This window comes from Phyllostomus hastatus, unplaced genomic scaffold, assembly GCF_019186645.2.
Source record: "Phyllostomus hastatus isolate PE091 unplaced genomic scaffold, TTU_PhHast_1.1 phas_contig_64, whole genome shotgun sequence".
Taxonomy (NCBI): domain Eukaryota; kingdom Metazoa; phylum Chordata; class Mammalia; order Chiroptera; family Phyllostomidae; genus Phyllostomus; species Phyllostomus hastatus.
In genome coordinates this window covers 8,227,402-8,371,580 of record NW_025333928.1, presented here as the reverse complement: position 1 = coordinate 8,371,580, position 144,179 = coordinate 8,227,402, and the positions used below count along the sequence as shown (strand labels likewise).

Here is a 144,179-nt window from a genome sequence, read left to right as displayed (position 1 = left end):
CAGTGGAATTTCCTGAGAAAACTGAAAATGGAACTTCCTTTTGACCCAGCAATTCCACTCCTGGGATTATACCCTGAGAATCCTGAAGCACCAATTCAAAAGAACCTATGCACCCCAATGTTTATAGCAGCACAATTTACAATAGCCAAGTGCTGGAAGCAACCTAAGTGCCCATTGATAAATGAGTGGATAAAAAAACTATGGTACATTTACACAATGAGGACATTTTTTTCATTGTTTTTTAGAGAGTGAGGAAGGGAGAAAGGAAGGGAGAGACAGAAACATTGATGCAAGAGAGGAGTATTGATCTGTTGCCTCCCTCATATGTTTGGAACAGGGATTGGTGCAGGACCAGGGACTGTATGTGTCCAGACCAGGGAACACATGTGCTTATACCCGGACCAACCTGCAACCCAGACATGTGCCCTGACTGGGAACTGAACCTGCAACATTTTGGTTACTGGGGGATGCTGCAACTAACTGAGCCACACTGGCCAGCCCCCTCTTTACAAACTCTCTTCACTTTAGATTTTTTTTGTTTCTGCTTTAATAGGAGATGGAAGTTTCTAAGAACTAAAACTTTACATTAAATTGGAAAGTAAACAATAGAAGGTATAAGGCATGGAGATACAATTTTGGTGGATATTTGAAGGACAAGGATTTTCCATTATGCTTTGTATTTTTCTCCCTATCTGATCCCTCCAGAATTTGGCACTCTTAAGGAATGAGTGATAGTATAAAGTTTCTTTTTACTATCCAGTTTTCAATTGGATACCAATAAGACCAATTTTCAATTGTGGTTTTACTAACCCAGACTTTGACTAGAATATCATGTCTGAAGGAGACACACATGGACATGCCTTGAGGAACTGAGATTGACTTTTGAAGCTAATGAAAACCCACTGGAGAAATGGCCTGGTACCTTGTTGGTCATGTGGTTCATGTCAGTCTTTCCAGGTAAGGAACAAAGTTTGCTCTTTTGAAAGATGGCAAGGAGGAAACTTAAGACAAGTTGGGAACCTCAGGGACTTGAGAAATATAGGTACAGCAGGCAAAGCCAAATGGCAGGTGTGCAGCTTGGCTCCTGTGCCCTGAAAGCCTGACTAAAGCTCAATTTAAACTTTTCTTGTGTAAGTTCCAGCAAAGCAGATTTAAAGAACTTATGTGATCAACCACCATTCCTTTTGTGTTTATACAAATAATCAGGCAGTCTCTTTGATGACAATGAGGGTAATCTTAGGGAGAAAAATTGTGTTTCAAGGAAAATCACAATGCTCAGTTGTTGATATTGGACTCTAGTGCAGCTCACTGTCTTTGCAGTTTTGTTTTCACTTGGAAGCTGAATTGGTTTCTGCATATAGATGTTTACCTTGACATCACCAGAGTTGTTCAACTTACAGGCAAAAGAATTTGTCAGATTGTCACTGTTTAATGTCAGTCTAGCAAAAGACTTTCAATGGAATATCTTCTCAAATGACAGTCTTGTGGACTCAGAGACTGGTTCATAATTTGTTGTGTGAATTAACCTTTGTGTTCTTCCTTCTATTTTCATAGGGTGTGTGCCTATGACCTAATTTACCTGGGCAATTGTTTATACAGCATAGGCCTCACTTCAGAAGCCTATCTACATTGCTGCCTCCCAAGACACAATGGTTTGGCTGGACTAGATGGCTGAGTTAGTGAAGTATGGAGTGGTCTCTCAGTTTCACTTAAAACTGTTTTCCTTTTTTGTCCTAATGGTTTAGACAGAAAATGTCTAGAAATGTTAAAGGGGGGAACTTTAGAATATTCCCCTCAGCCTAGGTTAAGTTTAGTGGGCAAAAAGGCTTTGGATAGGTGTGACATACTTTGCAGATCTTTTCCCAAGGAAGCCATTTCTTTCTTAATCTGGAACACTGTAGAATTAGTCTCTACCTGTGTCACTTAGTTGTTATTGTTCTGACTATGCCTTCCAACCTTCTTGCTAAATATGTCACCTCCAGAATATGACTAGGATGCCAACCTGTCAAGCAGCAATGCCATCATTTGGACATCACACATACTGCTTTCCAGGGACAGCCAAATGAGCTGGACTTTGCAAGATTCTTCTCCCTCCCATGAAAGCCTTCCTCCATGCCAGAATCCTTTTCTTGTTAGGGACCTCTGGACCTGGGAATAAATAGGATTATGTCCTTGGCCAGTAGGAAGTAGTTACAGAAGAACAAAATCTTTGCTTATTTGTCTTTGTGAGATTACAAAGGTCCAGAAGTATTAAAGGGGGATTGTTACAGGGAATATCTGGCAAGAATGCTAGGGAGTGAGGATAAAACCCTGAAGCAGAATGGGAGAGCCTGCCTTCCTCTGAGAAGGGTGGGGTTGGGAAGTGCCAGAGGTAGTGGCATTGAAACCACAGCTGGTATGTGATAGATTTCCACACCTCTGGGTAAGGGCAAACAAATTAGTGTGGCCCATGACACAGGAGGAGGAGACTTGCACAGCATATTCACAGGCTGGAGAGGTAACAGCAACATGTGTACCATGGAGTTTGTCATGGCAGTGAGGGGGAGGTGCAGACCTGCCAGTCTTGCTGAGATTGGCTAGAAAAGTGGGATGCATCAAGAGTGCACAAGATTTTGGGGCAGGGTTTGTAAATGGAGGGCAGGCACAGACTGGCCTCTTTTCCCCCCTCCTGATTCCCCTAGCCCACCGAGTTGGGGGCCTAAGCATTCTCAGGCCATGGGCCCTGGAGACCACGTTGCCTGGCTGCATTCCTGTACCCTCCCCAGCATGAGAAACAGCAGTGGTGTGGGCAATTGATGCTGTGCTGCATGGTCCTGCTCAGCTGGGTGCACAGATGCACTGGTGAGCCAATGTCTGGAGAGAAGGGGTGCACAATTTGGGCTGGTGAGTGCACAAAGACTCTAAAAGAGGCCTGAAGCTGCATTATGACCAGGAATTGGCTAAGCCACCTAAATGATTGTGCTGTAGCTGTCTGCATTTCCCAAAGGATAGTATTTTTAAGTGGGAGAAGGAAATCTGGGTGCTGCCTAGGACTGGCCTAGCCTGGCAGGGGGTGGCAGCATTATATTCCTTTGGGTATTTTAGAGGGAATGAGCTCTGAGGCAGAATCCCATAATTCTTCCAAAATTGTGTGAGACTTAAATAAATGATCCATTTCCTTTTTCACCAAACCCCTGCCTCCAGAGTTCGCCTATTGGGCAGCAGGTAGTAGAACCCAACTTGCTCTTTGGTAACAATTTGTTTACCATCACTTAGCTGTCTGTGAAATTTCTAGTGATTAACAGGACAAACTCTTTATGAACATGATGCTAATATGTAGTCAATTATATCAATTAACCAAGCAACTCAAATTTGTAAGGTTAAAGACCCAATATCCCCAAATTTCTAAGTACTTATTTTAGTATTAACTTGGCAAATAAGTTGGTAGAAGGAACTGGAGTCCCAAGCAGTACCCATGAAATAACCTACACATGACCTATACAGACACACTCCCTCTGATCTACAGCACTATGGGGGAGCAGCTTGAAAGGCACCAGTAGCATACAGGTAAGAACTGAAATGTCTGCCATCAAGACAGGAGCTGGGGGACAGCTTTCTCCCAGAAAAAAAGGTGGGCAGAGGCTATTGTCATTTGTCTGAGCCCTCCCATCACGGTGCTGCAGAGTTTACAGGCAGGTGCCATATTTGAGACTCTGTCAACCTAGCTAACATTGTGTACCCCACCCTGGAGATCCCCTGAGACTCTGTCCCACCCAAATTATGGACCCACTCAAGCTGTTAACAGTGAATTTTCCATATGAATGGCTGGTCCTTGTTCATACTTTACAAATTCCTAAATCCTCTCAAACAAGCAACAGTCCACCTCAGTGAGTTCCCAGCCTCTAGAGCTATTGCTAAATGACCCTAAGCAGGGCACTAGCAGCAGCTAGCATAAACTCACAGCTTAGCTTTGATTAGGAATCTACAAGCCCAGCACAAATAGCAGCCATCTAGATTGCCTTATAGCTCAAGCAGGGTGGCCCCAGGCAGAACACAGGTTGGGGTTGACCTTGGCCTGCAACACCTGGGAATACCCAGAGCCTTTGTACCCAGTGGACGGTGACAGACCATGTTGGAGTGCCACCATGCTGCCCCTGCACAGCTAATCTTCCATGGAGCATGGTGGTTGGTAGTCAATGGTCACAGCCAGTCCTTGCAGCTGACTGGCTTGGGTAAATCCCTCCCATTGGTCTGCCAATAGCAACCAAAGCTCCATTACAGGATGAGTGTGTATTCAGCCCACATGAAAGGCACACCTAGAGTACCAAGCTTGGTTATAGGGGAGGCTGTGCCACTGAACCCTAAGGGACACTTACTAATTAGGCTACATTACCAAGACATGGAGGCATAGCAGCTCTACCTAATATATAGAAATAAACACAGGGAGGCAAATAAAGAAACATGGCAAAAATGAAAGAACAGATCAAAACCCTAGAAAAAGAGCTAAACAAAATGGAATCTAAGCAATCTTTCAGGTGCAGAGCTAAAAACACTGTTTATAAGGATGCTCAAGGAACTTACTGAGGACCTTAGCAGCATATGAAAGATCCAGTCAGAAATAAAGGATACACTAATTGAAATAAAGAACTATCTACAGGGAAACAATAGTAAAGTGAATGAAGCTGAGAATGAGATAAATGATTTGGAACATAAGGAAGCAAAACATTCAATCAGAATCACAAGAAGAAAAAAGAGCCTCCCTTCCAAAAACCAAACCAAAACAAAACAAACAAACAAACAAAAACCCAAATAAGCATAGTGTTACGTAGCCTCTGGGACAACTTTCAGTGTTCCAACATTCAAATCATAGGGGTGCCAGAAGGAGAAGAGAAATAGCAAGGAATTGCAAATGTATTTGAAAAAATAATGAAAGAAAAGCTCCCTAATTTGGTAAGGAAATAGACATGCAAGTCCAGGAAGTACAGAGAGGCCCAAACAAGATGGATGCAAAGAGGCCCACTCCAAGACACATCATAATTAAAATGCTAAAGGTTAAAGATAGAGACATAATCTTAAAAGCAGCAAGAAAAAGCAGTAAGTTACCTACAAGGGAGTTCCCATAAGACTGTCAGCTGATATCTCAAAAGAGCTTTGCAGGCTAGAAGGGATTGGCAAGAAATATTCAAAGTCATGAAAATCAGGGAATTACAGCCAAGATTGCTCTACCCAGCAAAGATATCATTTATAATTGAAGGGCAGACAAAATGCTTCCCAGACAAGAAATAGTTAAGGAAGTTCATTATCACCAAACCATTAGTATATGAAATGTTAAAGGAACTTATTTAAGGAAAAGATCAAAACTATGGACAATAAAATGGCAATAAACACACATGTATCAACAATTGAATCTAAAAAACAAACTAAGCAAACAAGAAGGACAGGGACAGAATCATAGATATGGAGAGCATTTTGATGGTTGCCAGATGTGAAGGGAGTGTGGAGGAATGGGTGAAGAGGTGAAGGGATTAAGTACAACTAGGTAGTTACAGAATAGCCATGGGGATGTAAAGTACAGCATAGGAAACGGAGTAACCAAAGAACTTCTATACATGACTCATGGACAAGAGGAATGGTGGGGGGATTGCCTGAGGGACTGGGGTGCACTGGGTGGAGGAGGGGACAATGGGAAAAATTGTGAAAACTGTAATAACATAATCAACAAAATATAATTAAAAAGAAACATTTCCTGGATTAATGATTGAGAAGTTAAGACCAACTGTCAATGAAGACAGACTGTTCTCTAATTGTTATATAACAATTTGATCTTTTCTATCAAATTAAAATTCTTAGTGAATATGATCAGGTCTTATTTTTTTTTCCTGCATCCTCTTCAACACCTATTAAAGTGTTGTGGGCATGAGTACTATTTGGCACAGGATATCTGAAAAGGGATTTTCTTGTCTCAGAGAAAACACCAATTCATCATATAGTACACTTTAAATCATAAACACAATTTATAAAATTATTAACTTTTAAAATTATATTAAGTGTTGTCCATATTAATAGACATTGAAGCAGAGGCATGCTTATTCTGTCTGATGGCACTTAAAATGCATTTCAATTTTTAAGCACTGGCATGAGGTAAAAGATAAGAAACTCACAAAGGAAGGTTGTTTTCAAAATACTGAACTCTACTCAATGTAATCTTGTCTGAAGAAAATTTTCTTATATTTAAAATTGAAGGACTCCTACCATTCATGACAGTATGGTGGGAACTGGAGAGTTTTATGCTAAGTGAAATAAACTAGGCGGTGAAAGACAAATATCACACGATCTCATCTAGAAGTGGAACCTAATCAACAAAAACAAATGAGAAAAATAGAACCAGAGACTTGGAAATAAAGAACAAACTGACAGTGACCAAAGGGAAGGAGGGAGGGGGATAATGGGGGAAATAAAGGGAAGGGACAAGTAAAGGAACACGGATAGAGGACTCATGGGCATGGACAGTGGAGAGGGAATGGACTGTGGGAGTGGGGGAAGACAGGGTTAGGGTGAGCAATGGGGAAAAAAGTGGGACAACTGTAACTGAACAACAATAAATGAAAAAAATAAGCCCTGGCTGGTGTAGTTCAGTGGACTGAGTGTAGGCTGCAAACAAAAGAGTCACTGGTTTGATACCCAGTCAGTGCACAGGCCTGTGTTGTGGGTCAGGTCCCCAGTGAGGGGCATGCAAAAGGTAACTACACATTGATGTTTCTCTCTCTTTCTCCTTCCCTTCCCCTCTCTCTAAAAATAAATAAATAGACTACAAGAAGTTTGGGCCAAGATGGAGGTATAGGTAGAAACCTTTCACTTCCTTGCACAACCAAAGGGAGGATAACAACCAATCTAAAATCAATAAACAACCAGGAGCACTAGAAGATCAAACTGCATGGAACTCTGACAGCCAAGTAATTAACAAAGAAATCAACCAGAATAATCAGATCAGTAAGGTGGTGGAACCTGCTAGAGGGCTGAGAAAAACTGCGGCCAGGCAGTGGACTGGGAGGGTGGGGCTGACTTAAAGGGAAACTGAAACTCAGAGTTGACTGTGGACTATGGCGGTTGCCATGGTGGAAGAAATTCCCAGTCTCACACAAGAGTCCGTTGGAAAGTGCACTAGAGATGAGCAGGAGATCTACATTGTTCCCTCTCTGATCCCTCTCACACAGGCAGCGCCACAGCGCAGCAAAGTGTGTTGCCTTGCCTGGGTGAATATCTAAGGCCTCCCTGCCACCCCCTTACAACTTAACAAGTTTGCCAAGACAAAGAAATATGGCCGAAATGAAAGAACAGAGCAAAACCTCAGAAAGAGAACTAAGCGATGGGGAGATAGCAAACATATCTGATGGAGAATTTAAAGCCCTGGTAATCAAAATGCTCACAGATCTGATTGAGCTTGGTCGAAAAATGAAAGAACAAATGAAAGATACCCAAAATGAAATAAAGCAAAATATTCAGGGAGTCAACAGTGACAGAAAGGAAACCAGGAAGCAACAATTTGGAACAAAAGGAAAAAATGAACATCTATACAGAACAGAATGAAGAAACAAGAATTCATAAAAGTGAAGAAAGTCTTACAAACCTCTGGGGCAACCTGCAACATTCCAAATCCAAATTATGGGGGTGCTAGAAGGAGAAGAACAACAACAAGAAATGGAAAACTTACTTGAACAAATAATGAAGGAAAACTTCCCCAATCTGGTGAAGGAAATAGACTTCCAGGAAGTCCAGGAAGCCCAGAGAGTTCCAAAGAAGTTGGACCCAAAGAGGAGCACACTAACGTATATCATTAAGTTACCCAAGATTAAAGATAAAGAGAGAATCCTAAAAGAAGCAAGAGGAAAGAGGAGAGTTACCTACAAAGGAGTGCCCATAAGGCTATCAGCTGATTTCTCAAAAGAAACTTTAAGTCAAGAAGGGTCTGGAAAGAAGTATTCAAAGTCATGAAAGGCAAGGACCTACATCCAAGATTACTCTATCCAGCAAAGCTATCATTTAGAATGGAAGGGCAGATAAAGTACATCTCAGATAAGGTCAAGTTAAAGGAGTTCATCATCACCAAGCCATTATTATGTGGAATGTTAAAGGGACTTATCTAAGGAAAAGAAGACAAGAAATATGAACAGTAAAATGACAACAAACTCATAACTGTGAACAAATGAACCTAAAAAAAGAGAAAGAGACACATCACTCCACTGTCACTTCTTTTCTAAAAGAAAAGAAGAACAACAAAAACAAAAACTAAGCAAACAACTAGAACAGGAACAGAATAAGAGAAATGGACATCACATGGAAGGATTTCAGTGGGGAGGGAGAAGAGAAGAATGGGGGGACGGTACAAGGAAGAAGAAGCATAATTAGTAGGCATAAAATAGACAAGGAGAGATAAAAAAATGGTATAGGAAACAGAGAACTCGAAGAACTTATATGTCCAACCCATGGACATGAACTAAGGGGGGGGGATGCTCGATGGTTGGGGGGGCAAGGCAGAGGGAGGATAAAGGGGGAAAATTGGGAAAACTGTAATAGCATAATCAATAAAAAATACTTAAAAGTAAAAGTAAATAAACATTAAAAAAATAAAAAATGAAAACATTAGAAGACATTAAAGAGGGCATAATGGTGATGGAAGGCAAGTTTAGTTGTGGTGGTAAACTCACGATAAAATACACAGGTCATGTATTGCAGAATTGTATACCTGAAACCTGTATAATTTTATTAAGTCATCCCAATACATTCAATAAAATGCTAAAAAAAAACAAAGAAAAAATAAAAAAAATAAAATTGCCTTCGTTCTTTTCAGGTATTGGGAAAAGTACAATACACATTCTAAAATATTTACCAAGGTTGTATGCAACAGTTTTTCTTAGCCATCAGTTTTTGCTTTACCATGTTGCTGTAAATCACCTCAATTGAGAACAGGTCCTTCCCACTTGAACAACTGATCAAATATCAATATGGGGCTATCCTAGTTCTAGCATAGAAAGGATGATTCTAGATAAAAGGAATGATTCACATTTGAAATAATGTACTTTGCATAAAAACTAGCCAGCACTTTATTCTACTGCGAAATACAGATTTGACTTCATAGACTAGTCAGAAACAAGGTTCCAAACATACAGGCCCAAACAGCTCCCTATATAAGAGAAAAATGAGGCTACACCTTATCCTTAAGCTACAAAATTATTAAGTCCTTAATAATTAATTTTTCTCATTTAGGTGGTGTGTAAAATATTGGAATGTCAACTTTGTTGGCTGAATCAGTTTGCTTCATGCCACAGTGGCTTTACAGAGGAGGGTTTTGTAAAATTGATAGTAAAGTTAGAGGTGGTGAAGCAGCCAACAGGAATAACTATAGGATCAGCAGTTTACCAGAGGTAGAGGCAGGCATTGGATGGCAATCCAGCATTGAGACAGGTTTGCTGAACAGTCTAAGGGTTGAAAGCATTGAATTAGAATATTTCTATGTTGAGGTTTCCCACTTACAAAGTTAAAACAGCAAAAATCAGGAAGTACCACATAGTCAGAAAGTAATTATATGGAATAACTAGAAAATGCAATTTAAAACACAGGGAAGGTGACTGGATTGTTGCAAAAAATTAATTTTACTAATGTGCCCAAGAATATAATCATTATGACAACATTATGAAATAAAATAGCAGGAGTTAATTTTTCTGGGCCGGTCCTGGATCCTGGGAAAAGCTGTCAGCTTTAGGGCCATCTGCTTTTTGTTTGACCAGCTCTGGATAACTTTAATTTGAAGTCTCTGATAGGCTGGGATATTCAGTCAGGTGAATGAGGTGCAAGTGTGAGAGCCTTTTTAAAATGAGAAACATAAATCGTTTTAATTTTGCAACACAGGAATTAGCTATTAATCCCCAGTATGATCTCTTTCAGCAAGTCTGGAAGGAATCCTTGTGGAGATATCATTTTCAGTGGACCATGTGGTGAGGTTGTAGGTCATGATGTCTGATGCCTTCATCTCCTGGGAGTGCACTATGAAAAGATTGTTCTACAAGTTTTAAATTAACTTCATGAGCTTTTTATAAATTCTTTGCAACAAGTCAGAAGGTCTCCTTAATACATTTGTGCATTCCCTGATCTAGCCTCGTAGGTCTTCTGATAATGATTTTAAAAGGGACAATCAGCCCTGGCTGGCGTAGCTCAGTGGATTGAGTGTGGGCTGCGAACCAAAGTGAGAGAAACATCAATGTGCGGTTGCTGGGGGCCGTGGCCTGCAGGTTCGATTCCCAGCCAGGGTACATGCCTGGGTTGCAGGCTATAACCCCCAGCAACCACACATTGATGTTTCTCTCTCTCTATCTCCCTCCCTTCCCTCTCAAAAAATAAATAAATAAAATATTAAAAAAAGGGACAGTCAATGTTTACCAAAGGGAGTGGATGTTAAGTTAAACAATACCAAGGGAAAGGCTTTAGTCCAAGGCAGATTAAAAGGTTCAACAATTGTTTCCAATTAAATTTTAACTACTTTTTGGTTCTTTAAAACCAAAGGACTGCAATAGGGATGCTGCAACATTGGCCAGGTCTTGCATACCTGGTGTAGAATTTGTCTTGTAAACTGGGTACCCCAATTGCAAGGTAGGGAAAATTCTTTCTCGAAGTATTTCTATAGCTGTTGTGGCTGTAGCTTTTCAACATGGGAATGCTTCTACCCAATGAGTATACATACAAATCATCACTAGGACACTTTTATCCTTGAAAAGTAGGCCAAGTGGATAAAAATCACTTTCTAAACCTCTAAGAGACCTAACTAGTTTTATTTCTCCCTTTTGTAAAGGATTCCCTTACTTTATCCATTTAATTATAGTGACGAAGACTTCACAAGCAACTACAGAAATTTAAATGTTTAGAAGCAAAAAGCCCTTTCAAAATTAAGCAGGTTTGGTTTACCTAAGCAATCAAATATTTGATGATGTAGAGCATAGGAAATAATTTAATTAATTATTATTATTATTATTATTTAGATTTTATTTATTTATTTTTAGAGAGGGAAGGGAGGGGGAGAGAGAGAGAGAGAGAGAGAGAGAGAGAGAGAGAGAGAGAAACATCAATGTTTGGTTGCTGGGGGCTGTGGCCTGCAACCCAGGCATGTGCCCTGACTGGGAATCAAACCTGCCATGCTGTGGTTTGCAGCCTGAGCTCAATCCACTGAGCTACACCAGCCAGGGCTAGGAAATAATTTTAAATAAATAGAAATCTTTGCTTTTCCCTTTGTAATTTCTTACCAAGAGCACATCAGTAATACAGGAACATATGTCAATCTAACAGAGAGAGAAACCCAAATTCCAATTCTGTATCAGCATACTTTAAAAATTAACTTAAGTAAATCTTCTAATTTTGTTAGTTTGACCATACATAAGATTTCTTTTTTAAGTTTTTTTGTCTCTATTAATGTTCTGCAACACACACAAACTGCAATTTTCTTTCTTTTTTTAAAATGTTTTATTTATTTATTTTAGAGAGGGGAAGGCAGGGAGAAAGAGAGGGAGAGAAACATCAATGTATCAATATGCGGTTGCCTCTCATGTGCCCTTTGTTGCAGACTTGGCCTGCAACCCAGGCATACGCCCTGACTGATAATTGAACTGGCAACTCTTTGGTTTGCAGGCCAGTGCTCAGTCCACTGAGCCACACCAGCCAGGGCCAAACCTGCAATTTTCATAGAACTTTCAGCTTTTGTCCTTTATCCTTTCTTATTTGGGAACAATTATTTTACTTTAGGACAAAATCACTCTCTTTTCCTTTAACAAAATGTATTTCCTTTTCTCATACCTTCCTTTACCAAACACACATATTGTATTCTCTATATGCAATGATCTTCAGTCACTGTAACATCCTAATCAGGCTTTATCATAAGTACAGTAATACCTTGGTGCTCGTTTATTTGTTCCAGAACTCGTGATGAGTGCCAAAACTGATGGGTACCGAACAATGAAATATTTTTTTTGCAGGGCGGCATTGTGACTCATACAAATTCTAGCAAGTGCAATGTGTCTGAAGTAAGTGCTGAGTGCTTGCAACCAGTATAATGTGTCACGAGTTCTGAAGCTGATGAGTACCAAGGTATGAGTGTATTTGGATCTTAATAGCAGAATTGAAAGTTTCAAGGAACCAAAGGACTTTGGAAACTGTTTGCCAGAAGTTCACCTGGAAACCTTTATCCCATTTATTTCCACAATTAATTATTTATTTATTTATTTATTTATTTTTAGGGAGGGAAGAGAGAGAGAGAGAGAGAGAGAGAGAGAGAGAGAGAGAGAGAGAGAGAGAGAAACATCAATGTGCGGTTGCTGGGGGTTATGGCCTGCAACCCAGGAATGTATCCTGGCTGGGAATCGAACCTGGGACACTTTGGTTCCCAGCCCGCGCTCAATCCACTGAGATACGCCAGCCAGGGTCCACAATTAATTTTAAGTAACTTTTGGTAAACAATTTTAGGTAATTTCCTGAAGGTTTCACAAGACTGAAAAGTGATTAGCCATTATTTCTAAAGATATGCCTGTTTTAATTAAGCCAGCAACCTTAAACTAGCTTTTATTCACTGAAGATTGATCCTAGATCATGTGCACTTAAAAACAATTGTGTTAATTTCTGTTATTACCCTAATTCATGTCAGCATTCTTTTATTTTAAGCCCATTCAATAGGGTTCTTTTAGAACCTATTTTTAAAATTTCAAACCAATTTTAGCAATACTAACCAGCAACAGAAATATACCATACCTGTAACATACATACATAGATAGATATAAATATGCAAATAAACATAGATACAGATATCTTAGCTTTTAACTAAAAAGTGCTGGTTTTTGTGTCCCAGGTAAAATAATACAAAACTCAAAAGAAAAATGATCCAAATTATGTTTTCAGCAGATGGACTAAGTTAATATTTTGCTCAGATGGCCAACATTTTTTATATTGTAAGAATTTCTTTAAAGCTGTTTTTTAAAAATCAATTTATAATCAAAGAATACATTCTATTGTGTCTGAAAAGTTTGAGATCCTCAGGGTAAACTTGTTGACAAACACAAACAAAAGAATATGGAAAGAAAGTGCACACGATGAAGTTGGAAATTTCAGAAATCAAAGAGAGAGGATGCAGAAGGCTTGAATTTAAAGGGGTCAGACTTTCCCAGAGAGGGAGAGAAAGGAAGGTGGTACTGGAGGCAGATCCTGAACACAAAACAGCTGTTACCTGCCTCCCCACCACGAGATAGAGAAGATGGGGTAGGGAAAAAGAGGCCTCAAATGCCATTTAAAATAGAAAAGGGACTGGCTAGCATGAGAATTATTAGGGCATGGGTTATCCATTGTACCTCCTTTTTATGAAGGTGTCCCTTAGAAGTATCTGGGGAGTCCCTCCCCAGAGTGGGAAGAGCCCTTCCCTGGAATGGAAGGGTCCCTTCCCTGGTACCAAACATCAATCTTGGGGAGGGTCCCTCTTGGTCCAAATATATGGTCTGAGACCATTACTGGATATGGGTCCCCTACCTAGACTGAATAAAGTCTCTGACACCTTAGTTGAAAGTGTGGGAGACTGTCGATCTTAGAGGATTTATCTGGGACCTTCCAGTACCACCAGGGAATACAGCTGAGCTCAAGGTGCTTGCGCAGGTGCTGATGCATTGGTTTCAGGGTGGTATCAGAGGAGAGGTTGGGATGTCACTTCAGATACCACCATTTAATGTTGACTAAAGATTGTTGCCACAAATTCAATACTGATAAGAGTCCTGGTCTGGGGTGTGGTGAAGAGAGAAATTTTTTTCAAGTGAAATGGCCCAAGTGAAGTAGCTCCAGTGAAACAGCTCAAGCTAGCAAAAGCCTTCAGTAGTGCACTCCAGTGGGACAAAGGGGAAACTGGCTTCTGTAGACAGATGGTTCATCCCTGGTTGCTCATTGGTCCCTTTCTATGCAAATAAGGACCCCAAATTCTCACAGTTTGATTGATCCAAATAGCACTATTTTGATTGGTTAGAATCATACACTCTGATTGGATGTCGTGGAGCTGATTTGATTGGTTGGTAAAGATGCAAATGAGGATATGGCTGCACAGCTCCAGTGGGATGGAAATGGTCTCAGTCATATTGGTCAAAATACAGTACCAGGAGCTTCTTTATAAGGATTGGCTTAGATGGCAGAGCTCAGTCAACAGGCTGACAGCTCAGCCTATGGCTTTTTCCTTGTATTCAGTAAGTGTGAGAAGCCTCTGTAAACAATGGCTGCTAGACTGTGGTTGTGAACTTGGGTCCAATTAACCACAGGAGTCTTTCTTAGGGGTTGACAGTTCGTGGTTTTCTAGGCTATTTCTGTGCTTTTCCTCTTCCAGGTGAATTTTAGAATCATCTTGTCAAACTCTATGATAATTCTGTTGGGTGAGACTACACTAAATTGCTGAGTAATCTGATGGAGAACTAATACCTTTACAAAGTTGTTTTGTCATCCGTGAATGTGGCATAGCTCCATTCTTTTATGTCCTTCAGGAAAACCTAACAGTTTAAAAAATATAGTTCTTTCATATTTCCTGTTAGATTTACACTGAGGTGTATTATCGCTTTTGGTGTTATGAATGGTGTTTTTCCTATTATAGTTTCTAATTAGAAAATTAGTCTTAGATAAATAAGAATTGCATTAGATCTATTTTTATTTAGAATATATTTTACTGATTATGTTATTACTGTTGTTGCAATTTTTACTCCTTCATGCCCCTTGGCCCAGTACCTCCATTCTCTCCAGCAAGCCCCCTCTTAGTTCATGTCCACGATCCTGCATAAAAGTTCTTTGGCTTCTCCAATTTCTATACTATTCTTAACCTTCCCCTGTCTATTTTGTACCTACCAATTATGCTTCTTATTCCCTGAACCTTTCCACCCATTCTTCCCCTTTCCCCTCCCAACTGATAACCCTCCAGTGATCTCCACATCTGTGATTCTGTTCCTGTTCTGGTTGCTTGCTTAGTTTGTTTTTTAGATTCAGTTGTTGGTAGTTGTGAATATTTTGCCCTTTTAATGTTCATAGTTTTGATCTTTTTCTTAATAAGTCCCTTTAACATTTCATGTAATAATGTTTTGGTAATGATGAACTCCTTCAACTCTACCTTGTCTGGGAAGCACTTTATCTGCCCTTCAATTCTAAATGATAGTTTTCTGGATAAAGTACTCTAGATTGTAGGTCCTTGCTTTTCATCACTTTGAATACTTCTTTCCAATTCCTCTACCCTGCAAAGTTTCTTTTGAGAAATGAGCTGTTAGTCTTATGGGAACTCCTTTGGAGGTAATGCTCTGCTTTTCAGATTCTCTCTTTCTATCTTGAACCTTTGGCATTTTAAGTATGATGTGCCTTGGTGTGATCCTCTTTGGGTCCAACTTGTTTGGAAGTCTCTGTGCTTCTTGAACTTGCATGTTTATTTCCTCCACCAAATTAAGGAAGTTTTCTTTCATTATTTTTTCAAATAAGTTTTCAATTTCTTACTCTTCCTCTTTTCCTTCTGGCACCCCTTTGATTTGGATGTTGGTATGTTTAAAGAGGTCCCAGAGGTTCCTAAGCCTTTCCTCATTTTTTAAAAAATTCTTTTTTCTTCCTGCTGTTCTGATTCAATGTTTTTTCCTTCCTTGTGTTCCAAATTGTTGAGTTGAATCTCTGCTTCATCTCCTCCACTGTTGGCTCGCTGTAGATTTTTCTTTATTTCACTTGTGTAACCTTCATTTCTTCCTTCATGTTTTTTTCTGTACTCAATGAGTTCTTTGAGCATCCTGATAACCAGTATTTTGAACTCTGCATCTGATAGGTTGGCTATCTCCATTTCAGTTGGTTCTTTTTCTGGGGTTTTGTTTTCTTTCATTTGGGCCATATTTCTTTGTTTCTTCAATTTGACAGCCTCCCTGTATTTGTTTCCATGTATTAGGTGGAGTTGCTTTGACTACCTGTCTTAGTAGTGTGGCCAGTTGTAGAAAAAGCACTTGTAAATTGTGTGGGATGGAAACTTAGGTAATCACCAGAGAGGAGCAACCTGTTTTCCAGCTTTGTGGTTCTGTGTGAGAGAATGGCTTGGAGAGGAGGAAATGCTGCTGCTTGGCTTTTGGGGATTTTCCCAGTTCTTGCCCTGTTTCCAGTCATTTCACCCTCTTCCCATATGCAACTGGCACCCTTCCAGCTGTTGCCCTGGTGGTAAATCCCAGACTGGGTGTACTTGCATATGTTCTAAGTCCATGTGGGCCCTTTAAATAGATTCTCATGAAAATTCTTCAGTTTCTTTCACTGCCCCTATCCCCACTGGTTTTTACAGTAAGGAGTTATGAGGATCTATTTTCATGGCCTGGGTGGTCTGGCCTGGGGCTTGGATTGCTCTCTCCAACAGTATCCCTCCTGATTTTTATCCACCACTCGTGAGTGTGGGACTGCCCGTTCCATTGCTGCTACCACCTCTCTGCACCACACCATGCCTTTGTGCCTCTCCACCCGCCTCCATGATTCTGCCCATCTTACCTGTTGGGATGAATGTGGCTTCTTTAAATCCTTGATTGTTGGACTTCCATACAACTCAATTTTATGTCATTTATGGGTGTTATTTATTTTGAGATATAGTTGTAATTCTTTTTGTGATTGTGTGAGAAGGCAAAGCATGTCTACCTATGCCTCCATTTTGACTGGAAGTCCTCGATTAGATTTTTATTGGTTCATCTTGTTAACAAGATTATTTCTAATAAGTTATCAGTTAATAGTCTTGGGTTTTCATACTTTCTGCAAATGCAGATGCTTTTGCCCATAGAATCTGCCTCAAGTAGGAAATAGAGGTGTTATTAGATGTTACTGCTGTCCACCATTTTAGCTTTTGAGGAGGCAACAAAAAGGATCACAACAATTCTTCCATTGAAATGATTTCCATGCTGTGCCAACAGAGTTGAGCTACAGGTTGTGGGCATCAAGATTTACTCAAACACAATCATACCAGTAGTAGTATGTAATACTGGAATCTTGCTTAATTTTTAAAATAATATTTTATTGATTATACTATTACAGTTTTCCCAATTTTTGTCCCTCCAAACAGTCCCACTCAGCACCCTCAGGAAATCCCCACACCATTGTCCACGACCATTGGTCAAGCATAGATGTTCTTTGGTTACTCTATTTCCTATGCTATACTTTAAACCCCCATGACTATTTTGTCACTACCATTTGTACTTCATTTTAAAATATATTTTATTGATTATGCTATCACAGTTGTCCCCTTTCCTCCCCTTTATTCCCCTCTACCCTACACACTCCCTCCCACCCACATTCCCCTGCCTTCAGTTCATGTCCATGGGTCATGAACTTGTATATAATTCCTTTGGCTCCTACATTTCCTATACTATTCTTGACCCCTCCCTGTCTATTTTCTACCTACTATTTATGCTACTTATTCCCTGTACCTTCCCCCCTCTCTCCCCCTCCCACTCCCCCACTGATAACCCTCCATGTGATCTCCGTTTCTGTGATTCTGTTCTTGTTGTAGTTGTTTGCTTAGCTTGTTTTTATTTTTGTTTTAGGTGTGGTTGTTAATAACTGTGAGTTTGTTGTAATTTTACTGTTCATATTTTTTTATCTTCTTCTTCTTCTTAGATAAGTCCCTTTAACATTTCATACAATAAGGGCTTAGTGATTCCTTTACCTTGACCTTATTTGAGAAGCACTTTGTCTGCCCTTCCATTCTAAATGAAAGCTTTGCTGGATACAGAGCAATCTTGGATGTAGGTCCCTGCCTTTCATGACTTGAAATACTTCTTTCCAGCCCCTTCTTGCCTGCAAGGCCTCTTTTGAGAAATGAGCTGACAGTCTTAAGGAAACTCCTTTGTAGGTAACTGTCTCCTTTTCTCTTGCTGCTTCTAAGATTCTCTCCTTATCTTTAATCTTGGCTAATGTAATTATGATGTGCCTTGGTGTGTTCCTCCTTGTGTCCAACTTCTTTGGGACTCTGTGAGCTTCCTGGACTTCCTGGAAGTCTATTTCCTTTGCCAGATTGGGGAAGTTCTCCATTATTTGTTCAAATAAGTTTTCAATTTCTTGCTCTTCCTCTTCTCCTTCTGGTACCCCTATAATTCGGATGTTGGAACGTTTCAAGATGTCCTGGAGGTTCCTAAGCCTCTCCTCGCTTTTTCGAATTCTTGTTTCTTCATTCTTTTCTAGTTGGATGTTTCTTTCTTCCTTCTGGTTCACACCATTGATTTGAGTCCCAGTTTCCTCCCCATCACTGTTGGTTCCCTGTACATCTTCCTTCATTTCACTTAGCACAGCCTTCATTTTTTCATCTAATTTGTGACCATATTCAACCAATTCTGTGAGCACCCTGATTACCAGTGTTGTGAACTGTGCATCTGATAGGTTGGCTATCTCCTCATTGCTTAGTTATATTTTTTCTGGAGCTTTGATCTGTTCTTTTATTTGGGCCATTTTTTTCCTCTCAGCACACCTGTCATGTAGTAAGGGGCAGAGCCTTAGGTGTTCATCAGGGTGGGGAAACCCATGTAGATGTGTTGTGATGCTGTATGTGTGGGAGGGGTCTGAGAGGGGACAATGGCACTTGCTCTGCTCTCTGCCGGTTTTCAGTCACTTTCTCCACTACCCACACACAAATCGGGCCCTTCTGGTGCTGATTCCAAGGTGGGTGGGTTTGTGTATGTTCTAGGACCCTGTGGGTCTCTCCAATGAACTCTCCTGTGAGGCTGGGAGTTTTTCCCACTGCTGCCTCAACCCCCACAGGTGTTTTCAATCAGAGGTTTGAGGCTTTATTTCCCCAAGCTGGAGCCCTGGGTTGTGCGATCTGTCTCACTCCCCAGTTGTTCTTCCTGGTTTATCTGCACACAAATGTGGGACCACCCAGTCCGCAATCTGCCAGCTCACCAGGCCCGCCACCTTGCCATGAGTCCTCTCTGCATGGCTGCCCATGTCCACCTCTCCTACTGGATGACTGTTTCTTCTTTAACTCCTTAGTTGTTGGACTTCCATACGGTCCAATTTTCTGGTCAGTTCTGGTTGTTTTTTGTTTTTAAATGTGTTGTTGTCCTTCTTTTGGTTGTGTGTGGAGGCACAGTGTGTCTACCTACACGTCTATCTTAGCCAGAAGTCTTATTTTAGTTTTTAGCACTGTAGCATCTACCAACTCCCTAGGCCCCAAATGCATGTCAAGAAGCTGTATGTGTATTTCAAGAGAAGTTTGCATGCAGCTTTCAGAGGCCAGAGTGGGCAGTAAAACCCCATCCCCAAAATACTGGAAATTAATGCTCTGTGGATTGCACCTTTTAGTCTTAGGGGTCCAAACACAGAGACGAGTAGCCATCATTCCCCCACTCCTTCAAAAGTCCCTTCACCTCTGGCTGAAGCAATTTCCACATGATTTAAAGGACTGGTGCACTCCCCCCACCTCTTTTATTTTTCTCTATTTTCCCTTTTGGGAGCCAGACATTAAAGACCTAGGATATTCAAAAGCAACAGCACACACAAGAAGTTAAAAAGTAACCACAAATGCCCTAAGATTTTAAGACCTTAAGATCTCAAGCTAATCAGAGACAGCCTATAACAAATTTTAAAAGCAAGTAAAGCAAAACAAAACAAATAACAGCAAACCCTGGAGAAAAGGAAGAATCTGATGTTCAGAATTACTATATTATTAGATTCAAATGTCTAGTTTTCAAACAAAACAAAACACAAGGTATACAAAGAAACATAAAATTATGGCCCATTGAGCCCTGGTTGGTATAGCTCAGTGGATCGAGTGTGGGCCTGTAAACCAAAGGGATGCTGGTTCGATTCCCAGTCAGGTCACATGCCTGGGTTGCAGGCCAGGTCCCCAGTAGGGGGCATGTGAGAGGCAACCACACATTGATGTTTCTCTCCCTCTCTTTCTCCTTCCCCTCTCTCTAAAAATAAATAAATAAAATCATTTTTTTAAAAAAGGAAAAACATATGGACTATTCAAAGGAAAAAATAAGAAAACCTTCCAGTGAAAGATCAGATAGCAGACCTACAAAAGTCTTTGAAACAACTCTCTCTTTCTCCCTTCCTCCTTCCCTCCTCAAATAGCTAAAGGAAGACATTGAGTATGTTAAGAAAATTATGTATGAACAAAATAGAAATATCAATAAAGAAAATACCTAAAAAAACAAAAATAAATTTTCTAGAGCTGAAAATTACATGAACTGAAATGAAAAAATTCACTATAGTCTTTCTAATGATGGAGTATGGAGAAGACTCACAGAAATGACACTTCTCAAAGGGAAAAAAGAAAGAACAGGCCATCAGCCTCAAATCTCAAGTGGCTGAAGGAGAAAATGTACTTGCGTCCTTCAATGATACTTCTGTCCACATCACCAATCTTTATGGTAAGGCCACTATCTGCCATGTGACTGGTGGGATGAAGGTAAATGCTGACTCCTCAATACACTGCCCTCCACATCAAACTCTGGGCCACAGGAGGAAATAGGATCAAGACCCCTGGACCAGGGCTCCAGTCAGCTCTCAGAGCCCTTGCCAGCTCAGGAATGAAGATTGGACAGATTGAGGATGTCATCCCCAACTCCCCCAACAGAGCCTGCAGGAAAGGGAGTCACCATGGTCGCTATCTGTGAGCAGACTCCTAAAATTATTGTTTTCTGTTAATAAATTGCCTTTGCATGAGCATAAAAGAAATTTTTAATAGAGAGATTCAAAGGCAGATTTGAGCATGCAGAAAAGTGAATCAGAAAACTTGAACAAACTGACAGTAACCAGAGGGGAGGGGAGAGAGGGATAATGGGGGTAAATAGGGGAAGGTCCATTAAGGAACATGTATAAAGGACACATGGATAAAGCCAAAGGGGGTAGGTTTGAGGGTGAGAGGCAGGGATGGGTGCGGCAGGGGGCTGTGATGGGGTGAAAATGGAGACAACTGTACTTGAACAACAATAAAAAGGCTAATGCAAAATAAACAACAACAAAAAAGAAAACTTGAAGATAGAACAACTGAAGTTACTGAGTCTAAGAAATAGGAAATAAAGATTGAAGAAAAGTGAAGAGCCTAGGGAACCTGTGGGACATCATCAAACAGGCTAACATATGCATTGTGGGAGTATCAGGAGAAAAAGGGGGGAAATGTGTCAGAGAAATGATTTGAAAAAATAATGTTTTTCATAAAGTTTGAAAAATTTTCAGTCATAAGTATAAATGTTGCAGAACCTCAATAAACTCCAGGTAAGATAAATTCAAAGAGACCCATACCAACATATATTATAATCAAACCATCAAAAGAGAAAGACAAAGAGAGAATCTTGAAAGCAGCAAGAAAAAAGTGAGTCTTCCCATATAAGGGATCATCTATCATATTTCTCATCAGAAACTTTGGAGGCCAGGAGACAGTGAGCTGATACATTCTAAGTGCTAAAAGAAATAACTGCCAACAATCCTGTACATGGCAAAATTGTCCTTCAAAACTGAGGGAGAAATCAAGATATTCCCAGATAAATAAAAGCTGAGTGGGTTCATTACCTTAAATTTTCCCTGAAAGAAATGCTAAAGGGAGTGCTGAAGGTTGAAATGAAAGGATGCTAGACAATAACTTGAAGTCAAGTGAAGAAATGAAGATCTCAGTATAGGTAAATGCAATTATAAAAGCTAGTATTTTACTAGCTTTTCACTAGCTATTTGTATTTTTTATAATTGCATTTTTTATAATTGCATTTACTAGCAGTTTACTAGCAACCGCTAGTGTGCAGTTGCTGGGGGCCGTGGCCTACAACCCAGGCATGTACCCTGACTGGGAATTGAACCTGCGATGCTTTGGTTTGCAGCCCACGCTCAATCCACTGAGCTATGCCAGCCAGGGTGATTAATGCATTTTTAAACTATTAGCCCAAAAGCTAGTATTATTGTAGCTTTGGTTTGTAACTCCACATTTTGTTTTCAATGTAGTTTAAGAGACTAATGCACTTTAAAAACAATTATTTATCTATGGTTTTGGTCATACAATGTATAAAGATGTAATTTTGTGGCATAAATAACTGATATTGGGTGGGGGTGGAGTTATATAGGAGCAGAGTTTTGTATGTTATTAAAGCTGGTATAAATTAATTTTGAATGTTATAACTTTAACATGTTAAATGTAATTCCCATGGTAATTATTAAGAAAATAACTAAGCAAAACACAAAAATGGAAATGAAAAAGTAATTAAAATGTTTCATTGCAAAAAAGTGTTACCTAAACACAGAAGAAGGTAATAATGCAGGAAATGAAGGATAAAAAAGTTATAAAGCATATAGGCAATACATAGCAAAATGACAGAACCAAATCTGTACTTATCAGTAACTACTTTAAATGTAAATGGATTAAACTCTCTAATCAAAGGACAAAGTTTTTTTTAAAAAGACAGAGTCTGGCAGAGTGAATTAAAAAAAAAACAACAACAACACAATCCCACTATAGACAGCCAAATATGCTGCCTATAAGAGACTGACTTTAAATCCAAATATACACACAAATTGAAAGTGAAAAGATTAATTTTTTCCAATTATCATTTACCCCATACCCTCTTCCACCTCCACTCACCCCCCTCAAGAAAGAAGTCCTTTGCTTCATTCGTGATTGTACATATTGAGGAGTTATAGTTATATATGGAAATCATACCTATGTAGTACAAAAACATATATCAGATTTAAAGTAGAACAAAGTATTTTTAGATATCTACAATTGTCTAAAGGGAAATAAAGAACATATATACACAATTTACAGCCAACAGTGTGATGTGGCCAGAGGACAGAAGGGGGTTGGAGATTGAACAGAAGCAGGCAAAGGGGAAGAAAAAAAGAGAGTGAAAACATGAAAAAGATATTTCATGCAAATAGTAACCAGAAAAGAGCAGGGTGGTTATACTACCATCAGACAAAATAAACTTTATGTTTTTTAATGTTTTATTTACTTATTTTTAGACAGAGGGGAAGGGAGGGAGAAAAAGAGGGAGAAAAACATCAATGCATGGTTGCCTCTCACAGACCCCTTACTGGGGACCTGGCCTGCAACCCAGGCATGTGCCCTGACTGAGAATCAAACCAGAAACCCTCTGGTTCACAGGCCAGCATTCAATCCACTGAGCCACACCAGCCAGAGCAAAAAACAAACTTTAAATAAAAAAAAGTTTACAAGAGGAAAAGGGGGGCATTATATATTAATATAAGGTTTGATACAACAACACGAAACAATAATTATAAACATTTATACACTTAATAATAGACCATTAAAATATATGAACCAAAACTTGGAAGAATTTAAAGGAGAAATAGACATTTCTATAGTAATAGTTGGAGACTGCAATATACCACTTTTATTACCTGATAGAAAAACCAGGCAGAAATTCAGTAAGGAAAGAGAGGACTTGAAAATACAATAAACTAACTAGATCTAACAGATAGATACAGAACATTCTACCTAACAATAACAAAACACACATTTTTCTCATGTGCACATGGGATGCTTTCTAAAACAGAACATATGTTAGACCACAACTTAATTCTCAATAGATTTTTAAAAGATTATAAAGAGTATCTTTCCTGACTACAATGGGATAAAGTTAGAATCAATAATAGAGGGAAAACTAAAAAATTTACAAATGTGTGGAAATTAAATAACACACTTTGAATGGATCAAAAAAGAAATCACAAGGGAAATTAGAAGGACTTAGAAATTAATAAAAACAAGAATACAACATACCACAATTTTGGGGATGCAGTGAAAGCAGTGGTAGGGGGAAATTTTACAGCTAAAATCACATTTAAAAAAAATCTCAAATCAACATTGTAACTTTACAATTTAAGGAACTAGAAATTCAGGTGGATTATTCCATCCAGACTATGAATTTTTGTATCAGCAAGGATAGGCTAGGTTATGCTGCAGCAACAAACAATACCAAAATCTCAGTGCCTAATATTTTAAAAGTTTATTTCTTGTTTGTCCAAAATTCACTTCAAGTCTGAGAAACTCTCTCAACTCTCATGTTTTATATCAGAAATCCAGTGTACTTTGAAAGCATCAGTGCTCCACATCAACCTGTGCCTCCATGATCATCAAAACAGAAGAAATAGCATGAAGAACTGTGCGCAGGTTTTTAAATGCTTCTACCTGAAAGTGACATATATTAGTTTTGGTTGCATTTCTTTGGCTATAAAGAAGTTATACACCCACTCCCAACTTCAGGGAGCAGAGAAGTAAAATTGTCTTCTGTGGCTGTAAAGAGAAGAAAAACAATACTAGCGATCACTAGTGAAGCCTATCATGAAACCCTAATGATAAAATCTTTAAAACTTGAAATAATTTGAGTGAACCTGTGTTCCTAACATCAAATCAACATAAAGAGAACATAAAGAGAGCACCTCCTGGAAGATTCAAAGGTAAAAACAATGGCCATTTGACTCATACTTTACAAGTCACTTTCACAGACATAATCTCTTCCGATACTCATGCTCAAACCATGAGTTATATGCTATTATTTATTAATTATAATCATTATTTATCTTGGGCAAAAGTTCTTATGTGTAATCTAGCCAAATTTATTGTGAGGCTTTTCTAAGACTTGTTTAAAAAATCTCAAAAGTTAGAAAAGCTTTATTCATGAATATATTCTTCTCAAATATTTGTTACTTAGATTATTTAATTTCTGACTTCATGTAGAGTTGTGTGTGTCTGCATGCATGTGTATATATATGCAGTGTGAAATATGGAATCCAATTTCATTTTTGTACATATAAACAAATAATTTTCCAGTTCCATTTACTGAAAAGATTTTAAAATAAACTTTTAAAAGGAACTTTTACTTCCCTATGTTTGTCAAATTTTTTTTTACTGCTCATCTATTCTCTACCCAAGACAATATAAAGCAGATTCCAGGGGGAAAGCCAAGATGGCAGCATAGGTATACATGGCTCACTTCCTTGCATAACCACATCAAAATTACAACTAGCCATGGTAGGTGTGGCTCAGTGGATTGAGCACCAGCCTGAAAACTGAAAGGGTGCTAGTTCCATTCCCAGTCAGGGTAAATGCCTGGGTTGCAGGCCAGGTCCCTGGTTAGGGTCATGCAGGAGGCAAGCAATCCATGTTTCTCTCCCATGTCGATGTTTTCTTCCATCTCTTTCTCCCTCCCTTCCCCTCTCTAAAAATAAATAAATGAATGAAATCTTTTTAAAAATTACAGCTAAACTACAGAACAACTGTTATTCAGAACTGCCAGAAATTGAGCTAAATGGAGGGCCTACAATTACAGAATTAAAGAAGGAAACACATCTAGACTGGTAGGAGGGTTGGAGATGTGAACAGGCTGGTCTTGCACCCATGTGTGGTGGGTGAAAATTTGGAGATATATCTCAGGAGCAAGCAGTCTCAACCCCAAAACAGGCCCCCTAGCCCAGGGCTCCAGTGCCAGGAAAAGAAATCCCCATAACTTCTGGCTGTGCAAACCAGTGGGAATTGAGGCTGTGGAAGACAGAAACTGCTGGGTTCCACGGAAATTTCTCTTCAATGGCCCACACATGTGCTTACTCAGACTGATTCCCTCCGAGCTCCAGCACTGGGGCAGCAGCTTGAAAGGCACCAGAGGCATACAAGGAGGAACTGAAGTGTCTGGCATCTGGGAGAGAGCTGGGGGCCAGCTTTCTCCCACACAGAACTGCTAACAGAGCCAACTGTTACTTTTCTGGACCCTCCCCCAGTAGAGCTGGCAAGCTGATACCATATCCATCAATCTGGCACACATTGTTTGCTCACCATGGTGATCCCTGAGGCTCCACCCCATCCAAATTTTGGTCCCACCAAAGTAGTTTCTGGTGGCTTTTACATACAAATGGCTTGTCTTGACTCATGCTTCACGTTTTTTTAAATCCTCTCAAACAAGCGGAATCTGGCCCCAGCAAGCCCCATATCTCTTGTTAAGTGTCCCCGGGCCTTACACTAACAGTAGCTTGCCTCAGTTCATAGATTGGCCTCTCTTGAGCACCTCCTAGCTCAGCACGAGTAGCAGCCATCTACAGATCACCTTGTAGTTTAAGCCAAGTGGCCCCAGACAGAACACAGGCAGTGGCTGACCTTGGTGTGCACCTACCAGGAAGCTCCAGAGCCTGTGCACACAGTGGACACCTACAGACAACATCAGAGCACCATACCCAACCACTCCACAAGCAACATGTTCAAAAGGTGATGTCAGCAAGGACCAGAGTGCTGCTGAAATAAGTCCTGCTTTGTGGAGTGTACTGACCCTCCACAGTTGTCAGAGGTTGGTGGTCAGTGATCACAGCCAGCCCTTGCAGCCGACTGGCCTGAGTAAATCCCTCCCACTGACCTGCCAACAGCAATCACAGCTCAACTACAAGAGGAGGGTGCACACAACCCAGCCAGTGGATGCATGTCAAGTACCCAGCTTGGTGATAGAGTAGGCTATGCCACTGGACCGTATCAGGACACCTACTACTTTAGGTCACTTTACCATGCCAAGGAGTCATATCAGCTCAACCTAATACATAAAAACAAACACAGGGAGGCTACCAAAATGAGAAGACAAAGAAACATAATCCAAATTAAAGAATAGAACAAATGTCCAGAAAAAGAACTAAACAAAATGGAGACAAGCAACCTACTAGATGCAGAGTTCAAAATACAGGTTTTAAAGATGTTCAATGACTTAGGGGAAGAGCAGATGAATTCATATGGATCTTCAACAGCATAAAAATAAAGACATAGAAACCACAAAAAAGAACCAGTCAGAAATGAAGGATAAACTAACTGAAGTGAAGAACAACTTATAGGGAATCAACAGTGGAATGGATGAAACTGAGAATCAAATCAGTGATTTGGAATATAAGAAAGCAAAAAACACCCAATCAGAATAACAACAAGAAAAAAGAATAAAAAAAAATGAGTATAGTGTAAGGAGCCTCTGGGACACTTTTAAGCAAGAAATTGAACTATTTGAAAAAAATGATGACAGAAAAATTCCCTAACTTGGTGAAGGAAATAGACATATAAGTGCAGGAAGCACAGAGAGTGCCAAATAAAATGAACCCAAAGAGGCCCACACCAAGACACACAGTAAGTAAAATGCCAAATGTTAAAAACAAACAGAGAATCTTAAAAAGACAAACAGAATCTTAAAAGAATAAGAGAAAAGCGGTTAGTTACCTACATGGGAGTTCCCATAATACTGTCAGCTGATTTCTCAAAAGAAACTTTGCAGGCTAGAAGTGATTGGCAAGAAATATTCAAAGTGATGAGAAGCAGGGACCTATAACCAAGATTACTATACTCAGTAAAAGTATCATTTAGAATTGAAGGGCAGATAAAGAGCTCTGCAGACAAGAAAAACTAAAGGAATTCATGATCACCAAACCATTATTATATGAAACGTTAAAGAGACTTATTTAAGAAAAAGATGAAGATCAAAACTTTGAACAATAATATGGCAATAAATACACATCTATCAACAGTTGATTCTAAAAAACAAAAGCAAACAAGTAGAACAGAAACAGAATCATAGATAGAGAGAACATTTTGATAGTTGCCAGATGGGAGGAGGGTTGGGGGATGGGCAAAAATATGAGAAAGGATTAAGAAGTACAAATGGAGTAATTACTTCTCAGGCTTCTGGCCAAGATGGACGTGTAGGTAGACACACTGTGCCTCCACACACAACCAAAAGAAGGACAACAACACATTTAAAAACAAAAAACAACCAGAACTGACCAGAAAATTGAACCGTATGGAAGTCCAACAACTAAGGAGTTAAAGAAGAAACAGTCATCCAGTAGGAGAGGTGGACATGGGCAGCCATGCAGAGAGGACTCATGGCAAGGTGGCGGGCCTGGTGAGCTGGCGGATTGCGGACTGGGTGGTCCCACATTTGTGTGCAGATAAACCAGGAAGAACAACTGGGGAGTGAGACAGATCGCACAACCCAGGGCTCCATTTCACACAATGGTGTGGACCAGAAGGAAGAAAGAAACATCCAACTAGAAAAGAATGAAGAAACAAGAATTCGAAAAAGCGAGGAGAGGCTTAGGAACCTCCAGGACATCTTGAAACGTTCCAACATCCGAATTATAGGGGTACCAGAAGGAGAAGAGGAAGAGCAAGAAATTGAAAACTTATTTGAACAAATAATGGAGAACTTCCCCAATCTGGCAAAGGAAATAGACTTCCAGGAAGTCCAGGAAGCTCACAGAGTCCCAAAGAAGTTGGACACAAGGAGGAACACACCAAGGCACATCATAATTACATTAGCCAAGATTAAAGATAAGGAGAGAATCTTAGAAGCAGCAAGAGAAAAGGAGACAGTTACCTACAAAGGAGTTTCCTTAAGACTGTCAGCTCATTTCTCAAAAAGAGGCCTTGCAGGCAAGAAGGGGCTGGAAAGAAGTATTTCAAGTCATGAAAGGCAGGGACCTACATCCAAGATTGCTCTGTATCCAGCAAAGCTTTCATTTAGAATGGAAGGGCAGACAAAGTGCTTCTCAAATAAGGTCAAGGTAAAGGAATCACTAAGCCCTTATTGTATGAAATGTTAAAGGGACTTATCTAAGAAGAAGAAGAAGATAAAAAATATGAACAGTAAAATTACAACAAACTCACAGTTATTAACAACCACACCTAAAACAAAAATAAAAACAAGCTAAGCAAACAACTACAACAAGAACAGAATCACAGAAACGGAGATCACATGGAGGGTTATCAGTGGGGGAGTGGGAGGGGGAGAGAGGGGGGAAGGTACAGAGAATAAGTAGCATAAATAGTAGGTAGAAAATAGACAGGGAGGGGTCAAGAATAGTATAGGAAATGTAGGAGCCAAAGGAATTATATACAAGTTCATGACCCATGGACATGAACTGAAGGCAGGGGAATGTGGGTGGGAGGGAGTGTGTAGGGTAGAGGGGAATAAAGGGGAGGAAAGGGGACCACTGTGATAGCATAACCAATAAAATATATTAAAAAACCAAATAGACTGAAATTAATTTTGAATACACCCCAGAGCTCCTAAATAATTACATCATACAAAGTCTGCTCGTACAATTACTGTCTAGGTGGGAAGAAGGATTTCTGGTGCTTCCCAATATTCCTGTAATGCTCTCTCTAAATCAGTTATTCATTTTTTTTTTGTGGGGAGGTCTTTATTATGAACCAGGCTCTGTCCTGTGCACTGGAAATAGGGTGATAAGCAAGAGACAAAACTCTGCTTTCATAGAGATTATATATTTTTAGGGGAATCCAACAATAGAAAAACTATATAAATACATAATATCACTTTTTCAGAGAGCAAACATTTATTTGCTTTTGTTATAAGAAAGCAGACCTAGCTCTGACCTGTGTGGCTCAGGTGGTTGGTTGTCATCCTGCAAAGAGAAAGGTTGCTGGTTTGATTCCCAGTCAGGGAACATGCTTGGGTTTTGGATTTGGTCCTGGTCAGGGCATGTGTATGAAGCAGCTGATCGATATTTCTCTCTCACATTGATGTTTCTCTCCCTTTATTTCTCCATCTTTTCCCCTCTTTCTATAAATAAATAAAATATTAAAAAAGAAAGTAGAACTAAGGGCAGGAGAAAATGTGTCAGAATGAAAAAATCATTGGCTTGGGTAATTACATTAACAGTCAGATACAAGGTACAGTTTGGTATTCTATATATTTCATGAAAGTATACTTCTGTGTGTTTTAAAAAAATTATTATTTTTAATTCTCACCTGAGGGGCTATGTTCACTGATTTCAGAGAGAGAGGAAGAGAAGAGTGTGTGTGTGTGTGTGTGTGTGTGTGAGAGAGAGAGAGAGAGAGAGAGAGAGAGAGAGAGAGAGAGGGAGAAAGAGAGAGAGAGAGATCGGCTGCCTTCTATATGTGCCCTGACAAGAGATCAAACCCATAATCTAGTTATGTGCCCTGACCTGGAATCAAATCCACAACCTTTTGTTGCACAGTGTGATGCCCCAACCAACTAAACTACCCGGCCAGGGCGCTCCTGTGTCTTTAAAAAGATATAGAAGAGTCTAGATGGAATGTAAGGATGTATCACAGACTGAGACATCATTCAACCATTGCTCTGTTGAATGGTTGGACATTGGTATCTTCTGTTGGATATTTAGGCTGCTATAGTGTTTCATTATTAAGAACAATGCTGAAATGCACAAGCTTATACATCCATCGTTGACTGTACTTTTCAGCTATTTATTTAGGATAAGTTCTTGGAAGTGAAAAGTTTTGGGCAAAGGGTTTGATGCTTTTTTTAAAAAAATAAAATAATATTCTAAAAGCACTAGGTCTCTCTGTATCTGTGTTGTCCTTATTGGTGGCTACAAAGGAGCACAAGTCTGGCTGATGGGTATTCCGGTTTCCTTGTACAGAAGGGAAGGATATTTTGCAAAGCATGCTTTCAGAGCGATATAGAGGGCAATCTCCCACACTTTCATGGCCTGCATTAATGTTTAGAACACACATTCCAGGAGACAGGTCCTAAGCCTATTCAGCTTGCTTTTCATAGTGCTTTAGCCAACCCTAGAAAACAACACCTTCGAAATAGTGATCTTTCTGGTTGGGCTAGGAAGCTGTGTAGGGTGGGAGAAGAGGCTCTGTGCAGCCCCAGGAGGAAGGTCAAGCAAGCATGTGTGCTTACTGAGCCCCACCCTCTTCCTCAAATTCTCTAAGAGATTTCTTCCCTACTACTTCTCTTTTCATGCCTTTCCTGGCTTTGGTGGTTTGTGCAGCCACAGGATTCTTGCTGCCTTCAGCCATGGCTCACAGAGTTCTTCTGTTAACAGGTGCGCTAGAACCTGGGGTGGGCAGTGGAGTGGGGAGCTTGTGATGAGGAGGAGGGGAACTTTTGAGTCTGTGAGTAGAGAGGGGTGCAGAATATCTAGGAGTTAGATTGGAGAGAGACAAAGGGCATTTGGAAAAGTGTGAGATTCATGAAGAAGTAGAGTAGAGCTAGGCCCAGATGGGGTAACCATAGAAGCTTGTATGAATGACTAAATTTATAGACTTTGAAAGGGGAATTAGCTGGCCCCTTCATTCACAGATGAGGAAGCTGAGACCTAGAGAGGTGAAATGACATACTAAAGGGTGTATCACTCCCACTTTACCTCCAGTTCTATTTTCCAAGGACCTAGGTATAAATGTTTATTGATTGGCAGATGATCAAATGATTTAACTTTATTTCCTTTTATGCCCATGTTTTGTGGCAAATAAGCCAAAAAAGGGAAAGAAATGCTTGAGTCTCATAGGAAGGAAGTTGCCAACTGAGAGGCTTTAGGAACTTGGTTATTGGGTCAATCAGCAGGGTGAGAACATAGGGTGGGTCTCAAAGAGGAGCTGAAAACACCCCACATTGATGGTCTTAGGGCAGGGGTCAACAAACTATGGCCTATGGGCATAAGGCAAGGGTTCCACCACTGACTTTTGTATAGTGTGTGAACCTTAAGCCACAGATGAACATTTGAAATAGATTCATGATTGGGAACACTAATTTTGAATCCCAATGAAGTGAAATGTTATCTCCTCCAAAGAATTCCATTTGTGTCATTAGCAAATTTGTATTTAAAAAGTATACTCAATTATTATATTTTGAATCTCCAAAAGGAAAAATTTGTGGAAATGCATCTGCTCTCTTGTTATGTTAAGTACCTACGTAATATACTCTATTTGCTGGTTGGCCCACAAAACCTCAAATATTTACTATCTGGACCTTTATAGAAAAAGAGTGCTGACCTCTGCCCCAGGCTATCAGAGCTGAATCTTGGAGGCAGACATCTCCATGCTGGCTTAGGGCGAATCTTAGCAGGAAGATGCATGGTGCAGGAGGACAAATTGCTTTTTTAGCTATGTTCTATCTTCTGACATTCACCCCTTTGTTTTCCCTCCAGCCTTAGCCTTATGTCATGGGTTCAACCTGGACACTGAAAATACAGTGATCTTTCGAGAGAATGAAAAGAGCTTCGGGCAGAGTGTGGTCCAGCTTGAGGGATCCCGGTAAGGGTCACAAGTGGAGCTCCTTGTCACACATGCTTTCCCTCTAAGACCTTATAGTTGAAAAAAAATTGCAATTTCCTTTTTTTGTTGTTTTTTAATTTTATTTATTTATTTATGTTTAGAGAGGGGAAGAGAAAGGGGAAGAGAGGGAGAGAACCATCAATGTGTAGGTTGCCTCTGGTGAGCTCCCTACTGGGGACCTAGCCTGCAACCCAGGCACGTGCCCTGACTGGGAATCAAGCTGGTGACCCTTTGGTTCTCAGACTGGCACTCAATCCACTGAGCCACACTAGCCAGGGCCTTTTTTTCCCTTTTTAAATTTTGTTTTGTTTTTCTTGATTTATTTTTGAGTAGTTAATACAATTACAAGGTTCTAAATTCAAAAGACACCAGAGTGTGATAGTGAAAAATCCTCCACATTTCGTTCCTCAGTGCCCATCCCAGGAGGGTTTTTAAATTAAAATTTTTTGTTATTATCTTTTTTAAAGTATATTTTATGGATTATGCTATTGTAGTTGTCCCATTTTTTCCTCCCCTCAACCCCCCCTCCACCCTTACCCCTATCCCTCTAGCATTCCACTCATTAGTTCATGTCCATGTGAACTCCCTTGTAGGTAAATACTACTTTTCTCTTGCTTCTTCGAGAACCTCTTTTTATCTTTAACCTTTAGCATTTTAATTATGATGTGTATTGGAGTGGGCCTCTTTGCATCCACCTTGTTTGAGACTCTCTGTTCTTCCTGGACTTGTATGTCTATTTCCTTCACCAAATTGAGGATGGTTTCTTTCATTATTTTTTTTTTTCAAATAGATTTTCAATTTCTTGCTCTTTCTCTTCTCCTTCTGGCACCCTTATGATGTGACTGTTGGAAAGCTTGAAGTTGTCCCAGAGGCTGCCTACACCTGTTTTTTTTTCCCCGAAAGATTTTATTTATTTATTTTTAGAGAGGGGAAGGGAGGGAGAAAGAAAGGGAGAGAAACATCAATGTGTGGTTGCCTCTTGCATGCCCTCTACTGGGAACCTGGCCCACAACCCAGGTATGTGCCCTAGAATGGGAATCAAACCAGCAACCTTTTGGTTCACAAGCCAGTGCTCAATCCACTGAGCCACACTGGCCAGGGCATATCCTCAGTTTTGAGTCTTTATCCTTCTTGTTGTTTTGATTGATTGTTTTTTGCTTCCTTATGTTCCAAATCATTGATTTGATTCTCAGCTTCATCCATTCTCCTGCTGTTTGCCTGTAAATTGTTATTTCGATTAATGTATCCTTTTTGTCTGATTGGATCTTTTTTATGCTATTGAAGTCCTCAATATGTTCCTTGAGCATCCTTATAAACAGTGTTTTGAGCTCTGCATCTGACAGATTGCTTAGATTCCATTTTTTTAGCTCTTTTTCTGGAGTTTTAATCTGTTCTTTCATTTGGGCCATGCTTCTTTGTTTCCTCATTTTGGCAGCCTCTCTGTGTTTTTTCTATGTATTTGGTAGGGCTGTTATGACTCCCTGTCTTTGTAGCATGGCCTAATATAGTAGGTGCCCTGTGGACTCCAGTGGCACAGCCTCCCCTATCACCAAGCTGGGTAGGAAAGGTGTGCCCTCCATGTGGGCTGAGTATACTCTCCTCTTGTAGTTGAGTGTTGGTTGCTGTTGGCAGGTCAATGGGAGGGATTTACACAGGTCAGTCAGCTGCAAGGATTGGCTGTGGCCACTGACCACCAACCTCTGCCCTCCATGGAGGATGAGCTGTGCAAGGGCTGGGTGGTGGTGCTCTGCTGTGGTCTGTAGCTATCCACTGGTTGCATAGGCTCTGGGGTTTTGCAGGTGGTGCAGGCCAAGGTCAGCCCCCACCTGTGTTTTGCCAGGGTCACCCTGCCTGAGCTATAAAGCAATCTGAGATGGCTGCTATTTGTGCTGAGCTTGGAGATTCCCAGGTAAAATCAAACTGTGAATCTAGGCTGGGTATTGCTAGTGCTCTGCCTAGGGTCACTTAGCAAGAGGTCCTGGGGCTGGGGACTCAATGAGTTTGGCTATTCCTTGTTTGAGAGAATTTAGGAAGTTGTGAAGCATGAGACAAGACCAGCCATTCATAGGGAAAAGTCTCCATTAACAACTTGAGTAGGGCCATAATTTGGATGGGATGGAATCTGAGGGGATTTCCAGGGCAGGGCAAACTGTGTCAAGTAGCCAGGTTGATGGAGTCTCAGATATGGCACCCATCTGCCAGCTATGTGGCTCATGTGGAGAGGGTTCAGAAAAGGGATAATGGCATTTCTGCCTGGAGAAAGCTGTCCCCCAGCTCTTACCTTGATGCCAGATGTTCACTTCTGCCCTGTATAATAGGTGCCTTTCAAGCTGCTACTGCAGTGCTTGATCTCAGAGGGAGTGGGTTTGAGTAGGTGAGTTTGTGTGCAGGTTCTTTAAGAGGAACTGCTTGGAACTCAAGAAGTTTTTTTCACTATCTGTGTCCCTACTGGTTTTTGCAGCCAGAAGTTTTTGGGGACTTATATTCTTGTCCCTGGAACCCTGGGCTGGGGGGCCTGGTGTGGGGCTGGGACTCTTGCTCCTAAGATATCCCTCCCTAATTTTTATCCACCACACGTGGGTGTGACCAGTCTATTCCACATGTCCGCCACTCCTACCAGTTTGGATGGATGTGGTTTCTTTAATTCCACAATTGTCAGACTTCATTCAACTTGATTTCTGATGGTTCTGAGTATTTGTTGATTTATAATTTAGTTGTAATTTGATGTGGTTTTGCAAGGAGGGAAGCTGTGGTTTACCTATGCTGCCATCTTGACTGGAAATCTGGCTGGTTTGTCCTGAACCTTGTAAACTTTAAAGGTGATGTATTCATTACCAATGCCCCATCTAAATGCTGGAGTTTCTTTCTCATATCTGGGGCATTTGCCCAATAAAAGGCATGTTTACCATCCTTACAGTTTCTGGTATCTCCGGGTCAGCATGAGTGTGCTTCCTATAGGCCTGATAGATCCTCTGTAAAAATTCAGAAGTGTGCTCATGTGGTCTTTGTTGAACAGCCAGTATCATATTCAGACTCTTTTGCTTGGGGACCCTCTTCTTAAGCCCTTCCAGTATACAATTTCTGTAATGTTCCAGGTGGGTTAGGCCCCTACCATTTGAGTTCCAGTCAGGCTGTATCAAGGGAATTGCCAGAGCTGGGTTGGAGATCACATTGAGATTCTCTTGGTGGATATGTTGGGCCTCATCATTAGCCCTATTTATAACCAGCCATCTCTCATCTGCAGTTAACAAGATATTTAGGAGAGCCTGTACACCTGCCCAGTTTGGAAGATGAATGGCAAAATTTTAGGCAATAAGATCTGCCATTTTTTGTGGCTCTTCCCTGTGAGGGGGTGGAATTCTCCCAATTTAGTAAATCTGAAGTGGAGAACAGATTATGGGCCCAGCTGTAGCTAGTGGGCTGGTCTTCTGATTTATTACACCTATAGGATATTGCCTCAAGACAAACTGCCTTGCTTTGGACATGGATGCTTTCTGTCCAAAATGGATGCCCTGATGGGTCTTTGAGGGGGAAACCAATCCCTTGTCATACAGGGTGGAGCTGTTGGCTCTGTGGTCTTTACTTTAGGGACGGCTCTCAAAGTCGGTGGTGGTGAGGAAGCTCCTCCTGCCACCAACCCTGGGTCCCCTGGGTTCAGAACATTGATGAGGTTTATCTCCTCATTCTCCTTTTCTTCCTGTGTCTTACTGTCAAGAAGAGGTTTTCAGGCCTCCTCCGTTCTCTGTGCCATCAAGCGATTCTCTGTGTCTGGCAAAATCGTATCATACAATGACATACATGCATTGACATAATGGATTTCATCCCATCTATCTAACTGTTGGCAATACTGTTTCAATTGAATGATGGCATGGTAACTTAGGGAGCCATACATGAGCCACGCTTCCTCACAATACAAAACGTACATAGGCCACATAGTACTACAATAATAAATCAGTACCTCCTTGGATATTGTATAATGGCAGTACATGCTCCAGTCTGTCTGCCAAAATCCTACCCAGTGGGTTTCCTCTAGGAGCCAGCACAGAACTTCCCTTATTGGCCTGGGCATACAGGCTAAAAGGTATAACCAGAGAAATCCAAGAAACCTGAGAGCATATAAAGAAAACCAGTATCCATGACGCCATTATTTCAAAGAGTACCTACAAGCAAATCTGCCAACCAGTCTCACAAACCGTGGTCCCCACACAATGGCTTCCCCAAAGGAGCCCTCACCCCAACCTCATCTCATGGCCTTTTCACAGGCCTGTTTTCTTTTTCACCAGCCAGGTGTGTTTGGTTGGCCAAAACCTTGAGTGGACATGCAGAAAAATTCCTGGAGACTGGTAAACCCCACAGTCCCACTCTCTGGGCTAACCAGCCAGAGGCAGCCAGGATCCCAACAGAGTTACCATTGCTGTTACTGAGCAGCAAGTGGGGCCCTGCTGCCCATCACCTCCCTGTGGGCAAAATTCTGGAGGCAAGGTTTCGATAATAAAGGAAAGGAGTCTTTATTCAAAAGCTGCACAATTTTGGAATAACAACTTTCCACATGCATTAGTCACTTAAGACTTTGACTTGAGGTTAAACTGTGTAACTCTTTAGTTACAGCTTTAATCACTTAAAACTATCAATTAAGACTAAACTATTTAACAACTGAGTTCTATAATTCCCCCTGTAAGTTTTTAATTATCTTATTTCAATAGGATTAGTTTACAAACTAAAACAACATAAGATACAAAAGCTACCCAGTTTTGGGAGAACTGCAGGCTTCTGTCTCAGGGCCCGTCCCCTCTAGAACATCCAGAGAAGAATAGCCCTGCCACCCTCTGCCAGGCAAGCCCAATCCTAGGCTGCGCCTGGAATTTCTTCTCCCACCCAAAATCCATCCAAAATACCATCATTTGGGAAACACAGGGAGCTGTAGCATGATCATCTAAGCATCCTTGAGGAAGAGAGTCTGAGAGCCAGTCTCTGCTCTCTTTTTACTTTAAGTCTTCTGGCCCATAATTTCATGTGCTCTGGAGGCATTCATCTTCTCAGTCTCATCCTAGACTGTTTACAGTTGACTCCTATGACCCCTCTCTACTCCTCCCCAGAGGTCTGATCAGATCTTTCCGTATCCTCACCCTCCTGCCTGCTCTGTGGCTGTGTCGGGGGAGGGCTCAGAAAAGGGACAATGAATAGTCTCTTCCTGCCTTTCTGTCTGGGAGAAAGCTATCGCCCATCTCTTGCCTTAATGCCAGACTCTTCAGTTCCTCCCTGTATGCCACTGGTGCCTTTCAAACTGCTATCCCTGTGCTAGAGCTCAGAGCGAGTGAGTCGAAGTCTGTGTGCGGGTTCTTTAAGAGAAGCTGCTTGAGACTCCAGAAGTTTCTTCCATGGACTCAATCTCTGCTGGGTTTTGCAGGCAGAAGTTTTGGGGACTTATCTTCTTGGCACTGGAACCCTGGGCTGGGGGGCCTGGTGTGAAGCTGGGACTCCTCAGTCCCAAGACATCCCTCCCAAATTTTTATCCACCACATGTGGATGTGGGACCAGCCTGTTCTGCATCTTCTCCCCTCCTATCAGTCTGGATGTATGTGGTTTCTTTAATTCTTTGGTTGTCAGACTTCCATTCAACTCGATTTCTGACAGTTCTGAATGATGGTTTGATATTTTAGTTGTAATTTTGATGTGGTTGTTCTGTGTTTACCTATGCTGCTATCTTGACCTGAAGAGACAGATCAAAAGTTTTTATCTTTAAATTACAGTTTACATGTAATATTGTTTTGTATTAGTTTCAGGTGTATAGCAAGTGGGTAGACAATCATATACTTTACAGAGTATTCCCCCTGGTATTTCCAGTGCCCACCTAGCACCATACATAGTTATTACCATATTATTGACTATGTCCCTATGCACTTTACATTTCTGTGACTATTCTGTAATTACCAATTTGTAGTTCTTAATCCTTTCACCTTTTTCTCCCATCCTCTCAATCCCCATCCTCTCTGGCAACCATCAGTTTATTCTCTGTATCTATTATGAGTCTGTTTTAGTTTTGTTTGTTCATTTATTTTGTTCTTTAGATTCCACATGTGAGTGAAATCATATACTATTTGTCCTTCTTCTTCTTTTTTTTTAATCTTTATTGTACTTCTCCATTACCATTTAGCCCCCTCATACCCGCTTGCCTCCCCCCAGTATTTGTCTTTCTTTGACTGACTTATTGCACTTAACATAATACCCTCTAGGTCCATACATGCTGTTGCAAATGTTAAGATTTCATTCTTTTTTATGGACAAATAATATTCCATTGTATGGGCACTTGGGGTGCTTTCATATCTTGGCTGCGGTAAGTAAATAATGTTGCAATGAGCATAGAGGTGTGTATATTCTCTTGAATTAGCATTTTGGGTTTATTCAAACATATATTCAGAAGTGGAATCCCTGGGTCATAAGCCAATTCCATTTTTAATTTTTTGAGGACCGTCCATACTGTTTTCCATAGCAGCTACACCAATTTACATTCCTACCAGTAGTGCATGAGTGTTCCCTTTTCTCCACATCCTCACTAACACTTGTTTGTCAGTTTATTGCATTTCTCTGATGATTAGTGATATTGAGAATCTTTTTTTTAAAGTTTTTCTTTTTTTAAGAAATATTTTATTTATTTATTTTAGAGGGGAAGGGAGGGAGAAAGGGGGAGAGAAACATCAATGTGTGGTTGCCTCTTGCATGTCCCCCACTGGGGACACAGCCTGCATCCCAGGCATGTGCCCTGGTTGGGAATTGAACCGGTGACCCCCTGGTTTGCAGGCCAGACCTCAATCCACTGAGCCACACCATTCAGGGTGAGAATCTTTTCATATGTCTATTGGTCATCTGTATGTCCTCTTTGGAGGAGTGACTGTTCAGGTCCTCTGCCCACTTTTAAATTGGAATTTTTTTTTATTTGAGTTGTATGAGTTCTTTATACATTTTGGATATTAACCCTAGAGATGTACCATTGGCAAATATGTTCTCTCATTAGGTAGGTTGTCTTTTCATTTTGTTGACTTTTTAAAATCCTCACCTGAAGACATTTTTTCATTGTTTTTAGAGAGAGGAAGGGAGAGAGAGAAAAACATTGATGTTAGAGAGAAAAGTCAATTGGTTGCCTCCTGTATGCATCCAGACTGGGGATCAAACCTGCAACCTGTATGTGACCTGACTGGGAATTGAACCCACAATCTTTTGGTTATAAGGCAATGCTCCAACCAATTGAGCCACACCAGCCAGGGCTTATTGATGGTTTCCTTTGCTGTGCAAAAAAAATTTTAATTTGATGTAGTCCCATTTGTTTATATTTTTCTTTTGTTTCTGTTCCCTGAGAACTATATCAGAAAAAATATTGCTAGAAGAAGTGTTCAAGATTTTACTGCTTCTGTTTTCTTCGAGGACTTATGGTCTCAAGTCTAACATTTAAATCTTTAATCCATTTTGAGTTTATTCTTGTGTATGGTGAGAGTTGGTGGTCCAGTTCCAATTTTGCATGTATCTGTCCAATTTTCCCAATGTCATTTATTGAAGAGATTGTCTTTACCCTTTTGTATGTTCTTGCCTCTTTGTCAAATATTAATTGACCATATAGACATGGGTCTCTATTCTGTTCTATTGATGTATATATCTATTTGTTTTTAAATTTAAATTATTTTATTGTTGTTGAATTACAGTTGTCTGTATTTTCTCCCCACCCTCCCCCCTCCAAACCCACCTTATATATCTGTTTTTACACCAGTATCATACTAGTTTTCTTTTTTTGTTCTTGTCAAATGATGTTTCATTGAAAAAAATATATATATATATTGTAGTTCTTAAATAGCTGGATATTCTACTGCACCACTGTTGATAGCATGAGGGTGGCAGCCCATAGACTGGTCAGTCTCCAGTATCTCTGTAATGGTTCCAGAGAGTTCTCTAGCTAAAGATCAGTGGTGAATCTGTTGGGCAATGTTGGCAATCTCATCAAAAGTGAAATTTCACTATGCTTATTGGTGGTTTTTTTTTTTGCTCCTTTCTGTCTCATGGTGGTTCTTTGAGGGCTCTGATGATCAGCAAAGAGACTGAAGGTACCACCTCAGTCTGAGCCTGTCTGTTCTGAATGGTCAGTTTCACTGGTAACCCTCAGGCCTATGTAATAATGGGTTACTTTGGCAATGTCATCACCAATCTTTTTTGGAGACCAACTCAGGGGGCTGATCTTGGGGTAGACATGGCACCAACTTCCCCACCAGTGCACCTCAGGTACATGACTGATCTCACTGGAGTTCAACTCCAGTGGCAGAGTGGAGGCAGGTGGTGTTGGATGAACCTGGATTTGGGAAACCCAAAGAAAGTTGCACCTAAGTCCCCTCTGAGCCAAAAGTAGTACCATGCTGTTTTTACTATAGCCTTGTAGTATAGTTTGATAATGGGTACCGTGATACCTCCAACTTTGTCCTTCTTAATCGGGGTCTTTTGTGCTTCAATATACATTTTTGGATTATTTATTTATTCTAGTTCTGTGAAACATGCCACTAGTATTTTTATAGGGTTTCTTGTGTGTTCTTCCAGAGACATTCTATGCTGGATATACCTCTACACTTCTGTAATCCACCTCTTGTACATAATTTGTGGCACACATTATACTCAAACTATGGTCTGCTGCCAGTTTTTGTAAATACATTTTATTGATCCCCCCTCCCCAACTCATCATTTATTGTTTATGGCTGCTTTGGAGCTACAATGACAGAATAAAGAGGCTATGACATAGATTATATGGCTTGCAAAACCCAAAATATTTATGTTTACAAAAACCATATTTATGGATATAGTATTACCTTTCCAGTTAAAGTTTGCTGGCCTCTGCTCTATACCAACCATCTTTTGTATGTTTCTTTTTAAAATCATTTATTTAATCCTTATTGTATTTTTTCCATTACCATTCAATTCACTTACACCCTCCTCCCCACAACAATCACCACACTGTTGTCCATGTCCTTTTCAATTTGATCAGTCTCTCTATCCCCTAACCTCCCCCAACTCCCCCTCTACATATCATTTGCCCTCTGTCATGAGTCTGTCTCTGTTTTGCTTGTTAGTTCAGTTTATTAGATTCTACATGAGTGAAATCATATGGTATTTGTGTTTCTCTGACTGGCTTATTTCACTCAGCATAATGTTCTCCAGGTCCATCCATACTGTTGCAAGGGGTAAAATTTTCTTTTTTATGGTCAAGTAGAATTCCAATGTGTAAATGTCCCATAGTTGTTTTATCCACTTATCTGTTAATGGACACTTGGGCTGCTTCCATATCTTGGTGATTGTAAATAATGCTGCCGTGAACGTAGGGGTCTTATGTTCTTTCAAATTAGTGTTTTGGGTTTCTTTGGATATATTCCCAGGAGTGGGATCACTGGGTCAAAAAGCAGATCCATTTTTAATTTTTTTGAGGTATCTCCATACTGCTTTCCACAGCGGCTGCACCAGTCTGCCCCCAACAGTGTAAAAGGGTTCTCCTTTCTCCACATCCTCGCCAGCACATGTTGTTTGTTGATTTACTGATGATAGCCATTCTGATAGGCATGAGATGGTATCTGATTGTGGTTTTAATTTGCTCTGATAATTAGTGACGTTGAGCATTTTTCACATGTCTATTGGCCATTTGTATGTTCTCTTTGCAGAAGTGTCTATTCAGGTCCTTTGCCCATAGGCAGAGGACCATTTTAATTGGATTGTTTCTTTTTTGGTGTTATATTTTGTAAATACTTTATAAATTTTGACAGCCTCTTATCAGATGTATCAGTGAATATGTTCTCTCATTCTATGGGTTGTCTTTTTATTTTGTTGTTTTCCTTTGCTGTGAAAAAACCTTTTAGTTTGATGTATTCTCATTTGTTTATTTTTTCTTTTGTTTCCCTTGCCTGTGGAGATATATTTGACAAAAAATTTGTATGAGCAATGTCTGAGATTTTGCTGCCTGTTTTCTTCTAGGATTTTTACAGTTTTTGGTCTAACATTTAAATCTTTGATTCATTTTGAATTTATTCTTTGTGTGTAGTGTAAGAAGGTGGCCTCATTTCATTTTTCTGCACATATCTGTCCAATTTTCCCAACATCATTTATTAAATAAACTATCTTTAGCCCATTGTATGTGTTTGCCTCCTCTGTTAAATATTAATTAACTATAAAAATGTGGGTTTATTTCTGGGCTCTCTATTCTGTACCATTAATCTATGTGTGTGTTTTTATGCCAGTACCAGGCTGTTTTAAATAGTATGGTCTTGTAGTATAGTTTGATACTAGGTAGTGTGATGCCTCAACTTTTTTCTTTCTCAGGATTGCTGTTGCTATGTGGGGCCTTTTGTGGTTCCATATATATTTTTGAAATATTTGTTCTAGTTCTGTGAAATATGTCATTGGAGTCTTGATAAGAAGTGCATTGAATCTATAGATTGCTTTGGGTAGTATGGACATTTTAATGATGTTAATTCTTCCTATCCATGAACATGGTGCTTCCACTTATTTCTATCTTCTTCAATTTCTTTCTTCAGTGTCTTATAATTTTCCAAGTAGAGGTCTTTTACATCCTTGGTTAGGTTTAATTCCTCAGTATTTTATTCTTTTTGAAGCAATTTTGAATGGAATTTTTTTTAAGCAAAAATGGATGCCTTTATTTATTTTTTTAAACCACTTTATTGTTGTTCAATTACAGTTGTCTGAATTTTCTCCCCACCACTCCCCCTGACCCCAGCCAATCCCACCTCCCTCCCTTGCTTCCACCCTCCCTCTTGGTTTTGTCTATGTGTTCTTTATAGTAGTTCCTAAAAACCCTTCCCCCCACTGTCCCCTCCCCCCTCCCCTATGGCTATTGTTAGGTTGTTCTTCATTTCAATGTCTCTGGTTATATTTTGTTTGCTTTTTTCTTTTGTTGATTGTGTTCCAGTTAAAGGTGAGATCATATGGTATTTGTCCCTCACTGCCTGACTTATTTCACTTAGCATAATGCTCTCCAGTTCCATCCATGTTGTCGCAAAGGGTAGAAGGGATTGTTTTCTTAATTTCCCTTTCTGTTAGTTCATTATTGGCATACAAAAATTCACCTGACTTCTGGATATTAATTTTGAATCCTGCTACTTTGCTGAATTCATTTATCAGATCTATTAGTTTCTTGGTGAAATCTTTGGGGTTCCCTATGTACAGTATCATGTCATCTGCAAATAAGGACAGTTTTACTTCTTCCTTTCCAATGTGGATTCCTTTTATTTCTTCTTCTTGTCTGTTTGCTGTGGCTAGGACTTCCAGTACTATGGTGAATAAGAGAAGTGAAAGTGGATATTGCTGTCTTCTTCCCAATATTAAGTGAAATGCCTCTGGTTTTTGCCCATTGAGTATGATGGTGGCAGTGGGTATGTCATATATTGCCTTTATTATGTTTAGGTATGTCCCCTCTGCCCGCTTGGCTGAGAGTTTTATCATAAATGGGTGCTGGATTGTATCAAAAGCTTTTTCTGCATCTATTAATTTAATCATGTGGTTTTTTTCCTTCATTTTGTTTGTGTGATGAATAACATCTGTTGATTTGTGAATGTTGTACCATCCTTGCATTTCCAGAATAAATTGCACTTGATCATGATGTATGATCTTTCTGATGCATTGCTGTGTTCAGTTTGCTAATATGTGTCGAGGATTTTAGTATCTATGTTCACCAGTGATATAGCCTATGATTTTCTTTCTTTGTAGTGTCTTTATATGGTTTTGGAATTAGGACAATGCTGGCCTTGTAAAATGAGTTTGGGAGCCTTCCCTCCTCTTGAATTTTATAACTAGTTTGAGAAGGGGAGGTGTTAGTTTTTCTAGAAATGTTTGGTAAAATTCACCTGTGAAGTGATCTGGTCCAGGGCTTTTGTTTGTTGGGAGTTTTTTGATTACTGCTTCAAATTCATTAGGTATAATCTATCAATTTAGATTCTCTGATTTTTTGTTGGAAGATTATATGTTTCTAGGAATCTATCCATTTTTTCCAGGTTGTCCAGTTTGTGGGCATATAATTGTTTATAACATTTCCTCTTTTAAAAAGTATATTTTATTAATTATGGTATTACAGTTGTCCCATATTTTTCTCCCTTTTATCTCTCTCTGACCTGTACTTCCTCCCACCAGCATTTCCCCCACTTAGTTCATGTCCATGGGCCATATATATAAATTCTTTGGCTTCTCCATTCCTATACTATTCTTAACCTTGCCCTGTCTATTTTGTACCTACCAATTATACTTCTTATCCTTTGTACCCTCTCCCCCTGGCACGTCCCTCCCTATCCCCACCAATAACCCTGCATGTGATCTCCATGTCTATGATTGTGTTCTAGTTGTTTGCTTAGTTTGTTCTTTTTTTTTTAAGGCTCAGTGGTTGATAGCTGTATGTTGCCATTTTACTGTTCATAGTTTTGATCTTCTTCTTTTTCTTAGATAAGTTCCTTTAACATTTCATATAATAAGGGCTTGGTAATGATGAACTCCTTTAACTTGACCTTATCTGGGAAGCACTTTATCTGCCCTTCCATTCTAAATGATAGCTTTGCTGGATAGAGTAATTTTAGTGTAGGCCATTGCTTTTCATCACTTTGAATACTTCTTGCCAGTCCTTTCTTGCCTGCAAGGGTTTTTTGAGAAATCAGCTGATAGTCTTATAGGAACTCCTTTGTAGGTAACTCTCTCCTGTTCTCCTGCTGCTTTTAAGATTCTCTCCTTATTTTTAATCTTGGATAATTTAATTATAATATGTCTTGGTGTGTTCTTTCTTGGATCTGATTTCTTTGGGACTCTCAGCTTCCTGGACTTGTATGTCTATTTCCTTTGCTAGAATGGGAAAATTTTTCTTCATTATTTTTTCAAATAAGTTTTGAATTTCTTGCTCTTCCTCTTCTCTTTCTGGCACCCCTATGATTCTGATGTTGGAATGTTTAAAGTTGTTCCAGAGGTTCCTAAGCCTCTCCTCATCATTTTGACTTCTTGTTTCTTCATTCTGTTCTGATCAAATGTTTATTTCTTCCTATTGTTCCAAATCATTGATTTGAGTACCAGTTTCTTTCCTGTCACTGTTGGTTCCCTGTATATTTTGCTTTATTTTACTTTGTATAGCCTTCACTTCTTCCTTTATTTTGCATCTATACTTAATCATTTCTGTGAGCAATCCGATTATCACTGTTTTGAACTCTGTATCTGATAGGTTGGCTATCTTCTCATCATTTAGTTCTTTTTCTGAAGTTTTTATCTGTTCTTTTTAAAAATATATTTTATTGATTATGCTATTACAGTTGTCCTATTCCCCCCCTTCAGTTCATGTCCATGTGTCATAAGTTCTTTAGCTTCTACATTTCCCATACTATTCTTGCCCTCCTCCTGTCTATTTTCTACCTACCATCTATGCTACTTAATCTCTGTACCTTTTCCCCCCTCTCCTCTCACTCCCCTGTTGCTAACCCTCCATGTGATCTCCATTTCTGTGGATATGCTCCTGTTCTAGTTGTTTGCTTAGTTTGCTTTTGTTTTTGTTTTAGGTGTGGTTGTTAATAATTGTGAGTTTTCTGTCATTTTACTACACATGTTTTTTATCTTTTTTTTTCTTAGATAAGTCCCTTTAACATTTCACATAATAAGGGTTTGGTGATGATGAACTCCTTTAACTTGACCTTATTTGAGAAGCCCTTTTTCTGCCTTTCCATTCTAAATGAAAGCTTTGCTGGATAAAGCAATCTGGGATGTAGGTCCTTGCCTTTCATGACTTGAAATACTTCTTTCCAGCCCCTTCTTGCCTGCAAGGTTTCTTTTGAGAAATCAGCTGACAGTCTGATGGGAACTCCTTTGTAGGTGACTGACTCCTTATCTCTTGCTGCTTCTAGGATTCCCTTCTTCATTTTTACTTAGGCTAATGTAATTATGATGTGCCTTGGTGTGTTCCTTCTTGGGTCCAACTTCTTTGGGACTCTGTGAGCTTCCTGGACTTCCTGGAAGTCTATTTCCTTTGCCAGATTGGGGAAGTTCTCCATTATTTGTTCAAATAAGTTTTCAATTTCTTGCTCTTCCTCTTCTCCTTCTGGTACCCCTATAATTCGGATGTTGGAACATTTCAAGATGTCCTGGAAGTTCCTAAGCCTCTCCTCATTTTTCTGAATTCTTATTTCTTCATTCTTTTCTGATTGTTTGTTTTTTTCTTCCTTCTGGTCCACACCATTGATTTGAGTCCCAGTTTCCTTCCCATCACTATTGGTTTCCTGTGCATTTTCCTTCATTTCTCTTATCATAGCCTGCATTTGTTCATCTAGTTTGTGACCCAAATCAACCAATTTTGTGAGCATCCTGATCACCAGTGCTTTGAACTGTGCATCTGATAGGTTGGCTATCTCTTAGTCACTTAAAAAAACTGGCTCTGGAGTTTTTAATTCTGTTTGAGCCATCTTCTGAAGGCTTCTTTTGAGCCTTCTTTATTTTATTTTTTTCCTTTGGTCTTGTTGTGCCTGTTATGTATGAGGGGCGGAGCCTTAGGTGTTCACCAGGGCGGGGTACTCCAGTTGCTGGGTTGTGACGTTGTATGTGGGGGCGGGGTCCAAGAAGGAACAATGATGCTTGCTCTGTTCTCCATGGACCTCAGTCCCTTATGCTGCTTCCCCCGAGCAAACTGGACCCCTCTGGTGCCAGTTCCCATGTAGGTGGGCTTGTGCACACTGTGGGACCCTCCAAGGACCTCTTGTATGAGGCTGGGAGTCGCTCCCTGCTCCTCAATCCCCACAGGTGTCCTAAATCGGTGCCCCAAGGCTCTATTTCCCAGCACTGTGATCCTGGGTTGCATGCAGTGCCTTGCTTCACAATCGCGGCCTTGCTGGGTCTGCTGTTTGCCACCCCTTGGTCAGGGTCTGCCAGCTGCTGCTTGCATGCTCAGGGACCACCTGCTGCATTCTTGCTCAAGGATGCCTTAAGCTTCTGGTCCCAATGCTCTCCGCACAGCAACCCGAGCCCGGCTTCCCTCCTACCGGTCTGGAAGAATGCATCTATTTTCCTGGTTGTCTGATTTCCATTCAGATCAATTTTCTGTCAGATCTGGTTGTTATCTTGTTTCTAAATTGTTGCTGACCTTATTTTGGTTGTGTGATGAGGCACAGTGTGTCTACCTATGCCTCCATCTTAGCCGGAAGTCCCGAAAGTACTATAATTCTTATTTGTACAATCTAATTCTTATTTGTATAATCTAATGTATTATCTTTAAGTGTCTTCTTAATGGACATTAGATTGTTTCCACACTTTTTCTATATGAACAATGCTGTCATTTTACACATGTACAAATATATTTGGAAGTAATTCCTAGAACTAGGATTGCTGGATGAAAGGGCACATATGTGTATGTAATTTTAGTAGGTTTTTTCAGATTGCCTTCTATAGAGGTGGCAACAATTTATGCTCACACCAGAAATTTATGGTGACATTTCATGCCCATTTTCCAATCTAACATGTTATCAAACTTATTGATCTTTGCAAATTGAACAAGTGGGAAATAGCATCTCAGTTTAGCTTTAAATCACATTTTTTAAAATAAATGAGAGATGATTTACTTTTCCATGAACACTTTTTTTCTTATCTGTTTCCCATTGTTCTATTGGATTATTTATTTTCTTTCTTAGTTTGTAGAAGGTATGACTATATTGAGAAAAGTAAGCTGGGGCATGAGGTACTAATCTCTCTCCCACTAGTTTATCATTTGTATTTTAACTTCACTTATGGTAGTTTATTGCAGACAGAAATTTATTTAAAATGACTGTATGATTGAATTGAACCATATTTATTTATTTACTAATTTTCTTGATGTTTGATCTTATTTATTTGTTAATCTTAGAAAATCTCATTTTTGACTGGACTCAGACTTAGAGGTAGAAGCTCTCAGAGAGGACAGCTTATGTTCTCTTGGCAGTGTGTTTCTGGCATTCTTCTTTGGCTTCTTTCATAATTTTCACCAAAAGTTTAGCATATTTAGTGGCCCCTTATTTATTTTTATTAGTACATTGTTTCTTCAGAGCAATTGCTGATTATGTGTTGCAGGACACATGAATAATAAGACGCTGAATTTTGGGTGCTTTGGTCCAAAGTTTCTTACCTTCTTTGTTTAGGGACTTTCTCAAAATGTATTGGTGGACATCATCTTCTTTAGAGATACTGAAAAGTTTGTGGATTCTGCTAGCTCTTCTGGGTCCCCAGACAATGAGGGACAATAATATCAGTGAGACCAGAGATATTTTTCCCCTCATTTTTTTTTTACACTGAACAAGTTGAGAACACTGAAATTAGCATCCACAATGCAACCCTGAACAGATTTGTGATTTTCTCTCTAGTTCTCCTTGGTCTATAACAGGAATTCCCTTTACTCAGTAGCAGGTGGACATGGTCATGGTCAAGATACCCTGCTTCATGGGGAAACCTTGTTTGTCATTCCTACCACTGATTTGAGTGACATAACCCATTCATTCTTCACCCAAAGCATGAGCAGAAACTTCTGTGGCCATATGCTTGTCATAAAAGGTACGAAGTTTGCATTCATTGTCCACTTCAGTGAGTTTCCAGCAGTTAGTGGCTGGGAAATAGATGTTCAGCTTCATCCTGAAGCAGCTGACCACTTCTGAGGTACCACAAAAAAAGAATAAATTTAACCATTTTTAAATGACCTCTTTGTTTTGGCAACTGAGCAAACTGGAGCTTGGGCACTTGGTGCCTTCAATCTATGTGACTCAACAATTTGTGTTGAAGGGAACAGCTTTTTATTAACAGGGTTCCAACTGTGGGGGGCGGGCGCTGAGCACTCTTTCTCATGTCCCTCCTCTCTCACACAACCCAAAACTTCCCTTGTTCCCCAAAAGGCTGCAAGCAAAAACCATGCCCAGATATTCCCCATATCCTTATCTGTCCATCAGCCGGTCATGTGAACAGAATTCCATCCTCTCTAAATGTTCACTTGTGGGTTTCAGAGTCACCATCTTCTCACAGGATCTCTCTTCAGGGTCTGGGGTGTGCTGTTCTCAGCCTCCTTGTAGTGGTTCAGGGAAACATGTGCTGTGTTAAACTGGGTCATGATAGAGTCCAGAAAGGCACATGTCCCAAGAGAGTGACTTCTCTGTATGTTCTTCAGAGAAGCAGAAGTCTGCAGCTCAGCATTCCTGGTCAGAGTTCAGCTCCAAGTATCTCTCATGTGTCTGTGCTCGGCTTGGTAGTCCCTGCAGCTCCATTTCTGCCACCATCTTCTACAGGACACACTTTCAGACAGACTCCCAGGCAGGCAGATGGCATGGCTGCCTTCTCTGTAGATCTCCTCTGCAGACCTCCTCTGATGTTGTGGCTGTCTCTTGACCTTTGGCCTACCCTAATTTAAATGCACAGCTTGGAACTTTCTTTGTGACCTGATATCTGGTCCTTCCTATGGTGTATTAGTGTCCACCATTTTTGTCAGTTCTCCAGTGTCTTTGACCCTCTTTTGGCTGCCATCTTTAGTCAGGGCAAGAGTTCCCAGTGATGCATAGGTATCTGGGGAGGGCATCTGCTCCCCAGGCTATGTCACGAGTTACTGCACATTCTCATAGTCATGTATACAATTCTGCAGCTTCTGATATCTTTCTTTCAGGAAGGCATGGCTATTAAGTTGCCTTTGTTATGCAATGTTCCTTTTTTCTTTAAATATATTTTATTGATTATGCTATTGCAGTTGTCCCATTTTCCCCCCTTCACTCCCCTCCACCCTGTACACCCTCTCCCACCCATATCCCCCGCTTTAGTTCATGTCCATGTGTCATACTTGTGAGTTCTTTAGCTTCTACATTTCCCATACTATTCTTACCCTCCCCCTATCTATTTGCAACCTACATTCTATGCTACTTATTCTCTGTACTTTTCCCCCCTCTCTCCTCTTCCCACTCCCCTGTTGCTAACCCTCCATGTGATCTCCATTTCTGTGGTTCTGTTCCTGTTCTAGTTGTTTGCTTAGTTTCTTTGGGTTTGCTTTAGGTGTGGTTGTTAATAATTGTGAGTTTGCTGTCCTTTTACTATACATGTTTTTTCTGTATCTTCTTTTCTTAGATAAGTCCCTTTAACATTTCATAAAATAAGGGCTTGGTGGTGATGAACTCCTTTAACTTGGCCTTATCTGAGAAGCACTTTATCTGCCCTTTCATTCTAAATGAGAGCTTTGCTGGATAAAGCAATCTGGGATGTAGGTCCTTGTCTTTCATGACTTTGAATATTTCTTTCCAGCCTCTTCTTGCCTGTAAGGTCTCTTTTGAGAAATCAGCTGACAGTCTGATGGGAACTCCTTTGTATGTCACTGTCCGCTTATCTCTTGCTGCTTCTAGGATTCTCTCCTTCATTTTTACCTTGGCTAATGTAATTATGATGTGCCTTGGTGTGTTTCTTCTTGGGTCCAACTACTTTGGGGCTGTCTGTGCTTCCTGGATTTCTTTGAAGTCTATTCCCTTTGTAAGATTGGGGAAGTTCTCCTTTATTATTTGTTCAAATAACTTACTCCACTTGTTGCTTTTCCTCTTCTCCTTCTGGTACCCCTATAATTCGGATGTTGGAATGTTTAAAGATGTCCTGGAGGCTCCTAAGCTTCTCCTCATTTTTTTTGAATTCTTATTTTTTCATGTTTTCCTGCTTGGTTGTTTTTTGCTTCCTTCTGGTCCACTCTATTGTTTTGAGACCCAGTTTCCTTCCCATCACTATTGGCTCTCCATGCATCTTCCTTCATCTCTTTTATGGTAACCTGCATTTTTTAATCTAATTTGCGCCCAAAATCAACCAATTCTGTGAGCTTCCTGATAACCAGTGTTTTGAACTGTGCATCTGATAGATTGGCTATTTCTTGGTCATTCAAAAGGATGAGTCCTGGGGGACTGATCTGTTCTTCTGTTGGAGACATGTCTCTCTCTGTCTCTCCTTTTTTTCCCCCCCTGTCTGGTCGCTCTTGTTACAGTGAGGGGCAGAGCCTTAGGTGTTTACCTGGGCTGGGCACCCCAGTCGCTAGATTGTGACATTGTATCTGGGGACAGGTACGGGGGTGGGAGGGAACAATGGTGGTAGTTCCGTTCTCCTGGGATCACAGTCCCTTCTCTGGGATCCTGGGTTGCGCGCTCTGCCCTGGTCCACAATCGCTGCTTCACTGGGTCCACCAGCCACTGCTTGCGTACTCAGGGTCCACCGCTGCGATCTTGTGCTCCCCAGATGGCTTACGAGCCAAGTTCTCCCCAATTACCGTGTGCTGCTGCCGATCCTCGCCCGCCTGGCTCCGCCCCTCCTACCAGTCTGGATGAACAGGTGTACTTCAACTTCTTGGCTGTCCGACTTCCATTCAGACAAATTCTCTATCAGTTCTGGGTGTTATTCTAGCTCTAAATTGTTGTTGTTCTAATCTTGGTTGTGCGTGGAGGTACAGTGCGTCCACCTATGTCTCCATCTTTCCGGGAGTCATCTGTTATGCAATATTTCTTAAACACTGTACCTTCTGCTCTCCCTGCCTCTAATTTTTCCTGTAGGCAGGATTCTGAGGGTGTTCTCCTGTTATTAGGAGATCCATGTTCTGTACTCCATTACATTTTGTGTCCTTCTTGGAGGGACCCTTCCCACTCTAAGATTTTAAAATTTCCCATTTTTGTTTGTTTGTTGAGTTTCCCTCCTGTTTCTTAGAGTTGAGGACTCTGTGCGAGGTTCTCCCACTTTTCTTTGGGTAGCTGATATTCTGCAGTCTCCTTTTTTCTCCACATGCGAACTTTCTCTTATTCCTGTGCTGATCTGTTGCCATTTCTCCCCATAGGGTGGTGGTTGGAGCCCCCCAGGAGATAAAGGCTGCCAACCAAACAGGAGGCCTCTATGTCTGTGACTATAGCACGTATACCTGTGGGCCCATTCAACTGCAGGGTGAGTCACTGGCCCTCCCTAACCCAGGGCGAGGGTTCCACTTGTGCGTATACCTGGACTTGCCAGGCATTCCTTTTGTTCTGTGGAGTCAGTGGTGGTGGCTTCAGGGATCCAGCTCCCCAGCCTTTGTGTTGTCGGTAGACTCTACCCCAGACACCCTCAGGTGCCCACTTCAAATTCTTTTCCTATGATCTAGGTGCCCTCTTGACCTGTTAGACTGCTGTGTCTCCCAGGTTGAGGTGACCTTGGTTCAGCTTTTACATAGGCCTTTTATCTCCCTGAATGTAACTATGCACGTATCTGTCCTCTTAGTACCTCCAGAGGCTGTGAACATGTCCTTGGGTCTGTCTTTGGCATTTGCCACCAACCCTTTCCGGTTGCTGGTGAGTTGCTCTTGGCTCATGGGAGTGTCCTAAGGGGAGGCATGGACACCTGGGACTGTTGGGGCTAGGGTGGAGGATGGAGATACTGGGGTAAAAAAGACAAGAAACAGTGACAGTCCCCCCTACCTACATCCTGCCCTCCAGGCCTGCGGTCCCACCCTACACCAAACTTGCAAGGAGAACATTTATGCAAATGGCTTATGCTTCCTGTTTGGATCCAACCTACTGCGGCCACCCCAGAGGTTCCCAAAGGCCCTCAGAGGTAGGTTGTGTTTGGCACAGAGTACAGATGGGCAGCAGGATACCAGAAGGCAAGGGCAGGTCTGGGCTGGGGATTGCTCTGGCGTATGATTTAGAGGTCTAGGTACAGAAGGTTCTGATAGAGAGAGAGACTTGGGGGAGGTACTAGGGTCTTGCACTTTAAGAAAAGTCCTCATGTAGCCAATCATCTTTGTGAGATGATGTTCCAACCATTGTCCTTAGAGTAAGTGCCTTAGTCTCCTGACCATAGCCTTTGAAGCTTAAATGATGAGGCCCCTGTCCACCTCTCCAATTTCTCTTCCATCCCTTCTATCTCAGTTGTTGTGCTGTAGCCACTCTGGCTGTCTTTCTCCTCCGAGAACTATATAAAAATGTCTCTGCCTCAGGGTCTTTGCACTTAGTGTTCCTTCAGCCTGGCATGCTCTTCCTCCAGATCTCAGCTGTCAATGCATTATTGTCATCTCAGCTCAAATGTCACATCTTCAAAGAGGCCTTCCCTGAGTGGCTCTTCTAATTATTCCCACATTCACTCCCTACCACATTGTCCTACTTTACCATTCTTATATCTACATTTCCATATTTTACATGTTTATTGTCTGTCCTTTCTCCGGGAAAGATAGGCTCCATGATAGCAGGAATATTGCCTAGCTTGTTCACTGCTCTATGCTTTTCTACCTATTGCTGCATAACAAACTGCCCCTGAACTTAAGTGCTAAAAACAACAAGATTAATTATCTGGAGGAATCTGGGCATGCCTTAGCTGGGTACCTCTGTCTCAGGGTCTCTCATGAGATAGAAGTTGTCAGACTAGAGCTGTGGTCTTATCTGAAGGCTAGACTGGGGAAAAATCCACTTCCAAGCTCACTTACAAGGTAGTTGGACTGAGAACTTTGGTCCTCACTGGATGTTGGTTAGAGGCTTTTCTTAGTTGTTTGTCACCTGGGCCTCCCCAGGAAGCAGCTCACACCATAGCAACCAGCTTCCCTCAGGATGGGTGAACAAAGAGTGAGAGAGAGGAGAAAGCAGGCACCCAAGACAGAAGTCACAGCCTTTTTATAATCTAATCTCAGAAGTAATAGCTCATTACTTCTGCTTCCTTTAAAGTGAGTCAAAATTCCAGCTAAAACTCAAGAGGAGGGGACTATGCAAGGGTATTATCTTGATGGTTCCCTAAACATTGTTGATTGAAGGAGAATGAGTGAGTTAATGGATGTTTTTTAAAGGTGCTTTCTGCCAGTCATTTCTTTAACAGATTGGCCCTCTTTTTGCTTGTCTCCAAGTTGGAACTGAGGGCAGCTCTTTTCCTTTTTCTTTCACTCTCAACAGATAACTCTACCTCCTTCTTCACAAAGAACACCAAAGTTTCCAGGCATAAATTGTCTCTACTCCCAATGATTCTCTCATCTGGACTTCAGAGGTTCTCTCACAGTTTCAACTCTGGGACTCATATCTTCAATCACTCATTCTCTTCAGGAGCTTAAACTTCTCACACTCCTTTAAAAAAATTATTGTTGTTCAAGTATAGTTGTCTCCATTTTCCCTTCACTGCTCTCCCCTACCCCACCCACCCCCCACCTCCCACCCTTAATCCTTACCCCCTTTGGCTTTATCCATGGGTCCTTTATACATGTTCCCTGATGACCCTTCCCCTTCTTTCCCTCTTGATCCCCTTCCCTCCTCCCCTCTGGTTCCTGTCTATTCTCATACTCCTTTGAATGTAAACTTGATCATGCTACCCACATCAACCACTAAAATTGATACCAACTAAAATAAACTTCTCTTTTCCTGGTCTCCACTCCACCTTCTGCCATTGCTCCTTCCTTTCACCAAAATTCTTGAAAAAGTTATCTCCTCTTGACTCCATCTCCCACATGTCATGATTCTTTACCCTCTGACATCTAGTTTCTACCGGCCCATTCTACAGACCTTGCTCTTGCAAATGTCATTGTGACCCTGAGTGACAAATACGTTTTCTGTCTTCATGTTCACTCACCTTTCAGAGACAACCTGCAGCTCTTCCTCCTCAAACACCTCAGCCTTAGATATCTATTTCCTTCCCTTCTTCTTCTTTTTTTTAAATCCTCACCTGAAGATATGTGTATTGATTTTAGAGAGAGAGGGAGGGAGGGTAGAAGGGAGGGGAGAGAGAGAGAGAGAGAGAGAGAGAGAGAGAGAGAGAGAGAGAGAGAGAGAGAGAGAGAGAGAGATAGAGAGATATTGGTTGCCTCTCATACATGACTGGAACAGGGATCAAGCCCACAACCCAGGTATGTGCCCTGACCAGGTATTGAACCTGCAACCTTTTGCTGTATAGGACAATGCTCCAATCAACTGAGGCACTTGGCCAGGGCCCTTAATTTTTTTTTGCTTCACCCCCTTGCTGAGGGTTTCTGCTAAATATCACTACCAAGCCATCTTCCTCTGCCTTCCCTGCCTGCCTAGGGGCACCAGGTTATAGCTTCTCTTCTTTCCATGTTTTTTCCTGCCTGACTGCATCCAGTTCTATAACTTCAACTCCCACCCTCACATTTCTCCCTTAAGTCCTCACTCTCAGGAGTTCAAGACTCTTCTTTTAAAAAAATATTTTCATCATACAGATCATATATTATAGAATTGTATACCTGAAACCTCTGCGATTTTATTAACCAATGTCACCTCAATAAATTCAATAAAAACATTTTTGTTTCTTTTAACCTTTTAAAAAAGTTTTTAATTTATTTTTAGAGAAAGAGGAAGGGAGGGAGAGAAACATCAATGTGTGGTTGCCTCTCATGTACCCTCATATGGGGACTTGGCCAGCAACCAAGGCATGTGCCCTGAGTGGGAACTGAACTGACAACGCTTTGGTTCAGAGTCCAGCACTCAATCCACTGAGCCACACCAGCCAGGTCTCATTTTTGTTTCTTTTAAGATGCACTTGGTTCGAAATTCAATAGACACTAAGAACAGACTATAAAAATCTCTCCCTCTTGGGTCCCCCAGTCTTCTGTTTCCTTTCTGGGAGTCAGTCACTGTTACCAGTTTCTTATGCCTTCTTCTGGAGATTCTCCATGTGTTACAAACATATACAAATCTATATTCCTTGCTTTGTGCCACATGGTAGCATGCTATACACACTGTACTGTACCTTGATTATTTTATCATATCTTTGAGATTTAAAAACATTTTTTTGCCTAATCTTTGTATATTTTCCATATAAATCTTAGAGTTTGATTGTTTATTGTTAAAAAGCCAATACTTTTCTGGGTAATTTTATTTTATTTTTCAATGTTATACAGTGAAATTGGCCATTTTTCTTCTTTTTAAATATTTTTTTAAAAGATTTTATTTATTTATTTATTTTTTAGAGTGGGGAAGGGAGAGAGAGAAACATCAGTGTGTAGCTGTCTCTTGCTCACCTCATACTGGGGACCTGGCCCCTAACCCAGGCATGTGCCAAAGGGTCGCTGGGAATTGAACCAGTGACCTTTTGGTTGACAGTCTGGCACTCAGTCCACTGAACCGCACCAGCCAGAGCCATTTTTCTTTCTTTTTTTAAGTTAATTTATTTTTCAGTTACTGTTGATATAAAATATATTAGTTTCAGGTGTACAACATAGTAATTAGGCATTTATATACCTTATGAAGTGATCACCCCAATAAATTTGTTACCTATTGGACACTATACATATTTATTATAACTGTTCCCTTAGTCAAATTATTGACTATGTTCCTTATCCTGTACATTATATCCCCATAGTTATTTTTTAGTGTACAGTTTCATGAATTTTAAGATATGTATTGATTTGTGTAAGTAACACCATGAATAGGATGCAAAAAAGTTCTATTACCCCTCTGCCTTGGCCAGTTGGCTCAGTTGGTTGGAGCACTGTCCTGTTGCACAAAAAGGTTGCAAATTCAATCCCTAGTCAGGGCATATACCTGGGCTGCAGGTTGATCCCTGGTTGGGGCATGTACAGGAGGTAACCAATTGATGTTTCTTTCTCTCATTCATTCTCTCTCCAAAAATCAACAAACATGTCCTCGGATAAGGGTAAGAAAAAGGGGCTCTACTAACCTTCTAAAAAATCACCTTGTACTATGCCTTTATAGTCTATTGCCTCCTTCCTTTCACCCCTAGCCCCCAGCACTTGCTGATCTGTTCTCCATCACTATATAATTTGTCTTTTCAGGAGTTCTACATAAATGGAATTGTAATCTTGTGAGTTTTCATTTGGGATTCATCCACATTGTTATACGTGTCACTAGCTTTTTGTTTTTATTGCTGAGTACTATTCCATTGCGTGGCTTTACCACAGTCTCATTCACCGATTCATCCATTCACCCACTGAAGGATGTTTGGGTTATTTGCAGTGTTTCACAATCATGTATAAAGCTTCTAAAAGTCTTCACTGCTATGGAAATCTTTCTAAAATCCAAACAGATCATCTTATTTCCTTTTCTAAGAACCTGCAGTGGCTCCTCACTGCCTAAGGGATTAAGTCAAACTACTTTTTGAGTTAGAGAGGCTCTTTCCAACTGTTCCCTGCTTAATGTCATAGCCTTGTCCCCATCACCATCATATGGATTTACCCTGGTCATTCCAGCATTCTACTAGAATTCTTTTAGGCATATCCCCTTTGTATCAGTCATGGTCTCTACTGGAACAGATAGCACACTCTGGTTAAGATCATTTGAAGAGGTTTTATTTACAAAGGGACTAATTATAAAGTGTGGTAGGGCCTAAGGGGACTACAGGGGACAGTCCAGGAACCCAGGGGCAGCAGCATCAGAGCTGTTACCACCCCTAAGCTGATAGACAAGGAGAGGAAAAAGTCACCTTCAATCCAGAGTAGAGGAAGTTGTGTGGAGCAGGCCTCCTTGAGAGGGGTGATGATCTTCTGTTGAGGGACACAGCTGGCCTAGAACAACCTCTCAGGTAGGAAGCCAAGAGGAGAATACTCTGATCTCACTTTCTCCAGTTTCCTGTTGAGGCTCCTAATTGGGCAAATCCAACTAGAAGCCAGGGGTGAAAAAGCCATGTTGGTGGGGACCATGTGGGCCAACCTCCCAGGCTGCAGAGCAGAGTGGGGAAAAGTAGAAAGTGGATTTTCTGAGGGCAGAAGGGAAAATATCCAGCATACCTTTATATGTGATATTCCTTGTTTTCCCTGTAATTTAGTTCTCTCTTTGTATTCCTGGCAAATTATTTCTCATTCTTTATGAGGTAGGTCTAATGTCAACACATTCCCTGACTCTCTTGGACAGAATTAACCAATGTCTTTTTTTTATACCAATTTGTCCACTTTTGTATTTAACTTGAAGCATGGGTTAAATCTGTTTACCTTTTAATTTAATTGTTCAGCAGATAACTAACATGCAAAACATGAACCTGGAGGCTCTAGTACTTAATCAATTCATGCTCTTTTTCTTTTCCCCCAGGTTGCCCTCAGAAGGATAGTGACATTGCCTTTTTGATTGATGGGTCTGGTAGCATCAACTCACGTGACTTTCAGCAGATGAAGCAGTTTGTCTCAACTGTGATGAATCAATTCTCAAAGTCCAAAACCTTGGTGAGGGCCAATGGATAGGTTAGGGAATAGCCCATATAAGGCTGTCAAGGACATAGCAACCAGGCTGCCATTTCTCCCTTCTACTTCAGTTACAGACTTTGACAAGTTGCAATGTTGATCATGGTTTTCTTTCATGATTCTCTTTCTTGCTCTGTCTGGATGCAGCCACAGTATTCTTCCAGCTCTCTGTAAATTGGGCAGGTCTGACTGACAGGGGTTGGCATGGGAAATGAAACCCAAATATCATCTCTGAGTTCTAGTACTGAGAGGTGAGAGCTGATGGCAGATCTTTTCCTGCTGAGGCAGAAGGAGGGAGGGCAGTGTATAATATGGAGGAATTTGAAGATTGGAGTGTTTTAAGACTTCTGTAGGTCTTCCTGGAAGATAGCTAAGGGGAAGGAGAGGCATCTTTCTCAGTATAATGCCAGGTGCCTGTTCCCAGTTCTCTTTGATGCAGTACTCTGAAGAGTTCCAGACTCATTTCACATTTAAAGATTTCAAGGATAACCCTAACCCTCAACAACTGGTGACGCCAATAATGCAGCTATACGGGAAGACACACACTGCCACGGGAATCCTTAAAGTCGTGTAAGCTCCTCCCTCTCTGCTTAGGATATAAGAAGGAGGTAATATTTTTAGCTGGGTTTTTGAAGGATGGAGGGAGTTGTTCAGACAGGGATGGAGTAAAGGATATTTCTGGTTGAGGGAACAACACGAGTAAAGGTGTGGAGGAGGGACTATTCGTGACAAAAGATATTCTAAGCAAAGGTGGGAATAAAGAGGGTAAGTGAGAAGGAGGCTGGAGGGAAGCTAGAAAGACCAGTTGAGGCCAGGTCACTATAAACACCTGAAAAGCCAGAGGGAATCCACTGAAGGTTTTAAGTAGTAGGGAGATGAAAGCACAACTTATTTTGGAATTTACTCCAATTTCTGTGAATGTTTGTGTAAAGGCAAGGGTCAGGGTTGGGATAAAAGTGTAGGAAGATGAACTAGAGAGCTGTTGTATCAAACCAGGAGAGGTCTGATGAGGGCCCAAGTCAGCTTATTTAAACAATATACATATATACTTTTTAATTTAAAAGGAATAATACTCAGTTAAAAAAAAACAACCTATGCAAAAGTATATAAGGGCAAAGTGAAGGTGTTTTCCCCCTCCACTCTTCTCCCCTCTCCTGCTGCCTTTCCAAATTTGGGGAAGCCACATCCCAGTATTCATCTCTGGGGAGCCCAAGCCTGTCCCAGACCGTGCTCTGCTGCATCTGCATCTGTGACTGCTGACACTCCCTCCATAGCATTAGGAGTATCTCCATCTGCTCCCATTTGACTTTTCCCTTCTCTTCCCTGGACAGAAAAGAACTGTTTAATAGCAGCAGTGGAGCCCGGGAGAATGCCCTTAAGATCCTAGTTGTTATCACAGATGGAGAAAAGTATGGTGATCGCTTGCAGTACAAGGATGTCATCCCTGAAGCAGACAGAGAGGGTGTCATTCGCTACGTCATTGGGGTAGGAAATGCGGCTTTCTAGCCTGATGTTTCTGTGAAGGGTTTCTGCTTAGATACACCCTCCCTTCGATTAGCAAATAGCAATAAAATCATAGTGGGGTGACAGTCACTTCTAGTCCATTTGTGTGTGTATCAGCTAACTTGTCACAATGATGCAGTGTAACAAACTAACCCAAAATTCAGTGGTTTAAAACAATAAGTTTCTGTAGGTCAGCTGGGGAATTTTTCTGGTCTCAGCTGGGTCCACTTATGCATCTGCAACCAGTAGCAGGTTGGTTGGCAGCCCTGCTGATCCTGATTGGACTCTCTCCAATTCTGAGGGTTGCCAGCTATATCTGTTGGACAGAAAAACTGGGAGCAGCAGGGGTAAGTAACTTTGCTCTTCTGCTCTGTGTCTTCACCATGAGGACATGCCCAGTGGGCTAGCCTGGGCATGCCTTCATGGTGAAGGCAGAGGAATAAACAAGTAAGTGGAAGCATTGCAAGCACTTTTTCAAGCCTCTGTTTGCATCACATTTAATAACATGAGAAACATGTGGCTGAACCCAGAGACAATGAATGGGGTAGGTTACTCTCCAAGAATAGGAAGGCACAAAAAAGTTTTGGGGAAACGGCTTGGATACAAGAATGGGTAAAGGGTTGGAATCAGTAATGTAATCAAACTACCACAGTACCTTGTGTGACATACAAAAAGGTGCATTACTTGGCAAGTAGTAAACCCCTTCGTATAAAGAAAAAGGCTTCCTTTCCTCTGGAGGAAGGTCAGCCTACACAAGGATACATGGCACAGCAAATGGACCAACAGCTGGATTTCAGTCCCCAGTTGCTCGCTTGACAGAATTCCTTGCACAGCGTACAACCTGCTCTACTATCATTGGCAGCCCCATCCCAAGGGCCTTCTGGTATACTCCCTCTTGTGACAAATATTGTTTCAGATACTTTTCCTGAAGAATTTTCTTTGTTGGATAAGATTGTTACCCCTAGACAGTGTCTGATTCAGCCTATGTTCTTTGACAACAGGTGGGAGATGCCTTCGACAGCTTAAGATCCCGAGAAGAGCTTAATACCATTGCATCCAAGCCACCTCGTGATCACGTGTTCCGGGTGAATAACTTTGAAGCTCTGAAGACCATTCAGAACCAGCTTCAGGAAAAGATCTTTGCAATTGAGGGTGAGCTAAGGTTCTGTACTTCTGGAACAGCCTCAGGGGCAGCCGCTCACCCCCAAAACACATATTCCTCTCTAGAAACTAGAACCTCCTATTCCTTGGCATCCTGACCCTCAGCATCAGCTCTCTCGCTACTTCTGCCAGGTCCCAGCACCTCCAGCTTCACTTGGTCATTTCCTTGGAATAGAAGGATTTAGGCTTTTCTCTCTAATTTTGCAGCTCTTGGCCACAGGCTGAAAAATTGGAGGGTAGGGAAGCCAAATCCCACACAGTATTTTTCTAAAAATTTGGATATGTTGCCAGCATTGTTTTATTCACTGCTGTTTTTCCAGTGCCTAGAATAGTACCTGGTGCATAGAGTATCCTTGATAAAATTTTGTTGAATAAACTAATTTAAAAATTGGGGGAAGGTTCATATACAAACTGGATTTATGGCTTCTCTTGAAAAGTTGGAAGATTATACACCTTGAGGACCACATTCCTACTGGCAAAAAGTGGTTGGAGCCAAAGCCACTGTCCCTTTAAAAGGGGCATGTGCTTTCTAGTTCAGCATAGCTCTCACCTGAGCCTTCTCTTGTCTGTCCACCATAACATGTGTGTATGGTTTCTTAAAAGGAATATAAAACTATTGACCACTGCTTACCAATATTTACAATAAAGTAAACAATATACAGTTGGGTAACATTTTGTTTATTACAAAGTTATTATTTTTCCTGGCTTCTGCTAAACTAGCACCCTAAATGCTGAGATTGAGCCGACAGGTAAAGAATGAGTTGGGGTAAAGAGAAAACACTCAGGTCAAGAGTTTAGATTACAAAAGTTTGTTCAGCCATTTATTCCAGCAGGTCTTAAATTGCCAATGTCTCTAACTGTCTGATTAGGTTTTCACGAACAAATTCTTACACATTCCATGAATCATGACTTTTTAGTCAACATAGCACAGGGATTTCAAATTCAGGGTCAAAGCCTCTTAGTTTATCAGCAGCATATCATTTCTTCTTTGATATGCTGTCATCAGATTCACTGTGGATAAAGATTTTCTTTTTGTACCATCTTTTTCTTTACCAGCCTTTTGAGAATTAAGAAGCTGAAATGCTTCAGTTAACTCTGGACAATCTAAATTTTCTTCAGCTTCCTAAGTATTGTCAGCATCTGTGAATCCCTTCTATTACAGGAAATGTTCCATTCACTAAACGTCAGTTCAATACTTTTTCCACTACTAATTCTTTAGGCTCTGCCTCTTCAACTTTTTTAACTTTTTCCATTTTTGTTTCTTTCCCATTTTTGCAATGTAGTTTTATTGAAGTCCATTTAAAAAAATCCTCACCTGAAGACAAGCTTATTGATTTTAGAGAGAAAGGGAGGCAGGGAGAGAGAGAGAAACATCATGTGAGAGAGAAACATGGATTCGTTGCCTCCCATAAATGCCACCACTAGGATCAAACCACAATGTAGGCATACACCATGACCAGTGAACCAACAGAGCAAACTTTCCGTGTATCAGAGGATCAGCCACGCTGGCCAGGGCTGTGTGGGAGGCCTCTCTGTGTGGTGTGGGCCCAGCTCCCACTGGGAGATGCATAGGACCCACACTCACGGTTAGGTTTTCCCATGGGGAATCAGGCCTGCAATGTACTTAGTTAGGCCCCTATGAGTCTTGCTTTTTGCTAAAACTCCCTTACCCTGAATTGAGGACATTTACTGCAAAGCAACTTCCTAAAAACCATGCTAAACCTTCCAAGGATGAGTGCAACTGGTCGAACTACTTTTGCCTTTTCATTTGCAAATATCCCTCTTCTGTGATGTGATTACCAGCATCTTCTCCTTTATTTTCTGTATAAGGTAACCACCTAAAGTGAGCCTGTGCATTGTTAATGAGGACCTTCTTGTAATGTGCCCAGTAAGACAATAAAAGCTCATTGGAGCAAGGGCCAAGGCTTTTGCTCTCCTTGAGAGAAAAGCCATGCCGTCCTTTTTGCTCCACCGGATTTAGTAATCCATGTGAATGTCTCAGTTCATCCATAATGACGTGGACCTCACAAGCTGGGGTCCATATCAGGGCTCCAGTGTAGTTTTATTGGAGACCATATTTTTTTCTTTTTATTGATTCTAGGGAGAGGGGAAGGGAGGGAGAAAGAGAGGAAGAGAAACATGGTTGGTTGCTTCTTGCAACCACCTGACCAGGGACTAACTGCACCCATGCATGTGTCACAACTAGAATTGAAGTGGATACCTTTTGGTTTGCTGGATGTTACCTCTCCAACTGATCCACACCTGTCAGGGCTGGAGGCCATTTATTATTGCACACCTGAAGAGCTACTATTCACCACCTCTGAGTTGCTTCTGTTCGCACTACATCTAGGGGTCTGCACGCCTTCAGCTCCAGCCATGTCCAAGGGAGAGGGGGCTGGGGACTGGCCATGATAGCATTTGAATTTCCAGCACCTGTTCTAGGCTCTTCTGCCTTCTTTAATGTAGAATGTTCTCCTCCTCACAGGTACTCAAACAGGAAGTACCAGCTCCTTTGAGTATGAGATGTCTCAGGAAGGCTTCAGTGCTTCCATAATGCCTGTAAGTGGTCCTTGTTAAATTGTGGGGGTGGTAAGAAGAAGGGGGAGAAGAGTCATAGGGTTGGAGGTTCTCTGTGATGAGTGTTTTTGGGAGGCACCTTTTTGGTGGGCATCAGTGGTTCTTTCTAACTTCTTTGTCATTCCTGTTCTTTTTTTTTTTTTACTTGAGATATAATGGATGTATGACATATTAAGTTCAGGTGTACAACATAATGATCAAATATATATATATTGACCACCACAGTAAGTCTAGTTAACATCTGTTACCACACATAGTTACAATTTTTTTTCTTGGGAGGAGAACTTTTAAGATTTATTCTCTTAGCAACTTTCAAGTATACAATAGAATATTATTAACTATATTCACCATGCTGTACATTACATTACCAAGATTTATTTATTTATAACTGGAAGTTTGTACTTTTTGACCACCTTTACCCATTTTGTCCACTTCCCATCCCTTGCCTTTGGCAACCATCAATTTGTTCTCTGTATCTATGAGTTTGTTTGTTTGTTTGGTTTTTGGTTTTCTGTATAAGTGAGATCATATAGTTTTTGTTTTTCTCTGCCTGATTTATTTCATGAAGTACAATGCCTTCCAAATTCATCCATGTTTTTGCAAATGACAGGATTTCCTACTTTTTTTATGGTTGAATAATATTCTATCACGTATACCACATTTTCTTTATCTACTCATCCACTGATGGATACTTAGGTTGCTTCTGCATCTTGGCTATTGTAAATAGTGCTGCAGTAAACATGGGGTACAGATACCTTTTTTGAGCTAGTATTTTAATTTCCTTCACATAAATACCTAGAAGTGGAATTGCTGGATCATATGGTAATTCTTTTAAAATTTTTTGAAAAACCTTGATATGGTTTTTATAATGGTTACACCAATACATTCACACAACAGTGCACAAGGGTTTTATTTTCTCCACATCCTCACCAATGCTTGTTTTTTTTTTTAAGATTTTATTTATTTATTTTTAGGCAGGGGAATGGAGGGAGACAGAGAAGGAGAGAAACATCAATATGTGGTTGCTTCTTGTGCACCCCACTTCTGGGGACCTGGCCTGCAATCCAGGCATGTGCCCTGACTGGGAATTGAACCAGTGACTCTTTGGTTCACAGGTCAGCGCTCAATCTACTGAGCCACACCACCCAGGGCTTTTTCTTGGTCTTTTTGATGATAGCTATTCTAACAGGTATGAGGTGATAGCTCATTGTGGTTTTGATTTTGTTGAGTGATGTTGAGTACTTTTTTCATGTACCTCTTGGCCATCTGTATGTTTTTCTTTGGGAAAATGTCTATTCAGATCCTCTGCCTAATTTTTAATCAGGTTGTATTTGTTCTCTTGCTATTGAGTTGTATGAGTTCTTTATGCATTTTGAATATTAACCCATTGTCAGACCTATGATTGAAATATGTATTCTCCTATTCTATTGGTTGCCTTTTCATTTTGTTGGTTGTTTCCTTTGTTGTGCACAAGCTTTTTAGTTTGATGTATTTCTAGTTGCTTATTTTTGCTTTTGTTGCCTTTGCTTTTGGTGTCAAATCCAAAAAAATCATTGCCAAGATTGATGTCAAGCTTACTGCTTATATTTTCTTCTTGGAGTTTTGTGATTTTAGGTATTATGTTCAAATATTTAATCCATTTTGAATTGATGTTTGTGTATAGTATAAGATAGTGTTCCAGTTTCTTTCTTTCTCTTTTTTTTTGCATGTGGCTATGCAGTTTTCCCAGCACCATTTGTTGAAGAGAGAACCTGTCTTTTTTCCATGGAATATTCTTGGTGTCTTTGTTGTAAAATAGTTGATCCACCTATGCATGGGTTTATTTATGGGCTCTCTATTCTGTTCTATTTGTCTACTTGTCTGTTTTTATGCCAATACCATGCTATTTTGATTACTATAGCTTTGCAATATAGTTTGAAATCAGGAAGTGTAATGCCTCTAGCTTTGTTCTTCTTTCTTAGAATTGTTTGTAGTTATTTGAGTTTTTCTGTAGTTCCATACAAATTTTAGGACTGTTTGTTCTATTTCTGTGAAAAATGCCATTGCACTTTTGATAGGGATTGCACTGAAACTGCAGATTGCTCAATCCTGTTCTATTCTCTTTCCCAGAATGGTCTCTTGCTGGGTGCTGTGGGGAGCTTCGACTGGGCTGGTGGAGCTTTTCTGCAAATGTCAGGAGATAAAATCACCTTCATCAACACAACCAGGGTAGATTCAGACATGAACGATGCTTACTTGGGTAAGTGGTAAGGACAGGGTTACTCTAAAAAAGGGTTAGGAGGTGGTATAACTTAACCAACAAAGATGTCATTGGATCTGTCATTGGCCCTTGGGGTAGCTTTAAAGACAGAAATTTCAAAATTCCATTTTAATTATGTTAACAAACAGGAATATAGTATGAGGTCAAGTTACTCCAACCTACCAACATAGGGCTATGCCTGCTCAAGGGACAGGTCTGCTAGAGGGGGCAGGATCTGCAAGGAAAAAACACTTCTCTTGTATCACCACCTTTAGGTTATGCTGCTGAAGTCATCTTGCGGAAACAGGTTCAAATCCTGGTTCTGGGAGCACCTCGATATCAGCACACTGGCCTGGTCATAATGTTCAGACAAAAGGCTGGCACCTGGGAGACCAATGCTGTTATCAAGGGCAGCCAGGTGAGTGTAGAGCATGTGGATTATAAATGTTCAAATAGAGGCAACCTGGGGACTGAGAGACTCCAGGATGGGAATTTTCAGGTTTCATGAGTGGACAAATTTTATAAAGGAGTCTTCAGAGGGCTTTAAGCTGGAGACTCACAGGTTCAACTTTGCATTTGAGAATATTCTAAAAACAGTAAAAAATAACACTTGGCCTATACAAAGCTCTCTATGAATCATATAATTGGTATTTGACAGTATATAATCAATATGGACATGTTAGTTATTAAAATATTGAAATAATTCCATTAATTCCATATCTGTCAATAAATAGCTATTTCCATGAGTCGGCCCCCACCTTGCACACTTGCCTCTTCTCCAGTACTCTGGACTTCCCCAGCAAGTATGAATTCAGGCAGGGCACTCCAGGGGACCTGTAAAACCTATTCCAGCTAAGTCCTTGGTCAGTGCCCAAACAATCTTAACAGTTCAATGTTTTAAATATCACCCCTGCAAAAAGCAGTGTGGTTGCATCTTATGGGGGGATTTTATGTGGGGTGTGAGGCAAAAATATTTGGTCAAAATCATCCTTGTAAATTCCTGAAATAGGACTGTTCCCATGATATTGTGCCTGCAGTTCTCTGTGTGTTCACTTTATTTTCATCTGTGGTTCTCTCTGGTCTGTAATTAATGAAATGCATCATATGTGGATGAAACCAGTTTGCTCTGATACCTGAACAATCTTGTCATAATTCTTTGTCAATAGTCGGATGTTTCATATGCTCTTTAAAGATTTTGCCAAGACATATTGACAATTGATGGTGTCAGTGCCTGGCACATATAAGGTGTGGGATAGGGGAGAATGCATAGGGGAATTCCAGAAAGTCAAGTGTGGATGTATTGCTACTCCTTTGTTTTGTGTGTGACCCAGAATCATATGGGGAAGGCTGGCTGGTAAACTTCTCTACCACACACAAGTATTAAACATGTAAATTATAATCAAGGATGATAAATACTTAAACTGGAACAGTCTGAGTGTAATGAGAGCAAATGGGAAGGGTACCTACATAAGAGCATTAGGGAGGGATTCCTGAAGGAAGTGATAGTTAAGGTGGAAGGACTAGAGAAATAGTGAGGAAAGAAAATGGTTAGAAAAAGGGCAAAATGTGGATTCAGGGTGTTTGTGTATGGGAGTCGGGGAGAGTATGGGAGAAAACACTGGGAAGGAGGATAGGAAACAGATTCATCTCAAATTATCCACTCCCTCTATTTCTATTGCCATTAGCCTGGTCCAGAGCATCATCATTGTCTTTTTTGTGGATCTAGCTGTACCCTTCTTACTGGTCTCCCAAAGTCCCAGGTTGCCTGCGTATAATCCATAGAGGGAAGGTATACATTCTAAATGACAGTTTGAGGCCCTTCGTTAGCTACAGATCAATATCCAACAAAGATTTTAAAAATCTCAACAAAATACAGTTGATTCTTTAACAATATGGGTTTGAACTGCAAAGGTCCACTATTTTTCCTGCAATAAATACAGGGGTGGGCAAAAGCAGGTTTACAGTTGTGAGTAACTGAAACTAGAATTTATTCTTGTATTATTATTTATTAATTATTATATTATTTTCCATATGAGAAGCTGTAAATACTTTTGCCCCATCTTGTATTCTGGAAAATTTTTTGGAGATTTGCAACAGTTTGAAAAAATTCACAGATAAACTGCAGAGCCTAGAAATATTGAAAAAAATAAGATAAAGATGTCATAAATACATATAAAACATATAATGCATGAAATATGTATTGAACAACTGTTTATATTATTGGTAAGGCTCTGGTCATCAGTAGGCTATTAGTAGTTAAGTTTCGGGGAGTCAAAAGTTATATGAAGACTTCATTTACATGGGTAGGGGGTAGATTGAAATTCCTGCCTTGTTTATGAGTCAACCGTATTAACAAATTGACTCTGACATTCTGTAAAAAGGATAATAATACATCATGACCAAACATGGTTTATCCTTGGAATGTAGGGCTTGTTCACCAATGTTGCAGAAATGAACAAATTGACTGTAAAGTTCAAATGGAAATGCAAGGGATCCAGAATAGCCAAAATAATCTTGAAAGAGAAGAATGAAATTGGAGAACTTGTAATTGCCAGTTTCAAAACTTAACTACTGTTGACTTAAAAATAATGTCAGCTAGGTGTTTTGTCACCAAAAAGGATTTATTTGGGAAAAAGAAAGGGTTGCAACCCAGCACAGACATGCAGACGTGGCAAGTCATGTGCTCACTCTGGCCTGTCTGACAAAACAGAGGGGTATTCATAGAAGGGAAAAGAAGTTAAGGGAAAGAGAGATCAAAACCTTTGATCTTTATTATAACCAGAGTTGTTGTAGTTAAGTTCTTGTGATTACATAGAGTGGGAGAACTTTCACAAGCCTTAGCTCCTCCCATAGATCCTCCCAACTGATTATGTTTGCTTAAAGTTTCAATTAATCTTTTTTTTAAAATTTTAATTGTTGTTCAAGTACAGTTTTCTGTCTTTTACTCCCATCCCAGCTCACCCCCCCAGCACTATATCTCTCTTCCATTTCCACGCCCCCCCCCCCGCCCCTAGTTTTTGTCCATGTGTCCTTTATACTTGTTTGTAAACCCTTCCCCTTTTCCCCTGAAATTCCCTCCCCTCTGCCCTCTGGTCACTGTCAGCCTGTTCTCTATTTCAGTGTCTTTGCTTATATTTTGCTTGTTTGTTTTGTTGTTTAGGTTCCTGTTAAAGGTGAGATCATATGGTATTTGTCTTTCACCGCTTGGTTTATTTTGCTTGGGATAATGCTTTCCAGTTCCATCCATGCTGTTGTAAAGGGTAGGAGCTCCTTCTGTTTTTCTGCTGCATAGAATTCCATTGTGTAAACGTACCATAGTTTTTGATCCATTCATTTACTGATGGCACCTAGGTTGCTTCCAACACTTGGCTATTGTAAATTGTGCTACTATGAACATTGGGGTGCATAGGTTCTTTTGGATTGGTGTTTCAAGGTTCTTAGGATATAATCCTAGCAATGGAATTGCTGGGTCAAAAGGCAGATCCATTTTTAGTTTTCTTAGAAAATTCCATACTGTTTTCCATAGTTTCAATTAGTCTTAATCACTACAAAGTTACAATAATCAAGACTTGTGGTACTGGCATGAGGATAGACCTATAGATCAATGGAATGAACTGAGAGTACAGAAATATATGCATGTTTCTGACAAATATACCAAGTTAATTCAGTGGGGAACATAATTTTTCAACACATGATGCTGGGATAACTGGATATCTCATGGAAAAGAATAAATGTGGACTCCTACTTCACAATATACAAAAATTAACTCAAAATGGATGAGACCTAAATGTAAGAACTAAACTATAAACCCCTTAGAAGGAGTCATAGATTTATTGTATGATAGACTGTCTACTCCTAGATTTATCATTCTCCCATAATGAAAATACATGTTCAAAGAAAAAGTTATACATGAATTTTTACGGAAGTATTATTCATGGTAATCAAAAGGTAGAAAGAGCTCTGGCTGCTGTGGCCCAGTGTATTGAATACCGGACTGCAAACCAAAGGGTCGCCAGTTCAATTCCCAGTGCCATGGCACATGCCTGGGTTGCGGGCCAGTTCCCCGTTAGGGGGCACATGAGAGGCAACCATACATTGATGTTTCTCTCCTCTTTCTCACTCCTTTCCCTTCTCTGAAAATAAATAAATAAAATCTTTTTTAAAAAAGGTCAAAAGAATTTAAGTGTAAATCAACTCATGAATAAACAAAATGTGGCATACTATATACAATGGAATACTATTTTTAAGTATATTTTATTGATTATGCTATTACAATTGTCCCATTTTTTCCCCTTTATTTCCCTTCATCCTGTACTCTCCTTCTTTCCAGCATTCCCAGCCCTGCCACTTAGTTCATGTCCATGGGTCATACATATAAGTTCTTTGGCTTCTCCTTTTCCTATGCTATTCCTAACCTCATCTATTTTGTATCTACCAATTATGCTTCTTATTCCTTGTACATTTCCCCCAATTCTTCTCCCCCCCTCTCTGCTGATAACCCTCCATGTAATCTCCATTTCTGTGATTCTGTCATTGTGTTCTAGTTGTTTGCTTAGTTGTTGTTTTTGTGGCTCAGTTGTTGATAGTTATGAGTTTGTAGTCACTTTACTGTTCATAGGTTTTTATCTTCTTTTTCTTAGATAAGTCCCTTTAACATTTCATATAATAAGGGCTTGGTGATGATGAACTCCTTTAATTTGATCTTATCTGGGAAGCACTTTATCTGCCTTTCCATTCTAAATGATAGCTTTGCTGGATAGAGTAATCTTGGATGTAGGTCCTGGCCTTTCATGACTGAATACTTCTTTCCAGCCCCTTCTTGCCTGCAAGGTTTTCTTTGAGAAATCAGCTGATAGCCTTATGGGCACTCCTTTGTAGATAACTCTCTCATTTTCTCTTACTGCTTTTAAGATTCTCTCCTTATTTTTAATCTTGGGCAATTTAATTATGATGTATCTTGGTGTGTTCCTCCTTGGGTCCAACTTCTTTGGGACTCTCTGAGCTTCCTGGACTTCCTGGAAGTCTATTTCCTTTGCCAGATTGGGGAAGTTTTCTTTCATTATTTGTTCAAATAAGTTTTCAATATCTCATTCTTCCTCTTTCACCTTCTGGTACCTCTATGATTTAGGTGTTGGAACATTTTAAAATTGTCCCAGAGATTCCTAAGCCTGTCCTCATTTTTTAAATCATGTTTCTTCATTCTGTTCTGGTTGAATGTTTATTTCTTCCTATTATTCCAAATCATTGATTTGAGTCCTGGTTTCCTTCCCTTCACTGTTGGTTCTTTGTATATTTTTCTATATTTCACTTTGTATAGCCTTCACTTCTTCCTTTATTTTGCATCCATGTTAAATCATTTCTGTGAGCATCCTGATTACCATTATTTTGAATTGTGCATCTGATAGGTTGGCTATCTCCTCATTGCTTAGTTCTTTTTCTGGAGTTTTGATCTGCTCTTTCATTTGGGCCATATTTCTTTGTCTCAGTGAACTTGTTACATTCTAAGGGGAGGAACCTTAGGTATTTGCCAGGGCAGGGCAACCCACTTCTCTGTGTTGTGTCACTCTATGTGGGGGAGGGGTCAGAGAGGGAACAATGCTACTTGCTCAGCTCTTGCCCTGCTTTCAGTCACTTGCCTCACTATCCACAGGTGAATTGCATCCTTCTGGTGCTGATTCCTGGGTGGGGTGGGTTTGTGTACATTCTAGGACGCTGTGGACCCCTCCAAAGAATTCTCCTGTGAGGCTGGCAGTTTCTCCCGCTGCTGCAACCACCACAGGTTTTTACATTCAGAGGTTTTGAGGCTTTATTTTCCAGTGCTGGAACCGTGGGTTGTATGGTCTGTCTCCCTTCCCAGTTGTTCCTTACAGTTTATCCACACGCTAATGTGGGACCACCTGGTCTACTAGCCACAACCTTGCCATGCATCCTCTGTGCCCTGGCTGCCTGTATCCATCCCTTCTACCAGTCCAAATGAATGTTTCTCCTTTAACTTCTTGGTTGTCAAAGTTCCATACAATTTGATTTTTTCTGGCAGTTCTGGTTGGTTTTTGTTTTTAAATTGGTCGTTGTCCTCCTTTTGGTTGTGTGAAGAGGCAAAGTGTATCTACCTATGCCTCCATCTTGGCCGGAAGTCTCTAATCCTTCTGTTTATTGATTTTAGAGAGGACAAGAGAGAGATGAAGAAAGAGGGAGAGAGAGAGACAGGAAAGAGGAAACGGGGAGAGAGAGAAAGAAGAGAGAGAGAGAGAGAGAGAGAGAGGGAGAAAGAGAGGGAGAGAGGAACACTGACATGAGAGAGAAACATCAATTGGTTGCCTCTTGCACACACCCTGACTGGGTTTGAGCCCACTACTTAGGTATATCTCCTGACTCAGAATCAAACCCACTACCTTTTTGTGTATCAGACGATGCTCCAACCAACTGAGCCACCTGGCCAGGGCTGAAATTTTTCTTGTTTCTTGAAGTAGGCTTGTATTGCTATAAATTTCCCTCTTAGAATTGTTTTGGCTGTGTCTCATAAATATTTTGGTGGTTGTGTCTTTGTCTTCATTTGTTTCAAAGTACTTTTTGTTCTTCCTTGATCTCATTATTAACTCATTCATTGTTTAGTAAAATGTTATTTAGACTCCATGTGTTTGTGTGTTTTTTAGTTTTCTTTTTGTAATTGATTTCTAGTTTCATGCCATTGTGATTGGAGAAGATGCTTCACATAATTTCAATCTTAAATTTATTAAGAATTGTTTTGTGGCTTAACATGTGTTCTATCCTGAAAAATGTTCCATGTTCACTTGAAAAGAATTTATATTCTTCTGCTTCTGGGTTAAGTGTTCTAAAATATCTATTAAGCCCATCTAGCTTAATGTGTCATTTAAGGCCATGGTTTCCTTGCTGACTTTCTGCCTGGATGATCCATCCATTGATGTCAGTAGGGTGTTAAAGTCCCTTACAATTACTGTATTACTGTTGATATTTTCCTTTATGTTCATCAGTGTTTGCTTTATATATTTTGGTGCTCATACATTGGGTGCTTAGAGGTTTATGACAGTTATATCATCTCACTTTAATTATCCACTTATCATTATGAAATGTCCTACTTTGTCTATTGCTACAAGCTTTGTTTTCATGTATATTTTGTCTGATATAAGTATTTCTACCCCAGCTTTTAAAAATTTCCATTTTCATGAAGTATCTTTTTCTATACCTTTACTTTGTGTGTCTTTTGATCTGAAGTGGGTCTCTTGTAGGCAGCATATGTATGAGCCTTGTTCTGTATATTCAGCCATGCTGTGTATTTTGATTGGGACATTTAGTCCATTTACATTTAAAGTAATTACTGATAGGTACATAGTTATTGCCATTTTATTCATTGTTTTCTGATTGTCTTTGTAGTTCTCTGTTCCTTTCCTACTCTCTTGCTTACTTCTTTTGTATGTTGATGAATTTCTATAGTGTCATGTTTGGATTCCTTTCTCTTATTTTTTGTATATTTCTTGTAGATTTTTGGTTTGTGGTTATCATGTGTTTCATTTATACCAAGTTATATTTATAGCAGTCTATTTTAAGTTGATGGTCATTTAAGTTCAAACACATTCTCAAATTACTATAATTTTTATTCAACCTTTATGTTTATGTCTTTGATATGATTTTTAATTTCTTGTGTTTATCTCTTAATTTATTGTCGTAAATACACATGATCTTCCTACTTTTATCTTTTAACCTTTGTGCTAGTTTAATAGTTTGTAGATCAACTGCTTTTATTAAAAATTTGCCTTTGTCCATGAGAACTTTTTCATACTTTTGATCTTTTCTTAACAAAGTTCCTTTAATATTTCTTGTAATACTTGGTTAGTCATGGTGAACTTTTTAAGCTTTTACTTGTCTGGGAAACTCTTTATTTCTCCTTTGATTCTAAATGATAGCTTTGTTGGGTAGAGTAACCTTGGTTGTAGGTCCTTGCTTTTCCTCACCTTAAATATTTTGTTCCACTCCCTTCTGGCCTGCAAAGTTACTTTTGAGAAATCAGCTGACAGTCTTATGGGAGCTTCCTTGTATGTAACTAACTGCTTTTCTGTTGTTGCTTTTAAGATTCTCTTTTGATCTTTAACTTTTGGCATTTTAATTACGATGGGTCTTGGTGTGGTCTCCTTTGGGTTTGTCTAGTTTGGGATTCTCTGTGCTTCTTGGACTTGTATGTCTATTTCCTTTGCCAGGTTAAGGAAATTTTCAGTAATTATTTCTTCAAACAGGTTTTTAGTCCTTTGCTTTTCCTCTTTTTCTGGTACCCTTATATTGTGAATGTTGGTATGCTTGATGTTTTCCCAGAGGTCCCTTAAACTGTCCTTATTTAAAATTTTTTTTTTTTTTTTTGCTCTCTGATGTTCAGATTGAGTGTTTTCGGCTACCTTTCTTCCAGACTGCTGATTTGATTCTCTGCTTATCTAATCTGCTCTCAATCCCCTCTAATGTGTTCTTCATTTCAGTTATTATATTCTTCATTTCTGACTGATTCTTTTTTGTTTTCTATCTCCTTATTGAATTTCTCACTCTATTCATCTCCTAAGTTCATTGAACATACTTATAATCATTTTTTAAATTAATTAATTTATTTTTAGGCAGAGGGGAAAGGAGATAGAAAGAGAGGGAGAGAAACATCAGTGTGTGGTTGCCTCTCATGAGTCCCCTACTAGAGACCTGACCTGCAACCCAGGCATGTGCCCTGACTGGGAATCAAACCAGCAACCATTTGGTTTACAGGGCGGTGATCAATCCACTGAGTCACAACTGCCAAGGTATATAATCATTATTTTGAACTCTGCATCTGGTAGATTGCTTGTCTCCATTTTGTTTAGTTCTTGTTGTGGAGTTGTGTTCCATTTTTTCATTTGGAACATGTTTCATTAACACCTCATTTTGGCTGACTCCCTGTTTGTTGCTGTGTATTAGGTAGAGCTGCTATACCTTCCAGTCTTGAGATATTGGCCTTGTGTAGGATGTGTCTGTGGGGCTCAGTGGTACAGCCTCCCTGGTCACCTTAGGTAGGTACTCCAGGTGAGTCCCTGTGTGGGTTGTATGTTTCCTCCTGCTATACTTGAACCTTGATTGGTGTTGGCATGTCAGGGCGTGGGGTTGACCCTTAGGTTGTCTGGCTGTCAGGGCTGGGTGTGACTATAATTGGTGAGCTGTTGTGCTGGGGCTTACCCCACAGAGCAGGTGTCTGGTGCAAGCTTAGTCTACCCTTTGGATGTGTTATTTGTGGAATTGGTTGTGTGGTGCTCTGGTGTGGTCTGAAGCTAGCCACTGGGTATGTTGATTTTGGAGCCTCTTGGGATGGAATCTAGTGTAAGCCAAAGTCAGCCATCACTTGTGTGGCCTTGGGGCTACCTGGTAGGAACTATAAAGTAATCTGCTGTTGCTGCCACTTGTGCTGGGCTTGGAAGTGATTGAGAGAGTCTATTCTGTGAACTCAGGCTGGCTGTCACTTGTGTCAGGCTGGGGTCCCTTTGGTGGGTACCAGTATGCAATCTGAGTTGCTCTACCACTTGTGCTGCACTTGTGGCTACTTAGTTGAAACTACATTTCAAGCCAAGACTGATTTTCACTTATGCCAGGCTTGGGCCAGTTATCAAGATGTACAAGGTATACTGAACCTGCCAATGCTTTTTTGGGATTTGTGTGTCTTTGAGAGAGTTTAGGAAAGTCCATAGCATGATCTGAGATAGGCCACTTGTGTTGAGGAGCTGCTGGAGGGAGCTAGTGCCAAGTAGTTGGATTGGGTGCAGCTGGTTCTCTGGAGTCACCAGGGTTGGGGAGCAGTATTAAGGCAGGTTAATGGAGAGCTCAAATCTGGCACTTACCTGCACTGGGCCCACTGGGTCAGAGAAACTCTCAACAAGGAACAAGGGTGACTACCAGCACTTCTGCCCCTGGAGATAGTTGCATTGACACTTGCTCCTCCAGTTCTTACCCTGAAGTTAGTTAATTTAGTTCTTTTTTATGTGTCCTTGGCACTTTTGACCTGCTGGCCCTATGCTGGAGCTTAGAGGGGGTGGGTTTGTGAGCAAGTGAATTTATTTATGGGTTGTTTAAGAGCAGCACCTTGGTATCTAGCAGTTCTTTGTCTCTCTCCAACACAATTCTTGATGGTTTTCACAGCCAGATACTGTGGGGGCTTCCTTTCCTGGCACTAGTGCCACAGGCTGGGTAGCCAAGTGTGGGGCTAGAACCCCTTACTCTTTGAGGAGGACCTTCACAGACAAGAAATTCCTCCCAATTCTTAATCACCACACCATGGTTATGGGACCTACCAATTCTGCATCTTTACCCCCAGTACCAGTTTGTACATGGATGCTTCTCTTTTTTTTTGTTTAACTATTTTTTAAAAGATTTTATTTATTTATTTTTAGAGAGGGAAGGGAGTGAGATAGAGAGAGAGAGAGAGAGAATCATCAATGTGCAGTTGCTGGGGGTCATGGCCTGCAACCCAGGCATGTACCTTGACTGGGAATCGAACCTGTGGCACTTTGGTTTGCAGCTCGTGCTCAATCCACTGAGCTATGCCAGTCAGGGCTGGATGCTTCTTTATATCCTTAGTTATAAGATATAACTGGTCTTCAGGTGGTTCTCAATGATGGTTGTTCTATAATTTAGTTGTAATTTGGATGTAATTACAGGAGAAGGTGGGCACAGTTTACCTACTCTGCTATCTTGACTGAAAGCTTTTAGCCAATTGATTTTCAATAAAGGCACAGAGACAATTTAATGGAGAGTTCAATGGTGTTGGAATAACAACATGCATAACAAAAAACAAAATAAAATAAAAACCCCTATTATATCTAATACCATATTAGGATTAATTTAAAGTAGATTATGGATCTAAATGTAGAATCTAAAACTACAATACTATAATCAGGATCAGAGTGAAAATAAATGACATAAATACAAAGAAAGGAAAAAAAAATGCTAAAGATCAATGAATCCAGGAGATGGTTCTTTGAAAAGATAAACAAAATTGATGAACCTTTAAAGACTCATCAAGAAAAAAAGAGAGAGGACCCAAATTAACAAAATCAGAAATGAAAGAGGGAAATAACAGCGGATACCACAGAAAAACAAAGGATTGTAAGAAAATATTATGAACAATTGTATGTGAAGAAATTGGAAAACTTGGATGAAATGGATAAATTTCTAGAATCATCCAATATCCCAAAACTGAATCAGGAAGAAGCAGAGCAACTGAATAAGTTTATAACAACTAATGAAATTGAAGCAGTAATAAAAAAATTCACAGCAAACCAAAGTCCTGGATCAGATGGCTTCACAGGTGAATTTTACCAATCACTCAAAGAACTGACACCTATACTTTTCAAACTATTCCAAAAAATTCAAAAAGAGGAGAGGCCTTCCAAGCTCTTTTTATGAAGCCTATGTTATCCTAATTCCAAAACCAGGTAAAGACAAAATAAAGAAATAAAACAATAGGTCGGTATCCCTGATGAACATTGATGATAAAATCCTCAACAAAATACTAGCAAAACAGATCCAGCAATACATTTTAAAAAATTGTAACACCATGATCAAGTGGGACTTACTGTGATGATGCAAGGTTGGTACCATATTCACAAATCAATAAGTGTGAATGTATAAACAAAATGCAAGATAAAAATCATGTGATCATATCAATAAATGTGGGAAAAGCATTAGATAAAACCCAGCACCTATTTATGATAAAAACTCTAAGCAAAGTGGGAATAGAGGAGTCAAACCTCAACATAATAAAGGACATATACAAAAAACCAACAGCCAACATCATACTCAGTGTGCAAACCTAAAAGCATTTCCTCTAAGATCAGGAACAAGACAGGGATGTCTGTTTTCATCACTCTTATTCAGCATAATACTAGAAGTCCTAATAGTGATTAGACCAGAAAAAGTGAAAGGCATTCAAATTGGGAAGGAGGAAGTAAAACTGACATTATTTGCAGATGACATGATATTGTACATTGAAAACCCTGTAGGTTCCACCAAAAAATTACTAGACCTAAGAAATGAACTTAATAAAGTAGCAAGATTCAAAATCAATACTTAGAAATTGATGACATATCTATACATCAATAATGAACTATCAGAAAAAGAAACTAAGAAAACAATCCTATTTACTATTGCAACACAAAAAAAATGATGTACCTAGGAATATCTTTAACCAAGGAGGTAAAAGACTTGTATTCAGAAAACTATAGGACACTGAAGAAAGAAGTTGAGGAAGACACAAAAAAAGTTAAAACATATACTGTGTTCATGGACTGGAAGAATTAACATCATTAAAATGTCCATATGACCCAAAGCAATCTATAGATTCAATGCAACTCTTATCAAGATACCAATGACATATTTCACAGATCTAGAACAAATATTGGCAATGGACCTAAACAGGCACTTCTCCAAGGAGAACATACAGAGGGCCCATAGACATATGAAAGGATGCTAAGCATCACTAGCCATCAGATAGATGCAAATTAAAACCACAATGAGATACCACTTCACATCAGTCAGAATGGCCATCATAAATAAATCAACAAATAATAAGTGCTGGCAAGGATGTGGAGAACAGGGAACCCTAGTCCACTGTTGGTGGGAATGCATACTGGTGCAGCCACTCTGGAAAATAGTATGGAGTTTCCTCATGAAATTAAAAATGGAACTGCCTTTTGACCCAGCAATTCCACTTCTGGGAATATGCCTCAAAAATTCTGAAACACCAATTCAAAAGAACATATGCACCCCTGTGTTCATAGCAGCATTATTTACAATAGCAAAGATTTGGAAACAGCCTAAATACCCATCAGTAGATGAGTGGATTAAAAAATTATGGTACATTTACACAATAGAATACTACGCAGCAGTAAAAAAGAAAGAATTCTACCTTTTTTTCCTATTTTTTTATTTTAATCATTGTTCAAGTAAGAATTCTACCTTTTATAATAGCATGGATGGAACTGTAGACTAAATGCTAAGTGAAATAAGCCAGTTAGTGAAAGACCATATACCCTCACATATAACTGGAATCTAATGAACAAAATAAATGAACAAGCAAAATAGATCAGAGGTACAGAAACTTGGAACAGAATGATGGCTCTAGGAGGGGAGTGGGTTGCTGGGAACTGGTTGAAAGAAGGTGATGGGCCCTGGCTGGCATAGCTCAGTGGATTGAGCACGGGCTGGGAACCAAAGCATCACAGGTTCAATTCCCAGTCAGGGCACATGCCTGGGTTGCAGGCCATGGCCCCCAGCAGCCGCACATTGATGTTTCTCTCTCTCTCTCTCTTTCTCCCTCCCTTCCCTCTCTAAAAGTAAATAAATAAATTCTTTAATAAATTCCTATTTAAAAATAAAAAAAGAGCAGAAACTTGTGGTTACTGCAACAATTCTTAAAAAAAAAAAAAGAAGGTGATGGGATTAGGCAAAGGACATATATGCATGTCCCATGAACATGAAAAACAGTGTGGGGATTGACTGTAGGAATGTAGGGGTGGGCTAGGGGAGGGGGGCAAAGGGAAAAATTGGGACAGCTGTAATAGCATAAACAATTAAAAAGACTAAAAAAAAAGAAATAAACCTTAACTCTCACTTGAAAAAAAAATAAAACTACAATACTTGTGGAAGAAAACATAGTAGGAAATATTCATGACCTTGTGTTATACAAAGCATTCTTACATATAACACTATAAACATGGTCTATAAAGAATAAAATTGATAAATAAGACTTCATGAAAATGAAAAGATTTTGCTCTGTGAAAGGTACTATTAAGAGGATGAACAGATGAAGAAAATATTTGTAAATTTCCTTCTTTTTATTACATATCTGAGAAAGGACCTATCTCGAATATATAAAGGACTCTTAAAATTCAACAATAAGCAATCTAAAAAATAAGCAAAACATTTGAACAGATACCTCACTGAAAAAGATATATGGATGGCAGAAAATCACATGAACACATGTTCCATGCTATTAATCATTAAGGAGATTCCATTAAAACTGCAGTAAGATACTACTGCACATTTATTAGAATAGTTGACATAAAAAAATAAACTGGCAATATCAAGTACTGCCAAGGACATGTAGGAACTGAAGCTCTCAAACATTGCTTAGAATGGACAATGGCATGCCTATTTTGGAAAAGAGTCTGTCAACATCTTATAAAGTTCAATATAGTATGGTATACAGTTACCATACCAGGAATCCTTCTCTTAGGTATTTATTATTTACCTAGGAGAAATAAGAACAGATGTTTACATGAAAACCTGTGTGTGAGTGTTTCTAGTGGCTCTATTCATAATCACCTAAAACTAGAAGCAACTCCAGTGTCACTCAATTGGGGAATGGCTAAACAAACTGTGGTAAATAACAATGGAATACTAACCAGAAATAAAAAGGAATAGATTACTGATACATACCACAACATGGATGAATTATTTTGAAAATAATTTTTTAAATGATTTTATTTATTTATTTATTTTTAGACAGAGGAGAAGGGAGGGAGAAAGAGAAGGAGAGAAACAACAATGTGAGAGAGAAACATTAATCGGCTCCCTCCTGCATACTCCCCGACCTGGGGCCAAATCTGCAACCCAGGCCTATGCCCTGACCAAGAATCAAACTGGCAGCCTTTTGCTGAATGAAGCCCAAACAACTGAACCACACTGGTCAGGGCAAGATGTATGAATCCTAAATGCATTATTCTAGTGAAACAAGCCAGACCCAAAAAGCTACATATTCTATAATTCCGTTTATATAATGTAATGGAAAAGACAAAACTATAGGGATGGAAAACAGATCAGTGGTTTCCATGGGCTGGTGATTGAAGGAAGAGGTTGATTACAGTGAAGCATGAGAGAATATTTTTGGGTGATGAAATTATTCTATATCTTGGCCATGGTGGTGGTTACATGACTATGTGTTTTGTCAAAACTCATAAAACTACACTAAGAATACTAGATTTTAAAAAATATTTTATATATTTATTTATTTTTAGACAGAGGGGAAGAGAGGGAGAAAGAGAGGGAGAGAAGCATCAATGTGTGTTTGCCTCTCACATGCCCCTCACTGGGGACCTGGCCTGCAACCCAGGCATGTGCCCTGACTGGGAATCGAACTGGCAACCCCTTGGTTCTCAGGGCAGCACTCAATCCATTGAGCCATACCAACCGGGGCAGAATACTGAATTTTATTGTTAAGTAAATTATACTCCAATAAACCTGACCTAAAAACAAAAATATCCTATTGACTTTGGGATGATGCTTAAACACTCTTGTTGGCCTGTCAGTGAGGCCTCTCTCAATGCTGTGTGGGGCAGAAGTCAGACTGCAGTGAGCCATGTCTTGACATCCCCTGCAGTTTTCATTCCTAGATCTTGCCCCAGTTTGAATTTGCTGTAAACATACATCTCCCTGTTTATCTGTAACTATTCCCTCTGCTCTACCCTGCTGCACTGAGCACCTGGAAGGCTCTGTCTCCAAATCCTTGAATGATGAATGAATGAATGAATGAATGAATGACTAAATTCATGAATCCTGTGGGCAAATTCTACATATGGACATTGAACATAGTTTTGTTTTTTAACACATATTTGAAGTTCTGTTAAAAGGTAGACATTATTTTTCAATATCACACAATAATATTTCTGCAGTAATAGTTATTTTTAATCCAAGTCAGTTGATTCCTTATTAGCCAGACTGCCAACTTTGATTTTTACCCGCCCCCTCACCCAAAGGCTTCCAATGTATTGAAAAGATACCCTGTCTGCTCTTCCAAGGCTTTTCTGTCTGTAGTTTCCAATCCAACTTCTTCTTTGCTATATTTTTTAAAGGTTTTATTTATTTGTAAAGAGAGGGGAAGGGAGGGAGAAAGAGAGGGAGAGAAACACCAATTTGCGGTTGCCTCTCATGCGCCCCCTACTGGGGACGTGGTCTGCAACCCAGGCATGTGCGCTGACTGGGAATTGAATCGGTGACCCTTTGGTTCACAGCCCGCACTCAATCCACAGAGCTACACCAGCCAGGCTCTTCTTTGCTATCATAATAATCTTCCTGCAACACCATTTGGGGTAAAATCCTCACTCACTGCCCGTCAGATCTATAATATGCTCCTCTCTCTGTCAGCACATTCAAATGAGATTTTATCATGAATCATATAGAGGATCACATCTGCTACAAAGGGCTTTCCCCAGCAGGCATCATTTTCTTCACAGGGAGAAAACTCCCACACTCTGTTTTAGTTGGGAAGAGGTATGTGATCCTGGCCTCATCTCTTTCAGATTGGCTCCTACTTTGGGGCCTCCCTGTGCTCCGTGGATGTGGACAGAGATGGCAGCTCAGACCTGGTCCTCATCGGGGCTCCCCATTACTATGAGCCGACCCGGGGGGGCCAGGTGTCTGTGTGCCCCTTACCCCGGGGGGTGAGTGGCTGATGACCAGACCTGGGCTGGGTGGGGCTGGATGTGGGGTGGAGGGGTTTCCCAGGTTGAGGGGTTGCATTGGTTTTGTTCTGCAGAGAGCTAGGTGGCAGTGTGAGGGCATTCTCCGTGGGGAGCAGGGCCACCCCTGGGGTCGCTTCGGGACAGCCCTGACTGTGCTGGGGGACGTGAATGGGGACAAGCTGGCAGATGTGGCCATCGGGGCCCCGGGAGAACAGGAGAACCAGGGAGCTGTCTACCTGTTTCATGGGACCTCAGGACTGGGCATCAGCCTCTCCTACAGCCAGGTAAGACCCCATCACTGTCCCTGTCATGACAGTAACCTCTTTACCCATCTGCCCCTTTCTAATTCAATGTTCCCACAGCTGCCAGATTCGTTCTCCCATTACTCCTTTCAGAACCTTCAAAAATAGTAACACACTTCACATAAACCTCAAAAACTCCTCAACTCTAGATTAATTCTTACCACAACTGCAGGAGGTGCGTAGGGGCACCAATATCTGCAGTATACAGATGAGGAGATTAGGTGTAGGGGTGATAAATGGCAAGCTAGAAGTATAGGGATTTGGCATTTCTTTTTTTCTGAATCTTAGTCTTGGTAAGGTAACCGGTAGTCCTGGTTTGCCTACATCTGTCCTGGTTTTAGACTGAAAGTCCCCCATCTCAGGAAACCCTTATAGGTGGTCACCCTACAAGGACTACATACTTCATGGGGTTGTGACTTGTGCAGTCACACAGGGTCCTCTCTCAGGAAATTTAGAAAACTTTCAAATTTACAAGCAAAGTTGAAAGAATTGAACAGCAAATATCCATATATTTACAACCTAGAATCTACAGTGAACATTTTCCTAGATTTACTTGATCACATATCCATTCTTTTATACAGTCCATCTTATTTTTAATGCATTTCAAAGTAAGTTGCAACATCAGTCCACTTCATCTGCAAATATTTCAGCATGTCCACGGTTAACTGGAATTCAGTATTTGCTTAGTGTTATTTTTAAGATAAAATTTATGAACAGGAAATGCACAAATCTTTAGCCATTCAATGATTTTTGACAAATGCATACACCTGTAGCAACTCACTCTCCTATCAAGATACAGAACATCATTATCACTTCAGAAAGTTCCCTCTTGCCCCTTCCCATATTTTGACCCACTTCATTCCAGAAGAAACTATTATCCTGATTATTTTCTACCACAGATTAGATTTGCCTGTGCTAGAACTAGGTAGGCCCCAGTAATTTTTACAGGCTCGTTAGTTGTAGTCAAGGCTAAGCAACTGCCTTACCTATGGAGCCTCTTTTCACAATTGTATATTATAATTATGCCTCTTTTCTTTGGTGTCTGTTGCTTTTCTGTGTAAATGGAGTTTGAAGGCTCTGGTTTTACTTTATTTTTATTACAAAAGCTTTACATACTTGTGTAAATTTATAAATCTAGAGTGAACAGTGAAAGCCCCACTTCCCCTTATCTGTACCATAACTTACCCTACAAAGGAAAACAAGGTTAGGAGGAGGATAGTTTGTGTGTCTGAATGCACACACACACACATGCACACATCCCTTGCAGACTTTAGAATTAAAAACAAATGCAAAAAGGATTCATGTTATCCTGTTGTTCTATTGTTTGCATTTTTCACTTTTTTCCCCTATGATTGGTGCTGGAAGGGGGTGCTCAGTGTTTGGACAAGTAAATAGACTGTGGCTTTCCCAATTTCCACATTATACATAATTTCAAAACAAAACTTCATGCCAACAGAATACAATAATTTTTTTCTCAAAAAATTTGAGTTATGATGTACATGCTGTAAACACACAAATCTTAAGTGATGAACTTTTACATATCTGTGACCCCAAATAAGCACCACTTAAAATTAGATATAGTGAATTTCCAGTATCCCATGCTTCCTTTTAATTGACAAGATCACTTTAAAAATCATGGTAAAATATATATGATATACAATTCACCATCTTAACTATTTTAAAGTATGTAGTTCAGTGGCATTAAGTACATGAAAAAAAAACCAAATTTCTTTTTATTTTGCTGTTATTCTTTCAGTGTTACTCTTCCACATAGACTAGAGAGTCAAAATTGTTCTTAAAGGCTGATTATGGAAAACAATGATTTCCATACCTACACTATGGTTTCGTCTTTATTTCCACTTATCTTGAGGAAGCCACTTTCAATGATTCTCCATGCTTGACATGATTTTTTGTTGCATTTTAATTTTTGTTTTAGCATTGACTTCTCTCCATGGGAGGTGAGGACTGAATCCTTTCAGACCCCTTTGACACATGTTCACATGCCTTCCCCCTTTCCCCCTATTCCTAATATTTAAGTGATAATTTTGGGTTAGATCAATATTCAGTGTTTGCACTATCCTGACCATATAAATGAGATTCAGCTGAGTCAAACTGCATGCTTATGCTATGCTACTTCTTTTCTGTAGACTATTTGTTTTCCCTCAAAAACCCAGGTAATTAATGGAAACTTTGGCTATCTCAAGACTGTGGCCAATGCTGAATACTTGCCCTAATCCCTTGAGAAACTGTAGGAAATGAGACTCGACTGGAGCCCAGACAGTCTCTCCTTGAGTCACCCTGGGCAACTGAGTTACACATTTCCTTTTCTTTCCCATTCCCTTTCTCCCCTCCTCTTTTCTACTCCCAGAGAATTATAGGCTCCCAGCTGTCCCCCATGCTCCAGTATTTTGGTCAGTCACTGAGTGGGGGCCAGGACCTCACAATGGATGGATTGGTAGACCTGGCTGTAGGGGCCCAGGGACATGCACTCCTGCTCAGGTGAGAATCTCTGAGCATACTAGGTTATCTTCCCTTTAAGGAGCATCTTCACTGTCTGAAGACCCCTGATGGCCCTTTGGTGTCTCTATAGGTCCCAACCTGTGCTGAAAGTTCATGTGACCATGGTCTTCACACCCAGGGAACTGGTGAGGAATGTGTTTGAGTGTCAGGAACATGTGGTGAGAGGCCAGAATGCTGGGGAGGTCAGAGTCTGCCTCCATGTCCTCAAGAGCACACAGGACCGGTTGAGACAAGGTGAGCCTGGTGGGTAAATCTCAACAGGTTAAATGACTGGGGAAATTAATAGGTAGCCCAGCTTTCTCAGCATTTTTGGTAGCTCAGAACAAAGTGCTCACTGGCTCTAACAGCCTTCTTGAAGCTTGGCTGGAGTAAGCAGCTGATTCCCCTCCTAGGTGGGGAGGCCCAGCAAACCCCATTGAACAAGTAAGCATGTGACACTCCCTTATTCTCTTCAGTTCTCCAGATCACCAAGGGCCCCATACCTATGAATTAACTGGGGCCTTTTTTTAAACTGAGAACTCATTTAAAGAGGAGTTGGCGTTGATGAAGCTAAACACAAATTCACAAAGCATTCAGACATGCATTTTATCACAATGAACTTGCCTTCTTCCTTTGTTTCTACTTTTAAGGAGTGACATTGTTCTTGGGGTAGAGGAATAGTACTGGTGCTACTAGAGAGAAATAGGAGGAGGTCATAAAAGTAGGTTTCTAGTAGTAATTTTACTGGGCTGAGGAGACAGTAGCCAGAATTTGGGACAGCCAGCCTGAATAGAGATTGAGAGCAAAGTCTGTTGTGTAGAGGATTGCTGAGAAAGAACTCCCAGATTTACATAGAAATTTCTTTCAAGGCATTGGCTGACTCCTAAGCTATACATATGCAAGCCAATCTCTAAGGAACAGTTGAAGATGGCAACTGTAGAGCTAAAGAGTTGAGCAGAAATTCAGCAGCTGCCTATTGCTGGGGGAACAGAGATTTGGGAGGGGCCTTTGTCAGCAACTTAGCCTTTCTATTGGGACAATGTCCAATGAGTCCAGCAACCAGGAGAAACAATAGACAATAAAAAAAAAGACTCACAGGTGCTTCATAAATTAGAGTTATCAAGTAGGAATTTTATAAATAACTCCAATTAATGTCTTTAAGAAAAAGGGGGTAGGGGGTGGGCTGGGATGGGGGTAAAAGGCAGAAAATTGTACTTGAACAACAATTAAAATTAAAAAAAGGAAAAAAGGAAATGATGGAGAAATTCAGAAAAGACTTGAAATTCATAAAATAGAGTCAAATGGAGACTCTGGCACTGAAAAACACACTAAAAAAATTAAGATTTCAATAAACTGTTATAATAGCAAATTAGAAGTGGAACAGAGAACTAGTGAACTGGAAGGTGAAGCAATTGAAAACATCCAGATTAATATACAGAGAGCAAAAGATGAAAGCAATAGAAAGGAACCATTAGAGGCGTATGGGACATGGTGAAAAATCTAATAAACTTGTTAGTGGAATTTCCAAAGGAAGAGAGAGAGAGAGGGAGAGAATAAGAAAGAAGCAACATTTAAAGAAATAATGGTGAACAATTTTCTAAAACTGATGGAAGACATCAAGATTCTCTACCATATCAAAGCAGGATAAATATACAGGAAACTGTACCATGGTATATTACACTGTTGTACACACATTCTACATTGTACTACACCAAAGTACAAACTGCTGAAGACCAAAGACAAAGAAAAAAAGTTAAAAGCAGCCAGAATAATTATTTATTTTTTTCTGGGATTTAATTTTCCAATATGGAACAGAATAGCTACCATTTATTGAGCACTTACTATGTGGCAGTGTGCTAAGTGCTTCATAGACACCATTCTCATTTTGTTTTCACCACTGTGAAAGTACAGTTATTGCCCCCAATTCAAAAATTGAGACTCAGAGAGGTCTTAGCTGCCCAAAGTTGTACAACTGTGGGCAGATGAGCTGGGCTTCAAACTCCTGCCTGCCTGACTCCAAAGCCAAGCTTCTCACCACTGTGATGCCCTGCCCTTTCAGGAGAGATCCAGAGCACTGTCACATATGACCTGGCTCTGGACCCAAGTCGCCAACATCCTCGAGCCATTTTTGATGAGACAAAGAACAGCACACGCAGAAAGACGCAGGACTTGAGGCTGGATCAGAAATGTGAGACACTGAAGCTACAGTTACCGGTGAGCGGGGAGTAGCCACACTCCTGGGTTCTCCAAGTATGGGGTGCGCTTGGGAGCTGAGAAGGTAGACCCCACAAAACACTACTATTTCTCAGGAATGTGTAGAGGACTCAGTGACCCCCATTATCCTGCGCCTCAACTTCTCTCTGGTGGGGCAGCCCTTGTCCTCTTTCGGGAACCTCCGGCCAATTCTGGCTGTGGATGCCCAGAGACTCTTCACAGCCTTGGTGAGTCTTGCAGGGCCATGGATGGGACCAGAGGCCAAAACTGTTGAAACTCATTTTATATTTTATTGTTTCATTTCACATCATTTTATTATCTCTTTTCATTAACGTTTTATCATATTCTATTTTTTGCAGTTTCCCTTTGAGAAGAATTGTGGCAATGACAGTGTCTGTCAGGATGACCTCAGCGTCACCTTCAGTTTAAAGAAGTGAGTGTCTTTTCCTCATTGCTACCTCCAAGCCTACACCAAGACCCGGTGCCCTGGTATTCTCCTGGCCCCTGAAGGATCCCAACATGGCACAGAGCAGCTGCTTTGGAGACATTTGTGTGTCTGCTCCATCCACTGTCTTCTCTCTCTAAGTGTCTATGCCTCCTTTCCACCAGAGCAGACTTCTCACAAGGAAGTTCTCACCTCATATCCTGGCTTGTTCTCCCTACAGCCTGGACACCCTGATGGTGGGTGGTTCCCAGGACTTCACTGTGATGCTGACTGTGAGAAACCAAGGCGAGGACTCCTATAGGACTGAGGTCTCCTTCTTCTACCCACCTGGCTTGTCCTATCGGACAGTGTCAGGGATCCAGGTAGCTAAATTCTTCTCAGGCTCCATCTGACTTTGCCTTCTTGGTCTCCATGGCTGGTGGTCGACATCCTCACCTTTGCCTCCCTTGCCTTCCAGAACCAGCACTCACGGCGATCCTGGCGTGTGACCTGCGAGTCTTCCCCCTCCACCAAAGGGCCTGAGACCTTGCATAGCAGCACCTGCAGCATAAACCACCCCCTCTTCCCAGGCAACTCAGAGGTCAGACTGAGGATTCTTCCTCACCTTTTCTCCTTTGTCTTCTGAGTTCTTCTCTTCTTTTAAGTAGAGTTTCCTTTCTTAAAAAATATTTTATTGATTCATTTTTAGACAGAGGGGAAGGGAGGGAGAAAGAGAGGGAGAGAAACATTAATGTGTGGTGGCCTCTCATGCGCTCCCTACTGGGGACCTAGCCAGCAACCCAGGCATGTGCCCTGACTGGGAATTGAACTGGTGACCCTTTGGTTTACAGGGCAGTGCTCAGTCCACTGAGCCACACCAGCCAGGGCAGAGTTTCTTTTTTTTTTTTTTTGAGAAAGAGCTTTATTGAAATATAATTCACATACTACACAGCCCACCCATTTAAAGTATACAAATTCAGTGGTTCTTAGGTTGTTCACAGAGTTGTACATCCATTACCATGATCAATTTTAGAATATTTTCTTACCCCAAGAAATGATCCTGCTCCCCTTTGCTATTAGCCACAGTCCTCCTATTTCTCCCAGCCCTAGGCAACCACAAACCTATTTTCTGTCTCTAGAGTCACCTATTCTGAATATTTCACATAAATAGAATCATATTTATGTGTGTGGTTCTTTGTGTTGGGCTTTTCATTCTGCATCCTGTTTTCAAGGTTCATCCATATTGTAGAACTTCATTCCTTTTTACTGCTGAGTAATATTCTGTTTTATGGATGCACCACATTTTATTTATTCATTCTTCAGTCAATGAATATTTGGGTTGTTTCTTCTCTCCTATTCTTGTTAGTCTCTCTTTTCTCCAACTCCAGGTCACTTTTAATATCACATTGGATGTGGACTCTCATGCTTCACTTGGACACAGACTACTTCTCAAGGCCAATGTTAGCAGGTACGCTGTGCTTGGCCTCCCACAGGTATCCTCCACTTTGCAGTCACAACCCTTTGCCCAGGGTGAACAACTGCACTCTCCCCACTGGTTCTTCCTTTGGCTCATTAATTCAATAAACACTGAATGAACACTCACATGTGCCAGGCATTGTGCCCAGTGCTTGTGGGGCATGGGTGGACAAGACAGCCATGGTTACTGCCCTCACAGAGGTTATAATTTCATGGCAGGAAGACAGGAAAGCTGGCAATTACAATGCAGCATGAAATAAACTATGTACTGATTTTTGAGATCTTGGTGTTCGGAGAAGATTCCCAAAGAAGATATGTTTAGGCTGTGGGTTATCCAAATAAAGGCATACATTGAGGGTAGGCATGAAGACAGAGTGAAGGAAGAGTGAGTGGACCAACCAAAGCATGGAGACTGGAAAGATCAGACTGTGTTTAAGTGTGGCCTGAGCACATGATGTAGGATTTAAGGAGTTGGTGAGATATTGTCAGTGTCATAAACTGACTGATGGGTCCTATTAGGAAATTTGCAGTTTAAAAAAAATTTTTAATTGTTGTTCAAGTACAGTTTTCTGTCTTTTACTCCCAGCCCAGCCCACCTCCCTGCCCCCCTGGGAGATTTGCAGTTTAACCAGAGAGTAACATGATCACATTTGCATGGTAGAAAGATCACTCTCCAGGAGTGCTGGGGTTTGGGGTGGGGGCAGTTTTCAGGGACCAGTGAGAAGAAGGCACCACAGACATCCAGGTGAGTGGGGATGGGCCTGGACTAGGTGGAGGCAGTGAGTAGAAAATAGTGGTAGTTAGGATTCATGAAGAACAGAACCTGGTGGTTGATTTGAGGTGGAGGGAGGAGGAGAGGGAGAAGGAAAGAGCTCTATGTTTCCCTTCAGTGAGAACAACATGCCGAGGACCAACAAAACTGAATTCCAGCTGGAGCTGCCTGTGAAATACACTGTCTACATGGTGGTCATCAGGTGCTGGCTTTTTGGGCTGGACATGGCCCATGGTGTATATGTGTGTGAGTCTGTGCACATGTGTGCCTGTATGTGCCTGAGGGTATATGTGCATGGGTATGTGTGTGTGTGTGTTTGTGTGTGGCCTAAACTGGCACACACATTGCCCCCTGCATACCATCCTGCTCACATCCTCTCAGGGCTGCATTACTCATGTGTCTGTTTATTCCCTTATACACTTAGCCTGAGACCCCTCTTCCAGAACACTCCTGATGTTCTGTCATCTCCTGCCCCTTCTTCTTTCTACCTCCAGCCGTGAGGACTCCACCAAATATCTCAACTTCACAGCTTCAGAGAAGACCAGCCATATTATAAAGCATCAGTATCAGGTGGGGAGTTGAGGCCAGGAAAGGAAACTAATGTGCTAGAATGCAGAAATTAATGGGAAGCATGCATCAGATGCCTGTTGTGTGCTAGGTTCTGTTCCAGGCTTACTCTCTATACACACACAAAGCACACAAGCAGGTACATACATATGTGCATACAGTCAAGCCCTGGTATCCAGGGGGGATTAGTTCCAGGACTCTCCCCTTATTACCAAAATCTGAATGCTCAAGTCCCTGAGATACAATGGTATTGTAGAGTATTTATATATTACCCATGCACATCTGCCTATATACTTTAAACTATCTCCAGGTTACTTATAATACCCAATACAATGTAAATGCTATGTAAATAGTTGTTAGACTGTCTTGCTTAGGAAATAATGACAAGAAAAAAGTCTGCACATGCTAGGCAACCATTATAGGCCTAACTACATAGTACATGTCAGCAACAATGTAACATTTTTTCCTGAACATCTTCCATCAACACTTGGTTTAATCTGAGGATGTAAAACATGTGTGTTTACTCATTTAATCTTCATAATGACTCTGTGGCAGAGGCACTGTCATGATCCCATTTACAGATAAAGAAATGGGCTCAGAGATGTTAAAACACATGCCAACAGTTACCAACAGTAAGTGGATGAGCCAACACTTAGGACCAGTCTATCTGGCTCTTGAATGTGTGTTTAATTGCTACATTTGACTGCCTCCCAGAAAGCATCAAGTGGCAGGGACCTGGGTCTGTGAGGCCTTATTCAGGTGTCCTGGGTTGTCAGGAGTGGGAGGCTGATTGTAGCTACAGAAAGGCCAGAGCCCTGATACCCAGCCCCCCAACACCTTGCAGTTCAACAACCTGGGGCGGAGGAGCCTCCCCATCAGTGTGGTCTTCTGGATCCCCATCCAGCTGAACAAGATGACCGTGTGGAATCAGTCACAGTTCATCTTCTCCCAGGTAAGCCCAGCTGGGCCTGAGGATTAGGCTCAACTCTTCCCTCCACAGGTCTTTTCTAAAATCTGTTGGAATTTGGAGCCATTTCTGACCCTCTTCTAGACCCAGGACTTCTCATCCTCCTTCAGGGTGGGCCCAGGAGATTTCATTTCACTCTCTTCATAGTGTCTCTCTTTCCTCAGAACCTATCCAGTGCTTGCCACACTGAAGAGAGGGTTCCCCCTCACTCTGACTTCCTGGCTGAGCTTAAGAAGACCCCAGTGCTGGTAAGAATAAGTGTAACTGCAGCTTCAGGGCTACATGCAGACTCGGCATTGTGCCCTTGTTGGTGCCCAATACTGTCTCTCAACTGAGTGGGAGGAGTGCGTAGAGTGTTTTCTACATTCAGCTTTCTTAGTCATCATTCCTTTCTCCTCCCTTCCCCAGAACTGCTCCATTGCTGTCTGTCAGAGAATCCAGTGTGACATCCAGTCCTTTAGCAGCCAGGAAGAATTCAATGTTACCCTCAAAGGCAACCTCTCGTTTGACTGGTATATCAAAGTATGTGGGGCCCTGAAGCTCAGCCAGTCTAGACACGATACTGCAGGGGGTACATGGCTCTAGCTCCCATCCTCTCTTTCCCACAGACTTCACATAACTACCTCCAGGTTGTGAGCACAGCAGAGATCTTGTTTAATGACTCCACATATGCCCTGCTTCCAGGACAGGAGGCATTTGTGAGAGCCCAGGTATCTGTCTTGGGCACAGAGGGACTATTGAAAGGAGGAGGGGAGGCTGGGGTTGTGCAGATGTCTGTGTTAAGAGAGAAAGATTGAAAGAGGTGAGGAGGAGTGGGGGGAATGAGGGCTAAGGTAGGGCATAAGGAGGGGTTAATTATTGGGTTCAGAGTGTGTACAAAGTCTGGCTGGGGAAGCCCCAGAAATCCAGAGTCTGTCTCTCCTGATGCACCTCTCTTCTCCTCTCCCTGCCCCAGACACAGACCAAAGTGGAGCCATATGAAGTACATAACCCTGTACCACTTATTGTGGGCAGCTCCGTGGGGGGGCTGGTGCTCCTTGCCCTCGTCACCGTTGGACTGTACAAGGTATTCACTTGAGGCTCTCTTCCTGCTTGCTCCTGTCCCCCTTGCCACTTCTCACTCAGCAGCTTTATTGTTGGAGTTGACTCCCAGCAGTGCTGCCAGCTTTTTGACCTGTGGCAAGTTACAGAGGCTTAGTTTCTTCAGCTGTAAAATGAGAATATAAATAGCCATTTTATGAAGGTAATTGAGTTAATATATGCAGAGCACTTAAAGTGTTCCCTGGTACAGAATGACCACTATATGAGGATGAGTTCTCCTTCTTATATTTTATATTTCTTTCTTTCCTGGCCTCAAAATTGATGCTCCAGTTTCCCCAGGTCCCTTCTACACTCTGCAATATTATTCTTTGTATCTCTTGGTCTCTCTTTCTCCCCTCCTAGCCCGCATTGCCCTCATTTGCTCCCCTGGCTTCAGTGGTCTTTACCCCTCTGTCCCTGCTCCTACAGCTCGGCTTCTTCAAACGGCAGTACAAGGACATGATAAATGAAGCTGCTCCAGAAGCTGCTCCACCCCAATAACAGTTCTTCTCCACGAGTGGCCTCTCCTGAAGCAAGCAGGACCTTGGTTAGACCAACATGCAGGCTGCTAGACAGACATGTCTGTCCAGTAGGAGGCTGGGGTGGTGATGTTTCACTCAGGAAAGGCCTGCTTAGTTTTTTATTTCCATTCATGTGTGTATGCAAGTGTGCACGTGAGTGTGTGTGGGTTGTGTGTGTGACTCAGATGTCTCTTGCATGGGGGGCAGGTGGCTTCAGCAAATGCTCTCAGGCACAGGGAATTGCTTGGACTTGATTGTGTGTGGGTGAAGGTGCCATTCAGCCTTCCTCCAGGACAGAGGTTATGGCAGCTCTTGTGGTGAATTTAAAGGGAAAGCAACAGAACCCCTCCCTGCTGAAGGATGTGAGAACTCCCTTTGTGGGTGAGCACACAGACCTGCAGAAACCTGTAGAGCTGGGACCAAGACCATGTGGAGAAGCCATGCTGGAACCAGGATCTGGTCAGACAACAGGAGCCCATCCAAACCCATTTCACACTAGAGCTAAATATGTCCATTAAGCAATGATATACTTCCCTTTGCCTATTCATTTATTATCTTAATGTTACTTTCACTTTTTGAATTGATAAACCTATTCATAGTACAAAAATCAAAAGATGTGAAAGGCTCTGTGGTGAAAAGTCTCCCATCCTGGTCACCCCAGTCATTTGTCACTTCTAAAGGGCAGCCAAGTCTATGTGTTTTCAGGTCTCCTTCACAAAGACTCGGCATATGCAAACACATACACATACACACGCTTTTTACACAAATGATAGCACACATTTTTATACTGTTCTGCATCTTCCTTTTTTCATTACTATAGCTCAGACATTTTTTCATAAGGTGTACATTTTCATTCTTTTATGCAGCTCAATAGCATTTCATTGTGTGGATGAATCATAATGTATTCAGTCAGTCTCCTTTTGAGATATTATTTCCAATCTCTTGTGATTAAAACTGGTGAATTAATAAATTGAATATAAGTAATTTTTTGCATATATGTAAAGATAATTTATAGGGTATATTCCCAGATATTTGGATTCTCCCTCAAGCAAACCCAAAATAAAAATTTAAATGAAAGTTTTTTTTCAGTTGCATCAGGAAATACCAATAAACAATAGAAATCTTATAACTAAGGATTTACAGAAACTACATCAAGACTGGTAGGAAGGGCAGAGACACGGAAAGTGCTGGACCCACTCCAACAAGGGTCAGCTGAGATTCTGGAGGGATATCTCTGGTACAAAGGTTCTTCCTGAGGAGCATGAGATCTCAACCTCACACTGAGCTCCCCAGCCCAGAGCACCAGAGCCAGAAAGAGGCACCTACATAACATCTGGCTGTGAAAATCAGTGTGGATTCTGTCTGCCAAGGAGAGAGATGAGTCTTCTAGAAACACAGGTACTTTCTTAAAGGGCCAAAGCACAAAATCTTTTTGACAGCCACTCACTCTGGGCTCTCGCAGAGGGAGAGTGAAGCAGACTGGAGTTGTCTAAGGAAAGAGTGGGGTTTGTGGCTCTGGGGAGGGAGTTGAGGGGACAGCTGCCAGAACTCCTGTGCTGAGTCCCTCTCCCACACTACAGATGTCCCACACTTTGTTGGATGAAGCACTCTCCTTATTATAGCATCAACTTGGGGGAAAGCAATAGGCCATTATCTGGACTTCCTGTCACCCCACCCTACAAAGCTCATGCCCTGCTGAGGAGTCAGCTGCCTGGGCTGAGGTATAGAGGTCTGGGAAGACTCAAGGGGTGTCAGTGACTGAGTGTAACTTTGTGGCAAGAGCCATTCCCCCCACTTTCCAGTGAACCTGACTGGCACCTCCCCCTCACAAAAGATCCTCTAGTCCCACCCGCCAGGCTCCAGGTGGCCTCACCCTCTCAACTCCTGGTGGCCCTGCTCTGCCGTGGTATAGGCAGAATCTTGGACAGACTGAGTTGTGTGGCTCTAGGACAGGGTTCATTTTTCCCTTGCACACCTGACCAGTGCAGAGCCCTCCCTTCACATGGCTAAGTCTTGGTCTGTTTGGGCCTGATAAATTCTGCTGGCTTCACCTTGATGACTTCCTGAGGTCCTACCCCACCACAAAGGTCTATGGGCACATGGCAGGGAGTATCTAGACTTGGTATACCCCAGGACATTTGCTGAGGGGCCTCAGACCAAGCATTGATACTGAGTTTGAACCTGTGTCAATCTGGTGAACACCACTTGCTCCTATCTGGTGACTCACTGAGAACCTACCTCATGCAACTTGAGTACCACCAGAGGCTCTTTCAATGACTGAGTTTATCAGGTAGACAGCAGGTTGAGTCAGGTCTTGGTGCATTGGGACTTTTGCTGACCTGCTTCTGGGCCTGGTGCTGGTCTGTCACAGGCAGCAGCTGACATTGGCCTGCATCAGAGTCCCTCCCAAGAGGCCCCAGAATCACACAAAGTGGCCAGCTTTGGCAACATCAGAGCAGGATCCAATTAGCTTCACAAACAGCATATCCAAAGGGAGATCTTGGCAGGCACTAGATCCTGCTGACGTGAATTCCGCTTCATTTCATTAGCACCTGCACAGCAACTTGTACACTGTGAATGGGGTCAATCCTCACCATCAGAAAGCCTGAGGGTTGACCCACCCCCATGCTAATAGGCCAATAGCAATCAAGATTCAATTACAGCCCTGGCTGGTGTAGCTCAGTGGATGAGTATGGGCCTGTGAACCAAACGGTTGCCAGTTTGATTCCCAGTCAGGGCACATGCCTGGCTTGTGGGCCAGGTCCCCAGTAGGGGGCATGTGAGAGGCAATCCCACATTGATGTTTCACTCCCTCTCTTTCTCCTTTCCTGACCTCTCTCTAAAAATAAATAAATCTTAAAAAAAAGACTCAATTACAACAGGAGGGCCCACATAACCCATGTGAGGGATATTCCTGGAGCACCCAGCTCTGGTAATCAAGGAGACTGCACCACTGGGTCCCATGGGACACCTACTACATACGGCCACCCTACCAAGACTGGGAGACATAGCAGATCTATGTAATACATAGAAACAAAATACAAAGATGCAGTCAAAATTGCAGAGACAAAGAAACATGCCCCAAATGAAAGAACAGGAGAAATCTCCAGAAAAAGAGCTAAATGAAATGGAGGCAAGTAATTTACCAGATAGAGTTCAAAAGAATGGTTATAAGGATTCTCAAGGAACTTAGTGAGAACTTGAACAAACAGATAGCAAGCATAAAAAAGGACATAGAAACCATAAAAAAGAACCAGTCAGAATGAAGAATACAATATCTGAAATGAAGAACACACTAGAAAGAATAAACAGTAGGTTGGATGAAGCAGAGGATCAAACCAGCAATTTGGAAGATATGGTAGCAGAAAACACCCAAGCAGAGCAGCAAAAAGAAAAAAGAATTTTGTACAAAAAAATATGGCCCAAATGAAAGAACAGATCAAAGCTCCAGAAAAAAATACAGCTAAGTGATGAAGAGATGCCCAACATGTCAGATGCACAGTTCAAAACACTGGTAATCAAGATACTCACAGAAATGGGTGAGTATGGTCACAAAATAGAGGAAAAAGTGAAGGCAATGAAAAATGAAATAAAGGAAAATGTACAGGGAACCAACAGTGATGGGAAGGAAACTGAGACTCAAATCAATGGTTTAGAACAAAAGGAAGGAATAAACATTTGATTAGAACAGATAAAGAAACAAGAATTCAAAAAAAAAAATGAAGAGAGGCTTAGGAAACTATGGGACAACCTTAAGCATTCCAACATCTGAATCATAGGAGTGGCAGAATGAGAAGAGAAAGAGCAAGAAATTGAAAACTCATTTGAACAAATAATGAAGGAGAACTTCCCCAATCTGGCAAAGGAAATAGATTTCCAGGAAGTCCAGGAAGCTCAGAGAGTCCCAAAGAAGTTGGACCCAAGGAAGCACACACCAAGGCACATCATAATTATATTACCCAAGATTAATGATAAGGAGAGAATCTTAAAAGCAGCAGGAAGAAAGGAGAGAGTTACCTACAAAGGAGTTCCCATAAGGCTATCAGCTGATTTCTCAAAAGAAACCTTACAGGCAAGAAGGGGCTGGAAAGAAGTATTTGAAGTCAAGAAAGGCAAGTACCTATATCCAAGATTACTCTATCCAGCAAAGCTATCATTTAGAATGGAAGGAAAGATAAAGTGTGTCCAAGATAAGGTCAAATTAAAGGAGTTCATCATCACCAAGCCCTTATTATATGAAATGTCAAAGGGACTTATCTAAGAAAAAGAAGATAAAAAATATGAACAGTAAAATGACAACAAATTCACAACTATTAAACAAAATGAATTGAGCAAACAACTAGAACAGGAACAGAATCACAGAAATGGGAATCACATGGAGGGTTATCAGTGGGGGAATGGGAGGAGGCTAGAGGGGGAAAAGGCACAGGGAATAAGTAGCATAAATGGTAGGTAGAAAATAGACAGGGAGAGGGTAAGAATAGTATGGGAAATGTAGAAGCCAAGGGACTTGTATGTATGACCCAAGGACATCAACTAAAGGGGGGAGAATGTGGGTGGGAGAAGGTGTCCAGGGCAGAGGGGAATAAAGCAGGGAAAATGGGACAACTGCAATAGCATAATCAATAAAATATATTAAAATTAATTAATTAAAAAATAAAAAAAAACAGGTGGTAAGGAGGTTTTATAGGTGGACAGGGAAAATTCCTGGACATGGTGCCTGTAGCCATAGTGCCAGCAGCCACAGCACCTGCAGCCTCAGTGCCTATATGAAAGCCTGGTCAGAGATAGCAGCTTAGCAGCTCCCTACCCTCCCAGGGCTGGAATCCCCAGACCTGGGCTGAGAGTAACTAGGTTATACAAAGTCATCAGGGAGATCCAGGCTACACACACACACAGCTAGTGGTACCCCACAGCTGCTGCAGCAAGAGCCATCTGGCTGAGTACCAGAGAGTGGGAGAAGTATATCTGCACCTGTATCTGGTGGAGTAGCTAGCCGTGACTGTGATAGACTCTTGGCTTTTTGGAGAGGTGATATGTATGGAAAACTGGACAGTGACTCAGCGCTGCAGTGGGAGTACTAAGAGAGATTTTTTTTTTAAAAGGAGAGCTGAGGCATGCTAGGCAGGGACCCTGTGCATGCAGTTGCCCTGACAACAAGGAAAAAGGATTGAGGGCGTGATTTGCTCCTGTAATGAGGTATAGGCTGGGAGGCCCCAGGGCCCCCCAAAGGGGAGATTTATAACAGAGTCCAGAACTTGGGGTGTCTGGGAATATAGGATATCCTCCCCACCCCCACACAAGTCTAGCTGGGGGAAAGGAGACATGGAGCAGGGCCATTGAGAGTTATTTTACATATTAATGACAGCAAGATAGCTTCATACCCATATGAAAAATGGTTCTTTTGCATATCAACAGCAGGCTAGCTAGGGAGATGGGCACTATGTAGCTGGGAGGCAGCTCCCCCTGGTTACAGTGCCTGTGTGAGAGTTTGGAGATGGTTTGCTTCATGCCACAGAGCCACACCTGCAAGGACTAACTATGGCAGCTAAGAAAGGCTGAAAATGTGGGAGTGTTGAGAGGTGTAGCCGATTGTAGGAGGAGTTGGAAATGGGGTTACGGAGTTGGTTCCAGTCTGGGATTTAAACTAAAGGCAGCTACAATGAGGGAGAGAGACAATGTAGGACTAGGGATGAGGAGAAGACAATGCAGGACTATTTGAAGGGACAACCCGAGACCATGAGGGAAGGAAAGGGGTGAAAAGATTCTTACCTGCTGGCCATGGGGAAATGACACATGGTTTTGGATTAAGAATTGGCGATCAAGATAATGCTACAGGGTGCAGCCAAGAGGGGCGTCCCCAAAAAGGGAGTTGTAATGGGGTCCAGAACTCAATGTGTCCAGGAAATATTAGGGTGTCCTCACCCTTCCCCTGCACAGGTGTGAGTTGGGGGAAGGGACACATGGAGCAGGGCCATTGGGAGCTGTTTTGCATAGCAACAGCTTTGCAGCTAACCTGGCGTGGTCATTTAACATATCTATAACATTTAACTGGTTACATAAATATGTTAAATAGCTGTGGCCATGCTCTGAGTCAGGGGAATGGAAGTGACTTCCCCACCAAAACGTAACTGGGGGGCAGGTCCTGCGAGTTACAGTGCCTGAGTGGGCGCTTGGAGAAGATTGGCTCCATGACATGGGGCCACACCTTCCCAGACTCACGATGGCAGCCCAGTAAAGCTGGAAGGATATGGGAGTGCTGGCAAGTGTAGCCAATGGTGGGAGGAGTTGGAAATGAGGCTGCAGAGGAAGATTGGTGTGGGGATTTAAACCCAGATGTGGCAGCCATTGAGGGGAGAACCACTCAGTCTTTGGCAGAGTGGAGACTCCTGCAGCCATTGTGCAGAGAGGACCATGCAGCTGTGGCAGTGCAGAGAGAGGAACACTTGGCTGTGGCACTGCAGAGAACCACATGGCTGTGGCAATAGAAAGGAGAACCATGCAGCTTTGCCAGAGTGGGGACCCCCATGGCATTCGTAGGGGGAACCACCACCCGACTTTAGCAGAGATCTCGGTGACACAGCTGATGGTGCCGGGAACCAAGGGAGGCCTACCAGCCAAGATGGATTACTGGGAAGAACCAGGCGCTGCCTGAGCCACCGACTTCTATTTCTTTTCCTGAGATATGGTACCCCAGACTGGGCAAAGGAGGAAGGAAGGACTGTGTGTGTTTTTGGGTGTTTTAAGGGACTTTGGGATTTTGATGAAGATGTTAGGTCAATGCTTTAAGTCTGTACAGCATAAATAAACATTTCCTTTCCTTTTCATGAATCTCTGGCATTGAGAGATGTCTTTCCTATAAGGCGGCAGACATAACAAACCTGGGGGGTTCCTTTTGGTAATAGTATATCGCCCTTGCCGTGTCCCCCCTCCCCCGCCCTCCTGTGTTCTGTAACAACAACACAGCTGGTGGTGCTGGGGACTGTGGGGGACCTGTCCAGCTGAACACAGATTGCTGGGAGGAACTGGAAGTCTAGCCAAGCTAGGGACTTCCATTTCTTTTCCTGAGATACAGTATCCCTGACTGGTCTGGTTGGGCAAAGGAGGGCAGGCAGGACTGTGTGTGTGTGTTTGTGGGTATTTTAAAGGGACTTTGGGATTTTTAATGGTGACATCCCACTATTACTCTAAGCATATATAACTTTTGAATAAATAGTTCCTTTCCTTTTTACCAAACTGTGGCATTGATAGCCAGTCCCTACCTGGTGGTGGGGAAAACAAAACTAGTATAGAAAGACCCCAGGAAAGAGGGCTTGTTTTGGTAACAGTGTCTACACTCCCCGCCTCCCCCACCATGGGTTCCTTTTGGTAACATTCCTACTCAGTACAGCTGATCAAATAAATAAAAAATGTGCAAAGTGAGGTGACTCCTTGTTCCCAGCTCCACACAGCTACGCAGAATGCAGGTCTCTGTATGCTGTGAGGGCAGTGGGCTGGGAATTGTGCACGTGAGATTATTTAAAGCCAGACTGAGCCCCCTTCCTCAGTAGAACTTCTGAGAAGGGAAGGTTGCACCCTACCCCCACCTTCTGCAGGGGAATGATGGGGGTGGGGGAGGTCTGTAAAACTGGCTGGGCAGGCTTAACCACTCTTCAGGGGGCATTTCCAAAAGAGAAAAACAGCAGGAAGAATATCTAAAAGGGGCCATTTTTTTATTCCTCACTGGGAGACAAAGTACATTGGATCCTAGGGTCCTATTGTTGTGGAAAATCACTCACTCGCAGAGAGATGACGAAGCACAAACTTTATTATCCGGGGGCTCAGAGGGGAGTTAACCATCCAAATCCTCTGAGCAAAGAGTCCAAGCTGGAGTTTCCTTTAAATACTTGTTACAAGGCAAAAAGGAGGAGGGGGTGAGTCATCTGCTAAAGCAAGCATACAGAAGCAGAAGCAAAGCAAAGGTCAATGTTTTGGCCTTGAGATAACTGTTACCTTGGTGACGGCTGCTAGTCAGCTCCTCGTCATATAAAAACAAAGGCACTGTGACATTTGCAAGTGTTACAGAGAGCACTGCTTATCAAAGAAGCTACAGAGCATAGAAACTTTTTCATGGGGTTTTCTTTTCCTGCCACATTCCCCCCTTTGATGCTATAAGGTGTTTTATCCCTTTTAGCATCACTAATACCTGGCTATAAGGCTGAGGTCCTTGGAAGGGTTACAACTGCTGATACTGGTGTTGGTACCGCTGGAGGGCTAGCACTTTGGCGGCTGCCCTATGAGTTACTGTAGCCCTAGGTGTTGGACCAAAGTCCAGAGGATGCAGGGTCTCATATGCCTGACACTTCTGGGTCTGGTACTCTATGATCCTGGATGTTACTCCAGTCCAGTATACCTTCCCTCACCAAGTGCAGAGGGATTGCTGTGGCTGAACGCAACCTGATGGCATGTCAGTGGAGGAGCTGAAAGCTGACCCTGGGAGATAGTAAGAGACCACTTTACCATTGAGCACAACTCTATGCCTGGGGGTATTACATCTGCAGGCTGGGGCTGAGACAGGGGCTGCATTTGTTAAGCAAAGCATACAATAAATTCAAATGCAGAGACCAAACAGAGACAAACTATTTCTAGGGTGACCTGCTTTGCGGGGATTCCATTTCTCAGGGGCCACAGTTACTAGTCCAATTGCCAATGCTCCTGTGAAGGTGCCGATTAAAGTCAGGTACCCTGTGGAACAATGGTCTATTCCTTGGTGTCTTTTTTACTGGCTGGCGTCCTCCGGTGCCTTAGTGTGGGTATTTTAGGTGCAGGCCTAGTCCTCGGGTCCTCGGGATCTGCTGCTGTCTTGGCCCAGCTGTAGTGGATCCAAGGGGTGTCTCTTAGCACTCTCAGGTATGCTGACCACACCAAGCAGATCTGCTGCAATGCCATTATCAATGAGGATCCTAATGTCCGGCTGATCCGAGAGCTACAGGAGGAGGTGGCTCAGCTATGGGAATTGCTGATGGCTAAGGGGCTCTTAGCCTCTGCTCTGGGAGGCCTGAAGGTGGACAAGGGGAGTCCTGGAGGTGCTCTGCCAGCCACAGCGTCCCCCCCTGCCCCAGCCTTACCCACATTCCCCCCTTTGGCTGCACCCTGTAACAATTTCTTATTTCAGATATATACCCACTTTGAATTCTTTTAAAGGACAATGGACGAAGGTCTCATCTTCTTGTAACTGCTTCCGGCTGGAAATGGACATTGTTTTACCTACCCGTGGGTCTAGGGTGCCCTGAAAGGGGGGTGCAGCACGGAGGGAGTCCTTCCTAGAAGAAGAAGGACCTTATAGAATCCTGGCCAGTTGGCTGTTACCAGGAAGTTGTAGGCTTGGTGTCCAAAGGCTGGCATTACTGGACTGTTGGCATCCTGGTTATATTCTGGAGGTGACAGATTTGGAAAGTTGTGGCCCATTATATTTCACTCAGGCTGAGGGGAATATATTAGGATTCCCCTCCTTTCAGATACCTGTCCAAGCCATTAAGACAGAAAAGGGAAAATCAGTTTTAAAGTGAAGCCCACAGATCACCCAAACTGTTTACCAACCCACCCACTCAGTTCAGCCAAACCATTGAGTTTTAGGGGGTGATGATGAAGAATGGGCTCCTTAAGTGAGGCCTATATTGCAACCAATTACTCAGGTAATGAAGTCATAGGCATACGTCCTATGAAAACAGAAGAACATACAGGTTAATTTACACAATAGTTCCCAAACCATTCTCTGTGCCTGTGAGACTGTCTTTTGGGAAGGCATTCAGGTGCAAGGTCTTTTCTGCAATGACATTTAGCAATGGCAATTTGACAGGTTTTTCATACCTATAAACTGTACATCTTTGATGATATTATAAACCCAGTTTCAACTTTCAAATGAAAACAAACTTTTAAGACAGTTAGCTGCATTGTTCTGGAGTTTAATACTGAGCACAGTGATTTTCCTTGAACTACGATTTTTCTCCTTAAGATCACCCCCACTGTTATTAAAGGGACTACTTTGAGTTCTGTTTTTCATTTTGACTGTTTGTTTGCATAAACATACCAAGAGCAGCCTGAATTACTTATGATCTTTAATTCTGCTTTGCTGGAACTCACACAGGGAACTTTCAGATTGACTTCTCAGTCCGCCCCTCAGGGCACGGAAGCAGAGCCACACATCCGCCATCTGGCTTTGCCTGTACCAGTTGTTTCACTCAGATCCTTGAGGCTTCCATTGTGCCCACAGGTTCCTTTCTGGCCATCTTTCATAAAAGCAACATTCGTTCCTTCCCTGGAAAGACTGCCATGAACTGCACAACCAACCAAAATACCAGGCTTTTCTTGTGGGCTTACACTAGCTTCTCAAGTCAATCCCAGTTCCTCAGGGCTTTCTGGTGACGGCCAGAACCTATACATACCTCCTTCAGATGTAATGTTCCAGTTAAAGTCTTGGTTAACAAAACCACTATTAACTACTGGTCTTATTGGTCTTATGCAAAGAAACCTTATGTCTTTACTTACTCCTTCAGAATGCCAAATTCTGGAGGGATCAGGTAGGGAGAAAAATACAAAGCCTGAAGGAAAATCTTTTCCCTTCTGATATCCACCGGGCTTCTTAAAACCTTACTTCCACAAAATTTCTGCAACATTCACAAACCCTTTATTTTTTCTTTCATACAGCTTCTGAGATTCACCAAGATTGCATCTCCATGCCTTATACCTTCTATTATTAACTAGCACCACATAATTCCTTCCTAAAACTTTCACTTTTCCATCTATCTTTCCTACAGAGTGTGAAGTTTCAACCTTCCCTGGAATCCTTAATTTCCTTTTCAGAGCAGATACAGAGCAAAATCCAAAACACAGAGTTTTCAGAACAGTACACAGGTAGGGGCATTCTCTTGCACAGAGACATGCTCCTTCAGGCCCGGTCTTTTGGCAGAGACATGTTGCTTTGCCTCTGGCTGAAGCACTCATCAGCCCCAAATGGCCCTTCCTAGGTCCTGAGTGGCAAAGGCATTCTCCCCAACTGGTTACAGGCAACCTTAAACAGATTTTAAGTACAGAGGGTTTCTGATCAGAAACAACACTAGAAAACAAATAATTGAGGTTTCCTTTACTCCAGGTTTAAAACTTTACATTCTTTATACATAATTTTACTTATTCAGATTTAACCATTATTCTTTTTAATCCTGGTTCCTTTCCAACTCTGGGAAGGACAGCCAAAAATCCCTGGCACTGCAGGTACTCTCCACTAAAATTCCCTAAATTTGCAGGGACATTCTGCAGTTTTCTGAAGCTCAGACCCTGCAAACACCCTACAGGTCAGATGTTTACCCTTGAAACTCAGTTTATGTCCTTCAGAACCAGAGCCATTCTTATCAGAACCAGTTACTCAGAGAACCAGACTGATGCAGTCTGGAGAGAGCCCTTAGCCTGGCACCTTGCCCAGTTCCAAGATGGAGGGGCTCTCACATGACCCATCATCCAAGATGACAACAGCAATGCACGCTCCGCCCACCGGGGGGGCACTCACGTGGCTTGCTGTCTGATCTCCCACATATATGCAAGATAGTACTGTGGCAGAAACCCACCCCCCCATGATGAATTCTCCCAATTGGCGCAGACAAACAAAGGAAAAGGGGATCTTTCACATGCCCACCACAGGTGAGGGCCCAATCAGACTCCGTAAGCCTGGCTGGCTCGTGGAGTCACAGATACATTCACACACACAGTCACACAGTTTTCTCCTCTGAGAAGGAGTCCGATGGTCTGGGTCTTAGCCCAGAATCCTGAATTTTCCGGTTGAGAGGTGATCAGCCCCTCCCTGATTCTCGGGTCAGGTCCCCTGGGGCACTTACCAATTCCGATTGGCACCTCCGACAGTTCATGGTTCGTCTCTCCCCCTCTGCCCGGGTCTTAGAGTGGTCAGGGATGCAGCACAGGAGTCTCCACCCCAGGAATCCTGAAACAACCAGGGCATGTGCTCCTTCCCTTGAGGCAGGGCTCCCCGGCCGACTCCTCCGGTTGCCTTTACACTCAATGCCTGCTCACGTGAGTGTGTTTCCCGGTCAGGGAACCAAAATGTTGAGGAAAATCACTCACTTGCAGAGAGATGATGAAGCACAAAATTTATTACCCGGGGGCTCAGAGGGGAGTTAACCATCCAAATCCTCTGAGCAAAGAGTCCAAGCTGGAGTTTCCTTTAAATACTTGTTACAAGGCAAAAAGGAGGAGGGGGTGAGTCATCTGCTAAAGCAAGCATACAGAAGCAGAAGCAAAGCAAAGATCAATGTTTTGGCCTTGAGATAACTGTTACCTTGGTGACGGCTGCTAGTCAGCTCCTCATCATATAAAAACAAAGGCACTGTGACGTTTGCAAGTGTTACAGAGAGCACTGCTTATCAAAGAAGCTACAGAGCATAGAAACTTTTTCATGGGGTTTTCTTTCCCTGCTACACTATTTCACTAAGGCCTTCAAAGCAGGGAGTTCAGAAAGTGGTGTAGCAAAGGGGATTCAGGGCTCCACACAGCTTTGACTCATACACAGAGCTGCCATCTACAACAAGTAGGAGAGAGCTGACACTCTTACACAGATTGTCTGACCTTCCCTCACCCCATGAAATGAATGGCTATTCAATCAGAAACTATACATTATTACAGATAAGCTGGGACAGACTAAGACGGGAGGTATAGGGGCGGGGGAACATAGGAGTGAACAGTGCCTCCCAAGGGAGGCACAGAAGCCCCACCCTCTCAACTGCAACAGAAGTTCCCTCTAGAGGCAGGTGAAAGGAGTTACAGGCAGTGTTGCCAGAAGTTGGACGATGCCACCCTGGGGCCTTGAGCTGATAAAAAAAAACAGACAGATCCAGAAAGAAGTCAGAAGGCAAAAACCCAACAGCTGAGATGAATTTCACCTCGCACTTCCTCAGAACCTACATGTTTTCTTTCTTTCTTTTCTTTTACATAGCCTTTTAATATTTTTCTTTTGCTTCAATCATATTCCAACTAACTCACTATTCTTGGTCTTCTATTTTTATTCAGATTATATATATCTTTAATATTGTTGTTATTTCAGATGCCACATAGCACCCTTCCCTTGTCTCACTCCATTCTGCTTTCTTCCTGACCTTTCTTATTGTTGTAAACTGTATTTTTTCCCGTGCTACGCCATGCTCTTATTCCTTACTCTATTTCTCCTCCATCTATCTTCACAAAAGCATTCTTCTTTTGTTAAGTCTGCTCACATTCTTTTTTGCCTTTTATAACTTTCTTATTTCCTTTCCACCTTTATAAATTGTGGCTAGTTGGGTGAGGATATCATGGTTATTGCTGTTCTTCTCCAGTGGTATTCCTATTTATTCACTATTTGTACTTCAAATCCCATAGGATACTCACCCCACATCTTACTTCATTTTGCTTTCCCTGTGCTCTTGATGAGTTTAGTTAGGAATTTTATTTTAATTTATTTTCCATTTCTTAGCTTGGGTTCTATTCATTAATCTTATTAGTTTTCCTTCCCCATATTCTCAAAATAATTTTTCTTTACTATAGACATCTCATATTCATTTTTCTCTTTTGTATAATATTCTCATTACACTTCCACCTTTATTAATCTTTGCTCAGCTGTCATTCCTAATGACCCTGCTGTGATTTTTCTGCTAGTTTGTCCCCATTGGTTCAATACCTTTTAAATTTTACTTCAAACTTCATAGTATATCTTCCCTTTTCTTACTCCATTTTTGCCATCATCCTTCCCTGTTTTAAGTAAGAAAATTTTTCATTTAAAATTTTATTCTCTCCCTTTCTTCACCTCATTTCTATTCCCTACTCTTATTATCTTTCCTCCCTCTTCCCACACAAAATCATTTTCCCTCATTAGTCATCTCATATTCCCTTTTTCTTATCTTATAATGTTCTTAACCTCTCTCCCCCTTTACTAGTCTTTGCTCAATTGCTATTGCATTGCTGATGTAGTAGGGTTTTGTTTTTATTTTGTTTTTTTTTTGCTGGCATGGGTCCAGTTTTCTGGTAATGTTGCTTTGTTAACCAATACCTGCACAACAGTATACAAGACATGGCAAGAATTGTGACTACCAGTCAGTCATCTGGAGGAAAGAACTTACCAAAGAATGAGCCACCAACAAGCAAAGCCCAAGTACAACAAGAGAGTTCACACAAACTGGATAAAGGGCAAGCCTAGAGCACCCAGATCAGGAGATCAAAGGGATTGAACCACTGAGTCCCACAGAACTCCTACCACAGAAGTCCACCCCACAAAGACAGTCAGGAAAAGCAGAGCATTCTAAGATGCAGAAACAAACAAAAAGAGTCACCTGAAATGGGGAGACAAAGAAAGAACTTCCAATCAAAAGGAATGTAGGAATCCCCAGAAAAAAAGCTAAATGAAATGGAGGCAAGCAATATATCAGAATAGAATTTTTAAAATGGTTATAAAGATGCTCAAGGAACTCAGTGACAGCTACAAGGAAATGAGTGGAAATGACAGCAGCATGAAAAAATAAATATAAATTATAAACAAGAACCAGGAAGAAATGAAGAATACAATATTTGAAATGAAAAATACACTAGAAGGAATTAAAAGCAGGCTGGGTGAAGCAGTGGACCAAATCAGTGAGATGAAAGACAAGCTAGAAATAAATACCCAGGCAGAGAAACAAAATGAAAAGACTCAGAAATAATGAGGATTGTTTAAGAGAACTTCAGGACAACATGAATGTAATAACATTTGCATTATAAGAATATCAGTAGGAGAAGAAAAGGAAAAAGGATAGAAAACCTGCTTGAAAAAATAATGAAAGAAAATTTCCCTAACTTGGTGAGGTGAAAAGCCACACAAGTTCAGAAAGCACAGAGGGTCCAAATCAAGATGAACCCAAAGAGTCCTACTCCAAGACACATTATAATTAAAATGACAAATGTTAAAGACAAAAAGAGAATCTTAAAGGCACCAAGGGAGAAACAGCAAATAACATATAAGAGAGCTCTAATAAGGCTATCAGTTTATTTCTCAATAAAAACATTACAAGCCAGAAGTGATTGCCATAAAATATTACAGATAATAAAAAAAACAAAGACCTACAACCAAGACTACTCTACCCAGCGGCTCTCAATTAAAATGGATAGTGAAATAAAGAGCTTCCTAGACAAAATAAGACTAAAAGAGTATGTCTCCACCAAGTCACCATTGCAAGAGATGTTAAAGGGACTGCTACAAAAAAAAAAGAAAAGAGGAAGAAGAACAAGAAGAAGAAGAAGAAGAAGAAGAGGAAGAGGAGGAGGAGGAAGGAGAAAAGAGAGAGGGAGAGAGGGAGAGAGGGAGAGAGAGAGGAGAGAAAAAAACACAGGTATGGAAAAACTGGCAATGAATAAGTACCTATCAATAATAACCCTAAATGTAAGTGGATTGAATGCTCCAATCAAAAGACATAGCTGAATGGATAAGAAAACAGGACCCACATACATGCTGTCTACAAGAGACCCACCAGAGAACAACAGATCTACACAGACTGAAAGTGAAGGGATGGAAGAAAATGTTCCAAGAAAATGGACACACAAAAAGACCTGAGGTAGCAATACTGATATTAGACAAAATAGATTTCAGAACAAAGGCCATAAAAAGAGACAAAGAAGGACACTTCATAATTATTAAGGGAAGCATCCATCAAGAAGGTATAACCCTTGTAAACATATATGCACCAAACAGAGGAGCACCCAAATGTATAATGAAAATCTTGGGAGACTTCAAAAAAGATAAGAACAGCAACATACTTATAGTAGGGGATTTCAACATTCCACTGTGAACAATGGATAGCTCTTCCAAACAAAGAATGAACAAGGATATTAGGCACTGAACAACACTCTAGATCAAATGGACTTAGTTAACATATACAGAACTTTTCACTCCAAAGAAACAATACATGCATTTTTTTTCAAATGCACATGGGACATTTTCAAAGATAGATTATATGGTAGAACACAAAACAAGCCTCAACAAATTCAAGAAAATTGAAATCATATCAAGCATCTTTTTGGATAATAATGCCTTGAAACAAAAAACCAAAAAGGAAAAAACTCAAAATATACAAATTGATTGAGATTGAATACCATACTATCATACAATGCATAGGTTAATAATGAAATCAATGGAAAAAAATTTAAAAAGTTTATTGAAACAAATGAAAATGAACACACAATAGTCCAAAACCTATGGGACACAGCAAAGGCAGTCCTGAGAGGGAAGTTTCTGGCAATAGAGGCCTATCTAAAAAAGATAGAGTGAAATAAGCGAGGCAGTAAAAGGAAAATACCATAGGATCTCACCTATAAGTGGAACCTAATCAACAAAACAAATAAGCAAACAAAATATAATCAGAGACACTGAAGTAAAGAACATACTGACAGTAACCAGAGGGGAGGGGGAGAAAGATAATGGGGGAAAATAGGGGAAGGGCCATCAAAACACATTGTATAAAGGACACATGGACAAAGCCAAAGGGGGTAGGTTCAAGGGTGGGAGGTAGGGATGGATGGGGTGGGGGGGCATGGTGGGGTGAAAATGGAGACAACTGTACTTGAACAATGATAAAAAAAAGATAGAAAAATTTCAAATAAATAACCTAACCTGACATCTACAAGAACTGGATGAACAACAACAAACAAAGCCCAGAACAAGTAGAAGGAAGGAAATAATCAAGATCAGAGCAGAATTAAATGGCATAGAGACTAAAAGAACAAGTCAAAGGATCAATAAATCCAGGAGCTGTTTCTCTGAACAAGATCAACAAAATTGACAAACTTTTAACCAATCTCCCTAAGAAAAAAAGAGACAGGGCCCAAATAAATAAAATCAGAACTGAAAGAGGAGAAATTACAATGGATACCAAAGAAATACAAAGGGTTGTCAGAACTACAAACAACTATATGCCAAGAAATTTGACGACCTTGGCAAATGGACAAGTTTCTGGAAACATAATTTTCCAAAACTGAATCAAGAAGAAGAAGAAAGCATGAATAGGCTGATAACAGCTATCAAAATTGAAACAGTAATCAAAAAACTCTGAGCACACAAAAGCCCTGGACTAGACAGCAAATTTTATCATACATTGTGGAAGACCTAACTCCTATCCTTTTCAAACTATCAAAAAAAAATTCAAGAAGAGGGAAGGTCCCAAGCTCATTTTATGATGCCAGTAGTATCCCAAATTCAAAACCAGGTAAAGACACAACAAAGAAAGAAAATTACAGGCCAATATCCCAAATTATCCCAGATGCTAATATCCTCAACAACATATTGACAAATCAGATCCAGCAATACATTAAAAAGATCATACACCATGATCAAGTGGGATTCATCCTAGGGTTACAAGGATGGTACAATAGTCACAAATCAGTAAACATAATACATCACAAAAACAAAATGAAAGACAAAAGTCATATGATCATATCAATAGAGGCTGAAAAAGCATTTGATAAAGTACAGTACCCATTCCTGATAAAAACCCTCAGCAAAGTGGGATTAGGGGGAGCAAACCTTAACATAATAAAGGACATATATGAGAGACCTACAGCCAACATCATACTCAATGGGCAAAAAATAAAACTTTCCTTCTAAGATCAGGAACAAGACAAGGGTGTCTGCTTTCACCACTTACGAAGTCGATATTCAGAATCAAAGGCATTGTTGTACACCAACAATGAAATATCAAAAACAGAAACTAGGAAAAAATTCCATTTATTCTAGCAACAATAAAATAAAGTATTTAGGAATAAACTTAACCAATGAGGTAAAAAGCTATACTTAGAAAACTACAAAATACTGAGGAAAGAAATTAAGAAAGACACATATAAATGAAAGCAGGAATTCTGGCCATGATGGAGGAATAGGCAGGAATGCTTCACTTACTCAACAACCAAAGGAAAAATAACAACCAATTAAAAAAACAAAGAACAACAAGAACTGCCAGAAAATCATTTGCTTGGAAGTCCAACAATCAAGGAGTTAAAGAAACATTCACCCAGACAGGTAGGAGAGGCCAAGATGAGCAGCCAGGGCAGAGATGACCCCAGGCAAGGCAAGGTGGCAGAATCTGTGGGTGATCCCACATTCACATGCAGACAAGCTGGGAGGAACAACAGGGGAGTGAGACAGACCATGCAACTCAGGGTTTTAGCCCAGGTAAACTAAGGACTCAAAATCCCTGGCTTTAAAAAATCTGTGGGGGTTGTGGTGACAAGAGACACTCCAAGCCTCACAGGAGAGTTCACAATCCACTTGTGGGAAGTGAGGGAAATGACAGAAAATGGGAAGAGAATGGAATAAATTGCATTGTTCCCTCTTTGAACACTCCTCCACAGACAACACAACCCAGCAAAGAGGGTTTCCCTGCTGTGGCAAATATCTAAGGCTCCACCCCATATCACATAACAGGTGTGCTGAGACAAAGAAATATGGCCCAAATGAAAGAACAGATCAAAACTCCAGAAAAAGAGCTAAGCAACAAGGAGACAGCCAACCTATCTGATGCAGAGTTCAACACACTAGGAATTAGGATATTCACAGAACTGACAGCTCAGTTGCAAAATGAAGGAGGAAATGAAGACTACAGAAAGTGAAATAAAGAAAAATACACAGGGAACCAACAGTGAAGGGAAGGAAACTGGGACTCAAATCAATGATTTGTAACAGAAGGAAGAAATAAGCATCCACCTGGGACAGAATGAGGAAAGAAGAATGCAAAAAAGGGAGGAGAGGTTTATCAACCTATGGGAAAACTTGAAGCATCACAATATCTGAATCATAGGTGTGCCAGAAGGAGAAGAGAAAGAGCAAGATATTGAAAACTTATTGGAACAAACAATGAAGGAAAACATCCCAATCTGGTGAAGGAAATAGACTTCCAGGAAGTCCAGGAAGCTCAGAGAATCCTAAAGAAATTGGGCCCAAGAAGAAGCACACCAAGACACATCATGATTAAGTTACCCAAGATTAAAGATAAGGAGAGAATTTAAAAGCAGCAAGAGGAAAGGAGAGAGTTACCTACAAAGAAGTACCCATAAGACTATTAGCTGATTTCTCAAAAGAAACCTTACAGGCAAGAAGGGGCTGGAAAGAAATACTCAAAGTAATGAAAGGCAAGGACCTACATCCAAGATTATTCTATCCAGCAAGGCTACCATTTAGAATGGAAGGGCAGATAAAGTGCTTCCCAGATAAGGTCAAGTTAAAGGAGTTCATCATCACCAAGCCCTTACTATATGGAATGTTAAAGGGACTGGTCTAAGAAAAAGATAAAAAACTATAAACAGTAAAATGACAACTGACAATTATCAAAAACTAAACCTAAAAAATAAAAACAAAAACTCAGCAAACAACTAGAACAGAAACAGAACCAGAGAAATGGAGATCACATAGAGGGTTATCAGTGGGGAAGAGGGAGGAGGAGACTGGGGGAGAAAAGGTACAGGGAATAAGAAGCATAATTGGTAGGCACAAAATAGACAGGGGGAGGTTAAGAATAGTATAGGAAATGGAGAAGCCAAAGAACTTATATGTACGACCCATGGACATGAACTAAGTGAGAGGGGCATGCAGGAGGGTGGGGAGTTGCAGGGTGAAGGGGGATAAAGCAGAGAAAAAAATGGGACAACCATAACAGCATAATCAATAAAATATACTTTAAAACAAAGGACTTCTGGGGATATTGAGTTCTTTTATCTTTCAACTTGAAAACAGAAGAAAAACATTTTATTTTTAAAAGGTTTTATTTATATATTTTTAGAGGGAGGGGAAAGGAGGGAGAAAGAAAGGGAGAGAAACATCAGTGGGTGGTTGCCTCTCATGAACCCCCTACTGGGGACCTGGCCTGCAACCCAGGCCTGTGTACCAACTGGGAAACAAACTAGCGGCCCTTTGCTTCCCAGGCAGGTGCTCAATCCACTGAGCCACACCAGCCAGGGCCAAAAAACATTTTAAATGGATTTTAAAATCAGGAGACGAAACTGTGTAGAACTACTGAAAGGTGACCTGTGCTGTTGCAACTCAAAGTTTCATAGTTACCCTCTGATGGATGACATTTTATAGGACTTTGAATATAAGTAAAATTCCTTACTCTGGCTTACAAAGTCACATGCCCAAACTCATGCCTATTCTCCTGGCGTAATTTGTGCTGCTCTTTGACTTGAGCCAGGTATCCCTCCCCTCCTTCCTATCACAATTGGAACTAATGTTCAATTAAGCCATGGTTTTCTTGTTTCAGTGAACCACAGGAAATTGCCTTTTTTGTCAACAAACATGCCAGCAATTTCATATGGTTCACCTAATATCACAGCTAAATAACAGCCACTCTTCCCACACCTCCCTTGTGCCTGCTACAGGGCTATTCCCCTGAGACCGTCAGGGGAGTAGAAGGAAAGAGCTTTGGACCCAGACAGAGTCAGGTTTGAATCAAAGCATCATTTTCTTTTCATCTGTATGACCTCAGTTAATTTTTATGACCTCTAAGCCTCAGTTTCCTCATAAGTGAAATTCAGATGCTATTAAATAGCAAGTGGAGGTGACTTAGCAGGACTGGTGTGAGAATTAGACTGGATGCACACTCAGCCCAGAGTCATGGTTACTGCACTGAAAAAAATATGGGAAATGGGCAGTGGGGGTACTCCCCGAGGAGAGAGGCCTAAATAGAAACAGCTCTCTAAACTTTATCTGAAACCACCCTTGGCAGCATGTGCTGTAGGTGCCCTGCTTAGATCCCTGTGAGCCTTACCAAGGGATATACTCACCTGTCAGACTTCCCACTGGAAACACCTGTATTTTTGACCACCAGAATCCATTCTTCCCACATTCAGGGCAGACCAGGGAATCAATGCCCAACCCCTCCCCCCAGAGCAGCTCTCAGCCAATAATTATGTGGAAATGTTATATATATACCTTTTTTTTAAAGATTTTATTTATTTATTTTTAGAGAGGGAAGGGAGGGAGATAGAGAGAGAGAGAAACATCAATGTGCGGTTGCTGGGGGTTATAGCCTGCAACCCAGGCATATAGCCTGGCTAGGAATTGAACCTGTGACACTTTGGTTCGCAGCCCGTGCTCAATCCACTGAGCTACGCCAGCCAGGGCTCTGAATGTTATACATATATACCTTAATCCCTTCTCTCCTCGGGTGGGAAATGGCAGAGGTGTATGTTCTAGTCTCTTTCCCAGAACTCCCCAGTGGGGTTCCACTGCAGGGGCTCAAGCAGTGCTTCTTTTCACAACACACCCTTTACCAGCTGCCTTCTCTTCCCAAGTTCATGTCCCTTCCATATTGGTATTTCATTGTTTTGAATTTGTTGGTATGACACTAGTTAATAAAATTATATAGGCTTTAGGTGTACAATTCTATAATACATTATCTGTATGTTGTATTGTGTGTTCACCACCCAAACTCCAGTTTCCTTTCATTGCCATGTATTTTCCCTTTACCCTCTTCTACTGCCCCTACCCCATCCCTCTAGTAATCATACTATTATCTGTGTCTATGAGATTTTTTAAAGATTTTATTTATTTTTTTTTAGAGAGAGAGGAATGGAGGAAGAGAGGGAGAGAAACATCAATGTGTGGTTGCTTCCCACATGGCCCCGATCAGAGATCTGGCCCACAACCCAGGCATGTGCTCTGACTGGGAATCGAACCAGTGACTCTTTGGCTCACAGCCCACTCTCAAGCCACTGAACTACACCAGCCAAGGCTATGAGATTTCTTTTTTTTCAAAATCCCTTCACCTTTTCACCCAGCCCCCAACCACCCACCCATCTGATAGCCAAGTAGTATTCCATTGTGTAAATATACCACAGCTGTTTTGTCCACTCATCTACTGACAGGCACTTGGGCTGCTTCCAAATCTTGGCTATAGTAAATAATACTACAATGAACATAGGGTACATATATTCTTTCGAGTTAGTTCTATATTTATAGGATTGGAATCACTGGGTCATAAGGCAGTTCCATTTTTTATGCCTAACAAGATATTACTTTTTATTACTAAAGCAGCAATTGCAGTTTGTTAGATTTTTTTATTTTTAATATATTTTATTGATTATGCTATTACAGTTGTCCCATTTTTTTCTCCCCTTTATTCCCCTCTGCCTTGCACACCCCCTCCCACCATCATTCCCCCACTAAGGTGGGGGAATGTTCATATCTATGGGTCATACATATAAATTCTTTGGCTTCTCCACTTCCTATACTATTCTTAACCTCCTCCTGTCTATTTCATGCCTACCATTTATGCTTTTTATTCCCTGTACCTTTTCCCCTATTCTCCCCTCGTCCCTCTCTGCTGATAACCCTCCATGTGATCTCCATTTCTGCATTTCTGTTCTTGTTCTAGTTGTTTGCTTAGTTTGCTTTTGTTTTTGTTTTAGGTGTGGTTGTTAATAACTGTGAATTTGCTGTCATTTTACTGTTCATATTTTTTATCTTCTTTTTCTTAGATAAGTCCCTTTAACATTTCACATAATAAGGGCTTGGTGATAATGAACTCCTTTAACTTGACCTTATCTTAGAAGCACTTCATCTGTCCTTCCATTCTAAATGAAAACTTTTCTGGATAGAGCAATCTGGGATGTAGGCAATCCTTGCCTTTCATGACTTTGAATACTTTCATGACTTTGAATATTTCCAGCCCCTTCTTGCCTGAAAGGTTTCCTTTGAGAAATCAGCTGACAGTCTGATGGGAACTCCTTTGTAGGTAACCGTCTCCTTTTCTCTTGCTGCTTCTAGGACTCTCTCCTTCATTTTAATCTTGGCTAATGTAATTATGATGTGCCTTTGTGTGTTCCTCATTGACTCCAGCTTCTTTGGGACTCTGAGCTTCCTGGACTTCCTGGAAGTCTATTTCCTTTGCCAGATTGGGGAAGTTCTCCTTCATTATTTGTTCGAATAAGATTTCAGTTTGTTGCTCTACCTCTTTTCCTTCTGGCAACCCCTATAATTCGGATGTTGGAACATTTAAAGATGTCCTGGAGTTTCCTAAGCCTCTCCCATGTTTTTTTTTTTAATTCTTGTTTCTTCATTCTTTTCTGGTTGGATGTTTTTTCCTTCTGGTCCACACCACTGATTTGAGTCCCAGTTTCTTTCCCATCACTATTGGCTCCCTCTACACTTTCCTTTATTTCACTTAGCATAGCCCTCATTTTTTCCTCTAATTTGCAACCAAATTCAACCAATTCTGTGAGCATCCTGATTACCAGTGTTTTGAACTGTGCATCTGATAGTTAGGTATCTCTTCATTGCTTAGTTGAATTTTTCCTGAAGCTTTGATCTGTTCTTTCATTTGGGCCATTTTTTTTTTGTCCCAATGTGCCTGTTATGTATTAGGGGCGGAGACTTAGGTATTCACTGGGGTGAGGTAACCCAGTTTGCTGTGTTGTAACGCTGTATGTGGACAAGGGGCCTGAGAGGGAACAATGGCACTTGCTCTGCTCTCTGCCGGACCTCAGTCACTTCCCCTGCTACCCACATGCATATTGGGCCCTTCTGGTGCTGATTCCGAGTGGGCAGGCTTCTGTATGTTCTAGGACCCTGTGGGTCTCTCCAACAAACTCTCCTGTGAGGCTGGGAGTTTCTCCCACTGCCGCCTCAAGTCCCACAGGTGTTTTCAACCAGTGGTATGCGGCTTCACTTCTCCACACTGGAGCCCTGGGCTGAGTGGTCTGTTTTGCTCCTCAATTGTCTCTCCTGGTTTATCTGCATGCAAATGTGGGACTGCCTGCTCCACCAGCTGCTGCCTCACTGCCCACCTGGTCCACCAGCTGCAGCCTTGCCTGCTCTGCTCCACAATCCACTGCGTAGCTGGGTCCTCCAGCCACTACCTTGCTGTGAGTCCTCTCTGCCCAGCTGCCCATCTCTGCCCCTCCTACCAGCCTGGATGAATGTTTCTTTAACTCCTTGGTTGTCGGACTTCCATATGGTTCAATTTTCTGTCAGTACTGGTTGTTTTTTTGTTTCTAAATTGTTGTTGTCCTTCTTTTGGTTGTGCAAGGAGGCACAATATGTCTACCTATGCATCCATCTTGGCCAGAAGCCTAATCTTCATTTTTTTTAAATTCTTGCTGTTCAAGTTGAATGTTTATTTCTTCCTTATGTTCCAATCTTTGATTTGAATCCCAGCTTCCTACACTTCACTGTTGGTTCCCTGTAGGTTTTTCTTTATTTTATTTAGTCTAAGCTTCATTTCTTCCTTTATGTTGTTTCCATGCTCAATGAGTCCTTTGAGCATCTTGATCAACAGTGTTTTGTATTCTGCATCTGGTTGGTTGGCTATCTCCGTTTCACTTAGTTCTTTTTTCTGAGGTTTATTCTGTTCTTTCATTTGGGCCATATTTCTTTGTCCCCTTAATTTGGCAGCTTCCCTGTGTTTGTTTCTGTGTATTAGGTGGAACTGTTTTGATTCCCTGTAAAAGGCAACTGTAAATAGAGTGGGGTGGAGTCTTAGGTAATCACCAGGGTGGGGCAAACTGCTCCACTGCTTTGTGGCTCTGTGTGGGGGAAGAGCTTGGAGAGGGGACTGTGCCTGTACCTGGCTTCTGGGGGTTTGCCCAGGACTCACCCCATTTCCAATCACTTCACCCACTCCCTGTATGTGACTGGTACCTTTCCAGCTGTTCCCCTGGTGTCAAATCACAGAGTTCATGGGTTTGCATGTTTTAAGAAAGTGCAGGCTCTTTAAGTGAAGTTTCCTGAAAATTTGGCAGTGTCTTCTGCTGCCCCAACCCCCACAGGTTCTTACAGCAGAGGTTTTGGGGATTTATCTTCCTAGTGCTGGAATGCTGGGCTGTGTGGTCTGGCCTGGGGCTGGGATGGCTCTCTCCCAAGGAATCCCTCCCAATTTTTATCCACTACACATGAATGTGAGACCACCCATACCCTTCCACTGCTCCTACTGCCTCTCACCCCACACCACATCTCTCCTCTCCACCATGTCTCCTCATCTCCATACCTCCTACCCATCTGAATGATTGTGGATTCTTTAAACCCCAGTTGTCAGACTTCCATGCAGTTCAATTTTCTGACATTTCTGGGTGCTATTTGTTATGAGATTTTAAATTCTTTTCGTGGTTGCACAAGAAGGAAACGTGTGTCTACCTATACCTCCATCTTTTTTAAATACATTTTATTGATTATACTATTACAGTTGTCCCTTTTTTTTCTCCCTTTTATTCCCCTCACCCCTGTACCCTACCTCAAGCCATCATTCCTCCACCTTAGTTCATGTCCATGGGTCATGCATAGAAGTTCTCTGGCTTCTCCATTTCCCATACTATTCTTAACCTCCCTCTGTCTATTTTGAAACGTACCATTTATGCTTCTTATTCCCTGTATCTTTTCCCCCATGTCCCCCCTCCCCTCCCTGCTGATAACCCTCCATGTAATCTCTATTTCTGTGAATATGTTCATGTTCCAGTTGATTGCTTAGTTAATTTTTGTTTTTGTTTTTATTTTTTTAGGTTCGGTTGTTGATAGTTGTGAGTTTGTTCTCATTTTACTGTTCGTATGTTTTGATCTTCTTTTTCTTAGATAAGTCCCTTTAACATTTAATATAGTAAGGCTTGGTAATGATGAGCTCCTTTAACTTGACCTTATCTGGGACACACTTTATCTGCCCTTCCATTCTAAATGATAGCTTTACTGGACAGAGTAATCTTGGATGTAGATCCTTGCTTTTCATGACTTCAGATACTTCTTTCCAGCCCCTTCTTGCCTGCAAGATTTCTTTTGAGAAATCAGCTGATAGTGTTACGGGCACTCCTTTGTAGGTAACTCTCTCCTTTCTTCTTGCTGCTTTTAAGATTCTCTCCTACACCCTGGCTGGCATAGTTCAGTGGATTGAGCATGAGCTGCGAACCAAAACATTGCAGGTTCAATTCCCAGTCAGGGCACATGCCTGTGTTGCGGGCCAGGGCCCTAGTGGGGGCCACATGAGAGGCAACCATACATTGATGTTTCTCTCTCTCCCTCCTTTCCAGTCTCTAAAAATAAATAAATAAAATATTTTTTAAAAAGATTCTCTCCTTATCTTTAATCTTGGGTAACTTAATTATGATGTGCTTTGGTGTGTGCTTCCTTGGGTCCAACTTCTTTGGGACTCTCTGAGCTTCCTGGACTTCCTGGAAGTCTATTTCTTTTGCCAAATTAGGGAAGTTCTCCTTCATTATTTTTTCAAATGAGTTTTCAATTTCTTGCTCTTCCTCTTCTCCTTCTGGCACCCCTGTGATTCTAATGTTGGAAAATTTAAAGTTGTCCCATAGGTTCCTAAGACTCTCCTCATTTTTCTGAATTCTTGTTTCTTCATTCTGTTCTGGTTGAATGTTTATTGCTTCCTTTTATTCTAAACCATTGATTTGAGTCCCAGTTTCCTTCCCTTCACTGTTGGTTCCTTATACATTTTCCTTTATTTCACTTTTCATAGCCTTCATTCTTTCCTCTATTTTGTGACCATACTTAACCATTTCTGTGAGCATCCTGATAACTAGTGTTTTGAACTGTGCATCTGATAGGTTGGGTATCTCTTCATCACTTAGTTGTATTTTTTCTGAAGCTTTTACTTTCATTCGGGCCACATTTTTTTTTGTCTCAGTGTGCCTGTTATGTAATAAGGGGCCTTAGGTATTTGCCAGGGTGGGGCAACCCACATCACTGCATTTTGGCACTGTATGTGGAGCAGGGGTCTGAGAGGGAACAATCCCACTTTCTCAGCTATTGGCCAACTTTCAGTCACTTCCTCTGCTACCCACAAGCAAATTGGGCCCTTCTGGTGCTGATTCCCAAGTGAGGATTTTGTGTATGTTCTAGGGCCCTGTGGGTCTCTCCAATTAAATCTCCTCTGAGCCTGGGAGTTTCTCTTGCCACCTCGACCCCCACAGGTTTTTTCATTTAGAGCTTTTGCGGCTTTGTTTCCCCATGCTGAAATTCTGGGTTGTGTGCTCTGTCTCACTCCCCAGTTCCTCCTGGTTTACCCATGAGCAAATGTGGGACCATCTGCTCTGCCAGCCACCACCTTGCCTACCCCAGTCCTCCAGATGCTGCCTTGCTGCAAGTCTTCTTCACCCTGGCTGCCCATCTCCACCCCTCCTAATGGTCTGTATGAATGTTTCTTCTTTAACTCCTCAGTTGTCAGACTTCCATACAGTTCCATTTTTCTGGCAGTTCTGGTTATCTTTTGTTTTTAAAGTTGTTGTCCTTCTTTTGTTTCTGAGAGGAGGCAAATGTATCTACCTATGCTTCCATCTTGGCCAGAAGTCACTGGGTATTTAATTTGAATCCTGCTCCTTTACTTAATTCATTTATCAGTTCTGGTAGTTTTTTTGTGAAATCTTTGGGGTTCTCCATGTATAGTTTCATGTGATCTAGTGACAAATAATGAGAGTTTTTTGTCTTTCTTTCCAATTTGGATGCCTTTTATTTCATCATCTTGTCCGATTGCTGAGGCTAAGACTTCCAATACTACCGCTAAATAAGAGTGATGAAGAGGACATTCCTGTCTTGTTCACAATCTCTTTTTTAAATTATTTTATTGTTTTGCCATTACAGTTGTCTGTATTTTCTCCCCACTCCTCCCCGCAACTCCCTCCAATCCCACCTCCCTCCCTTGCTTCCACCCTCCCCCTTGGTTTTGTCCATGTGTCCTTTAGAGTAGTTCCTGAAAACCCATCTCCCCACTGTCCCCTTCCCCCCTCCCCTCTGGCTATTGTTAGATTGTTCTTAATTTCAATGACTCTGGTTATATTTTGTATGCTTTTTTCTTTTGTTGATTATGTTCCAGTTAAAGGTGAGATCATAAGGTATTTGTCCCTTTTTTACCCATTGAGTATGATGTTGGTTGTGGGTTTGTCATATATGGCCTTTATTATGTTTCTTCTATTTCCAATTCACTGAGAGTTTTTGTCATAAAAGGGTTTTATCTAATGCTTTTTCTGCATTTATTAATATAATCATGTGATTTTTATTCTTCATTTTGTTTATGCTGTGTATCACATTTACTGATTAATGGATATTGTACCAAGCTTGCATCACTGGAATAGAGCCCACTTTATCATAGTGTATGAACTTTTCAATGTATTGCTGGATTCAGTTTGCTAATATTTTGTTGAGAATATTAGCATCTGTGTTCATTGAGGATATTGGCTATAATTTTCTTTGTCCTTATTTCTTTTGGAATTAGGATAATGCTGGCTTGGGAGTCTTGTCTTTTATTGATTTTTTGGAATAATTTCAGAAGAGGTGTTAGTTCTCTCTTTCTTCTGAAATATTCTGTAAAATTCACATGTGAAGCCATCTGGTCCAGGACTTTGGTCTGTTAGGAGTATTTTTTTTGGGGGGGGTAGGGAGGAATTTTATGAAAATTTTTAATATGTACATTTGGGTTTTTTTTTCCAGTCCATAAAGTTTTATTGGAACACAGTCACATTCTTTTTTTCACACATTGCCCATGGTTTCATAAAGCTTCTTTTACTGTTGTTCAAATACAATTGTCTCCATTTTCCCCCATCCCTTCCTTCACACCTCACCCACCTCTACCTCCCACCCTCAATCCTACTCCCCTTTGGTTTTGTCCATGAGTCCTTTATACATGTTCCTTGATGACTCTTCCCATTCTTTCTCCACTGATTACTGTCAGTCTGTTCTTTATTCTACTGTCTCTGTTTATATTTTGCTTCCTTGTTTGTTTTGTTGATTAGGTCCCGCTTATAGGTGAGATCATATGGTATTTGTCTTTCACCACCTGGCTTATTTCACTTAACATAATGCTCTCTAGTTCCATCCATGATGTTGCAAAGGGTAGGATCTCCTTCTTTCTTTCTGCTATGCAGTATTCAATTGTGTAAGTGTACCACAATTTTTTGATCCACTCATTTACAAGTGAGTATTTAGGTTGATTCCAACACTTGGCTGTTATAAATTGTGCTGCTGTGAATACTGGGGTGCACAGGTTCTTTTGAATTGGTGTTTCAGGGTTCTTTGGGTATAATCCTAGCAGTGGAATTGCCGGGTCAAAAGGCAGTTCCATTTTCAGTTTTCTGAGGAAATTCCATACTGTTTTCCACAGTGGCTACATCAGTCTGCAGTCCCACCAAGAGTGGACTAGGATTCCCTTTTCTCCACAACTTCACCAGTACTTGTTTGTTAATTTGTTTATGATGGCCTTTCTGACCAGTGTAAAGTTGTATCTCATTGTGGTTTTAATTTGCCTCTCTCTGATGACTAGTTATGCTGAGCATCCTTTTGTATATCTCTGAACCCTCTGTATGTCCTCCTTGGAGAAGTGTCTGTTCAGGTCTTTTGCCGATTTCTTAATTGGGTTGTTTGTATTCCTGGAATGGAGTCATGTGAGTTCTTTATGTATTTTGGAGGCCAAACCCTTGTCCAAGGTATCATTGGCAGGTATATTTTCCCATACGGTGGGATTTTCATTTTGCTGATGTTTTCTTTAGCCATGCAGAAGCTTTTTATTTTGATGAAATCCCATTTTCTTTCTTTATATCCCTGGCCCTGGACCTGATGGTTTCACAGGATAATTTTACAAAACATTTATGGAAGAGCTAACTCCTGTCCTTCTGAGACTATTCCAAAAAATCCAAGAAGAGGAAAGACTCCCAGACACCTTTTTTATGAAGCCAGCATCATCCTAATCCCCAAAACAGATAAAGACACAACAAAGAAAGAAAACTACAGGCCAATATCACTGATGAACATAAATGCTAACATCCTCAACAAAATATTGGCAGTCCACATCCAGCAATAGATTAAAAAGATCATACACTATGATCAAGTGGGATTCATCCCAGGGATGCAAGCATAGTACAATATTTACAAATTAATAAATGTAATACAGTACATTAACAAAATGAAAGACAAAAATCACGTGATCATATCAATAGATGCAGAAAAAGCATTGATAAGGTACAGCACCCATTTATGACAAGACACTCAGCAAAGTGCGAGTAGAGGGAGCATACCTCAACATAATAAAGGCCATATATGAGAAATCTATAGCCAACATTATACTCAATGGGCAAAAACTAAAATCTTTCCCACTAAGATCAGGAACAAGACAAGAATATCCATTTTCACTACTTCTGTTCAACATAGTATTGGAAGTCCTAGCCACAGTGATCAGACAAGAAAAAGAAATAAAAGGCATCCAAATTGGAAAGGAGGATGCAAAACTGTCATTGTTTACAGATGACATGATAGTCTATGTAGAAAATCCTATAGACTCCACCAAAAAACTATTCAACCTAATGTTGGGAGTATTTTGATTACTGCTTTAATTTCATCTGTTGTAATAGTCTATTCATATTTTCTTATTGTCTCTGATTCAATTTTGAAAGATTGTATGTTTCTAGGAATTTATCTATTGCATCCAGATTGTCCAATTTCTTAGCATATAGTAGTTCATAATTTCTTATAATCCCTTGTATTTTTGTGTAGGTAGTTGTTACTTCTTCTCTTCACATATAATTTTATTTATTTGGGTCCTCTCTTTTTTTTTCTTTCTTTCTTTTTTTTTTGTCCATTATAGTTGTCCCACTTTTCTACCATTTCTTTACCCTGCCCCACCCACTTCCCATTCACTCAGTTAATCCCCACACTGTTGTACATTACCATGGTCCTTTATATATGTTCCTTGACTAAATCAAACCTGTTCTATCTCCCATTATTCTCCTCCTCTTTCACCTCTGGTCACTGCCAGTTGGTTCCTTATTTTCATGTCTCTGGTTCTCTTTTGCTCATTTGTTTGTTTTATTCATAGGTTCCACTTATAGGTGAGATCATATAGTATTTGTCTTTCACTGCCTAGCCTACTTCATTTAGCATATACTCTCCAGTTCCATCCATGCTGTCGCAAATGGTAGAAGTTCCTTGTTTTTTTCTACTGATTAGTATTCCATTGTTTAAATGTATCAGTTTTTTTGATCCACTCACTTACTGATGGGCACTTAGACTGTTCGAAGCACTTGGCTATTGTAAGTAATGCTACTATGAACATTGGGTGGGGTGCATAGGTTCTTTTGAATTGGTGTTTCAGGATTCTTAGAGTATAATCTCAGCAGTGGTATCACTGAATAAAAAGGCTGTTCCATCTTTAATTTTTTTAGGAAATTCCATGCTGTTTTCCACAGTAGCTGTACCAATCTGCATTCCTACCAACAGTGCACCAGGGTTACCTTTTCCACACATCCTTTCCAGCACTTGTCATTTGTTGATTTGTTAGTGATGGCCATTCTGACTGGTGTGAAGTGGTATCTCATAGTGGTTTTAATTTGCATCTCTCTGATGGTTAGTGATGTTGAGAATTGTTTCATATGCCTATGGGCCCTCTGTATGTCCCCCTTGGAGAAGTGTCTGTTCAGGTCCTTTGCCAATTTTTTATTGGGTTGTTTGTATTATTGGAATAGAGTCATGTGAGTTCTTTATATATTTTTGAGATCAAACCCTTGTCTGAGTCATTGTTGATAAATATGTTTTCCCATACAGTTGGTTCCCTTTTCATTTTGCTGATGTTTTCTTCAGCTGTGCAGAAGCTTTTTAATTTGATGTAGTCCCATTTGTTTATTCTTTTCTTTATATCCCTTGCCCTAGTAGATTTATTGGTGAAGATATTGTTGTATGGGATATGTGACATTTTACAACCTATGTGTTCTGTAAGGACTTTTATGGTTTCATGACTTATATTTAAGACTTATTCAAACTTATATCTCAAGTTTCTTCAGGTGTATGGTGTAAGTTGGTAGTCTAGCTTCATTTGTTTTTTTGCACGTACTTGTACAGGTGTCCCAAACTATTTATCGAAGAGACTATTTTTTATTCCATTTTATGCTCCTGCCCCCATTGTCAAATATTAATTGACCATTGGGACATGGTTATTTTTCTGGGCTCTCTATTCTGTTTCATTGATCTATGTGTCTGTTCTTATGCCAGTACCAGACTGTTTTGATTACACTGACCTTGTAGTATAATTTGATATCAGGTATTGTATTCCTCTCTAATTTGTTCTTCTTTTTCAACATTGCTGAGGCTATTTCCTGTCATTTATGATTCCATGTAAATTTTTGAAATATATGTTCAATATGTGTGAAATATGCCATTGGTATTTTGATAGGGATTGCATTGAATCTATATATTGCTTTAGGTAGTATGAACATTTTAATGATATTAATTCTTCCAATCCATGAACATGGTATGTGACTCAATTTATTTTTAAGTATATTTTATGATTATGCTATTACAATTATCCCAAACTTTTTGTCCCTTTTATCCCCCTTCTCCCTTCACCATCCCCCCACCCTTCAACATTCCTCCCTCCCTTAGTACATGTCCATGGGTTGTACATATAACTTCTTTGGCTTCTCCATTTCCTACACTATTCCTAACTTACCTCTGTGTATTTTATGCCTACCAATTATGCTTCTTATTCCCTGTACCTTTTCTCCCTTAGTCTCCTCCTCCCCCCTCCCCACTGATAACCCTCCATGTGATCTCCATTTCTCTGATTCTGTTCTTGTTTTAGTTGTTTCCTGAGTTTTTGGGTTTTTTTTTAGGTTTAGTTGTTGATAATTTTCAGTTGTCATTTTACTGTTCATAGTTTTTGATCTTCTTTTTCTTAGACCATTCCCTTTAACATTCTATATAGTAAGGGCTTGGTGATGATGAACTCCTTTAACTTGACCTTATCTGGGAAGCACTTTATCTGCCCTTTCATTCTAAATGGTAGCCTTGCTGGATAGAATAAACTTGGATGTAAGTCCTTGCCTTTCATGACTTTGAATATTTCTTTCCAGCCCCTTCTTGCCCGTAAGGTTTCTTTTGAGAAATCAGCTAATAGTCTTATGGGCATTTCTTTGTAGGCAACTCTCTCCTTTCCTCTTGCTGCTTTTAAATTCTCTCCTTATCTTTAATCTTGGGTAACTTAATTATGATGTGTCTTGGTGTGCTTCTTCTTGGATCCAATTTCTTTGGGACTCTCTGAGCTTCCTGGACTTCCTGGAAGTCTATTCCTTCATCAGATTGGGGATGTTTTCCTTCATTGTTTGTTCAAATAAGTTTTCAATATCTTGCTCTTTCTCTTCTCCTTCTGGCATTCTTATGATTCGGATATTGGAATGATTAAAGTTGTCCCAGAGGTTCCTCAGCTACTCCGGATTTTTTTGAATTCTTGTTTCTTCATTCTGTTTTGGTTGGATATTTATTTCTTCTTTTTGTTCCAAATTGTTAATTTGAATCCCAATTTTCTTCCCTTCACTGTTGGTTCCCTGTAGTTATAATTTTTTTTTCACTTTGTATAGCCTTCATGTCCTCCTTCCTTTTGTGACCAAGTTTAATCAATTCTGTGAGCATCCTGAAAACCAGTGTTTTGAACTTGTATCAGATGGGTTGTCTATCTCCCTGTTGCTTCATTCCTTTTCTGTAGTTTTGATCTCTTCTTTCATTTGAACCATATATATTTGTCTTGGTGCACCTGTTATGTTTTCAGGGGAAGAGCCTTAGGTATTCACCAGAATGGGGCTACCTTCTTTGCTGCATTATGGTGATGTATGTGGGGGAGGGGTCAGAGAGGAAACAATGCCATTCGCTCCATTCTCTTCCCACTTTCTGTCACTTCTCTTGCTTTCCACAGGTGGAATGTGCCCTTTCAGGTTCTGATTTCTAGGTGGGTGGGTTTGTGTATGTTCTAGGACCCTGTAGGCCTCTCCAGTGAATTCTCCTGTGAGACTGGGAGTTTCTCCTGCTACCACAACCCCACAAGTTTTATAGCCAGAGGTTTTTAGGCTTTAGTTTTCCACACTGAAACCGTGGATTCCATGGTCGGTCTTGCTCCCCAGTTGTTCCTCCTGGCTTATCTGTGTGTGAATGTGGGACTACCTGGTCAGCCAGCCCCCGCCTTGCCCACGTGGTCTGCCTCCTTACCACACATCCTCTCTGTCCCAGCTGCCCAGGTAGGAGTCACCTCTCCTACCAGTCTGGATGAATGTTTCTTTAACTCCTTGCTTGTTGTACTTCCACCCTGTTTGGTTCTCTGGCAGTTCTGGTTGTTTTTTTGTTATTAAATTGGTTGTTATCCTTCTTTTGGTTGTTAAAGGAAGCAAAGCATTTCTACCTATGCCTCCATCTTGGCCAGATCTTCTCCAGAAGTCCTTAATTGACCCAGGAAAGGAGAAGGCCTCTGAATCTGCAGGCACCTGTTCTTGGATAGGCAGTTAAGGTCCTGAGGGCTCAGAGTCCACATGGGCATCTTTGAATTGGAGGCTTGTTTTGAGTTCATCCAGATAGGAGCTTTATAATGGGTTAGAAAGGAAGTCACTTTTAGTGACAAATTAACCTAGATGAGTATACAGTTACTAACAAGGCCACAAATCTCTGCTGATAAGCAGCCAAACCCAGGAAGGTCTGCCCTGGCTTTTACTTTTTGAGGTCCCTTGCTTCAGAACAAGTAAATTCCCTCAGTCTCCCGTCTGTTTATCTTACTTAGAAATAGGTTCTTATCTGGGCCACCATGGTAGATTGTTATAATTATGATCACCAATGAATTGTGCCTCCCTCCATCTTGCTCCTTTGCAATGTGACATTACTACTCCTCCCACCAAGTGGTGGGGCCTGCTCCCTACCTGCTTGAATCAGGGCCAGTGTCATGGCTTGCTTTGACCAGTGGAATGTGGTAGGAGGGTCAGAAGGCCCACAGCTTCTGTTCTTGCCCTCTCACAACCCTGTGATAACCATGCTGAGATCCATCTAGCCCAGTGATTTTCAATCTTTTCATCTCATGGCACACATCAACTAATTACTAAAATTCAGTGGTGCACTAAAAAATTTATATTTTTTGTCAATCTGACAAAAAATTTATATTTTTTTGCCAATCTGACAAAAAATAACTATAATTTTGATTCATTTACACCAGATGGCTACTGTTGTGTTGGCTGTTGCTATTTTTTTTTATTTGACAATCTAAGGGAAAAGAGCCCAGTGTCTCTAACTAAATAGTCAGGTATTGCATGTTTTAAAAATTCTTGCCACACACCTGTTGAGAATCGCTGCTCTAGCCCATTGGTGAATGTGCAGCCACATGAGGAGATGATTGAGGCCTCCTGCTGACAGCCAGCAGAATTGCATGCATGAGGTCATCAAGGACCTTCCAGCCCAGACAGACCCCAAAAAAGAACTGCTCAGATCATCACCTCACAGAACTGTGAGAAATAATAAATTGTTTCCATTCAATGATTTGTTATGCTGCAATAGATAACATACAGCCACCCAGTCAAAGAGGACATTTCCATTTGTTTTGCACCTAGGATAGTCATATAGCTGGGTTCTGGCTTATAGGATGTGAGTAGAGTCAGTGAAAAACTTTAGAGTTGGGTCCTCTGAGAGAAGGAGTGTCCTCCTTTTCTCCTCTTTGCACCAGCTTGAGCATAGTTGTCATGGTGCACCATTTAGGACCTTGCAGACAGATGAGAGCAACATCCAAGAAGGCCAGGGTAAGACAGGAGGAGCCTGGGTTCTAACTCTGTAGAGCCACTTCATATTCATACATAAGTAGGGGAAGGAATGGGCACTGATCTCATTTAAGACATTGGTATTCGAAGCTTCTGATACAGCAGCTGTCCCTGTATTGCAACTAATACCATTATTTTCCCAAAGGTTCTGTTTGCCTACTTGGTGCCAGAAACTAAACTTGTGGTAAAGCCTGAAGGCTTCTTGGTGGTGTTGCTACCCCAGCTCCTAGCAGTTCAATCCCCTTTTTCTTATCACAAGTCATGACATAGCTGGCACCCAAAATTGGGGGGCCAGGAGGTTTCTCTCCATCCATCCTTGGGATAGTTACAGGATTCAGGTATGCTTTCTTCATCTGTAGGACCTTCCTGATGAGTCCACTTGGCTTAGTCTTCAAGGATTTATCCTTAACCTCTGAGAGCATAATAGGGAGGGTCCTATCCCTCTATTCCTTCCCTCCTGGGAGCAAAGTGACCTGACAGAGAAATTTGGGAGTGAGGTGGGGAATTGTCCTTTAAAGACAGAGAAGTGGGATAGATTGCATGTAGCAAGAGGAGGGGCAGAAACTTTCTGGAAGATATGTCCAGGCCCTCTGGTGGGGTGGGTCTGGGGTGGATATGGATGGAGAAATCCAAGGGTTGCTGCACATCAGATTTCTGTTCTCATCTTCTCATGGGGAAAAAACCCCCAAAAGACAGACCCTAAATTTTTCAGTTCCTTTTAGCTCTGGCAATTCAGACCGGAATCAAATCAGCTTCTGTTCTAGTTTCTTCACCCACCTACCTTTCCCTGAAATATGTGGCAGATCAGATGCAGCCCCTCCAGCCCCATCACACTGCTGGATTCTTGTTCAGTCAGCACCTCTGGGCAGAAACTTATTAAGTCAGGAATGCCAACAGTGGTAAAGGCTGGCTGTTCTCCAAACATCCCCAGATCTTGTCTTGGCCTTTGACCTCTTGCCACAGGCTCAGTCTGGCTCTGAACACTCTGTGGGTACCAGAAAAACAGAGCTGGATGTGACTGACTCATGAACCCACTGCGCTGAGGAGATGGGTAACTGGGGTATCTACCCCTTCCTTGCTTATATCATCCTCCCTCAGCTGCCACACCTTTTCTGGAAATGTCATTCACGATTCACTGAAATGGGGTTATAAGTTGTACACACTCTATGATCCTGGCTGGATCTGCAGTGACCTCATCTGTAAAATGGGTGGGTTGAATTAAGAATACATCCTGTTCTACACTATTATGATCCAAGTTATCTTTTCCAAAGGTGAGGTGTCTTACCTTGGTTTTTCTCTGAAGTATCATGAAAGTATCTTGAGCATTTGAGAGAAGAGACGATGTCTTATTTGTCCAATGTTCTTGCCTTGTCCACCTTCACCCACCAAATGTGGAACCGCAGTCTGAGGAAAAGGACTAATGACAAGGCCAGAATTCAAGGCACTTTCAAAACCTGAGGCCACTGCTACCCACACTGTCCATTAGACAAGCCCTGAGTCTCCCAGACTTCTGTGAGACTTTGTGATGGGGTGGATGGCTTTGTGATGGGGTGCAGAATCAGGGGGGTCTCTGAAAATAGAGACCCAGCAAATTCCCCCCAGTCCATGGTTGGGGGATAGGGGAAGTGAATGATACAGTGATTAAGATAACTTGCATTATAATAACTAGTTGATAATACCTGTGCTGAAACCCCAGACAAAAGGTTTACATAACTTTCAGAGCATGCAGTGACTTGTGACATAGTCAGTGGTGGTGGTCCATTGAGATGTCTCCTGGGTCACAGGAGACTCTGGCCTGCCTAAAGATGGCATCTGAAAGAAGGTAAAAGATATAGGGGAACTGACAAAAGTAGCTCATTGTAGGAAGGACCAGATATGAGGTCACATAGGAAGTTCTGGGTCAGCATTTAAAACAAGGACAGGCAGACATGAAGTAGCAGTCATGCGGTTTGAAAGCAGGTAGAAGGGCCACCCCATCGGACATGGTCAATAGTGAATGGCAGCCATAAGGAAGGAGTCATGGGAGCCATGGGAGCCATGGAGTAGGGGGATTTGGCCATGAGGTCTGGTGTGTAAGGAGAGGCCACACAGTTTTGGATGAAGAGCTGGAGTAAGAAAGAGGAGACCCACTGGGAAACCTTCCTGGAGAACACAGAAGCAGAGCTGAAGGAGCTGGGAATTGTGGGGACCTGCCTAACCAAGCACATATTAGTGGGAGATGCCTGGAATGGTGAACTGTGACCAGGAATGCTGAGTTGTGGACTTCCATTTTTCTGAAAGATGGTACCTCTGATTCTGAAACTGGCCTGGGTTGGCAAAGAGGGGTAGGATTATTTGCTTAGGGAATATTTTAAAGGGAGTGGGACTTAATGGCAGAAATTCACCTTTATTCTGAATCTGTATAACCTGTAAATAAACAACCCTTTCCTTTTTCACCAGACTCTTGCACTGGGAGTCATGCTTCTTGTTGGTGGGCAATCAAGCCCTACAACTGTTCCAAAACAGCACAGGTAGGGTTCTGTAACAGCTCGAGTAATTTCTGCTTTATTGTTTATCCTCTCCAGAATCTGAGCCACTTCTTCTTTGTCTTACTGGGTTCTTCTGTCACCATTTCCTCCTTAGAATTTGCCACAGCCCCACCTCACCTTTCTTTCTCTTTCAAAGTTTCTTCACCTCTAAGTATTTCAGGGACTTTCTCAGCCACATGGTGTCTGGGGTCTTCAGGGTTGCTTGTCTCTAGGTGATAGTGTTGCCCACCTCCCCATGCCAGGACCTTAAGCCTCCAACTCCCACCATGCTGGCACAGCTAGGGCTACCAACAGCCTCTGTTGCCAGATCTAGGGACTTTCTTATTTATGACTTCACTTGATGTCTGGTGACCTGTGACACTCCTCCCACTTCTCTCTTTAGGATGCCCTTCCAAGATGCCCTTCTGGCTACTGGGCTTCTCTCTGTTCACAGACTCCTTTCTTAATTTCCATAGATGACTGCTCTGCTACCAACATTGGCATTTCCCTGGGACTCACTGAGACAGTTCTTTCTCCTCCTTCTTCACACTCCCACCAGGATCTCACCCAGCACTTTTGCTGATGGTTCCAAAACTCATCTGCAACCCAGACTTTTCTCCTGAGATCCAGCTCCACATACCCAGTTGCCTCCCAGAGCCCTTCAGGCTCCTCTTACCTAATGCAAAACTCATCACAACACTGCAATGATAACAGCCAGGAATTAAAGCTCTTATACACTCTTCTAAATATTTCACACACTGACTCAACCTTCCCAGCAATAATAGAAGGTGCACACTTTTATTATCACCCTGGTTTTACAGATAATCAAACTGAGGCATAAAGAGGTTGAAAGAATCTATGCTCTTAAACACTACATTTTAGTTTTCTCAAAACCAAAGTTGGTCTAACCCACCTCCCCTCCCCTTCTCTGGTGCTCTGTAGCTCAGGGACTGGCACTACTGTCCTCCCCTCAGTGACCAGTCACCTTCTGGTCCATCACCATGGCCACTAGCTCACTCCACAGGTCCCCATCATCTCTCTCCTCATCAGCCCCTCTTTCTAGCTTCCTAAAGTATAAATCTGAAGGACAACGCTTCCCTCTGTCCTCTAAATAAAATCTCATTCCTTAAAAAGGGTTTCTGGGCCTAGGGCCAGCTTCCCTTTCTTTTCCTCCCCCATGACACTGACCTCATTTCTTGCTACTTCCCACCTCCCACTCTCTGGTTTCCATCTCAGATTTTCCCAAAGTTCCTCCTGTCTCATGCCTCTTCCACATTTGCCCATTCCTTCTGAAATATGCTCCCCTGTAGGGGATCCCTGTAGTCAGGTACCTTCAAGATTTAGCTCAAGTGTGACCTCCTCAAGGATGCCTTGCCTAAACCACCCCTCTCAGCCTGGGTAATGTTCTCTGTGGCCAATGTGTTTCTACTCATAGCAAAGTCATGCTGTTTACACATTTGCCTTCTCCACTGACCCCACAGCTGGGCCTTGTGGTTTGTGTTTCCTCTGCAGAGAGAGGGTGTGCAAAATTGGCCTGACATTAGTCTTGTTGAATAAATGATGAATACATGAGTGAATACCCATCCTGTGCTCCTCCAAGGGCCCAGATGCTTGAAGACCCCTTGGCCTAGAGGTTTCCAGGCTAGAAGTGGAGGGTTCCCATCAGAGTCTCCATTAGGACCCTTAGTCCACCCTAACTTCTCCCCTTCCCTCTCTTGAGGTCAAGGGAACCTTCAGGCAGTACAACAAGGAAAATTGGGAGAGGTGGGGCAGGACAAGGACTGGCATCCACACAAGTCTAGGTTGGTGAGGCAAAAGGGGCAAGTCAAGTCATCTCTGGTCAGAAAGACTCCTGGATGGGGGTGTGGCTGCCTCAGCCCCTTTCTCTGCATATTTTAGTCATATTCTCCACCCTCTACTTCTGAGTCATTCTGACAACTTCCCTGTCTAACAACAGCCTCTTGACCACGTCTCTGCTTACTTGTTCCCTTGGCATCTTGGAACATCTAGCCTTCGCCCAAAGCTCAGGGGCTTTGGAAGGCCATGTCTGACCTTCCAGTCATGACCAGGACCAGGACATCCCTTCTTCTGTTGATGGGTAAGCCAGGGGCCCCGATGAAGGGGAATGAAGGGATTAGAATCCAGGTGGGGAAAGAGCTGAGAATGCACATGTTTTGGACTCTGACATTAGGAAAGGAATCTAGAGTTTGAGATCTGGAGTTTGTGAAGAGAGAGGAGGTTGAGGAATGAATTTGAAGGGAGTTTACGAGATTCTGGGAGAGAGGCCAGTTTCCTGGACAATCCAGAGATTTCCCAAGTAGGCAAAGCAAGTTAACTTTGTGCTCTGTCCACTGGGCTTCCTTGGCCCCAAATTTTCATGGATTCTCCCTCTTAGGAGCCCCAGGATAAGGGTGGGGTAGGGGCTTTAGAGCTGGGGTGTTGCTTGGCAGAAATGGAGAATTGAAACTTGCCCATAGGCCATTGGGTGGAGAACTGTTTCTGGACCATCTGAAAGAGAGAAACAAAGCTGAAGAAGGTCCAAGCCTGGGAGTCCAGAAGACCTGGGAACATTGTGACACTGGGCCTGCAGGGGAGACTAGGGGTTGAGCCCAGGGAGATAGAACAGAAGGAAAACACTTTTCCAAAGCTTCTCTCCTCGCCCTCTTCTCCAGCCTTGGCTTCCTCTCTCTGCTTCAACTTGGACACAGACAAGCCAACAACCTTCCTCATGGACAGTGCTGGGTTTGGACACAGTGTGGTCCAGTATGCCAACTCCTGGTGAGGACCAAGTGGTGACTGACCTTTGGCTCTTATCAACTCTCTCCCTACAAAGGGTTCTGTTCTTCTCCTGTTATTCACAAGATTTTCTTTCTGTCTGATAGGGCAATTCCCCCAAGGTTATGAAGAGTTGAACTGAAAGCAAAAACTGTCTTACCATCTCAACTATCACAGCTAACATTTATTGAGCATTTACTAGGTGCCACACACTGTGTCATATTTTATGTGGATATTGATTTAGTGCTCAATGCAACAATTATTGAGTACTTACTGTATGTCTCAATATAGCCAGGCGTATTCCAGAGAATAAAACAAAAATCCCTCCCATGCAGAACTTAAGTTGTTATTAATCTCCACTTGACAGATGAGGAAACTGAGGCAGAGAGATGAAGCAAATTTGCTGGAATGGCAGTCTGGATGTAGTGTCCACAGCATAGTGTTTAGACAATTATATAATTTACGAAGTGATCCCCTTGATAATTCTAGTACCCACCTGGCACCTTACAATATTATTGACTATATTCCCTATGCTGTACTTTATATCCCTATGATTATTCTATAACTGCCAATTTGTACTTCTAAATCCCTTCACCTTTTTCAGCCATCTCCTTCATCCCCCTCTCATCTGGCAATCCTCTGTTCATTGTATCTATGAGTCTGTTTCTGTTTTGTTTGTTTGTTTTGTTCATTAGATTCCATATATAAGTGAAATTATATGGTATTTGTCTTTGTAGTGTCTGCACTCTTAACTGTAGTGTTCTTTGTCTCTCCCCAGGGTGGTAGTTGGAGCCCCCCAGGAAATAAAGGCTATCAACCAAACAGGAGGCCTCTACCAGTGTGCCTATAGCACAGCCACCTGTCAGCCCATTGACCTGCAGGGTGAGTCACTGTTCCTCCCTGAGACCAAGGTCCAGACTCCCATACTCTATGGAGTCTGTGGGCAGGTACAAGGGACTAATTTTCTAGCTTCAGCTCTGTCTGTAGATCCTTACCCTTAGACAGGCTTCCTGACCCCCTGCAGTCCTACCCACCCATTGTACCTTTGTTCTACCAGTAAATCCATCAAGACCTGGAAGCCCCCTTCGTGTGCCAGACCTCCTTGTCTCCTAAGGATGAGCTGAACTCTGCCCAGATATACACAGCCTCCTCTGTCCTAAGGGTAACCATGCACATATATGTCCCTTTAGTGCCCCCAGAAGCTGTGAACATGTCCCTGGGCCTATCCCTGACAGCTGCTACCAACCCCTCTCAGCTGCTGGTGAGTTGCCCTGGGCCACAAGAGCATCCCAGGGGAAGAAGTGAGGACCTGGGACTGCTGGAGCTGGGGCTCCTGTGGGAGGTGGAGGTGCTGGGATGGGGTGGGTGGGACAGAGGCAGGGGTATCCTCTCCCACTAATGCCCTTTGTCCCCAGGCCTGTGGCCCCACTGTGCACCATGCATGCAAGGAGAACATGTACTTGACCGGGTTCTGCTTTCTGTTGGCCTCCCCTTCCTGGAAGGCTCAGAGGCTCCCAGCTGCCCTGCAGGGTGAGTGTTTGGGCTACTAGGTCTTTAGAGGAGCCCACACACATCTGGCTGGGAATACAGTGGGGCCAGAGACACTCTTACCAGAGCAGATAAGAAAGAGGAAAAAATTTTTACTGGATTATGGAGTGGTTCAAACACAGGCTGGGGAGTCATAGCCTGCTTTACTGTCTCACTGTAGGACATTTCCTCTGACCTTACCCTCCCTGAGCCTCAGTTCCTTAACATCTCAGATGGATATGATAATACATCCAACACTGAGAGTAACATTAGATGTTCCACGGCCAGGGGTTAGCACAATGCCTGGCATGTGGTGAGGGCTCAGTTAATGCCAACTGCTATTATTTTTAGAGAGAAGGGAATTTATTTTCACCCAGTATTTTCACCCTGTATGTTGGATGAAAATTGGTGTGTACAGCATCCTGGGAAAGGGTGATGAGGGTAGGCAGTGTGAATGTGTATGTTTCACACATACACACACATGCAGGTTGAGTCAAGGGCCTGGCTTCCCCAGTGCTCACGGGAATGTGAGATGAGGTAGTGGAACAGTGAGTTCTTCAGACCCAGCCCACGGCAGACTGAGGCCCCTCCCTGGTTTCATATTCACTCAGGCCCTTGGGGAAATGACATCTGGCCACTGAATGAAGTGCCGCTTTTAACACCTTCAAGGTTGTAAACTTTACCCACATGCACCTGGGCTTTCTTGAGAACATCACTCTCTCTGCTGGGAGGCCTCTGGGGCAGAAAGGGAGATGAGAGCTGGGAAAGCTTCTCTTCTGAAGACATATTCTGCATTCACCTAGGAGGGGAGTGGGATCCTATATTTAAGCTGAGAACAAAATGGGACCAGTGTGTGGCTATTGTGAGGAGTAATGTTAAAATTACTTAACAAAGTTTTGAACAGGGGCAGTACCATAGCCCATGAAGTTTATCCAAGGCTCAATTATTGCTCATTGAAAACTTTTCCCAATACCTCACCATGACAACTTGACATATAGTTAGCATGGACAATTACAATTTTAAGGCTTTTTTAATATTTATTTTTAGAGAGAGGGGAGTGAGAAAGAGAGGGAAAGAAATGTCATTTTAACATGCCCCCAACTGGGGACTTGACCAGCAACCCAGGCATGAGCCCTGATAGGGATTTGAACCGGTGACCTTTTGGTTTGTAAGCCAGGATTCAATCCACTGAACAACACTAGCCAGGGCAACATTAGCAATTTTTTGACAGTCCTATGGAGACTGAATTTAAAAAAATGAACAAAAGTTCAGTTAAGCACTAACCAATGAGGAGAGACTCCAGCCAAGGGCTGAAGCAGAGTGGAGATGTTGTGGAAAGAGGAGTGGGGGCCCATGGGGAGAGGTACAGACCACTGAGGTAGAAGTGGGGAAGTAGCTTCTTACCATCTGGATTGGAGGAGCTTTCACTGTTTTTTTTATCAACCAGGCTGGCTGTGCAGGTGTCAACAGGTGAATCACAGATGTAGCCTCTTCAGAGACTTTAGGAAACTTAGGAGCCCTGCTTTGGGCAGGGGTTAGGAAAGGGTGAGTTCTTGTCACCAGGAGGCTGAGATCCTGGGCTCTGGGAGTGTCCCTCAGAGGACTGGTGCTACCTCCTTCTGCAGAGTGCCCAAGGCAGGAGCAGGACATCGTCTTTCTGATTGATGGCTCCGGCAGCATTTCTTCTACAAATTTTGTCAAGATGCTGAGCTTCGTGGAGGCTGTGATGAGACAGTTCCAGAGACCCAACACCCAGGTGTGCCCTCGAAGCAGGGAAGGAGAGTGTGCAGGACCCTCTGGGAAGGCTTGCAGGAGGTACACTTGGGGTTCTAGTGGAGTGACCTTGGTGCCAGCCCCACCTGCTTCTCCTAGTTCTCCCTGATGCAGTTCTCCAACAAGTTCCGGATTCACTTCACTTTCAAAAACTTCACGTACACCTCAGACCCACTAAGCCTGCTGAAGCCTGTGAGTCAGCTGTCAGGGTTCACGCACACAGCCACAGCCATCAAGAGGGTCATGTGAGTGCTGACTTCTTCCAGGTCCTTCCCTATGGTGTTTGCTTTTCCTCTGAGTTTTATCTGTCTCCATGAAAAAGGGACATATGGGACTGAGTTTCCACCTGTGGTCTCCTCACCAAGCTGGGAGCCTCTTAGCAGGATGAGGGCTTTCCAGCTCTTCATGCTCACAAAGGCATCAGGGGCTGGCAGCACCTCTGTTCAATGGCCACTGGACCCTCTTCTTCCCTGACAGAAATGAACTATTCAGTGCCCAAAGTGGGGCCCGAAAGGATGCCTCCAAGATCCTCATTGTCATCACTGATGGGCAGAAAGAAGGAGACCCCCTGGGTTATCAGGATGTCATCCCTATGGCTGAGGCAGCAGGCATCATTCGCTATGCAGTTGGGGTAGGATGTGGCAATGCCCTCCCACAGCTTCCTCTTAAAGCAACTTCCTTTTCAACGACAGAAACCCCCAGCCCATCCTGCTCTTTTAGCTTCTACTACATTCAAGATGAAAACTGTGTTAGCCTGGGGACCCTGATTCCTTTCCCTAAACTTCTTGCTGTTTTCTGAGCTCATTTTTCTCTCCTGTGCACTGGGTCTAATAATATTGACCTTGCAGTGTTATTGGAGGACATCAGTACTCACAAAGTGGTAGGAACTTTAGATTTGTAATTATTTTCATTGAATGGGTTTTGTTGGGGACAGGTTGGATCCGCGTTTCAAAAGAAACATTCCTGGAGAGAATTAAATGACATTGCATCAAGGCCCTCCAGTGAATATATATTTAAAGTGGAGAACTTTGATGCTTTGAGAGACATTCAAAACAAACTAAAAGAGAAGATCTTTGCCATTGAGGGTAAGTCAGAGATGGAACTACTCACTTCAGAAATCCTCTTTCGATAAGTGCCTTTTCTTCTTGAATCTTGGACCTCCAGGTCATGGGCACTGACCCTTCCCTTTGGGTATGAGTCTATAACGTTAGATCCTCTTAAAGCTAAGGTGTGTAAGACCTGGCAAACCCTGTCTTTCCCCATGTAACCCAAGTGTCATGGCTTCCCCTAGGAACACAGACAATAAGCAGTAGTACCTTCGAATTGGAGATGTCCCAGGAGGGCTTCAGTGCTGTGTTTACACCTGTGAGTGTGGTACTTTCAAGGCCACTGATGAGGGAAGCAGGGGGGATGGAAGGTGCAGGTGGATGTCATATGAGTGAGTACAGTTGGTGGCAGGGATTGCTTTGGAATTGCTATCTCTCCTTGCTTCCCCTGCTCAGCCCCAGAATCCTTTCTCCACAGGATGGACCAGTTCTGGGGGCTGTGGGGAGCTTCAGCTGGTCTGGAGGTGCCTTTGTGTACCCCCAAATGTGAGCCCCCACATTCATCAACATGTCTCAGGAGAATGTGGACATGAGGGACTCTTACCTGGGTGAGAAAAGGCTTTGGTTGTGAGGACAGGTGGGACATGAGCTGCCTGGGAGGGGCAGCTTGGGGGGCAGGAGCATGCAAGCCTTTGTGCTGAGGTCTGGCCCCCTCAGGTTACTCCATTGAGCTGGCCCTTTGGAAGGGGGTGCAGAGCTTGGTCCTGGGGGCCCCCCGCCATCAGCACACCGGGAAGGCTGTCATCTTTACCCGAATGTCCGGGAAATGGAGGCCGATGGCTGAAGTCACAGGGACCCAGGTTGGGTGTGGAGGAACGTGAGGGTGGCAGGGTCTCCAGGGCTGGAGAGGGAGGAGATGAAGGGGTTTGGGGCTTGTGCCTGGGTAGAGGCGGAACTTGGCCAGAGGGATGCCTCTCTGGTGAGGGCAGACAGGGTGACTTCAGTCTCTACCTTCCAGATTGGCTCTTACTTTGGGGCCTCCCTGTGCTCCGTGGACATGGACAGAGATGGCAGCTCTGACCTGGTCCTCATTGGGGCTCCCCATTACTATGAGCCGACCCGGGGGGGCCAGGTGTCTGTGTGCTCCTTGCCTCGGGGGGGTGAGTGGCTGATGACCAGACCTGGGCTGGGTGGGGGCTGGGTGTGGGGGTGAAGGAGTTTCCCAGGTTGAGGGGTTGCATTGGTTTTGTTCTGCAGAGAGCTAGATGGCAGTGTGAGGGCATTCTCCGTGGGGAGCAGGGCCACCCCTGGGGGTCGCTCGGGACAGCCCTGACTGTGCTGGGGGACGTGAATGGGGACAAGCTGGCAGATGTGGCCATCGGGGCCCCGGGAGAACAGGAGAACCAGGGAGCTGTCTACCTGTTTCATGGGACCTCAGGACTGGGCATCAGCCCCTCCCACAGCCAGGTGAGGCCCTGTTGCAGATCCCATCACTACCAACACCTTCTCCTTGCTTCTCCTGGTCTTCCACACTGCCACCTAGAAATTCTCTGTTATCACATCTTACCTCCTTTGCCCACTGCTGGGCATCTTATAGGCAACAAACAAAATCTATGGGATTCTAGAAATGGAAGTATGGACTGGTACATTCTCTGCTTTGTATAGAGACTTGATACTTGAGTAGGTTCTCCACCCAGGGCTTTTAATCCCCCAGCAGCTTTACAAGGTACATAGGCCAGGCATTAGCAAACACGTTTTGGGGATGAAATCTGGGGCCTAGAGAAGATAAGTGCCTTGACTTGTCCAAGGTTTGTAGTGGGTCGGGAATGGTGATGAGAGGCTCCGTTCTTCTGACCCACTGGCCCAGACTCTTGGTGGCTCCCTGTTGCCTATCAGTTTAGGTCTGGTTGCTCAGCCTGCCTGTCCACTCACCCCTGCATCTCCCTGGATGCTGCATGATTTCATTCCCTGTTGCCATCAGTAACCCTGCCAAATGCCCATCTAGTCAGGAGCCTTCACCCAGTGGGGCAGAGTTCCCTGAGAAGAGAGGGCTGCTTCCCTCGGCAGAAGTCAAGGAAGCCCCAATTCAAACACAAAGGATCTGAGTAGACATTTCTCCAAAGATGATCTACAAAGGACCAATGTGCACATGAAAAGATGTGGAACATCATTAGTTGTCAGTCATCAGCAAATTGAAAACACACTGAGATGCCGCTTCACGCCCACTAGGATGGTTAGAATACAAAGACAGATAATAACAAGGGGAAGATGTGGAGCATCTGGAGCCCTCATGTACCACTAGTGGGAAGGTGAAGTGGCGCAGCTGCTTTGGAAAACAGTCCCCTAAAGGTTAAATGTTGGAGTTACTGTGTGACCCAGCAATTCCACCCCAGGGAACTGAAAACATATGCTCACAAAAGGTTACAAAACAAAAGGTTACACACCAAATGTTCTAATAGCGCTATTCATAAACACTGAAAGGTGGGAGCAATTCAAATGTCTATCTACTAATGAACAGACAGATAAAACGTGGTACAGCCACACAATGGAATGTTCTCCAACATGAAAAGAGATGAGGAACTGACACACGCTACAATACAGATAAAACTTGAAAACATTATGCTGAGTGAAAGAAGCCAGGCGTGAAAGAACACTTATTGTAAGACTCCACTTATACTAGATCTGCAGGGTAGGCCAATCCATAGAGACAGGAAGTAGATCAGTGGTTGTCAGAGGGTGGGGGGTGGAGGGGAATGAGGGGGCAAAGGCGTGACCGCTAAAGGGAAGAAGGTTCCTTTTTTGGGGGTGCTGGAAATGTTCTAAAATTGCTTTGTCGATGGTTGTACGACCCTGTGAAATCCTGAACAACAGTGAGGTGTATACTTTAAATGGGTGAATCATACAGTATGTGAATTATATCTCAAAAAGTTGTTAGAAAAAAAGGCACAGGAGATCCCTGAGTTCTTCACTTGCCAGCTATGTGATCTTGGTCATTACTCAGCTGTCTGTGCTGAGTTTCCACACTGGTGCAATGGTGGTGGAAATAAACCTTATCAGGCTGCTTCTGGGAGGATTAAACGAGTTAGGACATATACGTACATATAGTGCATACATAGCACACACGTACATATGTGCCTGGCCATAAGAGCTGTTACATCATAATCAATTACTGTTGATACTGTTTAACACCTGAATGGGGTTTTCAAGAACTTGGAACTATAGGAAGAGGGCGAAAGGCTTTGTTGAGAATCATGAGAATCTGCCAGTTGCCATGAAACTCCATTCAGTGCACAGCAACTTCTTTAACTTCCCCTTGCTGCACTGGCTAAGAGGCACATCTCCATAGACCCTTGATTGCTAATAGTTCCTGGGTTATACCCACGAGTCCTGATCTCAAGAGGAGGCCTTTCCACATCCATGGCTAATCATGGTCTTCCTTCTGCACTACGAGCCGTGTGACACCACACATTTGACTGGGAAAGTCTTGCCTTGTTCCCCAGGCTCCCACGCACCAGCGTGAGGATATGGGGGTGAAATTAGTTTTCCTGAGGGCAAAGCCATTTGACTGTGTCTATGCTGTTTCTAAACCCCTTTTCCTCTCTATACTCCCTTGGGAATTGATAACTTCCTGTTTTATTTTATTACTACTGCTCTTAATGCCTGCCAGTCCCAACAATGCCCAAAGATTTATAGGGCACATCCTCCAAGGGAGCACTCCTCATTACAGGAGTGATGGAAATAAAAGGGACCCCAGGGGAGGCAGGGGCCTGGAGCACAGAGTCTGTGTGTGGGAGTGGACATCCCCATCCCTATTGATCCCTCCTTGTCTTCTAAAGACACAGGGACCAAACAGAGGCCTTGGGCATGGGGTTGGAGGATCAGATTTCAGGGCTGGAGTTGGCCCTTTAAAGGCTGTGTGGCCTTGGCATTGTCTGAGAAGAGGAAAGTGGGACTGGATGGGCTCTGAGGTCTCTTTCAGCCCTGATACTCATCATCATCAGTACTGAACTGTGACCACCTTGCAGGTGCTGTTCTAAGACAGGGAAACTATAGGAATTCATTCATTTGCTACGAACAGCTGAAGTTTGAGGTATTATTATCCTCATGTGAAAGGTGAGGAGAATGAGTCCCAGAAAGATTGAATCCGGGCCCATGGCCTCACTCATGGCTCGTAAGTGGAAGAGCCAGAATTGGAACCTGACACTAGATGAGTGAAAAAAATGCAATTCAGGTCACCAGGTCAGTCTTTCCATCGCCACTGCTTCTATTATGTCTTAGGAATCTCTTTTTCTCCAGTCCTCATTACCCCACCCCACCTCCTCATTTTCAGGCACTTTTCTTGGTGATCTCTTTTCACTACTCACCCCTTCAGTCTCCCATGTTCCTACTTCCCCATTCCTCTTGTTGCCGACTTCCAACTTGTTCCTCTTGCCCCCCCAAACTGGCTTGCCTTTCCCTGTCTGTCCAGAGGATCACGGGATCCCAGTTCTCCCCCAGACTCCAGCATTTTGGACAGTCACTGAGTGGCGGTCAAGATCTCACCCTAGATGGACTTGTGGACCTGGCCGTGGGGGGCCCAGGGGCATGCACTGCTGCTCAGGTGAGAACCCCCCTTGCCCAGACACTCTCCAGATGGTCCTGAGCTCTACCTAGGGCACCGGTCTCCACACTCCCACCCCAGGTTGCCCCCCTGAGACCAAGGGCTTGTCCTCAGCTCTTCATTCTGCCCACAGGACCAGACCTGTGCTGAGGGTGTGGGTCAACATCTACATAACACCTGCAGAGATTGCTAGGTCTGTGTATGAGTGTCAGGAGCACCCATCCTCTGTCCAGGAACTGGGGGATGCCAATGTCTGCCTTCAAATTCATCAAAGTCCCAAGACCCGGCTCCGTGAGTCCTCTCTGGCTCAGGACTACCTGATCCCTGGTGTCCTCCAGCTCAGAACTCCTGTATCATGCCATTCCCTTCTGCCCACGTGGGGAGTTCCTGGTTCTTTCAGCACCCCCCATTCCCTACTTTCCCCTATAGGTGACCTCCAAAGCTCCGTGACCTTTGGCTTGACCCTAGACCCTGGACGTATGAATCCCCGTGCCATTTTCAAGGAGACAAGAAATCGAAGTCTCACTCATGTCAGAGTTCTTGGGCTTGGACGGCATTGTGAGGATGTGAAGTTGCTCCTTCCGGTGAGGGGGTCTGGGAGTCCTGGGGATGGAGGTGATTCTGAGGCTGGCAGTGGGCTGGGCAGGGAAAGGACAGGCATGTTCTGGTTCTCATGCTGGCTCAGCACGAACAACGCACCTTGTGTGCAGGAGGGGCTTAACATTTGTTAGTCAAATGAGTGAGTGGATTAGCAGGTGGGTGAATGAAGGGATGGATGGGTTGGCTGCAACTGCTGGAAATCATACAGCTGTGTTTCAAGAAACAGTATGGCTGCTTCAGAGAACTACCTGGCAATGGGCTGGGATTCTTGTATGGAGTTGTTCCTTTGAGACAGACCCTGTCCTAGGTGCCAGGGACACAGCAGATGACAAAACAGTGCATGCCGGCTGGGGGGAGAGCTGGAGAAATGGCAAAAGCAATCAATTTTCTAGATAAGAGGTATGAGGTAGTGATGAATGCTGGGAAGAAAGACAAAGCCAAGGAGAGAAGAGAGGAGTGTCCAGAGGCCTCTGGGAGCAGGTGAAGTTTGAGCAGACCCTGAACAGAGTGAGCCTGTGGGAGGCTGGGGAAAGGGGAGCCGAGCCAGAGCACAACCACAGCAGAGGTTCTCATGGCAGGATCAGCGATGAGTGTTTAACGAATGCAGGTAGGTGTCATTGTGACCCCATTTTACAGGTGAGGAGACAGGACACAGCTAGTGATTGTGAGGCTGTCTTCCTTAGCCACCTGCTCTCTTCACTGTCTGTCTTCTAGGCTTGTGTGGAAGACTCAGTGACCCCCATCAGCTTGGGTCTCAATTTCTCCCTGGTGGGCAACCCCATCTCTTCCTTTGGAGAC

General features: G+C 41.9%; 2 protein-coding genes and 1 non-coding gene across 4 annotated transcripts in view; all 3 read left to right on the top strand.

The window, feature by feature from the left end:
• Positions 1 to 30,755: 30,755 nt before the first annotated feature.
• On the top strand, positions 30,756 to 94,036 carry ITGAM (integrin subunit alpha M). 2 transcript variants are annotated; one of them, XM_045848965.1, is made up of 30 exons: positions 30,756 to 30,825; positions 31,927 to 32,032; positions 51,894 to 51,997; positions 52,310 to 52,380; positions 52,525 to 52,642; positions 58,063 to 58,193; positions 58,636 to 58,781; positions 59,543 to 59,696; positions 60,716 to 60,866; positions 63,361 to 63,434; positions 65,562 to 65,691; positions 65,967 to 66,109; positions 82,005 to 82,145; positions 82,241 to 82,450; positions 84,837 to 84,967; positions 85,059 to 85,222; positions 87,027 to 87,181; positions 87,277 to 87,408; positions 87,541 to 87,614; positions 87,847 to 87,988; positions 88,084 to 88,206; positions 88,994 to 89,073; positions 89,972 to 90,055; positions 90,348 to 90,423; positions 91,265 to 91,372; positions 91,552 to 91,635; positions 91,796 to 91,909; positions 91,996 to 92,097; positions 92,343 to 92,453; positions 92,897 to 94,036. In XM_045848965.1, exons 1-30 carry the CDS (start codon positions 30,798 to 30,800, stop codon positions 92,966 to 92,968), a joined length of 3,459 nt encoding a protein of 1,152 aa, XP_045704921.1. In that variant the 5' UTR covers positions 30,756 to 30,797; the 3' UTR covers positions 92,969 to 94,036. The 2 variants fall into 2 exon arrangements, with proteins under 2 accessions (XP_045704921.1, XP_045704922.1); XM_045848966.1 differs by lacking the exon at positions 89,972 to 90,055.
• Positions 94,037 to 133,008: 38,972 nt separating this feature from the next.
• ITGAX (integrin subunit alpha X) overlaps positions 133,009 to 144,179 on the top strand; it is an 18,978-nt gene continuing 7,807 nt past the window's right edge. Inside the window, 19 exon segments of the mRNA XM_045849125.1 lie at positions 133,009 to 133,158; positions 133,733 to 133,838; positions 134,614 to 134,717; positions 135,026 to 135,096; positions 135,251 to 135,365; positions 136,988 to 137,118; positions 137,235 to 137,380; positions 137,613 to 137,766; positions 138,070 to 138,220; positions 138,427 to 138,500; positions 138,660 to 138,789; positions 138,899 to 139,041; positions 139,200 to 139,340; positions 139,439 to 139,648; positions 142,650 to 142,751; positions 142,753 to 142,781; positions 142,915 to 143,072; positions 143,211 to 143,365; positions 144,096 to 144,179. The exon segment at positions 144,096 to 144,179 is cut by the window's right edge and continues 48 nt beyond it. Coding sequence (XP_045705081.1) covers positions 133,104 to 133,158; positions 133,733 to 133,838; positions 134,614 to 134,717; positions 135,026 to 135,096; positions 135,251 to 135,365; positions 136,988 to 137,118; positions 137,235 to 137,380; positions 137,613 to 137,766; positions 138,070 to 138,220; positions 138,427 to 138,500; positions 138,660 to 138,789; positions 138,899 to 139,041; positions 139,200 to 139,340; positions 139,439 to 139,648; positions 142,650 to 142,751; positions 142,753 to 142,781; positions 142,915 to 143,072; positions 143,211 to 143,365; positions 144,096 to 144,179 — 2,259 coding nt within the window. The 5' untranslated portion in view covers positions 133,009 to 133,103.
• On the top strand, positions 136,255 to 136,389 carry LOC123825711. The gene has a single exon (XR_006786938.1). It is a non-coding gene; the product is annotated as a U4 spliceosomal RNA (small nuclear RNA).

Bases quoted from the DNA above. Each gene is read 5' to 3' on its own strand.
- ITGAM (XM_045848965.1), top strand. From the start codon at position 30,798: ATGGCTCACAGAGTTCTTCTGTTAACAG. The intron at 82,451-84,836 runs GTAAGACCCCAT...TTCTACTCCCAG, and splicing joins TCAGCCTCTCCTACAGCCAG to AGAATTATAGGCTCCCAGCT. The intron at 91,910-91,995 runs GTATGTGGGGCC...TCTTTCCCACAG, and splicing joins CGTTTGACTGGTATATCAAA to ACTTCACATAACTACCTCCA.